At 39.3% G+C, this 121,896-nt stretch overlaps 4 protein-coding genes and 1 long non-coding RNA gene across 8 annotated transcripts in view; 4 read left to right on the top strand and 1 right to left on the bottom strand.

Annotated features, from left to right (window-relative positions):
- Positions 1 to 4,952: 4,952 nt before the first annotated feature.
- Positions 4,953 to 9,472, top strand: LOC121321417. The gene is made up of 3 exons (XR_005950937.1): positions 4,953 to 5,043; positions 6,000 to 6,871; positions 9,173 to 9,472. It is a non-coding gene; the product is annotated as an uncharacterized LOC121321417 (long non-coding RNA).
- A 2,680-nt stretch (positions 9,473 to 12,152) lies between these two features.
- On the bottom strand, positions 12,153 to 18,394 carry LOC121322248 (cilia- and flagella-associated protein 410-like). The gene is made up of 6 exons (XM_041261929.1): positions 18,292 to 18,394; positions 17,665 to 17,894; positions 16,120 to 16,211; positions 16,037 to 16,086; positions 12,726 to 12,822; positions 12,153 to 12,514 (listed from the first exon to the last, which is right to left on the bottom strand). The coding sequence occupies exons 1-6, from the start codon at positions 18,357 to 18,359 to the stop codon at positions 12,368 to 12,370; spliced, it is 684 nt and encodes a 227-aa protein (XP_041117863.1). The 5' UTR covers positions 18,360 to 18,394; the 3' UTR covers positions 12,153 to 12,367.
- On the top strand, positions 15,030 to 60,607 carry LOC121322247 (transient receptor potential cation channel subfamily M member 2-like). Of its 2 annotated transcripts, XM_041261927.1 has the most exons (34): positions 15,030 to 15,299; positions 23,001 to 23,188; positions 26,435 to 26,523; positions 27,340 to 27,508; positions 27,883 to 28,063; positions 34,286 to 34,452; positions 35,376 to 35,556; positions 35,782 to 35,843; positions 36,381 to 36,581; positions 36,733 to 36,835; positions 37,068 to 37,189; positions 37,942 to 38,283; positions 38,957 to 39,106; positions 42,507 to 42,636; positions 43,140 to 43,285; positions 43,650 to 43,762; positions 44,183 to 44,287; positions 44,630 to 44,843; positions 45,000 to 45,118; positions 45,480 to 45,612; positions 46,080 to 46,251; positions 46,901 to 47,081; positions 52,419 to 52,594; positions 52,861 to 52,993; positions 54,328 to 54,415; positions 54,704 to 54,791; positions 55,182 to 55,336; positions 55,569 to 55,645; positions 56,846 to 56,878; positions 57,072 to 57,158; positions 57,573 to 57,678; positions 58,226 to 58,327; positions 59,044 to 59,163; positions 59,413 to 60,607. In XM_041261927.1, exons 2-34 carry the CDS (start codon positions 23,081 to 23,083, stop codon positions 59,536 to 59,538), a joined length of 4,479 nt encoding a protein of 1,492 aa, XP_041117861.1. In that variant the 5' UTR covers positions 15,030 to 15,299; positions 23,001 to 23,080; the 3' UTR covers positions 59,539 to 60,607. The 2 variants fall into 2 exon arrangements, with proteins under 2 accessions (XP_041117861.1, XP_041117862.1); XM_041261928.1 differs by lacking the exons at positions 58,226 to 58,327; positions 59,044 to 59,163; positions 59,413 to 60,607 and having other exon boundaries at positions 57,032 to 57,158; positions 57,573 to 57,677.
- A 2,808-nt stretch (positions 60,608 to 63,415) lies between these two features.
- On the top strand, positions 63,416 to 99,823 carry LOC121322227 (mitogen-activated protein kinase kinase kinase 13-like). 3 transcript variants are annotated; one of them, XM_041261883.1, is made up of 14 exons: positions 63,416 to 63,593; positions 89,282 to 89,944; positions 90,132 to 90,315; positions 90,669 to 90,860; positions 92,652 to 92,810; positions 93,600 to 93,758; positions 94,135 to 94,243; positions 94,541 to 94,650; positions 94,891 to 95,007; positions 95,599 to 95,739; positions 95,855 to 96,608; positions 96,963 to 97,033; positions 97,586 to 97,889; positions 98,399 to 99,823. In XM_041261883.1, the coding sequence occupies exons 2-14, from the start codon at positions 89,371 to 89,373 to the stop codon at positions 98,498 to 98,500; spliced, it is 2,976 nt and encodes a 991-aa protein (XP_041117817.1). In that variant the 5' UTR covers positions 63,416 to 63,593; positions 89,282 to 89,370; the 3' UTR covers positions 98,501 to 99,823. The 3 variants fall into 3 exon arrangements, with proteins under 3 accessions (XP_041117817.1, XP_041117818.1, XP_041117816.1); XM_041261884.1 differs by lacking the exon at positions 63,416 to 63,593 and adding an exon at positions 68,461 to 68,555; XM_041261882.1 differs by lacking the exon at positions 63,416 to 63,593 and adding an exon at positions 78,345 to 78,816.
- A 5,470-nt stretch (positions 99,824 to 105,293) lies between these two features.
- The window catches only part of LOC121322094 (ATP-dependent 6-phosphofructokinase, liver type-like), a 19,098-nt gene continuing 2,495 nt past the window's right edge, over positions 105,294 to 121,896 (top strand). The window contains exons 1-21 of the mRNA XM_041261610.1: positions 105,294 to 105,555; positions 107,480 to 107,553; positions 109,063 to 109,140; positions 110,492 to 110,681; positions 110,948 to 111,113; positions 111,243 to 111,287; positions 112,080 to 112,188; positions 112,807 to 112,902; positions 113,183 to 113,275; positions 113,595 to 113,720; positions 114,299 to 114,363; positions 115,093 to 115,156; positions 115,290 to 115,436; positions 115,875 to 115,945; positions 116,300 to 116,387; positions 118,729 to 118,881; positions 119,674 to 119,838; positions 120,192 to 120,253; positions 120,699 to 120,810; positions 121,129 to 121,228; positions 121,477 to 121,582. Of these exons, the coding sequence (XP_041117544.1) occupies positions 105,471 to 105,555; positions 107,480 to 107,553; positions 109,063 to 109,140; positions 110,492 to 110,681; positions 110,948 to 111,113; positions 111,243 to 111,287; positions 112,080 to 112,188; positions 112,807 to 112,902; positions 113,183 to 113,275; positions 113,595 to 113,720; positions 114,299 to 114,363; positions 115,093 to 115,156; positions 115,290 to 115,436; positions 115,875 to 115,945; positions 116,300 to 116,387; positions 118,729 to 118,881; positions 119,674 to 119,838; positions 120,192 to 120,253; positions 120,699 to 120,810; positions 121,129 to 121,228; positions 121,477 to 121,582 (2,195 nt within the window). The 5' untranslated portion in view covers positions 105,294 to 105,470. The remainder of the gene's footprint in view (positions 105,556 to 107,479; positions 107,554 to 109,062; positions 109,141 to 110,491; positions 110,682 to 110,947; positions 111,114 to 111,242; positions 111,288 to 112,079; positions 112,189 to 112,806; positions 112,903 to 113,182; positions 113,276 to 113,594; positions 113,721 to 114,298; positions 114,364 to 115,092; positions 115,157 to 115,289; positions 115,437 to 115,874; positions 115,946 to 116,299; positions 116,388 to 118,728; positions 118,882 to 119,673; positions 119,839 to 120,191; positions 120,254 to 120,698; positions 120,811 to 121,128; positions 121,229 to 121,476; positions 121,583 to 121,896) is intronic.

The following is a 121,896-nucleotide window of genomic DNA, read 5'->3' as shown; positions in this document are numbered from 1 at the left end:
TAAACTGTTTTAGGGATTCTTCATTTCCAGCACTGTTCTTCTGTAGCAGTATTAGAAATGACCAACAAAACATTAAAGCATTGTTTTTACACAAAAGTAATGTATCATAGACACGCGGAATTGCTTTAAATGTACAGTGTGTGGGACCAGTGCAAAGACTTTCTCGTGACGATAATGTTTATTGTGAAAATATATTAAATGATGCTGGGTACCCATCAGGGGTCATTCTATTCATGCATGCAAGCCATTCTCTTTATAGCCGTTCTTACCAATGGGTAAAGCTGTTGACAAAGATGTGAACCGTCGTACCATGTATGTAAATATCGGTCTGAGATAAAAAAAAAAAAAAGGAATATTTTAAATCCTTGTAAATAAAGATGTAAAAAATAAATCAAGATCAGTCTGCAATGCAGACAGAGAAATATCTATCTGTAATATGTTGAATAAATATTGTGTTGTTTCTGGACAACTGTGTCTGTTTTTCTTTTTTTGTAGGTACTGTTTGGATAACTAGACTTTTCAGTAAGTCAACAGAGCAAAATAGTTTCACAGAATTCTGTAATCCTAAAAATAAATAAATAAATAAATAAATAAATAAAAATGCCTAAACAATAACAGCTGTTAAATAGTAAGCAGCGGGGTTCTGAAAAATATAACATTACACGTCCCCACACGTTGCTACAACTGTTTAAATAACGTGCCTGTCATTTATCATTATTGACATCCTGACACTCTGTCGTGCATATTTACGTTGTATATCTAGGATTTATGTCACAACTGTGTTGTCGCCAATTACCATTAAAGAAAATACCCATTATAGCTCATAATGTAATTATTAACCATAATAAACACAGTAACTCAATAAGAACTAGCGATTCTGGCTTAATTTTCCCTAGATTCATGATGACAAGATTTCAACAATTAATATTATGTATGTTTAAGTATTTCAAATCAATCATAAATGTGTATTGGTTATAAGACGAAAAGAAAATCTAACATTTCTACAATTATTCATATTATCAATTATTCATATGTATCAAATTCTTGTCAAAGTAATAAAAGTATTACGATCCTATTGTATTTTCAAGGAAAGTGACGAATGCATCCTAATAAATAGTAAAATAACTAATAGTTATGTGAGTACACGGCACGTATAGGATGTTTAATGTCAATAGATTTCCGCCATAAAACCATTACAAAAAGTTTCTTTAATTGCGCGTAATGTATTTAATGTATTTTAAGTGTCATACCTGGTCATATGCGTATCTGGCATCAGTATTACAGTCTTAAGGCGCATTTTCATTAAGCTATCTAATGTAAAGATTAACAATTAATATTATGTATGTTTAAGTATTTCAAATCAATCATAAATGTGTATTGGTTATAAGACGAAAAGAAACTTAATCCAAATTATTATTACATTTATTCATATTTTCAAAGGAAGAAGAATAAAGGTTAGGCTTCATAGTTAACATGTATAAAGAAGAAACAAAATAAAACATTAAAGGAAAAGTGCTGCATTGTTAAATGTTCATAATGAATCCTTGATGTGCTCTCTGGTCATAGAGTTCTGCATCAGTGACGCAGTCTTAATAGTTCATCATGCATTGTTTGGTTGAGTCACGCATTACATATGCATGTGCCAGCTTCCGCGTAGTTAAGTACGCATGTAAAATGTTCAGCATCTAGTTGAATAGACACACGTTACGCATTGTGATGATATCAAAAGCATGGCTTCAGTTCAGTTACTTGAAAACACAATATAAGTTTAATACTTATTCCGTTGGTGCGATGTTTAAAACAAAATCTTCTTAACACGTTGAAGAACGTCAGAGTTTGATGACTTGAGAGCGATGAGATGTTTTGAAGAAAGAGCAAATCCAGCAAGCAAGAGCGAATCCAGAGAGAGTGAAAATCCTTGAGTTTAAATAACATGATCTATAGGCGTTCCCTTGTACTGTAAACAAGTCTTTGTCGGTCCTTCCATTGGTTCACAGTATTTGATAGACAGTTGCATGTCACACAAAAAGGGGGTGTTAGAAATGGAATGTATCCGCCTATTTCGTTATCAAAGGATTTTACATTTATCATTTAAACCTCCTATTCAATATAACTTTAGTTATATTCATTGGAGAAGCATACGAATTTCAGTTTCATTCTCAATACCAGTGGCGGTGGTAGGATTTAATTCCTGGGTGGGTGCCAAATTTTCACAGACAGGCCATTTATGACTTAATGGCATAAACGTAATGATGTAATTACCAATATGCGTATTGAGGACACACTATACTGCCAGAAATAGCACCATATTCTCCAAGAACACACACTCTACCAAAACATTTTGATAGTCGGACAATCGATTTACCACCAACCGCCATAGCAGCACAAATTCCATAACGTTAGCATTATAACCATAACCCTCCAGTCAGGTGTCCAGAGCCCTAACCACTATGCCACACTGCTGCCCTGTGTAGGTAATTAGACAGCTAATTGCAAATATAAAAAAAAAAAAAAAACTAAACAGCAGCTGCACAAGGTGGTTGCTTGCGTGCCTTGCAATGAAAGAAAAGTTCCTGTAAGTTTGCTGCCATGTGCTTAATTTTGATACTATAGTATCGAAGACACAAGATCTCATATCTCAGCCGTCCAATCGCAAATCTTTTTTTTTCATAACCATGACAACGGTTTATACATTCTGATACGGTTTGTTATGAAATGTTTTTAATTGTCAATCGCTCCATAACTGGATGGGCCCAGGCCCCTCAGGCCCAAGCGTGTCACCGCACCTGCTCAATATAAAATTATGTTATAAGCATATAAAACACATCATAATACAATCAAAGGATAATATTTAAAAAATGGTTATTAGTTTATAATATTCATTTAAAACATAAAAAACCCTTCAGGTTTATAAACCCTTGGGTGTTATGACACCTTAGGAGGCCAGAGAATTGGATAGCATTTTGGAAGTTTGTGGCCTGTGCCTTATCTAATCAGCTTTGAAGTAGATCTGGTTAAGAATGTTCTGGAATTGATGTTAACAACCCAATCCCCACAGCATGACACACAGACAACAGAATTAAATATCTGAGAAATGCTTATATTAAAATGAATTTAACCATTAAAGTCTGTTTTTAAAGTTGTTTTGTCTGCTCTAGGATTATTGCCCACATTGTCAAACAGGTAACACAGCAATAACGATCCATGAAGTGCTCTTCCTGCAGTGATTTAGGACAGCTCTCAAACTCCACTGCACTAGAGCGGACATTTTGAAAAGAGCTTGAAACAGACTTTAAAGTTAGAAGTGTAAAAAGTTGTCAGGGTGTTAACAATGAAAAGAGAAGTTATTTATTTACAGGTACATTTTTTAAACAGTTGTAGCAACACGTAGGGACATATAACACTATTGAACTTGCAAATCTGGTATCATAGTGAGGTCTATTTTTGGGGACCTAACCCCCCTACTCCCCTTATCCTTGAGATGTACCTACTGGTGTGTTTGCCGTGATTTATTGACCACATTAACAGTGAAATGAGGTCTGCAGAAAAAAAAAGTAATGAAACATACCCCAATGTCTGGTGTTCCTAATTTGGTCACCAATATACAGAATGAATGGTGATATATGGAATGAGTATTCAACTAGAAGCATCAGATTTACATTGTTAATCACCTTGATGATACACACTGTTAATGGGATAGTCTGTACCTAGTAAACATTATTGATACCCCATTGTTCTCTTTCGAGCCTCTATCGGTTTTAATGGGTGTAACAAAGGGCTGGATCAGTCACTAGTGATGTAGTGATAGAAAAAAAGTATTACAAATTACATATCTGTCAGAGAACACAGTGCCAGCTAAACTTTCTGAACCAGAATGTAATTCTCAGCAAAACAATACTGTGTAATTAGTGTGTACCATTTGATTCAGTAATACAAAGAGGAGACGAGGTGTGTAAAGTACTGGAAGACACCATCAAAGTGGGGGAGAATGAAGAACATCTTAAAAGGCCACATGTTTTTGTTTTATGGCAGAAAGACCTTGTAGGCGTGCCAGTTTGTTTACCCTTCCAAGTCACCTCCATCCTTGTTCCTGTTATTTGCAGCAGCAGGAGGGAATGAGTGTTTTTAAAGCTGTTACATTACTTACGGACCACAATGCCAGGTCTTAAGATTTTTACCATCAAAATTATTGAACAAGAAACAATATTGAAAAATAACAATTTTTTTCAATCACATTTTGAACTGTCTGCGGAGCAACACTGTATTTACATTTGCAACTGATTATTATTATTATTATTATTATTATTATTATTATTATTATTATTTAGTAATCACCAATTATTGTTTGTATTATTTTCTCCCAATTTGGCATATCCAATTATTTTTTAGGCTCAGCTCCCCTAAATCCACGAAATCGAAATCAGGCATATGTACAGGTGGAAAATGTGGACGTGATAGATTCTGTCATAGATTCTGAAAGATTTTTTTTTTTTTAAATCAATCTTAGGATGTTTCTTTTCTGAGCTCCACTTTGATGGTGATACTGACACATATTGCCTGCTGCCTCTTTGTTTCGAATTACTATTTTTTCTATTCTTATTAAACTGTTACCCTCTCTGTATTCATGTAACAAGTGAAAAAAATATCAACTACAGACTGCTAAACACATGTTACTGCATAATTTTATGTACATTGGTATAGCTGCATGGACCCTCATTCAGAATGAGCACTTGACAGCAAGCAGGCTTCACCTGGAATCAACCCCACTGTCCCTCCCCCAGCTGCCAGCACCTTGATGCTGTGGGAAGCTCACTCTGCACTATTGTGCTGTCTGTGCAGCTCCATGCTTTACTATGAAAAGCTGTAGAAGGGTTCCTGGAAAAGACTAGAGACGTAAAAGGTAGTGGTCCTCACTTGTGTATTATAACTAACTTTTGACCTTGCAGATTTTGAATTCCATCATGGAAGAAGTTTTAGAGCATGAAGGACATTTCCATAACCCACTGGATCAGATGGACTTCATTGTTAAAACACTGAAGGAAGGTAAGAACAGGCTATCCCTATAGTTAACTGTACTGTAGGGGTATAGGTAAGTACAGGCAGACTGGAAGGCTCTTGTATCTGTGTGCCTGTCTGCATCGCGTATAACCTAAAGGATTTGCCTCTAGTTAAGGCAATTCATGTTAAAAATGTGTGTCTGGAAATTGAATCTTCTTGGCATTTTAGTCCATAAAGTATTTACAAAAAAGGTAATTAGTGAATGATAAGGAAAGCAATCGGTTTATTTAACTTCCACATTCTAAGAATGGAACACTTTTTGACTGCTAACACCACTGCTCCGCTCTCTGCGTTGATCAGTCACTGATTTGATACAAATCAAAGTTTCTTTCGCATGAAGAAATGTGTATATTTTGGACACGACAGAATCGATTTCCTAAGCGCTTTTTCTCGGAATACATGTTTTAAACACGGGTGGATAGTAAGAGACATTGCTGTGTGTTTTGGTAAGGCTGCAGTCATGGGTATAGCATTTAAAAATAAAAAGAAGGAAGGAGATTGGGACTTTTTTTCCCTGTGACGTTTCTAGTTTTGCTTTTAGTGTCACATGCAGCTCATGGTAAAACGTTGAAAGACTGCTTTGCAATGGAAGTGAAGCCAAGGCCAACCCTAAGAGCTTTCGAAGTGCAACACGTTACAGAGCAGGGTCTTACTTTCATGCATGTCCTGATTTCCAAATGATGCTATTTTGCAGGGATGGAAACAACCCCCATTGCATAGCTCCTGGTTTAACTAATAAGACACACCTGTGCTTGTTACCTCTACACTGTGGCTAATCAAGCTTGTATTAAAACCTGGAATGGGTGAAACTCTTACGCAATAGGGGTCTTCTTTCCATCCCTGTTTTTGGCTACTTTCCATAGGGTGCAGATGAATATACAATGTAATAATTGACTTTATAAAGTTTAAAAACTGTCTGAAACCTTTCTTTTTTATAACAGATCCAGATCTTCAGCTCTTCTTGCTGATCCACAACATCGATGGGCAGATGCTGTGAGGAGATAAAACCCAACAGATACTGGCACAGCTGGCTGCAATCCCAAGTCTTCACTTCATAGCCTCCATTTACCACATCAACACACCTCTATGTCAGTAACATGCAGCCTTTTTACTACAAGCGCCCAGCTTAATCTGTTGGGATACGCCCTTTCAGTTCAGTCTACATATTAGTTTAAGTCAGTTTCTGCTGCTCTCGGTTAAATTAGAAGGACCATTTTATAACCATTCTACACATTTACAGGGCTTAGGACTTTCCTTCCTGTCACATGATATGCTACAAATATTTTTGTAAAACGTCTTCAGATCAACTGTGGCCAGTTCTGAGTTAAATGTCGTTTCTGTCATTTTATTTATTCATCTTTTAACTTTCAAGACTACGCTGTATGTAGTTATATGTAGTTATATTAAAATGAACAAGAAGTCTGTCTTTTGAGAATGTCCTACCAATGAGAAATGAAATAACTTTGTTATATAACCCTTATTCTTGAGTAAAATGGATTCCTGGGTTCAAATAAATCACAAGTGAAATTTAAATGAGGTGGTTTTCAATGTAGCAGTCAGTGGCACAATTGACCTAAAGAGTAATCTGCTCTGTTATTACCGCTGCTCAGATACACACGGGGTATTTTTGTTTGTTTTTACACAGCGTGGGGCCAGTTCAAGATGAGTTTAACTGGCTGTGATAGGAGACCACCACGTACCAGTCGTACATCGCGGAGGCTTTGTACGAGAACTCGCTGCTCTTCAAGCAGTCTGGAGCCCTGGCGCTCAACTCGCTCACACATGTCATGCGCAGTCTGACGCCTAACGCAAGGTAACCCATTCCCTCTGCAAGACTGAGCTACAGCAGGAACATAAATAGGGGATGTTGTGTGATTCTGTAGTAACTTCGTACACTGATTGGCTAGTTTCACAGACCCTGATTCTCACTAATCTTGGACTTACTGATGTTGTTTTAGGTAAAGTAATCCAAGATGAGGGCTAATCAGGGACTGTGAAACCAGGTGTGAGTGTCCAGGTGGTTCAAGGAACAAGAAAGACATACTATGCTAATTGTGTGTGCTCAACAGTTATCCACATTTTACTAGAGCTTTTAAAACTCTGCTTAGTGTACCAGCAGAGCTAAAGTAGTTGAGGGTAATTCATTGCCTTGGCCTGTGCTAGGATTAACAAGAGGAGTATTCTACACACATACACTGTTTTTTAATTAATTTTAGGGGAATATTCAGACTGCTAGCAGAATTTCAGCTTGAAATAAAAAGCATTGCTAAGAATTTAGGAGCCCATATATATATATATATATATATATATATATATATATATATATATATATATATATATTAGGATACATCATCCTTTATAAGTGAGGGAACCTGCAAACGACACAATTTGTTGTGTTACAACCTGAATTCTTGATGCATTTAAATGTGATTTACACAGCCTACTCAACACTTTGAAGAGGCGAGAGAATTTACAGCAGTTAACGAAAAATAAATAAAACTGAAATGTCTTGGTTAGATAAGTATTCACCCCCCTGAGTCAATACTTGGTAGAACCACCTTTTGCAGCAATTACAGCTGTGAATCTTTTGGGGTAAGTCTCTACCAGATATGCACATCTGGATCGTGCAATATTCGCCCATTCTTCTTGGCAAAATTATTCAAGTTGAATGGGGATCATTAGTGGACAGCAATCGTCAAGGCTTGACACAGATTCTCAATCGGATTCAAGTCCGGGCTTTGACTGGGCCACTCTAGGACTTTGGCTGTGTGCTTGGAGTCATTGTCCCACTGAAAGGTGAATCTCCATTCCAGTCTTAGGTCTTTTGCAGACTGAAGCTGGTTTTCCTCAAGGATTTGCCTGTATTTATCTCCATCCATTTTGCCCTCTATCCTGGCAAGTTTCCCAGTCCCCGTCGATGAAAAGCATCCCCATAGCATGATGCTGCCACCACCATGCTTCACAATAGGGATGGTGTTACTTGGGTGATGTGCTGTGTTGCGTTTGCGCCAGACATAACACTTTGCATTTAGGCCAAATAATTCAATTTTTGTTTCATCGGACCGCAGAATCTTTTGCCACATCTTTTCAGAGTCTCCCCCATACTTCTTTGCAAATTCCAACCAGGATTTTACATGGGCTTTTTTCAGAAATTACTTCCTTCTTGACCACTCTTCCATACAGGCCAGATTTGTGGAGTACCTGAGCTATTGTTGACACATGGACAGTTTCTCCCATCTCAGCCATGGAACGCTGTAGGTCTTTCAGAGTTGTCATTGGCCTCTTGGTGGCTTCTCTGACCAATGCCCTTCTTACCCAGCTGCTCAGTTTGGGAGGATGGCCTGCTCTAAGCAGATTCTGGGTGGTGCCGTATACCTTCCACCACTTATTGAACAACTTGACAGTGCTCTAAGGGATATTCAATGCCTTTGAAATCTTTTTACACCCCTCCCGATCTGTGCCTTTCCAGAATTTGGTTTTGTTTTGGAAGCTCCTTGGTCTTCATGGTAGTATCTTTGCTTTGAATGCACTACCCAACTGTGGGACCTTAGAGACAGGTGTATGTGAACCACTTTTATTGCACACAGATGGACTCCATTTAACTTATTGTGTGAATTCTGAAGGCAATTGGTTGCCCCTTGAGCATATTTAGGAGTGTCATAGCAAAGGGGGTGAATACTTACCTAATGAAGACTTTTCAGGATTTTATTTTTTCACACATGTCCAAGGGGGGCGAATACTTCCTATAGGCACTGTGTGTGTGTGTGTGTGTGTGTCTATATATATATAAACACACACATACACACTGCACAACCTTGAAATTGTGAAATGAGAATTCTAGGTGGTATACTGTATGTACTCAAAGGTTACTTTTTTTTAATCTTATTTTTTTCTTTGTTTATGGGGCTAAGGGTTTTCTTTCCAAGACTTTTTACCAGCGCTGTCATGAGGCTTTCCTGGTGAACAGTGACATCACTGTGAGGACCCAGCTAACAGAGTTCAGGGACCACAAGCTCATTAGGACCAAGAAGGTGAAAGGAAGAGCACTGTAACAGGGAGAGATCAGCTCGAAGTGCACAGATAATACAATTTGTTTTGTTTGTTTTTCCTGTAGGGTGCAGATGATGTTGAGTATCTGATCATACCCATTGAGACTGGACACGGATTTCCTGGAAAAGGAAGATACAAATAAAGGAACGCTGGTGGCCCGTGCTACCTATGCATTATCTTACTAATACCAGTGTGCTCAACCATGTCTGTTTTAAACCTACTGCATCAAACCTTGACAGAAGGTGTAACTAGCACTTTATTGGTAGCTTCTGCAGAAGTACTATCCATCTTAGTGTTGTACAATGTATTTTGATAGCACTTAAAGTTCTAGTACTGTAGTAAAAGTTTTCAATAGTAGAGCAATACCCCCACACCTCCAATGTGGTGAAGATGATTTATACAAAATGCATTTGTATGTACATTTTGTATTTGTAAAAACACAAATAAATAAAAGCATTGAATATGTATTTATTCATTTTCCCATTCAAGTGTTAATAAATTGAAATGTAACACAGTTAACTCACAACAATTAAATGATAATTATATATATATTTCAGTAAAATTGCTGATAGATGAAGCTCAAATGTACATACCAGGTGCTCAATCTACTGTACAGAACAAAATTATATATAAACTCTGTTCCGGTAGTGATATATAGTAAAACGCAGTATCACTCCTAAATGAAAAACATTCGCGAAAAGGATACTGTAGTTTATTTAGTGCGTTACTATTTAACATGATCCATATTCAAGGAAAAATATATAATTTTAAATTATATGCAGGGCATTTACTGTACATTAAATTATCACCTCCATTAATACTGTGTGATTTTAAGCTGTATTTTACTTTATTTTAATAAACTGGATGCACTAATAATAAAATATTTATATAAATCCAAAATATATTCTTATATATATTCTTTTCAACCTTGTAACCAATTCAAACTTTTATAAATTAATACAATTACTAGTGTTTTACTGAAAATGCATTCTAATCTTGTGTTATCTTAACACACATTGTAAATGTATTGTATAACAATAAAGCTAAACAAACACTGTTCAAGATTATATTTTTGGATACACGATACCCAGGTTTCTTAAATCCAAACTGAACGTCCCAATACAGTCTGGTTAACTCCTGCATTTCCCTTACCAAAATAAATGCAGATTTAAAAATAAACATAATGTATGTCTTCACCCTGCCATCCAGGCTATGATAGTAATGATTAATTTTTATACCTACATAGCAAAATAATAATGGACTACATCATAGACTTACTGGCACCATAAAAGAAAATAATAATCATAAGTCACACTCAACTAACACGCTTCACATGTATTGATAGAATTTCACGATGGCCACGCAGAATTTTCATCTAACAGGCTCTCTACCCTGCACTAAGACAATGCAATGAACGATCGAAGTGAGAGAAAACACTGGAGCTATTACCAACGATGGAAAACACTCCAAACACACTCTGTAAGTTCTATTGACTAACAAAACCTGAATTCCCAGAAGATTGTTGGGCTGATCAGGAGGATACACGTGGTATACTGTATCACAGGTCAGTGGCTAGAAAGAAATATTCCTTAAACTTAAAGCCATACATTTGTAGGAAAGAAAATTGATAGGTTTACATTTTGGAAAATGCATGCCTCTTTATTCAGGGAGCAGTGTTACATCTCAGCCACAATGAGGTGACTTCCGTTACTACTTTGTGATTGCAGTCTGTACCTGACAATGCCAGAACATAAAGACAACAAACCACTGGTCAAGCTGCTTCAGATACCAGAGAGACACAGCAGTTTCTAGCACTCTACTGTGCCAACGCAATGTTGTGATTCTCATGACTGACTGTTAAAATCAGGAATATGGTCCATACTGTAAGCAACAAAACTAGCTTTTCCTTGGGGGCACACGTACACACAGTAGTGTTACAATCTTTTGCTGCCTAAATAGTATCTTTACTCTTGCAACATTTATTTATTTATTTATTAATACCAGTGATGGCCTGTGACTTGCTAAGACAGCGAGCTGGTGGAATGTCTAAACCAGGGTTTGCTGTGCCCCCCTTCAGAGATTTTGTCTTTCGTATGCCCCCCGACCCCAGCACAATATTTAGAAAAATATGATTTTCCTAAATTAATATATTGTAACGTTGCGTGTAAAATGAAAGCAGGGTGTAAAATTCAGCAGTTTTTTAGCATAGGTCAAATAAACAATTGCGGATCACGCAAAGCAAAACAAAATAATAAAAACCTATCTCTCTGTGCTAAATTCCAGTCTACCTCTCACTCTCACTCAGACAGCCTCAGACAAGTGCGCTCAGACACACACTCCTATTTATCACTTGGCATTAAACCGCGCCTTCCATCCACCTTCATCAATCCCGGGCATACCATTTGGACCTTAATCTCCCACCAGTATTGTAGGGGTACAAGTGTCCAGCACGTCCAGGATTGGTGAACAAGGACAGACTGGTAACCAACTCCCACCCCTGCTCGCTATCTAGTGGCGTGACTATGCAATACAGAAACATAAAAGACAAACAAATGGGATAGTCAATAAGTCCTGCAACGATGGAAACTGGGTTGTTACACTATTCTAGCGCTGAGCGTGCTGTAGGAACTACCAAGATACAGTGCAGATGGGACAGTGGCAAAGGTGCAACATTTAAATAAGCGACTAATCTTTTAAATAAAGTTATAATATATATATTGAAGATGGATTGTATTAACATCAGTACAGTCACTTATTCTCGTTCTTCACTCCACATTTAAAAGAGAAAGTAAGGACTTGGAAGATTTAAAAGCACATTTAATTGTTTCTTACCCGATAACACTCCAACACGATTTCATCGTGTCGGTTTTGTGCGAGTCTGAAGCCGACACGATACCGAAGGACCGACGAGCAAAATCCATTGACATAGAAGAAGTCAGAAATGTATTTTACTGTTAGGTATTGGCGCCTCCCTAATAACCTCATCGGCCCCCCCAGGGGGCATGCCCCACAGTTTGAAAACCTCTGGTCTAAACTCTTGAGTTTACACTCAGTAACGTGAGAGACAGAAATGCAGCAAGGGCTCTTGGTGCTTATTTTAATTTCAGGCATGTTTCGTTTTTGTGAATGCTTATCAAGTTTGGTTAAATGATTTTACACAGGTGACTGATACTACATCTCTTTGGCCACTCCTGAACTACTGCAGTCAGAAGAGGGTTGTGGATACGGCGCTTCTATGGCACTGTTCCATTTGTGATGGTTACTGCTTGAAGACCTCTTGTATATAAAGCTGAGCCTCCTTCCTCTGCAGAGTGTGCAATCTGTTCTCTGTTGTCTTGCGAACCACATCCAAACTCTCTGCATCCAGATCCTTTAGCAGCAGTAGAACCGCATTCAAAACATTACTCTGTGGGACAATTGCACACAAAAGAAAGCGAGAATAGTATTATTTAGACCAGGCATGAAACTGAATTGCACAAGACCTTTTACTAGATTTTATTTATTTTTTTAGTCACAATATTTTTGTGATTGCACAAGACAATGCTTGCAGTAAAAGACTAGGAAGTTTGTGGTAGGGTGCTTTGATTGTCAATTGAGTAAACATAATAAATACTAACCTTTTTACCCGAAGTAGATCTTCTTTCCTTGGGGGTGGTAAAGGATGGGAATTTATCTCTGGTTAAGGGCTTCATCCCCAGCTGCTCACCGATTTTACTAGAAAAATCAAAAGTGGTATTAATGCCTCTCTGCAATCAGACCCACTGCACTGGTACAAGAATAAAGCAGTTTGTCTACAGAATTGTATTTGCAATTATTTGCATATCCTAAAAGGTAAAAAAAGGACAAGTGAAGAACCAAAAGAGATTCTCAGCACCTGCACAATGTGTTACTTAGTTGAAAATTTCAAAATATTTCAGATGCTAAGTACATACTGTACATTGTTTATTAGGGCTCCATGTTACTTGTTTTCTGGCATTTGTACTCATGCCCAGATTAAACAAATTGAATGTGTTGCCGAATACAATATATCTTATTTTTTTTAAACTTTACTGCATGTTCTGGACTATCTTTCTGTGCAATACTGAGTCCAGAACTGAATATTAAAAACCAACTTGAAGACATTCTCAGTGAGTGTGATTTGTGTGTGGAAACTATAGTAGTGGCTAGACAAACTAACAACAATGAAAAGTACACTCTCCAAAATGTTATCCAAACAGAATTGTTAGACACAACACAAGTGTGACTTCCTCCATCCACACTACAACAGGATACTGCATTCCTCTAGTCACCTGTGTTTTGAACTTAACAGAGGGGATCAGAACTCTTGAACCTGACAGTAAAGAAGTTTCAGAAAAAAAGAAAGCAAACAATGCCAATAAAAGGCATTAACCTGAGCTTTGGTTTACTGACAGTTTAATTGTACCAAAGCAAGATCAACTCCCCTCCCGAAGTTAATGCGAGATCAAAAGTTAATAAAGGAAACCCTGATTATGAAAACTAAAGCCCAGTAACAGAATAATAAAATGCATTCATTAGCGCTGTGACAGGCTGGCGTTGCGGTGATGTCAGGCCAGATGGAGGAAGCAAAACACGCACAAGGTACTGCAGGGCAAAAAACACGCTGTGCGCCGTTTATTTAAATACAAAAATATAAATAAAATATTTAAACAAAAAACACTACTCACAGAACGAAACAAAAACAAAATCACAAACAGAAAACCACAGGCCTAAACTGATCCTATACTTTTGTTTTAGTTTCATTTCGTTTCATTTTGTTTCTCTCCTCCCGCTCTCCCGTTCCTCCTGTGAACAACCACACGGAGTGCAGAGAGCTGCAGGTTTATATACTGTGGCCGAGGGGTTTAACTAGCTAGTAATTATTCTATTACCCCTCGGCCAATCTGCACGACTTTATTAATTATTAATGTGGATGGGCTTCCCGTCCACGCTGCAACATAAAAATAAAAACAAAACATACTGCCACACCGTCAAAACAATTTTAGCCGTCATGTTTACATATAACAATAAACAAATAAATAAATCATAATGCAAACATAAAATAAACTGCACAGGGGCAGTGGGGGAAACTCTGTTCTAAAAATATATACTGTAAAGAGCTCCTCGCCCTTTTACAAGTGCAATAGTCAGTTGCCTGTATTTGAATTTCACTTCTGCATCAACTTCCTATTTCTTAGCAGCAGATAAACAAGCTGACTGTGGTGGGAAAATTACATCTAATGTAATTTATGCATTAACCTTTGAGCTGTCTGTACATGGGTTTGCTTCGCCTGTGTGACTTAAAAAGAGATTATATTAATGTAATAAGAAGTTTGAAGCTTATATTTTTTTTAAAAGTTTGTTCAAAATAAGTCTAGACATATCTCTCTCTCACTTTTTGCCTGCATCCTGTTACTTCTAAGCTAGAACAGGAATGCCCAAATATAGTCATGTTTTTCTTCTCTTTCTGTAACTGCAAGAAGCCTACGTGACAAGACAAGAGATGATCATGGTATCAGAACTGCTTGCTAGAACCATGATAAGTAACAATATAGTAGTTGTATTTGATTATGCTTATATGATATTTGTATTTGTTTATGCTTTTATTATATTTGTATTTGATTATGCTTTTATTTGATATCTGTATTTGTTTATGCTCCAGTTTGTTTATGCTGTTATGATTTCTTCTCGTCTGCTGAAAAGCAGGTGGCTCATACGCCAGTCGGAAAGATACTGACTATGGGCTGAAACCATTGGCAACCGCAAACTGCATGCTAGCAGGTGCTTCCCATGACTCTTCATATGAAATGTCACTAACCCTCTTTTGTTTCAGGGCGGGTTTGTAATTAGAATAAGCTGTTATGATTGGTCTCATCTTAATCTTCTAAGTTGTTGCTATCTGATAATATTGAATTAAGCTTCTGTGATTGGCTTGCAATAACTATAGGTTACAAAGTATATATTATGCATACAAGCTCTGCGGAGCTCAGAACTTTGCTCGGTTTCCTAACACCTGCGTGTGTTGAGATTGTTCTCAGGTTTGCAAACTTTAACTATTAAATTTATTTACTCAATCTTGCCTGTTCTACTGAGTCTCTGTCTTACAGAAGTTTAAAGTGTAAACTTCCACAACACTGACATGAAGCATTGCTCCAATTTTTGTTCCACTTGCTGAAACTTGTAGCACATTTACAGTAAGTACATTCAATAAATATATTTTTTAATATTCTTGTTTTTTCTATGTATTGAGATATAGGTTCATGTTAGTATTTAACTTCTAGCATTGTGGGTTTTAAACGACATTAAATTAGTTTACGGCTTAAATTCTTAAGGAAAAGGCTATAACTCTTAATCAGATTCCCTTTAACCCGATTGGGCAATATGAGGTGCCTAATCAAGGATCTCTATTGGTATTTTACAAACTATGTTTAATTTGTTTTCCAAATAAATCTGTTAGAAAATATGCAAATACAGTATTCATTTATGTAGCAGCCCTTTTTTCTACTTCATGAATGAAAATCTCTTTTAGTACACGCCCTCTGAATATTGTCTTTCAATGCAGACTAAAGTCTGCTTCCTCGCTGTCCTATACTTTCAGTCTCTCTATTTAAATTTAGTGTAACATTTGACCCACAAGTATAGGATTGGGTCATTTTTTAGCAACAGGAATGCTCTTCAAGGGTTTCAAACCTGCTGAAAGTACCCCTGTTCGACCCATCCTAGCCCCCTGACAATTTGTCAGACTTATTGGTAAGCAAGTACAAAAACAAATGGGATCTGAGAAGAAAAAAACAAGCAAAAAATAAAAATAACAAAATAACAAAAACAAAACCTAAAGGCAAGACATTTTTTTTGTTTCATACTGTTAAAATTATATTTTGAAAAATATATCCTTAAAAAAAAAAAAAAAAAAAGCCCCCCATCTGCTTACTTGGTCTCCTCCATGCTGAAGCTGAGCGAGTCGTTCTCATTGTCTGTTGACTGGTCAGTCAGGTTTTGCTCCTCGGGGAACACCGGCACCCCATTGCCTGTGCTCTCCCAGAAAGGGGGTGCAGTGATCTCTTCTCCTTCCTCCAGAGCACGGGACAGGTCCTCCTCAGTGACCGCTGAAACTCATCAATCAATCAGTCAGTAAGTCGGGCTGTTACACAGGTTCTCAACAGCACCCCGATATTAATAAACCATCCAAAGTTTGTATTTACTGTAACATTACTGAAATAGGGTGTGTGATTTGTATACTGATTCAATTTATAAACATTACTTTAACAGAGATTAGTTTAGGCTCATTTGTTGGTAACTGTGCACATTGGTATGTTTAAGACATGAGCAAACTTCACAAAGATGCAATTTAAAAACCAATTTATATACTGTATATAAAAATAGGCGCATTTTACAGTATGTTTTCAAATAAATCATATATTAAAAGATGCTATTAAGTAATCCTTCAGCACTGAAGAAAGTCAGATATATGGCAAGGTCAATTACACTTTAATAACTCATTCAGAAATTAGAGAAACTTAATTATCCAAACACTTGTCTAATTTGATAACTATGTTTCTTTTCGGTACTAGTCAATAAATGTATCAGCAGTTTACAATGAACAGAATTTAAATTAATCTCAATGTATTTGATTTACACGTTCAGAATTACGTTTAACTTGAAATAATCATGCTTTATTCATTTAAAAAATAACCGCTTAGCTTAGTATGTTGAAAATACACATCATGGGGTTATATTAATGTGAGTAACAGGTTAGTAAAGCATAGTCTAAAAAATAACTGGACTAACCCAGTATCTTGTTTTACAATCCTCTAGGGGCCTGATGACTCATAAGTTGTGTTTATTGCATTTGAGAACATCTTAAAACCTAACCTGCAGTCTATCTAGAGGCGTCTGTTTCATTGCAGCTGAAACTATCCCGCATACTAACCACATAATCATCCCCAGTTAAGATGCTACTTTTAGTTTGTAAGCAATTGACAATTACTGACTGTTTAAACATAAACTAGACTGAAGCGTGGATGTGTTTAAACTTGTCCCACTAACCCCTTCAGAAAAAAACTTCCATTTTTTATTCAAATAAGGAAGTGGGCTTTCCTATATACAAACAAAGTGCATACATTTCATATTCAGTAACTTGCAGGATTTTTTCACCCAAATGAGCACTCAGCAAACAGTACGTTACTCCTCTCTGGATTTTAATTGAATCAAAAATCATTAAATACAATACCCCCTCGTTATTTCACTATCTTACATCTACACATCAAAAAAAAACATGAAATATTGAAGGCTGTGATTTAGTGATGAGCCCTTATGGAGTAAAAAAACAAGTACAATCTTAAGTAACAAAATGCCACAAATTAACCGAATTATTGAATTATCAAAGCATGAAATAACAAAGACAGCACTGAAGCAACACACTAATCAATACAAAATATAAACCATGTAGAGTGTGCCGCCTCCCTGGAGTGTACAACAGTTAAATGTGTGATCCTCTGATACAACAGGCTGCTTGCAACCCTCTTTAAGCAATGTGTTACTCTGAGCAATGTGGCCCACTTTGGTTATCCAGCTTCTGCAGGTTCGACAAGTTGCGAAGCACCGTCAGCCTGAACTTCTGAGAATCCTGACCACAGCAGGGGTTCTCCGACAGCCACAGGACGCGCAGGCGAGTCAGGGGCTTGAGGTAGTACAGCTCGGATATACTGGCGATGCTGTTCTTTCTCAGGTACAGCTCTGTCAGGTTGTGACACTGGCTGATGTGCTCCAGTGAAGAGATTTTGTTTGCACTGTGAAATAAATAAATACAAAGGACAAACCTAGCATGAGTTAAACTGATACTGAATGCAAACTAACTTTTTTGGCGTTGCTATCTCCTGCACTGCCTTGCCTTCATATATTCAAATCAAATGTTCGTTTTCGTTAGTATTAACTATTGTCACAGTCGTCCCAATGCTACCTTGTATTTCTACAATATTGTTTCTTTCTTTTTTTTTTTAGCAGACATAAATGTTTTTTTCTCAAATGTTCTGGGTTACTTATCAACCAGGGAATGTAGCAAAAAAAAAAACCTCCAATACTCAGGAACTTGGAGTTCTCAGAACATTTTTAACTAAACTTAATGCTGATAGTTACCATTCCACCTTATTGATAGAAGGATATCTCCTGCAGATAAGAAGTGCTTACCTTAGTGTCAGGACCTCAATGTTTGGTATTTCAGTGAATATAGATATCTGGAAAAAAATCAAAAACATTGTACAGTATTAAAATTTGTATAAGATTTTGTAATTGAGAGAAAGCACAGCACACTTATCAGAATAGACTATTCTGCTAAAGAATAAATACAGAATGTCAGTACCATGAAAAAGTAGGTCACCATTATCAATAGCCACAGCATTGCATGTATAATAATCACTCAACAAATGTGCATGCTTAGATTTGTCAAGTACAATTTGTTCTCAATATATTGCCTTACACAGTTAGGCCAATCAGGTGTCAGTAGAACAAAGTCATCAATGAGTTGGCTAAATCTGAAACCAAATGCATTTCCATTCCAGTTTTACTTTTTTATTGTTTTGTTACTGCTATTTTTGTATTATTAGTGTTCTATTGATATCTGTTGTTGGTTTCAAATCAGTGTCCTTTGTTTAGCTCTAAACTTCAGCATCAAGCATCTGGGCTGTACCTCCAGTGAGCACAGCACAGCACAGGCAGCTTCTGGCACCTTTTAGTTAGGATGCCCCATGCTGAACACACAGATTGTCTCTAAAATACCCCTGGCCGCCTGTGTCTGTTTTTTACAGATTAAATACTGTCTGACATAATCATGAGGCAGGTTCACACTTTTATTGGGTTCTTTAACAACTCTCTAAATATATTTTAAAATCCATATTTGGATGGATGGATGGGGTTTGTGGTTGCATTCAGTCCCCACTCCAATAATATAGATTGTATGCATTTACCATAGTTCACCACAATTTACCAAACCTATCTGAGCTTTACAATTTTTAACCATGCTTCACCGTATTTTCACTATGCTTTAACTATGGTACCATTTTATAAGGGGTGCTAAGTAAATTCAGAAAGCTGGACACACTAAACCAAACATAACTATTTGTTAAAAAGATGCATATTGAGGAATATAAAAACCAAATGTTTAATTTTAAACCAATTCACTTTAACAACAAGTAAAGACTTTATTGGAATTAAAATACACCAGCCAGCTAATCCTCAAAGGAATCATAAAGCATTTCTGTTTGGAACTGACAAAAACACATGCCGATATTTAATTTGCTTTAAGGACCCAGTAAACTGACAAGGCATGCAGAGTGGAGTGTAGACACAAAGGAAATAAATCCCAGAAGCTGAAAACAAAATTTAAATGGATTCAGATCAGGGTAAATAAATAAATGTCGATTTATCGATGGAACGATACACAATAGGTATTAATGGGTGCAATAGGCAGGACTGTATCATTTTGGAGAACTGACACAACATAAACACATTGTTTGGTAAAGTGAATGTTACAATATTTAATTTCTAAAACAAAAATATAAGCTTATGTATTTTTTAATTTTATTTGAATGGAAACAGCAGTTCGGGGGAGTATAAGACAGTAATTTTATCGTAATATAGTATTAGGGTTATCATACTGAAACAATGCTACGTGTATCTCAAGTTGTGTTGACACTCATTATAATGCTGCAACTGAGATTATGGGCGATCAATTACATTTTCTTTAACTGAAATGGGAGCTTGAGCAATCTGACCCTTATTAAATACACAATTCCATTTAGTTTAATACTTGTAAACATTTTGACATTCACTATAAACGTTTAGCTAAGTGCAGAGAAACAAAATGCAGTCAGTTGTGTTTGGATTAAACAGTAGGTATACAGTATTTCATTCTGTATCGCTTACTACGGTAAATAGAATGTAGAATGTAATACACAATTTCTGAATGTTGGATGTACTTCATTGTGCAAGGGCGACCCCGTTCACACTTGCGATTTGACGATTTGCTACTGTTTCGATGTACCCAGGGCCTGCAATCCAGGACCAGGGCCAGCCTTCACATATGTCTAAATGTAAAGCAGATTTAGGGCCGGCTTTTCGTATCACATTAACAATGTAGTTATGTAGCTCAGTAGACACGCCCATGCTCCACGCGCACATGAAAGGTAAATAGAAAGCTGGCATGCTCTGCTAGGCAAGAGAAAGTGGATCAATATTGAAAGATAATTATTTCTACATCATATAACTTTAATTATAAAAAAAATTACATTTTAAAAAGTCTAGCGGGTTAACGTTCAGGTTGCTTCTTTCACATAATATACGAGCTGCAGTGCATTCATAATTATGCTTAATGTGTCACCATTACTCATTCTTCCTGTTATTTAGTAACTAATCAATAAATATAAAAGCTGCAGGATTGTGGATCTCAATAATTATCAATAATGCCTGGGACTTGGCATATTCAGCCACTATTGTTTATTTTGTAGGCAGATGGTATTCATGCAAGTTAAACAAATGTGCATAAATGAGACAAAACATGTGCCATGTGTTTAACATTATTTAATGGGGTGTCTTTCCTTAGGAGGGAGCAGTAGTATGATTAGATGCTCAGCCATGAGTTTGTCTTGTGAATGCCAGTCACTGTGAACAACCTGATAGTCATTTGTAATCCAAGTGAAGCATCCATTCCGAAAATAAATATTTATACCTGTCAACACTAGCAAGTTGCTGTTTCCCACGTTCTAAATACCTCCGTGTGCTTGAGAGAATAATATGATTGTGGGTTGGGGGTAAACTCGGACCATCACCCTGATACACACCATAAGAGTAAGTGAAAATAGTCAATAACATATTGTGGCAAAGTGGCTGAGTGGAAACAGGCGCAGGGGTGATGCAGTGCGTTAAAGAAGCAGACAGATAATTGTAATCCGGTTTGGAAATGTTTTTATTGTATTTTTCCAGGTCTGGCGACCAAACAATAATCCCCCGGCAATACACACCAGTGTGTACAGCACAGGGTAAATAACAAGGGAAATACAGTCCCAAATAATAAACAATATCCGCCCCACAATAATATAGACATGGTCACAAGTCCTGGGTGAGTGTAGTAGTGCTCATGGTGGGTGATACAAGTTGATATTGTGGTGAAGTGCTGTCCGGTTTAGTGTTGGCCCTTGGCACCAGCTCCGGAACGGTGTTAGCTGTCTAGTAACGTACAAGACAAGACGAGACAATTACAAACAAACAAACAAAACACTCACGATAGTTTCTTTTTACGCTCTCACAGTCCTTCTTGGTTCTATCGAAAAAACAAATCAATGCGAAGGAACAGATTACGATTCTCCATCCCCTTTGATGCTATCACACATGACCCCTTGGTAAACAAATGCAACAACCTCTCCAATCTGTGGCTGCCATGTCGTTTCCCTTCCCTTTACCAATAACTCCTTCAATGCGTTATTGCAACAGAGTCTCGTCCCTTCCTAGCTGGCCGACTTCCCTTGAGCCCTGGGAAAGAACTGTCAGGCCAGCCTGTCCAGGGAACTCTGTTCTCGCTGCTTAGTGCCCTCATAGGTCAGGAGGAAGATTTACAACAAAGAATCATTGTATTTCTGTGAGATATATGTTTTCATTTTTTTAATATATACCATAAAATGCTACATCTGCTACAAATCAAGGATTACAGTATATCTTGGTCACTCTTCCATTCTGAGTGTAGGCTATTGTTCCAAAAAAAAAAAAAAGGAAGAGAGGGGCACATAAGCTTGCTTTTGGTTAATTTTGTTATTTTATAACAGCTACGCATTGCAGCATACCTGGTCTCTGAGTCTCTCACGCAAGCAGTTTCCTGCTAATGTACAATAACAAAGGCGCCACACCCTCTACCTCCTGGGAGAGATCCACCCCTAGTCTTACATCATTATTAACCAATATACCAGTAACACCATTCGTAACAATATGCATAGAGCCCCAAAATATGTGTTAGTGTACATAATACAGATAATGCAAAAGAGTCTTTGACCAGCCATATTTCTGGAATGTGGTATTTATGTAATCCTCATACACTGTGCACGTGTGTACTGAAAATAATTGAATTCTGAGCTGGTCGGCCAGTGATTTTAATGTTCGACATTGAATCTCCCGTCTCTTTCATCTGTCTCTCCTTCACCTTAACTCTACAGCTCAAAATGTTCTCTTGGTAATGGAAGAAGGAAGTGATAATCCATTATGGATAAACTTACATACAAATAGGTGAAAGCTCTAGCGTCATTGCGCCAAATTTGCACATCCCTGTATGTGCTATATCAGACTAAAGAAAAAAATTAATCATCTTGTCTGATTTTGCAGCCCTTACTGATGAAAGATTCTGGTGAAATGGATTTCCCAGAAAAGCTCCAGGAAATGGGCAGTTGCATCATATTAGATTAACATTTCTGCTTCTTCTTTGAGAAAGGTAAAACAAAGACAGGGACTGATTAGATGGATATCACAAACTATTTCTGTATCTACTAGCATGAGAAGATGTAGGGCCATATTTTCAAAGAGTTTCTGCCAGTCTTTAATTAACTTCTATTTTTTGGAAGAGGTAAAACACCTGTTAATTTTACAAAACAAGAACAACTACATTGCATATTCCAAGTCCTCTTAAGCAATCTCAATCTGTTTTGATTTTCATTTTGTAACACTGACATGACTTTTTTCTCCTTTTAACAAATAGCAGTTAATTAAACAATGGCACAAATGCTTTGAGAATATGTCTCTTGGAGCTTTAGGGTTAAGGTGAAGGAGATGTGATGGGTATTTTGAAGAGAGGTGGGTATTTGGATTGGTTATAATTAATTTAGTTTAATTCAGACCCCTGCATTGTTTGTGTTTCCCAGGACAGTTCCCCTAATACAGGTACAGATGATCAACAATGACTAGAGAGCTCTATGAGTAGCTGTTGGATTGCTAACTCAACATGCTCACTCTACATGATAGTGAAATCCACCCAGATGAAGTGGATATCTACCACGGCAGTTTCATCAACAGAAACAGAAGTCAGGTATTGTTCAGCACGAACCAGAAGGTATGTAATGAGGGACTCTAAGGAAAATCTAAAGGGGAGTGTCATTTGACAATTAATGACTTGGAAAGCTATAGAACTGAAGCCCTTAACATTGTTCACTTTTATTTTTACATCTATTAAGATATGTTTTAAATGTTCCCTAATGTTTGTAATCATTAAAACAAACTACTAAAATTAGAAAAGAGCCATGGAAAGTTTTACTATTAAGAAATTACAGCCTTGAAATAAAGTGTGAATTAAACTGCTTATTTGACCCATTTTCTGGATAACGGTGTTTGGTCCTGCAATATATTCCCCCACAGTAGTCTCACTCTAATGAAAGGTGCAGTCAGAACTACAAATAACTGTCATTTTAGAAAGCATCAGATACCTCCAAACTTTCATCCACCAATCAGGAAGGACCATTCCACGGCATTACTGCAAAGTACATGACCGTGCAACATTCAGATTGAGTGTCTAGCTTAACGCAAGGAAAGCAAAACACTGAAAAAGTAATTAGGTACTGCATGTTATTTAAAGATTTAAATCTTACCGTCCAGTCACAGTCTACTACAGGGATGGAAATAAGACTCCTATTGCACAGCAGTTTGACCCGCTCTAATGTCTAGGTAACAAGCTAAGGTGTGTCTAAACGTAGGAATGGATCAAACTGCCATGCAATGGGAGTCTTATTTCCATCCCTAAACTACCTCACAGGCATGCCCTCGGATTAGGGTTCTGTCGCTTAAGTGCATTAGTAAAGCTTCAACTCCTGTTGATCCAAATCAAATTGTGTTTCAAATAGATGTGTTTCTGCCACGTCTTCATATTAAAATTAGAGCTTTCAGTATGAAGAAAAAGGTTGATGACTGTGACATAACAGTATGTTTATTTGAGCCCAGGCTCCACTAGGTACTTTGGATCACAGGGTAATGAGATTGGGTTTTAATGATATCATTTCTCTAGCATTTTCATGCGATCATTCTAGCTGCGTCTATAAATTGGCTGATTGGGGTCTGTTTGTAGATGCAGGTGTGCATGGACACACACACACACACACACACACACACACACACACACACACACACACACACACACACACACACACACACACCCCACAGTAATTCAATATATTAATTACTGGCTGTTCTGTATGAAGATGATCATCACTAACAGACAGAGAGATGCCTCAATAGGTATTCCCACAATCTGATACGCCCATTTAATGTTAATATGCTTCCACCTAGGGGGTTGTTTCTGGTCCTCCACTCACTGGAGGAGGGGCTGGAGGTCCAGATCCTGGTCCTGCCACTCTGCAGCATCAAGGGTTGTCAGTTCCCTGCAGGATATATATACATATACACATGCACACACACACACTCACACACACACACACGCAGTGTATATATACTGTATTGTGTATGTGATCGAGCTGCAGTCACGTTCGTTGCCTCTTTTAAATATAGACCCAGGGCACACAGACTGGAGGTTTTAAGAACTTTTGTGCAATTGTCAATATTTGCAAAAATAAATAAAACAAAAATAAACACCTAGCTCTTCTTGAGCACTAACTAAACATGAACTGGAACTCTAAACTAATAACCGGACAGCTAGGCTATTTACCTGCTAAAAACAAAACACTCAGGTTTACAAATATGTTTCACAACAACACCATTCACAAAAAGGCTTTCACAAAATATCTTTCAGTGACTCACACTCTTGACACACACTTGGACCCTTCACACATCAGCCCCAAAGAGACTGACTGCTTTTTTTAAATACCCTGCACCTGGCTCTAATTTACAAGGATAGCCAGGTGCAGGGGATAATTAATAATACAATTATAATTAAATAACTAAACAAACAAACACACCTTTTTATGCAGGGAGGATTTTAACCCCCTCCTGCTGTGTTTATATATATACAGCTCTGGAAAAAATTAAGAGACCACTGCAAAATTATCAGTTTCTCTGGTTTTACTATTTAAGGGTATGTGTTTGGGTAAAATGAACATTTTTGTTTTATTCTATAAACTACTGACAACATTTCTCCCAAATTCCAAATAAAAATATTGTCATTTAGAGCATTTATTTGCAGAAAATGACAACTGGTCAAAATAACAAAAAAGATGCAGTGTTGTCAGACCTCAAATAATGCAAAGAAAATAAGTTCATATTCATTTTAAAAAAACACAATACTAATGTTTTAACTTAGGAAGAGTTCAGAAATCAATATTTGGTGGAATAACCCTGATTTTCAAGTACAGCTTTCATGCGTCTTGGCATGCTCTCCACCAGTCTTTCACATTGATGTTGGGTGACTTTATGCCACTCCTGGCGCAAAAATTCAAGCAGCTCGGCTTTGTTTGATGGCTTGTGACCATCCATCTTCCTCTTGATCACATTCCAGAGGTATTCAGTGGGGTTCAGGTCTGGAGATTGGGCTGGCCATGTCTTGATCTGGTGGTCCTCCATCCACACCTTGATTGACCTGGCTGTGTGACATGGAGCATTGTCCTGCTGGAAAAACCAATCCTCAGAGTTGGGGAACATTGTCAGAGCAGAAGGAAGCAAGTTTTCTTCCAGGACAACCTTGTACAAACATATTCATTTTTCATTTTTCATTTTATTTTATATATTTATATAATTTGTGGAAGTATAGTAATTGTTTGGAATTTTTATTGTCTGTTCACTTAGGGCTCTCTTTGTATTAGTGCTTGCAAAATGGAGATGTACCTGTGCTGCCCCTGCAGGCACAAAGAGAATAAATTAAACTAAACTAAACTATGATACAAAAATGTCAAATATAAGTATAAGTTAGGAAACTGGGTATTGTCAGTATTTAACCTGCAGTAAGCTCTTGAGACTGTGGGGATAGAGGGGGGTGTCTGAGAATCACTCATCAAATTCAGATTAAACGTTTCATTGCTATTTCTTATTCTATACTATTGTGATAGCTCTAATTTTGAATCGCTACTGTGGCACAGGATGTCTATTGCTGATATCATACCTGCATAACCAAATTGCAGCATACAGTGGGTGGTGGTTTAGAGATGTTGTTTTCATGTGACAGGACTCTGTCTGCAGCACTGCTGGATCACTGCAGAGCACAGTCTTATAGGGAATGCCAGTCCAGGAGACAAGAAGCTGCTTTCTTTTTCCTTTTTAAATAATGGAGGAAGACATTGACAAGCATATATTTTTGCAGAGGCTTGCTATCAGCAGCACTAAAGCAGCTAAATCCATGGCTTATTCTCCATCCTTTCAGCAACACTACATTAGGTCTTGGATTAAAGAAAATATCAGGAAGAAAGAGTGCAAATACTATGTGGAAAACACAGCAGGAGCAGTCACTGGGTACGTTTTCTTTATTTTTGTCTTTTGCTTGCTTCAGCTTTCTTTATCACTGCTGAGTCATTGCCCAGGTAGGAATAACAGGCTGTTATGTTACATTTAAGGACGAGAGGATGGGGCAGGATAGCAAAAGCAGACGCAGGTACTGTAGCTCATTATTGCATGAACATGCACAAAAATCAGTCAGATGTTTCTTCAGTTTTTTTTCATTTGGAAGAGTACGTTTGCACAGTCACCTAGGGGCAAGCACCTGCCTGCTGTGGACAGCTCAATGGTAATAACTAAATGCAGCCGTGTGTCTATTTGGATCAGTGGTTGTCTTTGTGTCTTTGCATGTCTGTTGTCTGCATATGAGTACGGTTTCAGAAAAATCCTGTCCCGGTTTCTAGGTGTTTGAGAATCATTTAGGGTAGGTAGGAGGGTGCTCTTTCTAGCAGAGCTCAAGAATACTGAAAAACCAGCTTATTCCTGGGTGCTGTAGTCAGCGGGAATGCTGGCTCTAAAGGTATCTATCAAACCAGGAAAAACCTTGTAAATTAAACTTCCCTAAGGCTGCTGCATCTGTCTAAAAAGTAGGCAACATTTGCTATCAATGGAGTAACTGCCACCAACGGTTCCACACTATGTAACTTAACTTACTTTTATATTGTAGTGGTCAACTCAGTTGCTTATCATGTCAACTCTATTCAATTCAAAAGACAGTTAAGGAATATGCATTTCATTCTTCATTACTGTGACGCTGCCTATTTTCATGTAAGAGCAATGAAGCACTGCTGTTCTGCAGGTTAATTGCATTGCCTTGTTTTATTGTCCTTGCAGAAAAGAAATCTGTAAGTGTGGCTATAGGAAGGCGTCTCATTCTGAAGAAGCTGTTAAACATGAAGAGTTCCTGGGTGAAACGTGGGACCTGAAAAGGCATGTCCGTGAAGAACCTACTGATGCGTACGGGGACATCACCTTCACTGGCTTGGGGCAAAACGTTGTCAAGGTTTGTCATCTGTAATGCCATTTTGAAAAACAGACATCCACCAGATTTCCTCCCTCAAATTCCCTGATGGAATCGGTAAACATCAAGCAATGATCAGCATTCCTCTAGAACATTTTACATGCCTTGCATGACTTTCCATGTTGAATCAGTGTTATCCAGGTGGTCCTATAACCTACTGACTCCTGTTATTTTAAAATATCTAAAGTTAGTTTTTTTATGTACTGGTGTGGTTTTGGTATTAAGTTTTACCCTACACTATGTGGCAACCCAATTGAAAAGCTGCCCTCCCCACGGAGTAATGCATCTTTAGCTGGGAGAATTAACCACACATTTCTTTCTTTGGTCTCTCACTAAGATCCTTTGTTTGTGTGCAGTTTGTGCGGGTCTCCTCAGACACTAAACCGGACACCCTGTACAAGCTGATGAGAGACCACTGGGGGCTCAACGTTCCCAACCTGCTGATCTCAGTCACCGGAGGAGCCAAGAACTTCCACATGAAGCCCAGGCTGAAGAACATGTTCCGCAGAGGGCTCATCAAGGTGGCCCGCTCCACAGGTGCGGCCTGCCTGCTTTACAAGCTCTCAGATAAATCCGTGTTGTTTTAAGATCATTGATAAGGTAGAATCTCAAAGGTACAGTACCATCCCCACATTTACTGTATGAACTGATCGGTCAACCACACACACTACTTGAAACCAGAAACCGGGCTGCTGGATACTGTAACAGATGCTGTGAATTGACCAGTTAAAGAGATCTCTTTAATCTAGGGTAGTGCTGCAACAAGTGTTTATTTCAAAGCTGCACATTTCACACCGATACATAGAGGGGTAAATTTTCAAAGGCGACTAAGGACTTTAGATGGGTCAGCTTTTTAAACGTTTGGACGGGGGTCTAGCGTAAGAGCGATGTCCTTAGATGCTCTGCCCCGCCTACCGGCGTCTAGTTTAGCTCATTACCATTTTTACGTGATTTTCAAACATTGAGACTCTGTCTAAACAGGCATTTAGGTGTCTAAAGTTAGACCTGCTCCAATGGCGTGTAGAGCACATTTACAAAAAGGTGCCTGCTGCTGTCACTTGCAAGAACACAGTGGAAAGAGATGAGAGTGGAAAGAGATAAGAGTTTACGAGAGGGAGACAGGTGTGTTGTAGTGTTTGTGAACATTATTTACATTTATCTTAAACAAATATCGAGTCAGAATCATGTATTGATTGCTGAGAAAGAATTAGGCTTGTGTGTATATAGTTCATCCCTTACGAAAAAAATCTATTGTATTACTATAAGATCCTATAGTGCCCTATAGTATTCCTGTATTTGTATAGTATTTCTGTTTGTACTACTTCATTCTGTAGTGTAGTATAACATTTACTATATAATTCTATAGTATTTCTCTGTAGTATGTCCCAATTCCAATTAACAAAATTTTACTATAAGATTCCTATAGCAAAACTATACAATTCTTGTCATAAGGGGTTATATGTAAATTTATGTTCCTCAGATTCGCATTTTCTGTGTTTTCTCAACACGTCATCACATTAGTTTATGGAGTTTACCCAAAATTACATTCATGTTTGTATTACAGGAAATAAACGTGGAAAAATCAGAACAGTACAGTGTCGATAATGCGATCAATAAGCACAAAAAAAGTCTTCAAGTAAAGTCTGAGCAATAACAGACAGACAGCATTTATGTATTGCTATGGGGTACAGCATACCAAAAAGTTTTCGTTCAAATTAAGTTGCACTGCAAATTCATTTTCCCTGTCCCTTTTGCATGGGGGAAAAAAAAAAATACTGTACTTAAAAATTCAATAGTGTTCCAATGCAAGGTGTGATGCTTTTTTAAATACATGGCGTGTCATAAATGAAAGTGAGATATTTTTCTAATATCAAAACAAAGTTTCCTCAATTAAGAGTGTCATTACTAAATGAAAAACAAATTCCATATTTATTTTGTTTTTCCGAGGCTGCATCTGGCTACCTTTTGAGCAGAGCATTCGCCTTTCTCATCTGGTGCTTTTATTTTGACTGATTCAATGACACTAAACCAATCAATGTAGACCACACTAAGATTGTTTACGTAGGTTTATTTGAACTGGAAAGAACAAGTCGTTCATGAACTGCACATCACAAAAGCTAGGGAGAATCTATATTTGGTTGACTGAGTTCATAAACATTAAATTCAATATATAGTTATGATATATATATATATATATATATATATATATATATATATATATATATATATATATATATACCAGTCATAAGAAATATATATATATATATACAGTTTAAGTAGCCACCCTTTGCCTTAATAACAGCCTCACAAATACGAGGCATTCGGTTAACAAGTTTCAGCAGGAAATCACCCGACCTGTCTTCCCAGCTCTTCTGCAGCAATTCCCAGTACAAGTTCTATGGAATTGAGGTCTGGAGACTGGGCAGGCCAGGTCATTAGATTGAGTTGTCCTTCACTTTCCTTCTTTGCCAGATAGTTCTTGCACAACTTTGAGGTGTGTTTCGTGTCATTATCTTGCTGAAGAATGAAGGACTGCCCAACTAGCTGTAATTCTGATAGAATGGCATGCCTCTGAAGTATACTATGATAGCCATGCTGGTTAAGCTTGCCATGGACTTGATAAAGATCACCGACTCTGTCACCAGCAAAGCAACCCCAGACCATGACACTGCCTCCTCCATGCTTGACAGTGGGAACCACACATGCAGAACTCATGCGCTCACCCTCTCTGCGTCTTACAAATACTCGGCGGTTGGACAGATATTTCAAATTTTGACTCATCGGTCCATAAGACCGACTTCCACTCCTCAGACGTCCAGTTTCTGTGTTTTTTGGCCCAGGCAAGTCTCTTCCTCTTATTCTGCACTCTTAACAATGGTTTCTATGCAGCAATTCTTCCAGTTAGGCCAGCTTGACGCAATCTCCTGTGAACAGTTGATGTTGAAACATCTGTACTTCTAGTACCATTTAGCTGAGCTTGTATTTCAGGGGCAGTTAATCGTTGGTTTCGTAGACTTGTGACTCGAATGAACTTGTTCTCTGATTCTGAGGTCACCCTTGGCCTGCCAGACCTTGTTCAGTCCTCATAAGTGCCAGTTTCTTCAAATCGTTTGATGGTCTTGGCCACAGCAGTTACAAACACTTGCAAAGTTCTTGCGATTTGTCTTAAAGATTGACCTTCATTTCTTAAAGTAATTAAAGACTTTTTTACAGTCTTTTTTCTTTGCTTAACTGAGCGTATTTTGCCATTTTCTGCTCCCTTACATTCAGAAATGACAAAATTGTACCTATGCTACCTATATTTATAGTAATCATGGACCCTCACCTGTTAACAATAATTGGTGACAAAAGGTTACTTAGGTAACATGCTAGTTAACTCAGAGAACATCTAACAAAGACACTTTTATACTTAGGCCAGTGTTCTAACACTGTGTTATACACATTTCAGACTTTTAACTGACTTGGGCTTCAGACTGAAATCCCCTTGCTTTGGGTGACCATTTCATTGACATTGACAAGATTTACATTTTCATTTAAAAATTTAATTTTTGAATGCAATTCACTTATGATTATCAACTTATATAAGTACACATATCATATAATGAAATATTAAGTGCTTATAGACAAGTTTATACAGTTAAGCATAGATAATCATGAAAAACCTGTATATTTAGAATCCTGGAGATAACATAACCGTTTGAACCATTAGCATTGTTTAGCTATCAGTATCAATCTAATTTAATTTAATTTTTCTGTACATTTGGAATCACACATTGTTTTTCTTACAACAAAAAAAGAGACTCGAACAAGTGGTATTTGCGGAACTAATCCATGGTATTTATTCAGCACAAAGCAAAACTATGTTTGCCCAATTTGATTGACAGATCCATCCCTCCTTACCATACAAGGCTGCTCTGGGAAGTTACTGTAAATGTTGCCAAAGCACAACTGCCTTCGATTTATACTGATTTGCAACAAACCTTCTTAAACAATCTTAATGCGGTCTACATTAATTGGTTTTGTGTCATTTATTATTTATTTGTTTAGCAGATGTACACAAGGTTACCTACATAGTAAACTAAGAAGAACTGTGAAAAAAAAATACAAACTTGTAATCTGAGTTTTTGACAGCGTGAAGCAGCACTCTAGAAAGTACATACCGTCTGGATCATAGATACATTGTGAAGTGTGCATTTCCTTTTCCATGAAGCCTGTGTAAAAGGGATGTATTTGGACTGATATTCAGCAGCAGAATACCAAGTGCCCCATCGTGTTATGCATGGCTCAGGCGCAACTTTATGGGTAAAGTACAGCCTTCTTGTTGGATTGCTTCTGTCAAGCGGTCTTTGGGCAATATTTAAACAACGGTTGCAACCAACTTGTCTACTTTCAGAAAATGATTTGCCCAGATATTGCTGGCAAGGCCTATTATGAGGGCATTACAAGTCAAATGTACTGAATTTGACAGTAGACATCGAAGAATGTCATTGTATGCCTTGATCATGATGTAACTGGCATTATCGGAGACAAATTCAGACACATTATTAAAATTAACTTCAAACGCATTTTAACATTTCACAACGCCCTGTGCCATCGCTGAGTAATTCACAGAATACAGATTAACTGTATCGGATAATATTACTTTAGATTCGAAGGTATTCGATAGTCCTTGGAGAACAAACAAAATGTGCAAAACATATTGATCTTTTGCAGCATTTATTACATGTTTGTTCAGAACTGCACGTAATTTGGGATTACCAGTTTTTTTTTCCACAAACACATGCCTCCGTCAAATCGAAAATAAAATCTCGTCCGCGTTTATAATTTTCGTTCCCTTTACGTTTTTTTTTTTTTTTTACTGAAGACGCCGTCTCATAGCTGTCAATCTCAGCCTTTCATTTTCTGTGTTTTTCTGATGATAAGTGTTCGTTTGTTGTTGACTTTCGAGTGTGGCCCAAAGATACATTACAAGCGGTGCAAAATAAATTATGCCCATCGGTGTACACTGCGTGCGTTTGCTAAACGAAATGCGTTTTGATTGCGATGTCTTTGACGCCATGTTAGGTCTCTCGATTTTTCGTTTAACGCATCAATTTATTCAATTACAATGTATACTCATCATAATTAGCCTTTTTTCTAATTAGTCAAAGCGTATTGTGTTGATTTCTTAATTGTGAATTCGATTACTATAACTGGAGTGGCTGCAGGGACACCTAGGGGCAACAGTTGAATTACAATTGAAAAAAACTGGTAGCGTAAAACGCAGGACCCTATAGAGAATGGAGGGGCAGGACTGGTAACATAGAATTATTTTGTCATTTGCAGCTAGTTAAAGTAAAGGAGATCTAATTACCCTGTTCTGGTTGTGACTATGCCATTCAGTCATACACATATACTGATAACCCTCTCTATCTGTCTCTCTCTCTCTCTCTCTCTCTCTCTCTCTCTCTCTCTCTCTATATATATATACAGTAGGTTTATCAATATGTATATATTGATTTAGGGACAGTGCTTAGTGAGATGTTTATCCAAAAACTACACACAATCCTGAGATTGATAGAGCTGAGCCCCAGACAATGCATTCACTTCAGTTTTGTAGATTCCAAAGCACACCCTTTTAATGATGTCATTTATGACCCCTCCTCACTATACCTGTGTTCGTGGCACAGTGGCACTGGAACAGTTTTTAAAATGGGGGTGCTGAAAGCCATTGAACAAAACTGTAACCCCAGCACCCCTAATTCCAGCACCCCTAGTTCCAGCACCCTTGACATGGAAAGTTTCCAAGCCTCACAAACATTCCTTTACTTCACCACCATGCAACCAAGCAGAGCAGAGGACCCTTATGTTCTTACATTCCAGAACTCAAAAACCCAAAATACCACTCCCAGCTTCTTTGTTCAATTTGTAACAGAAAATAACATAAAAGAATAATCCGTTGGAACACAAAAACTATTACAAAATTCCTTACAACAACAACAACAATAATAATAATAACGACAACAACAACAATAATAATAATAATAATAATAATAATAATAATAATAATAATAATAATAATATCTATCATATGATAGTCATTGTTTATTCTCATTTGAGAGAACAAACATGGGGAAGTGACAGCATGGAAAAGCAGTCCTTTGTGGAATATGTGAGAATATATTATGTTGCATAGAATTCATTGAAAAACACTCTGTAAACCAAAGTCTTTGTCTGCACCATAGCTGAGTGTTGTTGAGTCACGGGTTAAGGGATTGTGTTGTGGCCAAAATAATTTAAACAGGGATGCCATACTACGGATTCAAGATGCTAAAGTCATAATCTTGTGGTGTAACAATTAAAACACAAGTTTATGTGAAGTCTTTATTGGACTCTTTCAACACCTTTATACAGGAAATATAACTCTGCTTTAAACTGTAGACCGCGTTAGTGGTATAAATTAGGAAATATAACTCCACTGAAAAAGAACACCAAAAAACTATACCGTATAGTCCTTTTTTTTTTTTTTTAGTATAACACTGAAGCTGTTTTGTTTAATTATCCTAGGCTAGCTTTTCTGCAAAGTTACTTAGTTCTGAAAGTTTAAATGTGATTAGGAAGACATCTAACATTCACAATATATCAATAAAATCTGGCAGGAGGACAAGAAACCAGACATGGGACATTATAATTCCAAAACCTAATGCAGTAAGTGATACTGTACTGTAGGGGGCATTGCAGCGGATATGTGTAGGTGACCACTATTTCCTCTGGCTGCAGGTGCGTGGATTGTGACGGGGGGCTCCCATGCTGGGGTAATGAAGCACGTCGGAGAGGCTGTTCGAGACTACACCATGAGCAGCAGCTCCAAGGAAGGGAAGATCGTGGCAATCGGCATAGCAACCTGGGGGATTGTACACAACAGTAAATGCCTGGTCAGCAGTGAGGTAAGGGGCCGCTATTAATGTGTGATCCTATTGGCCGTATTACAGTATGCAACAGCTTTGCATTGAGGTTCACTAGCTGTTTGTAAACATATTTAAAATGTTATGCGGACAGTTTGTGCTACCACCCATGAAATGTTGATTGTTGGTTAACACAAATGGTATTTTATAGTCTAAATTCTGGAGTTTCACATCCCTTTCCAGTGCAGATATGGAGCATTCCCCATTTTAATGTCCCTTTCAGAGAAGTGGTACCTTTGTATCCAACATGGTAGCTGTCAGCCTTGGATTGTAATGTCGTGTTGTTGAACAAAACCGGTTGTACCTGGTCAGCACAAGAAAGCTTGAAACCCAACAAGGAACACCCAGTGCTGAATCAAGAGGTGTAGGAGGCTTAGTAATCTGTTCTTTAGGGCTAAACTGAAATGTCCCAACATGGTGCATGGGGGCCACTGTTCTATTGGAACTCCCTCAGATGTGAAACTAAAACCATGTCTACAGTGTCTACAGCATCCCATGGCACGAAGAAGGATTGGGGACTGGCTATTGCAAACCCATCCCTGCCATGAGCCAATATCATAGTGCATGGGGGTTCCCCTGGTTCCATCTGCAATGGGGCATTACACAAAGGTTACATATCAAGCTTCTCAAGAGCCCCGGTCCGAACAGCATTGATATTGCTTTGCTGCCAATGGAAAAGGACAGGAACGACTTCAAATGGATTGTACCTGTCCCCGTGGATTTAGGCAGTCAATAGTGTAGCTTTATTGCCCTGTTCGGTCTTTGGACAGAAATCTGCCACTGACAGAAACGACAGTCATTCTTTTATATTTTTAAACACGTAATACGGCTCCATTTTGTTTGATTAAATCTACCCTTTGATGGATCTTTACTTATATAGTTGAATGCTATCTTGTTGGTGCTAGGGGAAGTTCCCTGCCAAGTACACCCTGGATGAGGAGAGTCAAGGCAGGCTGTCCTGTCTGGATAACAACCACTCCCACTTCATCCTGGTAGACAATGGCACCCACGGAACATATGGTGTGGAGATCGCACTGAGGGGCAAGCTGGAGAAATTCATATCCGAACAGACCCTGGGATGCACAGGTAACATGGGGACAGCTTCTGGCTGGCCAATGAAGAGTGTAGTGTGTCATTTCAAACCTGAGCTTTTGCTACCGAAAAGTATATTGCACAGTATGTGCACAAATCCTTTTAAGAATTGGACAAGTATATTTTTATTGAGACAGTAAATAATAAGGAGGCTGTGCAGATTTCTATTACCATTATCATGTCTCAGTGCGTCTTGTTCTGTTTGATTTGTTTTCAAAGACCATGGAATAAAAATCCCTGTTGTCTGTGTAGTACTGGAGGGAGGACCAGGCACATTAGACGTGAGTATGCCTTGGAGGCAAACAATAAACAAACCATTTTTACACTTGGTGTTTCTGGGTTTTAATGTTCCAATATTAAATTATTTTCTCTATATCAGTTTTTTTTACATGAATTTAGACTTGCTTTGTACTTGTCTGGAGAATTCTAACTGCCTAGCACAGACTTCCTCATAGCAGTTAAACCCTGTAACAATGTGACCTTTCAACTTTTCTGGCCCATCCTACTCGACATATATAAAAGGCAAGTAGGTGGGACCAGTCAAGTTCAAAGATCATTTTGTCACGTGATTTGAGTAAAATGAAAGTCTGTTCAGACCTAGGCAGTTAGCATTTTCAAAACAAGTTCACTGAGAGATCAAGATAGATACAGAGAAAACATGAGGAGAACTCAATAGACCAATAGAACCCAGAATCACTGATCTTAAATGCAAACAGTATAAAAAGGCAAGGGAAAGGTGAAAAAAATATAAAGTGAAATTTTAAGGTATTGCTTGGTATTTAACCCCTTCATCCTACCGTTTGGTGATTTCCTTGCAGACTATCTACAGTGCCGTGATGAATGGCACCCCGTGTGTAGTGATGGAGGGATCAGGGCGTGTGGCTGATGTGATTGCTCAGGTGGCAAACCTGCCTGTGTCTGAGATCACAATTTCACACATCCAGAAACAACTGAAGACATACTTTGCTGAGGACTTCAAAACCTTTTCTGATATCCAAATCTTGGAATGGACTATGAAGGTAATGGATCAACACCTTTGGGTTGTGAAGTCAGTGAAGTCAGTCCGAGTGGAGTGGACTACACTGCTGACATTAGCTGATGTTTTTTTGTATGCATTACGATAATAAATTAACAGTACATATATATTAAAACTGTATTCTGTTTTTTTAGATTCAGGACATAGTGAGAATGCAGCAACTTTTGACAGTTTTCCAGCTAGAGAAAGAAGACCAGAATGATATGGATGTAGCCATCCTCCAGGCACTTTTGAAAGGTATTAGTGAAGTGCTCAGTGGTGGCTGTGTTGTGTTCAGCTATAGACAAATGTACAACATTGATTCTTCGTTCTTGCATGGCATTCTGTTCCCTCCCTCCACTTCAAAGCTCCATATTTTGTGGAGCCATTCCATCTTGATCAAGTTGACCAAATTCTGGGATGGTTTTTCACTTGGTCTATTTGATCTGGGATGACCCTATAATAAACTACCGTTCTTATCAAACTGCAGCTTCGAAAAGCCTTGATAATCAAGGTAAAGAGAACTGGGATCACCAGCTCAAGCTGGCTGTAGCCTGGAACAGAGTGGACATCGCCAAGAGTGAGATTTTCACAGATGACAAGCAGTGGAAGGTGAGTCCTGCTTCTATCCGTCTTACAGTTTTCTCCATAAACACATGAACCTCACAAAAGATCGCTTTCGGCTCACATTCGTGTCTTACTTCTATGTAACTGGAAAGAATAACTAATACAGAAAAAAGTGTTGTTTGGGTTACCAAGGAGGCAGTGAGGTCCAGTGGTTAAAGTCCAGGTCTTGTAACCAGAAGGTTACCAGTTCAAATCCCACCTCTGCCACTCCCTGAGTGACCCTGAGCAATCACTTAACCTCCTTGTGCTCAATCCTGCGGATGAGATGTTAAATCAATGCTCTATTTTAAGTGACTTTGCATATAATGCACAGTTCACAGCCTACATCTGTAAAGTGCTTTGTGATGGTGGTCCAATGTGAAAGGCGCTATATAAAGCTATTATATTATTATTACTGATTCTGCATTGTTCACATTCAGATGGATACCTTTAAAGTACATAGAGAGAACAAAACAATTCCAGTAAATCTTACTTCATATGTATTGCCATTCTTTCCCATTATCAAAGACATTTTGCATCCATAGAATGAAGAATGCATGTGTATTGAAAACACGTGAGCCTGTGGAAAAGCAGTACCATAACCAGTGCTTGTCATCTTCTCGGCCAGGTGGTAAATTACAAATTATGTGAGATCTAGAATTCATGGCTGTACATGTTAGTTAAGATATAATGCATTATTAAGATGTAAAAGCATCACGTGTCAAATGTTTTGCTCTTCTGTTCCCCCACCCCTTTAGTCCATAGACCTGAGTGATGTGATGCTGGCGGCGCTGCTGGGAGACAAACCTGACTTTGTGAAGCTGTTCCTTGAGAATGGGGTGGACCTGAAGGAGTTCTTGACTGAGAAGAGGCTGCTGGCGCTCTACAACAACCTGCCGCCCACCAGCCCTTGCCTCCGCAGGATCCTGAAGAAGCGAGAGGAGGAGCAGCTCTACATGAAGAAGCCCAGGACCTCCTCCAGCTGGGGCATACAGCTGTACCACGTATCCGATGTGCTCTGCAACCTGCTGGGTGGCATCACCAAGCCCCTCTACCCCAGGCCCAGGGACAGATCAACGCATGCAGTGCCAATACCACAGGTCAGGATAAACGTAAGGGGAGAACCAATGACACATCCAAGTCTGCTAATTACAAACTTTAAAACAAGCATCTTTTTTGATCTTAATAGTTTTTTTTGGCGATGCTTTTTAATTTTTTTTTTACAATGTTTGCAATCATTTCCTAGTTTAGTTCTAATATTTCATCCTATGTTCATATAGTCATCACCACATTGTCCACCTGTGGTCTGGTGCCACCAGTGGTATTATCTCAATAACTTAAATTCCTTAAAAACTAAAAATAAAACAGGAGGTCAGATATAACCAAGGTCTGGAACCATATTTAAATAAAGTTGGATTGCGAGTGAGTGAGTCAAATTTACCATAAAAAAATAATTAAAAAATTAAAAAATAACCTCAAGATTGTTCATCTGTTTACATCAGCTAACTCTACTTCTTCATTGCTCAATCTAAGTGGCCTTCTTTTTGCTTGCAACCCTGTGTTGTTTTGTCGTGTTTTTTTGTTTTCTGCATTTGAGAAATCATGTAACTTTCAGTTCTGTATTTGTATGTATAGAGGAATAAAAAGTAATCTCTCCCAACCACTTTTTGGCATTCCAATCTCACTTTCCATCTGTCTTTGAAACATATTTTACACAGGTGTGAGAACATTATCTTTGCTAACTTGAGCAACATTCATTCTTCTTTATTGCAGCTTGGATCAAATGACCTGGAGAGTTTTCAGAATTTAATCACCATGGATGCAAAAGACTCAAGTGTTGAACGGCTTGATCCTACCAGAGACCTCTTCATTTGGGCAATTCTAGAAAACAGGAAAGAGATAGCCGACATTTTCTGGCAATTGGTAGATTGTGATCTCATACATTTTATATACAGCGGTTTGCAGAAGTATTCACCCCCTACCAATAATGTCACATTTTGTTGAACACTGTTATATGAGGAGGAGGTTAAATGTCAGCAAAACTTGCAAAGAAAATGTAAAAATTAAACGTACTTGTTGCATAAGTATTCAGCCCCTTAAGTCAGTATTTGGTAGAAGCACCTTTTGCAGTAATTACTGCTATGAGTCTTTTTGGATAGGTCTCTACTCGTTTTGCACAGTAGTATGGTGACATTTTTGCACATTCTTCTCGGGAAAATTGCTCCAGTTCTGATAAGTTTGCTGGCGATTGTCAATGGACCAATCTGAAAGTAAATTTTCAATTGGATTCAAGTCAGGACTTTGACTGGGCCACTCAAGAACATTAATTCTCTTCTTGTTCAACCACTCCGGTGTGGCTTTGGCTTTGTGCTTCGGGTCATTGTCCTGCTGAAATGTGAATTTCCACCCCAGTTTCAGAGTCTTGGCTGACTCAAACAGATTTTCCACAAGGATTTGCCTGTAGTTGCACCATCCATTCTCCCCTCTATCTTGACAAGCTTCCCAGTCCCTGCTAAAGAGACACATCTCCATAACACGATGCTGTCACCACCATGCTTGACAGTTGGGATGGTGTTGACTGGGTGATGTGCAGTGTTGGGCTTGTGCCAGCCGTAATGCTTGGAATTTAGACCGAAAAGTTCAATTTTTGTCTCGTCTGACCACAAAACCTGTTTTCCACATGTCTGCAGTATCATCTACATGCTTTCTCGCAGACTCCATACGTGCTTTAAGATGAGGCTTTTTGAGTAATGGCTTCTTTCTTGCCACCTGTCTATACAGTCCAGCTTTGTGTAGGGACTGGCTTATTGTTGATGTGTGAAGACTGACTCCCATCTCAGACACAAAACTTTGCAGATCTGTCAAGGTCATTGTTGGCTTCACAGTGACATCCCAAACCAGTTTCCTGCTTGCCTGGCTGCTCAGTTTGGGAGGGCAACCTGATCTGGGAAGTGTCTGGGTGGTATGATGCATCTTCCACTTCTTCACCGTGATGAAAGGGATCATCAAAACCTTTGAAATTTTATTGTACCCTTCTCCTGCTCTGTGCTTCTCCACCACTTTATCCCTGACTTGTTTCGAAAGTTGCTTGGTCTTCATGATTGCTTTGTTGGAACACTATGTGAGCTGCAGCTTGAAAGTCTTTATATAACTGAGGGAAATTACCTAAACCACTTTGAGTGCACACAGGCTGAAACCATTTCACTAAATTTGTGATCTTTCAAACAAATCATTTGTTTGTGTGATTTAGGACTTCAGTAGCAAAGGGGTTGAATACTTATGCAACTGAGATTAATCTGTTTTTCTCTGTAAATCTTACTTATATATATTCCAGATGAATGCATTGTGGAGTATGCTCAGGTGCCAACAAAATGTAAAAACTTTGCAAGGGAGGTGAGTACTTGAATACCACTGTATGTATGTTTACAATGGAATGCACGCCTAACAAGATGCAGTAAAGACCTGATGATCTAAATTTGAATTCTACAAACACCTCTGTTTCATTTGAACAGAAATGGTAACCTACCATGTTTTTTTCTAATTCTATCTCACTGGCATTTGCAGTGCAGTATGTATGTATTCCAAGAAACAGGAGTTATATTGTAATTTAAGATATTTCTGTATTTGGAATGCCATTTTAACTTTTATACAGAAATAATTTAATAATCTTACCAAATCCATTTTGCGAACACCCCTGGTCCTAGTTGATTTTGATAATAGAGGTTTCACTGGTTAAGTGTGACTCAGCCACCACTACTACAGTAAAACCTTTGATATAACATTGCTTTAGACTGGAAAATGGTGACGTATTATACAATGCTGGTTTATGGAGGTAATACTGCACCTAAAAAAAAGGAATAAATGAACACTTCAAAGTCACAGTTTATACAGTAGAAGTACAGCCCATGTGGGATATGTGTGGAATTCTTGCAACATACTTGATTACAGTATATACTTAGAAAAGAAAAATCACTTGACTTGGGGCTGGCTTGCACAGATTTACATAAATTTTAGTCAGACACCACTTACAAATCATGTATAGACAGGCTCTGGATTGTAGAGGTGTGACTGAAATATAGTGAGTTCTGGTTGGAAATCTCCATCCCGACCTGTGAGGGCGCTAAGTAGCGAAAGGGAAAGTCTTTGGACAGGCTGGCCTGACAGTTCATTTCCTGGGTCGGGAAGTCAGTGTGTTAGTACTGTGCTTATTATTTGCGGGACTGCAACCCTTTTCACTACTGTGCAATACACACACAATTAGACACACACGTGATCACAGGTCCAAAGTGAGTGCTCTCAGTGCTTGTGGTGAAGTACAATATAAATACGTGCTATAGTGCTGAACAAGTGGTGAAGTATTATCCGGGTTTATTGCTGGCCTATAGCGACAGCTCCGGAACGTGTTAGCCATCTATAAACACACAAGTAACAATTATAGACAAGACAAACAAAACAAACACTCACAATTATTTATTTAGTGCACTGCACAGGTCCTTCCAGGTTAGCTTTCGTAACCAAAGCGAAGGAAAATATTTAAGATTCTCCGGCCCCTTTACGCTATCACAAATGACACCTTGTTAAATGATTGCACCAGACTCTATCGCCGTAGCTGGAAGTAGTCTCACCTTCTTCCAGGCTGACCGACTTCCCGACCTCGGAAACAAACTGTCAGGCCAGCCCGTCCAAAGAAATTCCCCTAGTTTCTTTTTACGCTGTCACAGTCCTTCTCAGTTCTATCTAAAACAAACCAATGCGAAGGAACAGATTATGATTCTCCGTCCCCTTTTATGCTGTCACACATGACCCCTTGGTAAACGAATGCAACAACCTCTCCAATCTGTGGCTGCCACGTCGTTTCCCTTCCCTTTCCCAATAACTCCTTCAATGTGTTATTGCAACAGAGTCTCGGCCCCTTCCTAGCTGGCCGACTTCCCTTGAACCCTATGAAAGAACTGTTAGGTCAGCCCGTCCAGGGAACTCTGTTCTCACTGCTTATCACCCTCACAGGTCGGGAGGGAGATTTCCAAACAGAACTCTTATATTTCCGTCACAAGAAGGTATAACAGCATTCATTTCAGTAAAGATTTGGTCGGGATCCAAAAATGATGCCGAATTACACAGAACACCAGTTTGTGGACGGGTTGGTTTTACTGTATGTCCTTGTCACCCACCTCACAGTTAATGTGTTTTGAATTCCGATAAGGAATGAGGTTACAAACAAAATGTTTCAATGAGGTCATGCCAGCTACATTCTGGCTCTGGCACTTGAAGAAAGGGATTTCTGTACTACATCACAGACACTGATTAGCATGTCTGTTTTTAGAGCCAGGATTGCATTGCCGCAGCCCTGGCAGCCAGCAAGATCCTGAAGGAACTAGCCAAAGAGGAGGAGGACACAGATCTGTCTGAGGACACGAAAGCTCTTGCAGAACAATATGAGAAACAAGCCATTGGTGGGTATTTTTTATCCAAGTTTTACTGCCCAGTTCGAGTGTCACCTCACACGTGCAAGCCACTTAGCAATTAAGAGGACTGAAGATCAATGTCTCTTTTCACCTGCTGAACAAAGGCCACGGAAACCTTGGTGCAGAGGCCCAGACTGGGCAGTCTCTGCCCGGACTTATCTGTCCAGTTGTGGTAGCTAGAGCACAATGAAGTGACCTTGACCCATTTTTTCTCCCTGACTGAGGGAGCACTAGAGCCAAAGCAGAGCTCCCTGTGGATCCCCAGCCAAGATCAGCAACTTGGCAGGAGTGGGATTCGAATTACGCTTGCATGAATCGCCTACCAGTCCAAATCGCAGTGCTTTTACTTGATCAGTCTCAATGCCAATGGTGGATATTATTCAGGAAGTTTGAGAAGGTCCTCTTTAAGTAGTTAAGTACACCAATCATCTTATTTCTTGTTTCAATTTTGTGATATGGCAATATGACAATAATCTTTTCCATACTTCCAGGGGTGTTTACAGAGTGCCATCAGAGAGATGAACTTCGTGCCCAAAAGCTGCTGACCCGGGAGTCGGTGGCCTGGGGAGACACGACCTGCCTGCGTCTGGCTGTGGAGGCTAACGACAAAAACTTTGTGGCGCAAGGAGGAGTCCAGGTGCAGCTGCATAGAATATCATCTAGAAAGTATAGCAGAGATTGAATAAACAGGTGTTTAGATAATGTGAAGTACATGCCCACCAGATCAAACACTAGTCCAACACTATGGGGACACGCTCCTCTAGTTCAGATAAAAAGAAAATTTGGACAACAACGTTCATAAGTAAAAGCACAGTGTGAAAAAAGTAGTGGGAAGATAGGTGAGTATCCTTAATACTAGCTTGCCAAAAGCCATTTATGGAGTAGGCAGACATAGCTATTTATATAACTCAACAGTGGTTGACTACTGAAAGAAGACTTTGCATGATGTCTCATCATAAAGTCCTGTATTAAATGAAAGTTCAATTGTTCTACCCTTCTAGACCCTTCTTACACAGATCTGGTGGGGAGAGCTGGCGGTGGACACCAGGATGTGGAAGGTGTTGTTGTGCATGTTTATCTTTCCTCTCATCTGCACTGGCCTCATCAAATTCAGGTATGTTTTTGTTTACAGAAGATAACAAAAATATACTGGCGGAAAGTCCTACAATTGCTGTTGATCGGCTGACCAGTTTTCTTACTGGGCACCAAGTGAGTTTTAAAATCCTAGACAAGGTTTACACCAAATACATAGATTAAGTGTAGAGAATAAACAAGAAAAAAAGATCTGCTTTTTCAAATGATTTCTGAATTAATATCCAGTGTATTGTTTTCTGCTAGTTATGTGACATTGCAGGTATTTTTTATTTTTTTTTTACTTTACTGTAAATGCTGTCAACTTGGAGCTTGGGTATATGCTTTTGTGGATATGAGCCCAAGTTCAGACTACATATGGTATAGCTGCTGAATCGTTCAGTATTCTCTAGCACAGAATTCAGCCTTCTATCCTTTGTAAAGTATTTTCTTTGAATTTCAGACGGGACAGGGTGATCAAAAAGAGAAACCCTCGAAGAGACATTATGGGCAGCAATGACTCTATGGCACCAAGCTCCACTGACAAAAAGCTGCAATCTCGATCTCGGTCAGCTTCTAATGTAGTTTCTAGTTGAAATATTTATGGATTGGTGCGGCAGGGCGGAAGCCCTGCCAGTATAAAGTGTGTGTGTGTGTGTATGTGCGCGTGTGTGGGGGGGGGGGTGGGGGGGGGGGGGGGGGGGGTGTGTGTGTGTGGGGCCATAATTGAATGATTAACGGTTAATGAGGCTCTAGCTACAGGTGTATAAAACGGGTAATCTTGGGTGTTAGGAGAGTTAATGTTGAACTCATGTCTGAGTCTCCCTCAGTGACACTACACTATCACAACTGGTCATTCTTGTATTGAGTCAGGCCCCATATCAGATTTATTTTGTTCTACACTCTTCAGGGAGCTCTCTGAGGAGAACCTGAAGCCAATGACACGCCTCACAGGTTTCTACAGCTCTCCCGCAGTCGTCTTTTACTGGAACGTTTTGTCCTACTTTGGGTTCCTCTGGCTGTTTGCCTACGTGTTGATGATCGATTTCCAGGTCACGCCATCGTGGAAGGAGCTACTGCTGTACATCTGGCTCTTTACTGTGGTTTGTGAGGAGATTAGGCAGGTGAGAGAGTGGATATCCAGAAACTGTGAACATACGTCTTAGTGATGCTTGATTTAACACAGTAAATGTTTCTTTTTGTGATTGTTATGTCCTCTATTTATGGACTGCCTACTTGTATAATACTAATGTACTTTCTTTTTTGGGTTTTTCATGAAGTTTTTTCATGATCCAGATGGATTTGGGTTTCGTAAGAAGGCAGTCATTTACTTCAGTAACCCATGGAACAAGTTTGATGTGGCTTCGATTTGTATTTTCATTGCTGGACTAGCATGCAGGTTTGTGGGTCTTATTAGGTTTTTATACTGTAATTATTTTCAACCACTGCTTTGTTATCTTGATATTTGTGCCGGGGGGTATTGCTAAGATTTTTGTTAAGGGTGTGTCATGGTGCCGGTGATGGAGGGCATCTGCAAATGTCAAGCACAGCTAGAATGAAATGATCATCAACAGAAAAGTGGGAATGAAGGTCCTCCTGATTTGCAAGTGGTTGGCAGCTGTGAGGTGACTTTAGAATTTGGGCATTTCAAATAGAACTAAACAAAATTGTCCCTGTCCAGATTTTATATTTTATTTGTACATTCAAATCATTAGTTTGTATATTGGTTAACAACTGATCACACCATGTTTTGTTTTCAGGTTGACCACCACTGCTTTCTATGAGGGTCGGATCATTCTAGCCTTTGATTTTAACATTTGGTGCCTGCGCCTGATGGCCATCTTTACAGTCAACAAAAATCTTGGACCAAAGATTATCATAGTGAAAAGAATGGTAGGTTCAGTACTGCAACAAAAGTAAAATATGTAGGGTTAAGAGTGTACCACTCCCAAATTCTAACTCTACCTCCTACTAAACTGCTTTCAATTTACAATATATATGAGAAATCAATATGAGAATCGGAAATGTATCTGTATGCATAAAATTCTCTATTTCTCTATACATAATTTTGGGAGGGGGTTGAGCGATCATCCTTGGACAACTTGAGATGGAATTAACCTTTTAAAATTGGTGGGGTCCAGTATTATTAATAGTTTTACATTTTTAACTGTCACCTATATGATGTCTGCAATCATTCTGAGTAGTTCTTATATTAATTACCGGTTCTTATACCTTGACTTATCAAGCTTAGCCTTCACAGACATGGCATAGTCCTCTAGTAGCAGCAGTACAGTCATGTTGCATTGGAAAAGCAGACCAGCTTCTTTCAGTGTACCAACTCATTCCCCCTCCCGTTGCAGATGAAGGATATCTTCTTCTTCCTATTTTTGCTGGGGGTTTGGGTGGTGGCGTACGGAGTTGCCAACCAAGCCATCCTGATCCACAATGAGGAGCGCCTGGACTGGATCTTCCGGGGCGCTGTCTACGAACCATATCTCACCATATTTGGCCATATACCGGCAAAAATTGATAGTACGTACAGAGCAGTGCCAGTGTGAAACCTCATCCACATAAACTGCGCCTCACAACAGCCTGGGGTGCGAGTGTGTAAGCAGTCAGTAGTGGGAGGTTATAGCCTTAGAGAGGAAATATTACAAGTGCATTAGGTTGATGTGTACTTTTAAGTTAAAAAATTCATGAGAATATTGAAGCCATTCAATTAGAGCTTATTTTTTCAACAGCAAGTGTTAAAACTGTAATGGAACCAAAAGTTGACTTGAACATCAACATACTGTATGGATGACTCTTTTCGTATTACTGCCTACAAACAAGGTTTAGAGTGCTATGAAGCAAAAGCCCCCTTTTCACAGATTTGTATTGTTTATTTTTATACAGAATTAGATATGATTTATAATTAAAGGTTTTAGGACACAGTATGCATACAGTATATGTTCTGTATCTCTGTTTACTTTGAATAGCTATTGAATGGTCAATGCAAAACATCTTTTCTAAGGTGGCTCCCCCTCACAGCCAATGTATATTTGTACTCAAAGTCTATTAGTATGCAGCCTCAGAGGCTCACTTCCCTCAGTTTTCTTTGTCATGTAATTGAATCTTGGGTTAACCATCCGTAGTTCAGTTTTGAACCGTGCACCCTTTGTTCTTCTTTTCTTCCTTGCAGATACTGATTTTGACATCAGTCAGTGTACTGTAGATGGCACTGACCCGCTGAAACCAAAGTGCCCAGTTCTCGGTGACAATAACCAGCCTGTTTTCCCGCATTGGATCACCATCATTTTGCTCTGCATTTACCTGCTTTTTGCGAACATACTGCTACTCAACCTTCTCATCGCGATGTTCAAGTGAGTGTTTTTGTAAGCCTCTAGATATTAGTATATTATATATTGTACACAATTGGACCATTGATGCTCTGCTAAATACTCGGGTTGATCTACTAAGATGCGCCAGTCGCAGCGCAAAAATACCTCAATTTGCATTTTCATTGCAAAGTATACATTTTGTCGTATATACTAAGAGAAAATATGTTCATGAAGAGAGCCGCAATATACTAATTTAAATATTTGTTGCGTCATCTTATCAAGATCTCTAGCATTGTGATGAGACATTTTTTTGAAAAAATAGCTGAGTTGTGGTTTGCTGCAGCAGAAGGTTCCGAAGGATAACGTCTGTACACCACTCTTACCTGACACTGTGTTTTTCGAGCAGAGGCAAGTGTTTTGGAGCAATGTCCAGAGCTGCCTCACCAAGTCCTCAACCTGTTCATGGCATTAGTGGTGAAGGGGAAGGCAGGGAAATAAAAAGCTGCTTTTAAGCACCCCAAAGGTTCTGCCGCAGCCCTGGTCTGTATATGTTCCTCGTTATAGTGCTCCTCTGCAGGTAAGGTTGGATTTAGTACAGGCGTAAGTATCCACGCCTTTAAAGGGTAGCCACTGTCTCCTTAAAACAATTGTGTAATAATAATTAATAATATTACTAATCATCATAGCGCCTTTTATGCAACACAGTAACACTGTGTGTTCCCGTGGCTAAAGAAATAGGCTTATAACCAGGAGGTCCCTGGTTCAAATCCCAGCTCAGCCACTGACTTATTGTTTGACCCTGAACAAGTCACTTAACCTCCTTGTGCTCCATCTTTGGGGTGAGATGTTGTTTTAAGTGAATCTGCAGCTGATGCATAGTTCACATACCCTAGTCTCCTATGAAAGGCGCTATATAAAAAATAAAGATTATTATACAAATACATAAGGTCAAGGCATGTGTATATATGGGTATTTTGTTATGGTTATTATAATTATCGTTATTTATTATTATTGTGGTTTTATAAATACGACAGGTGGAAAACTGATTATTGTTTTTAAAATAACATCTCTTGAGAATGCGTGGTCGCCAGCTAATTATTTATTGATGAATTGGCTGTCGGCCACGCTTATTACAGAAACTGTGCAGAGTGTGGCCGAGGGATAAACGAGGTAATTGACAACCAGTTAATCTCTCGGCCCCTATATATACTGGCAGCTGTTGCTGAGGGAGGAGGAAGGAGAATCCGAGACGGACTGTTTCAACGTTAAATGAAAGAAACAAACAATTGCTACTGAGCCATAATCACTGTAACTGCACAGTATTTGTTTGGTGTTTTGGAATAGTGTTTGTTTTTTTTTGGCCCTCGTTGTTTCTTGTTTAAAGTGTCACACCCCGCAGTACTGCCTGTTGTGTATCTATCCTTTCCTGGTCTGACGTCACCACAAAGCACATCCGTCACAGCATTGTAGAATTTAAAGCAAAGCATCTACATAATTACATAATTATGCTGAAATGCCAATGTAAACAAATACGTTTAGTCTTGTTTTAAAAATAGGTGTTTTAATCACAATCACAAACACATTATTTTAATCTTTAAAGCAGTTATACTTTCCTAACAGCCAGCCATCTCCATTTTTCTTTTCCATAAGTTTGTTAGAAATGTGGCGGTCATGAACTGAACCGTGAAACTTGGCTACCACATTTATGATTTAGTAACTTTTAGATCTTTGCTTGGAACGCGAAAAACAATTGGAAAGTTAAAACACTACCACAAAAGCCCTCCACGACAGTTGGAAAAGCTTTACTGTCTCCTAGCTGCAATCACAGCGGCCATGGTTAGGGGATAGTGTTTTCATGTTGCCTTTTAAAGATTTGCTAATTGCGACTGTTTAAAACGTGCTTTCAAAAGTTCTTAACAAATTGATGCAACTGTAAGTGTCGCAATTGCCAACAGCTTTAGTACATCTCATTATAATATTTGAGAACCATCATTTGCACTACCCCATTTTTGCGAATTTATACAGGAACGCCCATAATTACAAATTCATCTAACGCTGAAACGCAAAGAAAAACTGAGAGCGAGGATGACGTAATTCTGACCTGTCGCACAGGGTCGCAGACCCTCGACGCCGACCAGAAATTATGTCTGTCTGAAGTAGAAACCAACCTTAAGTATTTCTTGTGTAACACCTATAGTCCAGTAGATGGGGCTATAAGTCCACTTTAAGGAGGGATAGCCAAAGTTTATTTTATTTATTTATTTACTGCATTTATGTAGCACTTTTTATACAAGTGTTGCAAAGCACTGTACAGCACATAGCAGAAAAAAAGAACAAACCGCAACACATTTGTATAGCATGTCACACATACAACTGTCATAAACCAAACCAGTTAACTAACATATTTAAATAACAGTATACGCATAATACAAAAGCAGCAATTTTAAAATTACATTAAAACCCACTAAGAAAGCCATTTTATAAAAGTGCATTTTTAGCTTCCCTGACAAACGAAGGCAGAGCATTCCATAATCTGACCCTAGGAATAACCATCAGCCCCGCATCCTGTGATCTCAGAGTGTGGTTTAGAAGATACAGAGTCAGTAACTCCTGCAAATAACTAGGTGCTAATCTATTCAGGGCCTTGTAAGTTAACAGCAGAATCTTAAAATCAATTCTATAGTGCACAGGGAGCCAGTGTAAAGAGATAAAAACAGGGGTAATATGTTCGCTTTTTTTTTTTCGGTTTTAGTCAGAATTCTAGCGGCAGTATTCTGAACAAGCTACAAACGGGATACCACACGTTTCAGTGCACCAGAAAAAAGTTAATTACAGTAATAAATTCTAGATGAACAAAGGCATGCATTAGTCTCTCGGCATCAGATACTGAAATAATTGGTCTAAGTTTGGCTATATTTCTCAAATGGTAAAAAGATACTTTAGTAACTTCCCTACTATGAGTCTCAAATGATAGATCAGGATCAAAGATGACCCCCAAACTCTTAATTTGTAGTTAAAATTTTGATGAGAGGCTGCAACGGTCAAACTCATGTAATCCCACATTTCCTTTTAGTTGGTTCTGTGATCCCACTCGCATAACCTCTGTTTTGTCAGAATTCAACATTAGAATATTCTGTGACATCCAATGCTTGATGTCTGCAAGACAAATAGCTAATAACACCCAGGCAGAAGAAATTCCTGGCCTTTGGGACAAGTATAGCTGGGTATCATCAGCATAGCAATGGAAGTTCAATCCATGTCTGTGGGTAATGTCACCTAACGGTAGCATACATAATGAAAACAGCAAGGGACCTAGAATGGAGCCCTGTGAAACACCACAGACAACTTCCGATAATGCAGATTTTATCTCCCTAATAGAGATGAACTGAAACCTAACAGACAGACAAGATTTGAACCAGGATAAGACACGGTCACAGTCTTACTGTGTTTTTAAGACAATTCAGTAGGGTGGAATGGTCTACAGCATCAAAGGCAGCACTTAGATCTAGAAGAATTCAAACTGATGGAAAGCCTGAGTCAGAGCTTATCAGCAGATCATTCACAGCTCTGACAAGAGCCGTCTCGCTGCTGTGTGCAGCACAAAAACCAGACTGAAACTTCTCTGTCAGTTCCTGCAAGGTAATAATAATAATAAAAAAAAACACTAATAATAATGTTTAGCACTTACAACTTGTTGAGGATATTTTGGGCCATTGCTTGTTTTTTATATGTTGCTGGTGCTTCCAGTTTAATTTAGTTCAAATAGTACACAAAACTTACAGAACAGACTGTATTCAGGTACCAGCAAATACTATATGTTGTAGCGTGCACGGGGGTAGGCAGCAGCAGGGCTGGTAGGTAACATAGTCACACACAGGGTCATATGCCGGTTCTTTTGTACAGCGGTATCGGCACTATGCTTTAGTGCGAGAGGTCCTGGGTTCGCACCTGCCCTCCGCCTGTGTGTAGATTGCCTCGCCCTGTGTATATATATATATATATATATATATATATATATATATATACATACATACTACCGGTCAAAAGTTTTAGAACACCCCCATATTTCCAGTTTTTATTGAAATTTAAGCAGTTCAAGTCCAGTGAATAACCTGAAATAACCTTGTACTGCAGGAAGTAATATATTGCTATCATAATGGTGAGAAAAAGTCAATTAACAAAGGAAGACAGACAGACCACTATAACCCTTAAAAGTGTAGGTCTTTCCTTTAGAGAAATTGCAAAGAAAGCCAAGATGTCAGTGAGTACAGTTTCCTACACCATCAAAAGGCACTTGGAAACATGCAGCAAGACAATGAGCCTAAACATACAAGCAGATCTACAAAAGAATGGCTGCAGAAGAAGAAATTCCGCATTTTAGAATGGGCTGGTCAAAGTCTAGACCTAAACCCCATCGAAATGTTGTGGCAGGACCTGAAGCGAGCTGTCCATGCAAGGAAGCCCTCAAATGTCATCAAGTTGAAGCAGATCTGTAAGGAGGAATGGGCCAAAATTCCTCAAAACCGATGTGAGAGACTGACGAATGGGCCAAAATTCCTCAAAACCGATGTGAGAGACTGACCAACAGTTACAGGAAATGCTTAGTAGAAGTCATTGCAGCTCAAGGGGGTGCTACCAGTTACTGAATCTAAAGGTTCACATACTTTTTCACACATGGGTATCGAATGTTGGGTTATTTGTGGACAAATAAATGTTGAAAAATTATCATGTTTTTGTGTCATTTGTTTGATCTTTATCTATTATTAGGACTTTGATTAAGATCTAATAACAAAACGTCTTAGACATGTTGTATTTTTGTACTCTGATACATTATGAGCAACAATAATTTACTCAAAACCTCCACTAGTGTTTTCTACTATTATAACAACCTTGACTGCAACAGTCCAAAGCACCTTTGGCCATTGTTCCAGTCCAATGTTCTTGTGCATATTTTAGCCTTTTAGTTTTTTTCCCCATTCTTAACAGAGGTATTCTTACTGCAACACATCCTTTAATTCCTGATTTCAAGAGTGACCTTCATATTGTTGATTTGATGGACAACGACACCTGTGCTTTCGGCTAGTCCTGTTGTCAATTCAACACTTGTCTTCTTTCTATTCCTTAAGGATATTATCTTCAAGTATTGTTCATCCTTATTAGACAGCGTTGTGGGTCTTCCAGTCCTGGGTTTGTCAATTACAGATGATGTTTCTCTGTACTTGTTGATTATGTTTCGAATAGCACACCTTGAAAATGGATTTGAAATCATTGTAACTGTGCTTCAGTTCACAACTCTAGCTGGTCACTTGCTCAGCAGAAGTTGTGACATTTTCCACTAACTAAATACCGTAAATAACTATTATTATTTGTGTGTGACAGCTACACATTTCAAGATGTCCAGGACAACACAGACAAGATCTGGAAGTTCCAGCGTTATGGCCTGATTGTGGAGTACCACAGCCAGCCCCTATTCCCGCCCCCTTTGATCATCTTCAGTCACCTCCACTTGCTCATAGTGCGCATCTTCTGCAAATCTAAGACTCACAAGCAGTTCAGTAAGTAACGACACCTTCCCTGCCTTCATAGTCTCAAACACTCAGGGACCTGTTTTTAAACAAGTGCAAAGACAAATATGCTGATTGTAATCAAACAATCAAGTAATAGTAAAACTATGAATAATTATTAAACTGCTTCTTCCTGTATAAGTTGATGCTTACTTGTTGTTTACTGTTAATTATATTTCTTCTTAGAAGATGTGACCCTTGACTAGGTTAGCCACTGGTAACCTCTGCATTCTAAATATTATTTCATTGTTGTTTAGAGAAGAAGTTGCCAGGGAACGAAGAAACGGGGCTGCTTTCGTGGGAGGCTTTCATGAAAGAAAACTATCTGACAGACCTTCATAATGAACTGAATCAGAGCAGTGATAACAAGATACGGGACACTTCAGAAAAGTATAACACCTAGGGATTTATTCACATGAGCAATACCAAATTGATTCATGTCATTGCCAGCCACTCATTTGACTTCATCCCAGACATACTTATTACAGTGTGGCAGGCTAGGACAACTATGGTCCTGGGGGGGGCGGGGGGCTTTTCTACAGGTTTGACAGATATAATGAGATCATTACATGGTTTTGGACCTGGAGGTAGTTTGAGAGAACAGGCATGGCATGCAAGAGGAACTACCATATGAATTTGATTTGGCGCCGCTGCGTTTATTTTAAACTGATCAATATGACTGCGGCCCTTAAACGAGGGCGGTGATTATACAAGGGTGCCCTTTATTGATAATACTATGCTTCACAAACGGTGCAGTATTTGATTACATGATTTAAGGCATTTTAGAAGCGGCGTCATGAGAGGTTCCGAACTGCAGCACTATACTCTTGTGTGTTTTTGGGGCTTGAATGTAGTACATTTACTGACAGTTACCGAGAGCCTATTAGGTGGGAGTTGGGAGGCCAGGGTGTACTGTACTAGCAAATCACGAGTGTATTGGTTGTTAAGGGGCGGGACAATGCTGGTGCGCCAGTTCAGTCCAAGAATGTGATGTAGATATTTTTCTGCACCAAAAATTACCACAGAATATCAGCTTGATTTCTGTAAAAACTCAATATATCCCACTTTTTATTTCTCACTAACTTGCTTGAGAAATTGAAACTTAATCTTATCATAGTTAGTAAGAAGGACCGCTGTTCTGTACGTAGTTTATCTTGGATTTTCTTTCCCCTAAAATAAAATGTGCTTACTATGTGTGTGTACATTAGTTTGTAATTTATGTGCTAGATTGAGGATCCCGTCTCTTCAGGGGTGTTACATGTACATAGTCAGTGTTGCGTGTTTATTTGTTTACTGTGTGTGTGTTTTTAGTAGGGTGGAGAAAAAATCCCTTAATATTTCTTTATTGATATCAGCGTTTATTCGCTTCTATTATAAAGCTGATATATGACTGCTGCGTCAGTACAGGGCGTCTTTAATACGAGGGCGGCGCCAAATTGAAGTAATACGGTATATGCTTCTAAGTGCTATGGCACTCTTGACAATTTGTATGTGTGTCTGTGTTAGAGGGCTTCATTTCCCATGCACAGCAGAGCTTTACTCCAGTTAAGAGTATTATTTCAAGGTACTTGTACTTTCTTCTGTCTCTGTGATCAAGCTGTGCTTTACCATGCTTTCACATTGATTTTACTATGCTTTAACAACACTCGTGAAAAAGCAGAAGCCCCCTCAGGTACAGCAGATTCTCCTACAGGGTTTTTCATTTACTTTGGTTCTTTTTTCAGAGTTGGCATGATGGTGGATTTCTTAGAAAGAGGCAAAGAAAGGCAATCTGGTATTGTGGAGAAGAGACTGGCCCATCTCGAAGAACAGGTTTTGTCTTTTAATACAATGAGGCCCGATTGACAAAGCCTAAAGTCAGTTTTAACAAATCAAATCATTCATGTCGATTAACAACAGTCAAGTAAAGTTTCATAAATATCAAACTTTATTTACGAAGACATTAAAAAATAACTTTTCATGTTAATTTGGCCCTAAATATGTTCCTTATGGAGTTCATTGTTTTTTCAGTACAACCCTTATGAAAGTTAAATTAGATCAGCTTATTAGTGTTCTGATGCTAATTTAATTGTACTGTAATCTGTTTTTTGCATTATTTAGGCTTTCCAGTCTGCTAAAGCTTTAAACTGGATTATGAATGCTCTAAAGAGTAAAGGCTATGGTTATCAAGATGAAGTTCCATTGCTTTGTAAGTTCTACAAGCCACAGCTATTATACTACGCTTTTTAAAGTAATGTATTTACCTTTATTTGTTTGAAATAATCATTGCAGTGCACTGTTGTCCCTTGGCAGGCTGTTCTTTATCTGCCGTTCCATTACTGAGTAAGAACAGAACGTCTAACCGCTATGAAAGAGTAGTGTTGTGTGATATGGCTGATGCCCTGGGGAAAAAAATATATGGGTTTTCACTGATAAAATGGAGAGTGTTACTTAAGACTGAATTTCATTGTTAATAAAAAATATTTAAGTGAAGTAATAAATTAATCGTTAACTTTAGTTAAATATTTTACCTGTGTTGTATCCAGTATTTCAAGACGTTAAGATATTATCTAAAAAAATATATTATTTCCTTCATCAGTATCCAACAGTAAAAGTATCGATACAGCAGACGTGAACTCCACAGAGGCGAGTGAGGGTGGAAAACCTCAGTATCACCTCAATGCTCGACAGCTCCTCTACCCTGCTTCCAGTGTGAAACGCTTCCCAGTTCCGGATGAGAAAGTACCTTGGGAGGTCATTATTTTTTTAAAGATGTTTTTTTGATCAAGGAAAAATTTTCATGCAGGGCACGTGGGTCATGTTTTACAGCTTGTATAGGGAAGAGTCTGGATCTGGTATTCAGACTTGAGTGAAAGTGATTCATTTTGTATAAATTATTGAAGGCTTATTACAAAAATAACAAATATATATAATAATAAAGGTCAATGCAATATAATATATATATATATATATTTTTTTTTTACAGGTACAGTTTGATGTTTACTGCCCTACAATTTATAATTCAGATAGTGTATCAAGAGCAAACTGTGAGAATCACAATGAGTAAGTACTTTACTTTAAAAAACAACTCACAAGCCTGTCAACAAACAGTAAAACACATCAAGAGGTGCACTGTTGTGAAACTGCAATTTCTTTTACACAAAACAGTGCCTCACCTTTTTTTTAATACAAATAGAGGAAACTATAAGTTGGGAGAGTTTTAAAAACGTAACAAGGACGAGACACAGCATTTTTAGTATGGTACAGTTGATGAACAGTCCATTCTGAACTGGTTCAGATTAACGAGAGTCTACTGTATGATGGACTCGGGAATACTTCATTTTTAAAGAAACAGCAGTTTCTTAGACTCATGATGAGCTGAGATACTGGGCTCAAAAGGTTACATATGCCTGTGGCAGAGCACAGCTCTGCTCTTCAGAAATTGGCAGGAATGGGGTTAAATTCCCCTAACTGCCTTGGTTCATTGTGTTCAGGTGGCTGGGGTTGATTAGATGATTAGTTTAACGATCAATCAGTGCCCAGCCACCTGTCATAAAAGGAGGCCTCTGCTTTTCATTTGGGAAGAGGGAGCTGAGGAAGCAGGTTGGTTTTTTGGAAAGTTTGAATCCAGCAAAGGCATTGCCCAGCCTGGAAATTGTTATTTTTGTAAGTTTTGCTTTTTGTCTTTCTTTGTGATTAAATTGCTTTGTTTTGGCCCTTGTGCCCTTTCATTTTTGTGTTTATAATAAAATAGTTATTTTTTTGAACTACAGACTGTCTCTGGGCCTCTAGGTGGCGCTATCCCACTCTGATACCATATGTGGCAGGCTGGCAAGTGGAAAGAGGCCCAGAGACAGTCTGTAGTTCAAAAGAATAACTTTTATTATAAACACAAAAATGAAAGGGCACAAGGGCCAAAACAAAGCAATTTAAACAAAGACAAAAAGCAAAACTTACAAAAATAACAATTTCCAGGCTGGGCGATGACTTCACTAGATTCAAACAACCAAAAAAACCAACCTGCTTCCTCAGCTCCCTCTTCCCAAATGAAAAGCAGAGGCCTCCTTTTATGTCAGGTGGCTGGGCACTCAGTGATCGTTAAACTAATCATCTAATCAACCCCAGCCACCTGAACACAATGAACCAAGGCAGGTAGGGGAATTTAACCCCATCCCTGCCAATTTCTAAAGAGCAGAGCTGTGCTCTGCCACAATGCCCTGCTACTTATAAACGTTTTCTGAATTGTATATTTTTTTCCCCCAGATCTTCAGACGATGCCTCAAGAGTGAACTACAAGTAAGCTTTAAGCAGCTAATTTCCGTAGAGAAGCTAAGAATGGATTATTAGTTCCTGTTGGCAGTAGCCCATCAAATGCAAACAATACCTTAAAAAAAATACACTTAAATGTTATAAACGTTTGCTTACTGTTGTAAGTCCTTCTGATTTCAGAGCACGTTGTTTATCTTTCCTGACCAATTTGTATTTTGAGAAACCCCGTGGGAAGGACTGGTTTGGAAGGAAAGGGGAAGTTACACTGGTTTGGACCCAATCGTGCCCTGGACCCAATCATTACACGGTAATTTACTGTATTTACTTGAAATTGTACCCCATGGTTATCTTAATAGATAATAACGTAATTTCCTACAGAATTTTAACACTTATTCATCCAAGGGAACAGATCTATATAATGAATACATGTTATGATCAGAGATTATTATGAATTTAAAGAATGTTGACAGGGGATGCATCTAATTTAGAGAAGCAATCTATGGAGTTGCAATTTGCATTTGTAAGAAAAAAAAGTTACAGAAACTTATTAAGCTTTGAGTTGCATTTAAATTAAATGTGGATGTACTACAGTACACATACATTAGCCAGCTTTTAGGTTACACTCTAACAATCTGGATCAAAGGACAATATACAGTATTCTGGACACTGTTCTAGAATGTTCTCCTTTGACTGGTTTTGTTGCAATTTTTGATACATCTAGCTGGAAGAGGAGCTCGGATGACTCTGTTTCCAAGACAGGCACAAAGAAAGTTTTGGAATTCATTGCTATCAAGCGCAACAAATTTGAACTTTGGTCCTTTCCAGGGGTATGTACCACACACTTAGAAAAAAAATGATAAAAAAGTTTGAAATGAGTTTTTGGGATACAGTAATCAATAACCAAGGGCTTGCTACTACATCTCGTTTTGGTAGAAATATTTTGAAAGATTTTTTTCTCTAGTCCTGTAATTTACATGTTAATGTTATAAAATGAGAAACCAACCATCTAAATACTGTATGCTTTCTACACTTACTGTATATTAATTTGTTTGGTTCAATAAACATGTTATGAAATATAAGAGTTCTCTTATGTGTTTGTCTTGATGATTCAGTTTGTATATCCTTTTATATTTCAGTCTTTACAGCCTGGTCTCAATAGAGCTGTCAGAATTCTTTCCAATGTCAGAATACAACTGATACACTGCAGCATAACTATTGACAGTCCCCTGCAACACCCTGCCCCTAATAATACATCAAATAAATAACCACATTGAAATAACAAGAAACAGACTGACATTTCATACTCATACAAAGTTGTTTTTTGTTCAGTGAATGGTCACTGCTTATTGTTTTCTTTGGGTCATTTTCTTACAGGGAGTGCTTCAGCTGGGTGAGACTTTACCAAAAAGACTGAGGCAGCTACTAAGCACCAAGCTACAGGAAGAGGTCCAAAGCATGCTGGGGGCCGCCACCAAGGTAACTTCCTTTGAACAGGAACATGAAAGATGTTCCAATCATTGCCTTGCACTTCAAAGTTTTGTGAATAGGGTCAGCAGTGCAGTGTGTAACTCGCATTAGTTGCACTATGTTTGAAATGTTAGACTACACCTTTAAATGACAGGTTTGAGTTAGTGCACGTTTGTGTCTGGACTATTAGGGTTCCCGTGTATTGATTGGGGTTGAGATTTGTATGCAAGACTAAAAACAGCCACAATTTCCCTTTTGCTCTGTACACCTCCTCATACTGTGTACTCTCCCATTAAAGCCTTTTGACCTCACTTATTATATATCGACAATGAATACACACATTGTCAAACTGTAAGAAATTAGTAGATACATGTTTGGCTGATTTCTTGATGATTCAGTGTTTTTAAAGGTATGGATTGCCCCTTTGTGGATGAAAGGCACTACCCTTATAAGTTAACTATACACTTACACAGTCATTTTCCAATGATCTCCATATACTGTGCATGGTTTGCCATGGTTTTTTATTGTACTTTACTATGTTCTCACTATCTTTTATTTTACTTTCTTATGCTTCTGATGATTCTACCCTGCCACTGTTCTGTTTGATAATTCTACCCTGCCACTGTTCTGTTTGATGATTCTACCCTGCCACTGTTCTGTTTGATGATTCTACCCTGCCACTGTTCTGTTTGATGATTCTACCCTGCCACTGTTCTGTGTTCTAGGTTTATGAGGGATATGTTGATGACCCAAGGAACACAGATAATGCATGGGTTGAAACTACTGCAATCAATATACACTTTGATGATACCAAGCACTCAGTGCTTGAATATTTAAATACAATGGTAAGTGTGTTTCTGTTCCTGCTGTTCCTGTCTGTCGCTGTTTGGACAGTTAAAATATAACTAGGATCTGAACTGTATAGATTCCCAAATATTGTGCATGTTAACTCTGCAGTGCCCCACATTCATGTTCGTGTTCAGTTTAATCTTAAAATATGATTCCCTGGAAGAAAAAAATAGCAATTGTTTTAAGAGGTGGGTGAAGTTAAAGGTGTGCCCATGTTTAATGGATGATTCTGATGTTGTTTGCAGTGTCTACAAGACTCCAATACAGACATCTCTGTCAGGTGGCAGGTAGTGGATCAAAAGATCCCTCTGTATGGAAACCACAAAGAGATTCTGCAGAAAGTTGCTCAAATCCATAATGCGCATTATTGACACAGACGACTGATGCACTGCAGAAAACAATGAATGTAATATATATAGGAAATAGGTGGTCATTTTTTCCTTACTTAATTAAACAATGGTATATAAACACTTATAGCATGACAATCGGCAACACTGAATTTTAATTATGTACACCTGTCTTTAAGTCAAAGAAAACCCCAAAAGCAAGTACAAATAAGTATTATCTTAAAACAAACCCATCCAATTAATTTAGGGTATGGTTAGAACAAAAAACAGGAGGGACACATGCCCTCCATGACCTGAGTTGTGCACCACTGGTGTAAAGAAGGGCTCTAAATCTGTGGTGCCCAACTCTGGTCCTGGGGTTGTGTCGGCTAGTTTTCTTTACAACTGAGCTCTCAATTACTTAACTAGACCCTTAGTTGAACTGTTAATTTGTTTAATTAGACCTTTTGTAATGGTTTTCAGCTCTTAAATAGTTGCATAATTAAAGTTACTTATGCAATGTTATAGCTAACTGAGCCAATATCTCAGAGTTTGGTCTACCATCATCCAGAAAGTCACATAAATGTATATGGAGCACAAGCATATGTAAGATATTATATTATACTTGGATAAATTGTCAGGTACATGATGGAGGGGGGAGGGGGGGGGGGGATCTTTTATAATGATCTAAAAAGAGGAGAGTCTTCATCCTGCCATTCTCACAATCATTCAACTATGCTTCTGCAGATCTCTTATTTTCATGATATAGTTAAATGGAGGTAGTTTTTATAGGTGTAGATCATTAAAATAGTCCCTAAAACATGTTTTTGCACCTTCATCTGTGTATTTATATATATATATATATATATATGATTTCCTTTAATACTTACTGACATCTGTTTAGCATGTTCCTCTACAGCGTGTCACTGGACACAGACCCGAATCTTATTTGCGTGAATGATCTTTCCTTGGGATTTATAGATTTGGATTACTATAATAATATAATACTTTTTTTAATACTTTTGTACAGCTTGTCTTCATAAAATAAACGCAATATTGTTTGCACAGATAATGTAATCATTAGTTTCTTAAGTTTTTAATTTTTATATTTTTTGACTGTCTGTTGTATCCGAATATATATATAAGTGTTCATTTAATTGGATATATATTATATATATGATATCATATATATATAATATATATATATATATATATATATATATATATTATATATATATATATATATATATATATATAAATGATTGTATGTGAAGGAATGTGTTACATTATGCTAGGGAGTCAAAATATGAAAACACGTAATATAGGACAATAAAAATATGAATCATAAAATACGTGTTGACTTCTTTTTACTTTATGATTGTATATGTGATATAATTAATATAATAGAATTCAGTTGTTCAGGACAAGTCACACACAAATGTGAGCAGAAGTAAAGGTTAGTTAGGTTAGAGCCTTCCCTATTGCAAATCTTTAATCTGCTGGTCATTTTTATACTGACCTTATTACAGATGTTACACCTTTCTCAGGCTCTCTCAGAGGCTACCCCATCGATAACATTTGCAGGAGGCGCTATTAAACATGCCGAGTGCAGACACAGTGGTATAAAATGATTACGTACAAACACAATGGAATAATGTCAAGCTATGCAATGTTTCAGGCAGGAAATTCTCAATAACCTTCACAGGAAAATCCCTGAAACTACAGTATGTCCTGAATCAAGCACAAATTGGACTAGGAAGGTAAATCCCACACTCACGTCAACCTTCATTCAGTGTGAGTGAACAGTATTATTTAAGCGAGGTAAATGTATAATACAGCTGACTACACTATCTTTAGTTAAATAGTTAAATAAGAAGAATTAAACAGTATAGCTTAGTTTACTGTGATGCCATCTCTACAAGCCATCTCATATAAAATATACCGAGCATCAAAAGAAGCTTATAACTATTATAACACATTTATTTTTGAAAAAAAAAAGGTATATAAATGATGGACATTAAGTGTAGTTCTGAAACCCAAAACTACTGTAGGCGCAGGGCCAGTGTGAGTTTCTAACCCTGCATGGTACAGCACACTTGTATGAGTCTCTATGTAAGTGTAACTGCTGGCTGTTTATGTTACTGCAAAAATGCAATGCTCTTTTGAGTTCATTCTCCAGCTGATCTGTACTGATTGCCAGCTCTTAACCTGCCAATAGGGTTTTCCAGTTCTTGTGAGTTCTCTAAAAAGATGTAAATAAGAATGCTAAGGATTCCTAATTAACTCCCTTCAGGCACAGAATCTGGACGCACACGCACACACACATGTACACGCACACGCACACACATGTATAAAATGTATTGGCTGTGTTTTTGATCATGAAATGTAGGGCTAGTAAATCACCATACATCTTAGTGTGGTTAATAAAATTCAGTTCTGCTCTTGAATGGTTAACACTCTTGGCTGGGCTCCTTAAACACTTACAGTACTGCCTAAGCCACTCAGAGCTCTGTGACATCACTGTGTTCTGAGGACAGTAAGGCTTGTGTCAGGTGTCACTACTCTACCACAAGTGTATGGCAGATTCCCTGGCTGATTTAGGAGGACACACCCTAGTATAGGAAATAAAACAGCTGCGTTAGCTTTGTACTAATGGACAGTTATACAGTATGAAGGATGGATAGAATTGTGACACAGTGGTAGCATTCATTTTTTGACATGTAGTACTTATGGATTCATATTGATATGAACCAATCCCCACTAGTTATCCATTGCAGTTTTATATCAGTACCAGACAGTGTGCTACCGTATCAAGAACACTGTGCAATTTTAGTTCTGATCTAAATCCATCATGTTGCTATTGCTGGTAATATTCTCCTAAGGTTTTGTTATGGTAAAATACTAGTATTATAATGGTAATTTATTATTATTATTATTATTATTATTATTATTATTATTATTATTGTATATTTTATTACTTTTTTATAAGAAAAGTTTGATAATCTATAATGTATTGTCCATTTTAACATCATCAGCCATTATTGCATAGTAAATCGTATTGCATGATGTTGCACCTCTAACATTGTATTACAGAACCCAGTAGCCCCATTCCAACAGTACAGGAGTGTAAATGTAAACTATAGTGTAAATGAGCTCTCATGAATCAGTTGCAATGCAAAATAAAGTTTAACTCCTGATCACGTTCATTTTAGTGTGGTTAATACACAGGGTTTAACTCCTGACCACGTTCATTCTGCATCTTCTATAAACTGGATTGGTGCGGGAAGAAAATATCTGTTTCACACGCCTTGGCAAGTAAACCTCAATGGAGCAGTAATCTCACTGACATTTACTACAGCGCAAGCACTGAAATGCTGATCGTAAACAAAGCACAGCATAATGCTCGCGAGAAGCCGCTGATGTGGTTTGCATCTTTTTTCCTGACACTATCTGACTGTAGCCTTCATTATATATATTTCATAATAGCTCAATCATTTTGATTTGTCCAGACCCAGAGTCTATATAACGGGATCTCGGTTTGACCTCCAAAAGGCATACTGTAGTTAGCCAATTCATTAGTTACCCTTACAGCTTATTCAATGCATTTTGCATGGTTAACACGTAACTATGCATATGCAGTTTTCCAAATTTATACTTCACCGTGTTTTGCTATGCTATACTACACTTTGTATACTTGTATACTACACAACACACCAGTTAAATATGAAGGGCAGCGGGGCAGTAACTTACAAAATACCTATGACAGGCAGTGTTACTGCAAAGTAATGAATTAAAATGACTGTTTCTGTATCAAACGGACCAGTTAGGAGCGACAAAACAAGTGATGTAGGCAGGGTATAACAGGAACTGTCTTAAGCGATGGTTATTAGGATATTCAGTTTTCTTGGGTGATATGTTTCAAACACAGAAGACAGCGATAACGAACACAGCTGGTCAGGTGCTCCGCTTGTGTGAGTTTACACAGGTGTATTGAATAGTAATTAACGAGGAAGTGACGTTGCCGCTCACAAGACAGACAGTAAACACGGAGACTGAGTGGGAAAGAAAAAGAAAAAGAGGATTTTATTGTCTTTAAAAAGGTACCGGCAATTTAAATGACTTTACTATTTAATTAATTTGGTGTTCTTCCATTTGGCATTATGACGGCTGTCTTTGTTTTTAGTCAACGTGTGCCATTAAGCTTGGTTTATTAGTTATAGGTGCGTGTCTGAATTTAAAATAGCAGATGGGTTTAGTTTCTAGATTTAAAAAAAAAAAAAAAAAAAAAAAAAAAGCCTTAATAGTTATTTAGTTAGAAGTTACTGAAGGGGTGGTGGAGCAGAGCAGAGCCGAGTGGACATGGATAAGGAATCGTTCCAAGCTACCAACAATCTTGTTTAGTATATGGGCGCCTGACTGAGATTACACTGCCAATGGATTTAATTATGTGTTTGAAAAAACAAATATGTCTAAGAATAACATTCAGCCTTTCTACGTTTCAGTTAACGACTCCTGGTTTATGTTGTAGAGAATGTTCAATCTTATCGAGTTTGTAGATTTAAACTAAGCTAAGCAAAAGATTCCATGTTGTGTTAATAAAATCTTTTAAAACCTGTAGTGGATTGTAAAACACAATTCATACCAAATCTAAATAATTCTTCCATAGTTTAACCACCTCTGCACTCCAGTAGAAAACATACTTTGCTGACACACGGTTCTGTTTGTGTACAGCACTGGTAGTTAGGGGTTCAGTCACACGCTTATATTTATAAACCTTCTGCCACAACGTGAGAGAAATCTGGTGCAGTTTAAATTGTGGGACAAAAATAAGTCAATAAAAGTTATTGAAGTATGAAACGTTTTCTGTTATTTTGCACTAACTACAGTGCCGTCTTTTCGTTTCGATAATCATTTGTTAATTTATGGTTAGACAGATGGGTGTCTTCCCAAATTAACTAGCCTCTATATTTCGCTTTTTATGTCAGCAGAAAATAAGCAAAGAGTCCTGTACATGCTTGACATTTTAATTAATTAATTAACTTAATAATAAATAATAATAAAACCACCAGGAAATTCTTGTACGCATCCTGGGGATGTTCCAAAGAACAATGATTCCTTACTATTTTCGACCGAGCGCACAAGACTTGAGCACAGTCAGTGGAGGTATGCAGTAGTTAGCTTGATAGGAGCTCTGTCTGCACTTTGGGGAGTCGAGTAATGGAAAACTACGCTGAGGTACTGTACTTGTTTGGTTCAATAGCTGGTCTTTACAAATTCTCATCTCAGCTTTTAAATACAAGAAACCAAAGACAAGTAACATGTATTAGGTGTGTGATGCTTTCTGCAGTAATGGCAGCCAGAGGGTTCTAAAAAGAAAATAACGAAAGGTCCTGATTGTCTATGGTTGGAAGCGCCAGTGTCTGTTTGTTACTGTAAGGAGTGGCATTAGTTTCGTCTGGTTGTTTCATATCTGAAACGAAAACATATAAAGTGCATTTAAAAAAAAAAAAAATTAGTTAATTATTATCATTTTTATCAAACATTGTAAATAACCCTACTTGGTTATGAACTGTTTGACAGTTAAACAGTAAACCGTTATTAAAACAACTGAATAACAAAGGTATTAAAGTGTTAAACCTGGGCCATCTGAAATCTTATTTGTATTTATTTATTTTTAAACATATCAACAGTTTTATTTAAGTCATAATAACGTCTCTACTGCAATAGGGTTTAGCCCAGAGTTAGCACACCAGAAACGTGTTTGGTAGTAGTTATTCACTTGTGCTTTTAATATGCCAGAGAGCTAGATGTTTCTGCTATGTCAAAGCTAAATTTGGGGTGTGACGATAATTTATTGAAATGTGCTTCTAATTGAAGATTTAGCATTGGTAGGCCATATTGCACATTAAGCAGATATTTCACTTGCTATACCCTTGTCTCAAATGTACAGTTTTGAAAGAAACACATTGCAGCCAACACAGATTTTTAATTTTAAAATTATATCTGGCACAAGGTTAAAGAAAGCTCTCGATCTGATTGACTTGTTTTCTGGAAGTCTATTACTGTTTCACTTCCTAGGCCATTTCACCCGTGTCTTTGGGGTTAAAGCATGTTACTGGCTGCAGAGCATGTCAGTCAAATAGAATGGGAAGTTAATGACAGGAAAGTGACACAATTTCACTCCAGGTAAAATAAACAAGGAAGTGCAACAATGATTTTTTTTTTCTTTAGCCTAGTATAGGACCAGACATAATGTTTTAAAATGAAAACACACGTTTCCTAAAACAGTGTTTTTATATAGTAGGTGGAAGTGCACGACAGGTTAAATATATAGACTTATCACGACAGGTTAAATATATAGACTTATCTAGGCAGGGTCTTGGTGGTGCCATACACCTTCCACTTCTTAATAATCATCTTGACCATGCTTCAAGGGATATTCAAGGCCTTTGATATTTTTTTTTATACCCATCCCCTGATCATCCCCAGTAGACGGACCCTACAGGAACTGCTGAACTTATTCTGAAATCATGTGAATCTCTACAATTTAACAGAGGTGGAGGCCATTTAACTTGGTGTGTGATTTTAAAGGCGATTGGTTACACCTGAGCTAATTTAGGATTGCTATTACAAGGAGGTGGACACTTATCCAACTAAGTTATTTCAGTTTTTATTTTTAATTAATTTTCTACAAATTTCTAGAATTTTTTTTCACTTGGAAGTAGTTGGGTAGGGTGTGTAGGTAAATGAAATGTGCTTTTATTTATTTATTTATTTATTTATTTATTTTTAATACATTTTAATTCCAGGCTATAAGGCAACAAAAGGTGAACATTTTGAAAGGGGGTGTAGACTTTCTATAGGCACTGTATGTGTATGTAATTATATAAAAAATTCTCATTTTGTTATATTTATGTAGGGCTAACTGTTGTTTATCCTTACAATAATTGTTTTGTTTTTTTTTATTCTGGGTGACCCTAATAAAGATCTGAGTGGGACTACTGTAAACATCTAATTTAATTCCAGTGTCACCCATAACTTCAGAAACACTCAATGATAAGGCTCTAGCTGAATGTGTGTAATCTTAACTTTCACTTTATACATTTTATTTAAGTCATGTTAGCTGGAATGACTGACTGAAAGTTGGAAACTTCAACCCACAATCTCATAATGTATTGCACAGGTTGTTAATTTTCTAGACGTAGATCAGTTGATTCAAAGTGTAACCTCATGAACTGAAACACGGGATGCATGTAAAACAAGGTTTTATTTATTTATTTTTCCTTAAGATGACTTTTAAAAGTTGAGGTGTGTTTTAATGAATTATGTAAATGATTTAATGTGGCAAAAGGCAAGTTATATGCGATTCACTTTTTACTCGTTCATTGTCAGTGTGGTATCATTCTCCAGGCCGTTAATATTCTCTTTTCTTGTTGGGCAAAAACAGTTATTTGAATTCAAGTATCAGGCTGCTGACATTAAATAGGGCTGACATTCCTGAGTTCAAATAAGGATAGAACTGTCATTTCATGTACTGCTTATCCTAAGGAGCTAACCAAAGTACTAAACCTCAAAAGTACTTCATAAAGAAACACAAATACATTTAATGCCGCTTAGTCATAAAATCTTAGGCAATACAACAGGAAAGTAAACAAAAATGTTCAAACTGCATGTGGAAGGCATTTTGTGATTATATGTTGAAGTGTCTTGTCATCCTTTACTTTTCAGACCCATTGAGATGCTTAACGTGGAACTCAAGCAAATAGTCTTCATTAAACTAAATCTTTAAAGTAAATTTCCTAATCTCTGCTGATAGTACTGAATAAGGCTGAATGCAGCCTTACTCCTGTTAATAAAATATAGCTAATAGAAAAAGCATTGCTGTCACCTCATTGGATCAGACAGCAGGAGGCAGTCACCCTTGCATGGTAGCAGCTTCTTTTTGGCTTTTTTAAACAAAAGTCAACATTCACATATAAACTGTGCTTTCTGTGCTGGACAGAGGCAGTCCAGTTAACACAGTCAGTCCATACATTTACTTTTTAAAGAGATACTTTCCAGCAGAGTTGTTTATAAATAACCTTAGAAATTTAATTGAACTAAACAATTGGAAGGGGGCAGTGGAAAAGGCACTTGAGCTAGTTAAGATAATAAAGATTTTAAACTATTGGTCAGGTCACACTTCGTATCCAAAATTTAGCCCAGCTCGGAACAGAAGATGGCATGCCACCAGGTTTACAGCATGCAGCAGGTTGCCCAGCTCACTGTACCTCACACAATGCAGCATACAGTAATGAGGAAATAGATGATTTGGGACTGCATCATTAGAGCTTGCAAAGCGACATAGGTAGGACAACTTTTCAAACTGGCTAAAGCCCTATATTTTCCAGAGTCTGCAGCCTAGTGTTAAATAAGGAGCAGGAAATAAAACCTGTGTTGGTGGTATGTGTAATTCTATTATGTTTGGTACTGTATACAAAGGAATTATGGGCACTGTGTTATGGTAATTGGACCTCTAAAGTTTAGAACTGCTCTCCCTTACCAGTGTGTACCTGATACAGCACCTCTTGCACACTGCAATGTAAAACACTCTGTCAAATGCCATTTTTCTGAAACTTTTAGCACACGTGTGTGAGTGGATCTGTAAGTGAAGATGCCATGTCCCCTGATCTTGTACATCTTTTGCAAGGGCAGCAAAGATGTAGGATGCTCCCGTTTTACAGTACATGCGCTAGTCCTTCCTAGGAAGTTGTCCTTGTGTGGCAATGGTCCACAGTAAGCAGTGTTAAGCAGCAACGGCAGCAGTTTCTTATTAATTTAGGGACACGTGAGCTGTGAGTGTTGCTGTTCCGATGCTTTTGAAATAATAATGATCATCTGTAATTGAGCCCCGGCAGTGTGCTTTACATCCAGTCCAGTCAACAAGGTTTCAGGTGCAGAGTAGGAGAGATTGCAGCTGCGCTTCAACACTGACTGTGACCAGCTGTGTTCACTTGCTTTGCTTTAGGGGAGAACTTTTAGATGACATTCAGGCATCTGACATTGTGAGCCCCTTTTCAGAGGTAAGCATGTTTTTGTATACATTGTGTTCTGGTGGAATGAGCAGATTAAAAGTTAAAGGAATCAACAAGGCTGTAGGAAGAATTTATGTGAGCTGTTAGTGACAAATCTGAAAGGATTCTGTTGTCATGGGAATTTCTGCACATGCTTTTTAATCAAGAGAACAGTTGAAGAGTACTGCTGTTGTATTTTACATATGGAATGTGAGCCAAAGCCACAGGCTAGTATCTAGCGTATGATTGTTGCATTGTTTCTTTGTATGTTTTTTTGCCTCTGTTCTAAAAATTCTTAACACAGTAATTTTAATAGATATTCTAAATGTAAGTAATCCAATTACTCCACTTAAGTAACTTTTCACAATGTAATTCAGGAGATTGAAGGAATCTGTATTTTAGTCTTGCTTGTTAATTCTCTTAATTAGTAAGATCAGTTAAATTGATTGAGGTGTACATCAAAATCAAATCTGTCAAAACAAAACGTTGGATTCAATAGAAAGTAGCTTTAATTAACTTTTGTTTCAGTTAGTTCCATATAGATTTGCCTGGGTGGGATTTATGGTGAGGACGCAGAAATCACTCTGCAGTGAATTATAAAACTCAGCAACTTTAAGAACTTCTGTGGCCTCAATGAAATTCTCAGATACCTGTCTAAAACCTCAGCACAGCCCAGTGTGCATAATCCAAGTGCTTTGCAGGTTCACAGTGTGAACTGCTGTAACACACATTAAAAGATCATGTCTCCAGGGTATATATGAGGTTTGGCAGCCTCTTTGGTTACAAATGTAGATTAAAAAGGCAGAACACCTATTATGATTAATCTGCAATATAGTTTCCTGTGACACTGTACACTGCTGTACGCCACAAAGTGTTATCCGAGTCAGACATAAGATACTGTAGCCTTTCCTGTTTTGCAGAGTCATTACTTTTCCAAACACTTTTCTGTAAAATAAATCCTACATGATAATATTTGTTTATTCAGAGAGTTTAATTAATGGTAGGCTACTGTATTAATACCAGACCAAAACAGATGCCAGACCTAAATAGATGAGTGTGATTCAGGTAGGATCTATAAAAATAAAATAAAACCAAAAAGCGCTTCTGAAGGTTTCCCCATCTGGAGCCCCAGTGGGCTGTATTTTCATTGTAACACCTCAAAGTCACCTTGGATAAATAAACTAATAATAATAATAATAATAACAATACTACATAGTGTTTGCTACTAACGCTAAATCATGTTTTGCGCTCGTTAATTGCGACTTTCTCCATACAGTATTTAGTAGTATATGCTTTTTTCTCTTGCTGTTCTTCACGCAAGCTGTTTTTTTTTTTTTTAATTTATTTTAACAGCTAAATTAAAGAGACTGAATTAAAGTAAATTCCCCTTGCGAAATGCATTTGTGTGAAATTTATTGACCGCCCCCTAAAATCCTTTAGATGACTTTTACACAGTCCCTAAACATGCAGTTTGCTGTCCTTTTGTTTTATCCGTCTTGCAGCATGATAAGATGTACTTAGATGTGTACAGCTATGGGGGATATGTTGCTGCTTTGCTTTTTTGGTTAATTTTGCGTGCTGCAGTAGATCTGCATTACTCTCATGATCCCAAAGTAGACATTAAAGTACTACCCCTACCCCTCACCTCCACCTCCTTGATGTGTAGAAAGTCTTATTCCGGGGGGGGGTGTTCAGATGCATGTGCCAATGACTTGCGTCAATTAGTTGTGCTTTTTGTGGCAAGACTTTATAACAACCTTTAATGTATTAGTTCCATCAACCGCAACTGGACCCACTTGAGCTGAAGTTATCTGAAAAGTTTTCTTTCTCTTGAGGTATAGTAGGTTGCAGACACTGTAATTTTTGAGTCCTGGTATTAATACCCTGCAAATAAATCATATTTATGTGATCTGTGTATCTTACAGTAAGTGTGTTCCAACTGTCACATATCTGAACCGCTATACAGTAACTGAGGATTAAACTTGACACAGTGCCACAGCCTCCTGCCCAGTTACTGCTGCACTTGAGCTCTGTGGTTGGCCGGTTTTTACCAGTTTTTCCTTGTTTAGATTTTTCTCTGCTGCATTAATGGGGAGACAGAGGTCATCGGGGATCTTTTCTATTTTGGTCCCTGATCAGATGGATGATCCTCATGTGAAAAAAGAATTCTTTCTTTCTCAGGCTAACACTGTTTCTCGAATATGGCTACCTGGAAGATTTTTTGTGTGGCCCCAAGTAACTCCCCAGTAGCCTGCTCCTAAGAAAAATTGCAGCTGACTTGGCTCGAGTAATGGCTATGAGACTTCCATTCAGTTCATTGTGTTGCTGTTGTCATGGTTTGAGCTTGCATTCTGATTCCTCCTACTGTTTCCCTTTATTTTACCTTCCAGTGGCCGCTTGAGAACCACTACACTTAGTAAAAATGTTGATACATTAAATTTAATTAGGGGTTCCCCCCAACACCTTTATCTTTGTGATTTATACAGCAGGTGAAATTAATTGTAATAGGAACATCAAAGTGTTGTGCATTTAGGTTTTTGTTTATTGGTTTATTTGTATTAGGAGGGGAATTCCTCAGTTTCTTTCTCTGTCTCTCTCTCTCGTTTTCTCTCTCTCTTTCTGTCTCAAATCAGATTTTCCTGGTTTGCAGTTTAGCACAATTAGATCACATGCAAGCAATTGGCTGACCTTTGGACTATGAATGATAAGTTGAAAGCAGACTGGTGCTGCAATAACAAACAAGCCAGACTTTTTCTTTGCACAGTTGTGTGAGCTTACTGCAAACAAAGCTACTGTGACTTGAATCTGATAATTTTGTGTTTTCTCTCCACCGTGGTATAGTGCTATATTTAGAAGTGAGGTGTCGCTATTATCTAGTGGCCTCTCTCAACCCTACCACGTTTGTTTACTTGTTGCGATTGAGTTTTATCTGTTAAATAAACGTTTAGCTTATTTTATCGACATTATTATATATGGGTCTAAAAATAAGAAATGTTCTAATTATTACATTTAAATGTGAAACGCTGACACCTCAGCACAGCGTTAATACATGCTCCCTTCACCTCTTTTTTTTAATTATTTATCTCTCAATGGTTTCTTACGGTTATTCTTTGCTTATTTGTATGGGTTATATACATGAATACCTCCATATATTAATAGGAGCAAAACAGTTCAATATTCTATATGTGAAGTATGGAAGCTGTGCTCCCCCGCAACCCCCCAGCACTACACCCCTGCTCTCTCCAGTGTATTTGTGAAACTTCCCACAGTGAACTCCTATCAATTGTATAAGTCTTCTCCTGAGGGAACTATGAGGTGACTTTCAAAATGAGAAGGAAAAACAAGAACTCATAAATTCTGACCCGAAACCAAACTTGGACAAAATCAAGAGGTAAGCATACAATACAGCCAACCATTAATGAGGTAAAAGGAACATTCTTGTCCTCAATACTTTGTTGTGTACCAAACACCATGTGAGGTTGGTACTGAAACACTTTATACTGTGTATGACAGACCATCTTTTTTTTTTGGTATGAAAAACTCACAATGAGATTCTTTGATCAGTACATGCCCAGTTTGCTCCACATTGTGAGTCAGTATAAGGACCGACCCCTCTACCACCAGGGAGCAGCATTCCTCAAGACACTAGTGAGAGACTGATCTAACTGGTAGATGTGCAGTCAGTGACACAGAGAAAACTCATGCAGATTTCTGTATGCCACAATTACTCCAGACATTCTAGGAACCAACGTTGTAAGCAGATTGTTCTGACAACAGAGTCATACATCCCCCTGAATTAAAATGTATTTTCTATATGGTGTGTGGTTGTGGATTCGAGTCCCACCACACTGTATGGTATGTCATTAAAGTTGTGCTTGATATAGCAATTTTTGGCAATTGTAGCCCATCTGCACCATCACAAGGATCATGATGTGTTATGCTGTTGCCATCATGACCTGTGAACTGTGGCGATACACTACACTGTGCTGAACACAACTATTGATTTTGTACATTTACGTAATTCGATTCTAAAAACATTCAAACATATGTAAGGAAGCAGATGACATTCATGTCCCTGCTTAGAATTATGACCCCTCCAGCAGGTTCTGCAGCTGCTAGTGTATCTGGATCTTGATTAGTTACTATTGAAAGTATCTATTTTAATTCAACTGGTTAACTTCTGATTTTCAATTACTTTCATCCATTGTAAAATTGTGAATTTATTAAATACTGGATAATAGATTTGTGCATTAAATTGCCTGTTTGTATAGAATCAGGGATTCTAATCCACATTAAGCTTAATCTAGAGTTTTTGTTTTTAGAATCCGAGTAATCTTTGAAGGTCAGTTTTGAAAATTAGCATGTGTTCTGTTGAATCATACTTCCTCTAGAACAGGCTGTTAAACACAAGAACAGATCCACACAGATATCTGATTCGTTTACATGAGTAAAGATTACAAATGGACGTCGTCCTCATAATGACATGCATGTTTGAGCAGTGAACTGAAACACTTTTCCAATAGATTATCGCTTTCGAAGTACAAATACTAAAATCTTGGCAGCTGCATTGGCAAAGCCTTGACATGTCTTTTAAAGGTGTGTTTTTTTTTTTTTTTTTTTTGAGACATAATAGAATGAAATTGAAATGTGTGAAATGATTGGTAATTGGCTTTCCTCATACCTACCCCCAAATGTAAGATGTCAAGGCCAGCTTTGTGATTTAGTAATCTCAATTTCTCTTGTTAGTACTGAGCTGCAGTATTGGCTATGAACAGTGAGAGCTGCTATCTAGATAACTCAAATACACCACCTGGCGAGTAACATTGTAAATCTTTGTGGGAAGTCTTTTTTTTTTTTTTTTTCCCTGTTGGGAGCTGCACGGCTGTTTGGTTGTTTAACAGACATTTATAGCCTGGTAAACTAAACTAAATATATGAAGTAAATTGCCATTTCTGGCAGGTGGATTTTAACTGTACTGTTCCTGAGAGTCGCATTCTTTTGTTTTGTACCACCCATTGCTTTCTTCCTTATCCCCCCCCAGAGAGTTCATTCATAGTACCGAATTGCCCAGCAAGCCAGCGTGTTGAGAGAGTGCATGCATATAATACCGAATTAGTAATTAGCACAAGGACCAGCTGTTCCCTGGACATTAGGGGAAAAGAAACGCTTCCAAAAGATACATTATTTAAATACATGCCAGTGTTTCTGTCTTTATCATTACAGTAACAGTTTTAGCATACATGTTGGACCGGAAGGTGGTGAGAATTGTGTGAGAGTCAGAACGGTAACCTGTTGAAACACTAAGAGAATGCTTTGGGACTTGTCCTGCTTTGTGCTGTCTGTGATTGGAGTTCCAGTGTGCTGTTAAGTGGATCATCAGCCTCGGGCTGAGATTCGATATTTCCTTTCCAGACACATGGCATGCTTGTCAAATCGGTTTCCTTTCAATGTTACGGAGGCATCTGTTCCAGCACGATTTCCTGGCTCGATTACAGTGCAGAAGCTCTTTTTGGTTTAGACTCTGGGTCCATCTGCTCAGGGTCTCATGGCAGAGGGAATGTCGAGACTTCAGTGGGGGTGGTGATTGTTGTCTGTGCGGTCTGCACACGCTTTCACGCTGCAAAGCGAGCATCCAACTGCTCCTTGTATTGCTGCTCCCTTTTTCACAAGCATGTGCAGTACTCTTTTAATTGTCTTCTGGATTCAAAGCTCAAGTCAGTGCCCAAGCCTTCTGTTTTCCTCTGTTCTCATTTACACCTTTTGCCCAAATGGTTCCAAACTGTTGTAATCTCGTGGACATTCTCAATCATGTTGAATATGCATTAATGTTTTAGTAATGTATAACATTTGTAGCCAGTTTATTTCCAGTTATCCCTTCCAGACGTTAACATCCCAAACAACAGGTATTGTGGAGCTGCCTGTTCATACAGTATACATCACCCTTACATGTTTAGGCACATAACTGCTACAATTCTGACCCAACTTGGTACTGACATTCCATAACATGTTTATAAGTGCTATTAGTAAAGAGCATGGTGACTTATTTATGTGCTATGCTTGTGATTTAGTAGGACTTAGTAGAAGGCTATCATCTAAGGAACTGTTGATGCAAATTTTTGTAAAACATGTATTTCTTTAGAAAAAATTCTGGAATCCCTTTTTATGTTAAAAATGTAGTTTCTCCCTCATCCTCCCTGCCACCTACTGCATTGCATCACCCTTCCAGGGAGAGGGCTCAATCCCATTTGATTTATGGCAGTCGCAGGACACCGATTAAGGTTTGTTGCTCTTTCTGTTTGATCAGTGTCAGACCTCAGACTCTGACCCTTTCTCTAACAGGTGAAGACAAGAGAAAGGCAGTTGCTGATTTGGATTAGTGGAGAGAGAGAGAGAGAGAGAAAGGGAGGCAAGCCTGCCTGCTTGCCAGCTGGAAGCTATTTGGAGCTGCACACAGGGCTAAATAAAAAGGCAGAGGTGCTGAACCATGACACGCTTCTCAAGTATAGTAAACACTAATTGATTATCATAGTGCTGAATGTACATCTTGGAGCTGGCAGAACAAGTTACTTTATTTTGTGTGCGTTGGTAATGAATATTCTATTCTAATGCTGTATTGATGGGGGATGATTTTATTTCCGTCCCGTTATTTGATTGAAAAGTTTATTGATGAGCACTGCTCACAACTAAACCTGCTGGCTTCCCTTCTGGCAACCAAGACGTCCCTTGAGCTCCTGGCTAGTTAGTCGGAGAGGACAGCATGCTATTCCATAGTTGCTTTTAATGTACGTTGCAGATCTTTGAGCAAATAATTAGTCGTCCCGTTTTAATCTTAAGTTGAAGGTCCTCCCAGTAAGTAAACTGCAAATCAGATCAATATTTAATTTGTATTAAAGCTGGAAATAAAACCAAAATAACATTTAGACAGAGAGAAATAGATCAATTTTTTTGCAAAGTTGTCTCCTTACATACACACATACAGTAGTAAAGTGGCTGTTTTTAAATCTAATATTTTTATGACAAAGTTATAAATGAAAAGTAGAGCTCATGCTTTCTCGTTGTATACTTTCATCATACGCATTCTATACCACAGAGATTCTCAGAATCTACCTCCTGGTGACCAAGATTAAATCGGCTTTTGAACCATTCACCAGAAAACTAAAATTTAGATGTACTGTCTGTGTAGCTCGCAACATAGAGTGTTAACAATATAATTATTTAGCATTTCATGTAGCTGTAGCAATAGGTCATCAACAATTCCAGCAATGGTGTAATCGGAACCCACTGTTAATTACTGGTGTTCTTTTGGATATTATACCTGTAAGCTGTGGGCCTCTCCCTTATTGGGTAAATACTGTACATGGTGTCCAAGTTAACTGAAACTTTAGCTCAACAGACAAGAACACACGTTTCTATTAATATTATCTATTGGTAGAAAACAAGTTTAGAAATGGTTACTAGTTAAATGGATTTGAATGTACATAAACATGGTCAGAAAATGATTTCTGTCTTAGATGTTTTCTTTACCATAATGGTTAGGTTTACACAAGACACCTGATGGATACATACATTAATAATGAATATGTAAATCATTGTAATAAACAATTTTAATACAAAATTTGTCAGGACTTGACTGGGCTAACTAATGCCTAACTTTGACTGTGGATTAATAGGTCATCCTTTGAGAGAAGAATGTAGTCTGTGCATGAGTGTGTTTGTATAGGGTTTGTACACAAAGGGGGTTGTGCAAATGGACTGTCCTTCAATATGTATTCTGTTCATAAGCTGGGTCACACTGCTGCAAGTTCAGTTCCGATGGGCAAGACAGCTGCTAAGATAGCTGCTAAGCTGGACTGTGAGGGTAATCACAGGTACTCGGTTGGCAGGTGAATTCGTCTTAAAGGGTTGGAACTCGCACTCACCCAAGGCGAATTAAATCTTATGAGGACTTGTTGCTGTCTGTGCGAGTACTTAAAACAAATGTACACATATACTCTCACGTTCAATGCAGGGAAGTCAATTTTCTAACAGAGTGTAGCAGTGGTGAATAATTATTCACAAGTAATGCTTAGAAAACAGTCAGTCAGATCTGAAACTTCCCTTCATCCCCCTTGCAATTCCAACCCCATTTTAAGACGTTTTATGTTTGTATTCTCCCTCTGCGAGGGATGCGAAGTTTATCGTTTGAATTTACTGAAACACGCTTCATTTTTTTTAAGTGTAAAGAGTAAAGTCATTTTACACAGATACTGGCTTACAACCCTGACTGAAGATGCCATTACAATGGGTTGGTTGTACGAACGAGGTCAAACAGTAGGCCACATTTTACTAAACATTTTAAAACTAATAAACAATTACCAGAATGAACGTTACCGAAGTATGTTGCTAAAAAACTAAATAACGCAATATATTCATTTATAGAGTTCTTATCTGTAAACAGTAACATGTTTAAAACTTGGGACTCGCTGTCTAGCTTGGTGTTTTTAAAATGTAAAATCCATTTATACAAAGTCTTCCAGCTTTCTTGAAAATATCTGCATTTCCCCTTGTTTTTCTTTTGTATTTGTTATGCTCTAATTAGTATCTAAACCTAGTAGACGCAGCGTCCGTCAGTTCTGGCAGATTCTACCGTACTTGCGGAAGCAGTTTTCTCCCACTGCTAATAAAAACAAATAAAAATAGCCACCTAGCTAACAATTTCATCCCGTCTTTAAACTGGGACTTTAGTGAAGACTGCGTATGTACGTGTGTGCATTAATTACTGTAGATAGTAGCCGGCCAGCATTTTTGTAAATAGCAACACATGTAATGTACAATAAAATAAACATTGTATTTGTGTCATTGGTGTCCATTTCAGACGGAGCTTCATGGTCAGCAAGGTGACACAGCTGTGAATTTTTTCCTTGTCTTCCCGTCAGGTGCCGTCAGTGTCAGTTTCTCACACACAGTACATAAGTCGATCAGTAACAAAGTGCAAACAGGTGATTGGTCGAAGAGCGTGTGCGAAGGTGCTTTGTTAAAAAAAAAAAAAAAAATTAAAAAAAAAAAAAAAATGTAAATCTAAATTTTGGGCGGCGGGGGGGAATTGGCATTGTTTGGTCCTCCACTCGCGTGCACAGTCACAGGGAGTGAGACACACATTCTTCACTTTACGTCATGTATGCTAACCACTGAGTCATTTGAATGGTATGTACAAGTTTTTTCAGGAAATTGAGAGTGTTCTTGTCTTCTGCTGTTGTCTTGGTACGCTTTGGGTGATTAGCGATTCCTGACTTTTATAGAAGAATTCTGCATGAAACTTTTGGGGATGTTTTTGGGTGCTTTAGTTTTTTTCACATAAATGCAGGATATTTTAAATCCTGTGCTATAGATAAACTGCTGCATCTTAGTACTAGTTTAGTAATGTAGGTCACATGGTCTGATTGCAGCTTGACCATTGGAATTAGCTTGTGCTACAGCACAGGAAGTTATTAGCAGCAGCAACTTTGTTAGGCTATTTATTTATTTATTACTTCTTTAACCAGGAAAATTAACTTTCAAACCAAGGTCTCTTTTACAAGAGAGCCCTGACAAGATGACCAGAAACAGACAGCTGTAATTTCACATCCCAAAAATAATATCACTCTAAAAGACAATCGCATAATACTTTCGGTCTTGGATCACTTCGATAATTCTTAGAACCTACTCATTAAAATAAATGTAATCTTAGTCGGGGGGGGGGGTGGGGGTGGGTGGGGAGGGGTGGGGGGGGGTGGGGGCTGGGGGGGGGGGGGGGGGGGTGTAAATATAAATGTTGCTAACTAACTAGGTAATAAAAAATTGATTTTACCAGTGCTTCACATTAAACCCTATTGCTGCTGTTGCGTCTTCTGCTTATCCTTTCCACCATATGCTCTCCATTGAACTCTTGTGACCACCGGCATTGTGTTGGAAGGTAGCCTGCTGGTACCACAAGCCCACTGGCTGGCTGTCCCTCCCCTCCCTGACTGCTCTACCCCCTCCTCCTCCTCCTCTCTGCACACTACACACACCAGAGCTCTCGGGGGCAGGAGCTGAATCCTTAAACGGTCCAGTTCATTCATGAAACCGTGACGTCAGCAGCCTCCTTTGCAGCGGGGTTGGTGTGTGGGTGGAATTTCCTCTGAATTCTGCATCGTCCTTCCATCTCCTCACCCCCACCCCCTAACCCTCCTCCTCCTTCTGTTTTGCCTTGTGTGTTATATTCTCACTACACTGCGCTGGAGGAAGATCATGCATCAGACCTCTCTCAGCTGTAAGTAACCAACCGGCCATTTAATCTTGTTGAATTTCTTGATTGTGGATGCTGTGTTTTGATGGGTGGTCTGTGCTATGATGAAGGACAGACAGTAGGTAGTTTTATATATGCTCTGAGCAGAGGTTGTTTTTTTTCACCGGCTCCGGGAAGCCGCAGCTGTCGAGGCACTTTTGTAAAAAGCGCAGATGTTAATGCCTTTTTGTCAGTGAGAAATCTCCACTGAAGATTTTTTTTTTTCACCCCTCTCTACTCTCCCCTCCTTTGGCATATTCAAACAAGGCCCTTATTCATCAGTACGCCTGCATTGTTGCACAGGTACTAAGCCTGGCTTACATAAGCGTGCTTGGATTGCTCGGAGCATCTCTGCTTTGGTGCACGTCGGATGTCGAATGCAGATCAGCTGAAAAATAAATGTCTATGGTGATTTGACTAAAAATGTATTCCTGAAATCTTCGAGGCAGGGTGAACACTGCTTAACCATGGATTTGCACTGGTTAATGTTCAGCACTCTGCACTGAAATCGGAGGAGTAGATATGTAATCCTTAATAATGGGTTACAGTGAACTCTGCGGTAATGTTGAGCTGTGGGGGGGAGGGATCTATATTTGCAAATTCATTGTAGCCAAATGATCATATCTGCTTTACTGCAAGTAACATTCCCATATTTTGGCTTTTTTTAGAGGATGAAAAAAAGTATATGCTGTGTGGTCTCTGCGGTTGTGTATTTTGGCTTTCACTGTTCTGTGTCACGCTCTCTTGTATTGTCTTTTGTGCTTACAGTAATTATGATGTTGTTTCAGACAGCTTTAAGCAGAATGGTAGTCTGTCTTGCCTTGTGTGACACTGTATATACTGTAATGATTCACACCACATATATATATATATATATATATATATATATAAAATGAATTGTTACGGGAATCGTTGACAAGATGTCAGATCCCACTGTTCTTGTTTAGTGCTGCTCTGAGATTTTTCCTTTTATGTTATGCTCATTGGTTGGGAGGGGGGTGGGGTGGGTGCTCAGCTGTCATTCGATATGACTGATGGATCTCATTGTTACCTCTGAAAATGGCTGATTTTATATTGTCTTACCCTGGAACTAAAATACTGTACATATACCGCGTCTGACATTTGTAATTCCATCAAATATGTAAATATATTGGCTTCAGTGTTTAGCCTCCCACCACAACCACCAGTATACTGATGCACAAAAGAAACGCAATGCTCTGGTCTAATGGATTTAATCAAATATTTTAAACATAGATATCAAACAAAATCACAAAAAATGTGAACAAAAATACAGATCAAAGAATCATGATAAGTTTCCGGTGTGAAACGTGACACACTGTCAAAATGAAAACATTACAAAGTTGGTAGGTATGACGTCCCTGAACATTGACACAATCCTGGCAGCATCAGCCTCTGGATAGACTACTGTGGGATATTCCGCCACTCTTCCTGTGCAGCTGCAGCCAGCTGGCCAAGGTAGGTTTGTTGGTTGGTTGGTCACGGTTGTCTCCTGTGGATGGCACTGGAGAAAACCAGATGTGCTATTGGACTCGGGTCAGGAGAAAAAGCTCACCAAGGCAAGACCTCGACATTATTTTCTTGAAGTTGTGCAATTGTAATCCTAGCACTGTGTGGTCTTGAATTGTCCTGCTAGAAAATCGACACTTCCGGATTTGCTTGCAGTAACGGAAATACTGTTGCCTCAAGGACTTCGTCAATGTATCGCTGAGCAGTAAGGTTGCCCTCAATTTGCATCAAAGGTGTTCTTGTGTTAAAGGAGATTCCTCTCCACATCATCACACGTCTACCACCCCCACCGGTTGGCATGAACAACTCAACAGTCAACACAACAGTCCTGGGCTGGTATGGTGACCCTCTGCCTTCCAGGACGTGGCCTGTCCCTCACAGAGCCGGTTTCCTGGTTTCTCTGGACTAGTCTGAAGCAGAACATCTCATTCTGTGGGCAACTTCTCTCACAGACAGACCGCCTTCAATCATGTAGATAGCAACCAGGCGATCATTACTGAAGCAGGCCATGGTCGTATCTTTCACTGTTCTTGCGTTAATTTAAATCATGTCTTTTCGAATAGCTATTTATACAGATTCTTAATCAACTGATTTTGATAATTTTAACTCAACTCAAATACTAAACACTGAGCACCTGATGGTTTTATGAAATCACATGACTTGAGCTCAGTATTTTGTTATCCCAAGGAACAATACTACTCAAATAATCAACAAACCTATCTGATCACTGTTTAAAATGTAAGTAACATTATTTACGTGATTATGAGCTATTTAAAGTTATAACTAAGTTAAGTGGCCTCCACCTGTGTTAAGTTGTAGTGATTCACATAATTTAGGATAAATTCAGCAGTTTAACTATAACTTTTTTCTCCTTAACAGTGTGGAGTATGGTGTGTAGATAAGTGGAACAAAATATCCTAATTTAAATGCATGAAACTGAGGCACTGACACAACAAAATGCGAAAAAAGTTCAAGAGGATGTAGACTTTCTATAGGCACTGTATATTATTTTGTATTGTATTCTATTTTGTTCTGTCAAAGTCTGGGTATACAGTACGAAGCCAGACTTCTTTTGATAGTCATCATTCTTCAATTACAAGAGATGCAAATAAAAATGGAAGCAGTCCTGGTCATGGTCACCAGCTGAGTCTAGCTTCTGAAGAGTGTGAAGTGGCCGCAGATATGTGTGGAGTGATGCTGTCGTATGTGACTGAGCACTAGATTAGGGGAAATATGCCAGAAGGCATGTGGGAGACTCTGAGACCAAGTGGAAGAACAACATGGAATTCTATGGTCTGATGAGACACAAAAAAAGTCCATAATGTCAAATTGTTCTAAATTAATTACAAATATAAAACTGAAAATAATTGATTGCATAAGTATTCACCCCCTTTGCTATGACACACACAAAATAAGCTCTGGTGCAAGACGCATATAGTTTTACCGGCCAAGTTCTAGGTGGGCATAAAATTCCGTTTGAATATAATAACACTAAGCATCAGGTAAGTATAACCCAGATTGTGCAGACTTCAGGTAATGATTCAAAAACTCATTTGCTTCAAAAAAAAATCTGGTAAGGTTTTTCAAAAGCACCAATCAGGGGTAGGATATAAGCTTTTCCAAGCAATATCCCCCAGAGCACAGTAAAGTCTATGTTTGGATGCAAGCCTAACATCTGCACATCATCCCACTGCTGAGAACACTGTGCATATGGCCCTACCTTGAAGCATGGTGGTGGCAGCATCAGACCTATGGGGAGACCAAAATAGTGCTTTTTGGCCTCAATGTTAAGCGCTATGTTTGGTGCAAGCCTAACCCTGCACATCATCCTGAGAACACCATCCCTACCGTGAAGCATGCTGGTGACCGCATCATGCTATGGGGATGCTTCTCTGCATCAGGGCCTGGAAAGCTCTTTAGGATAGAGGGCAAAATGGATGCAGCAAAGTACAGAGAAATCCTGGAGGAAAACCTGCTGAAGTCTGCAAGAGACCTGGGACTTGGGAGAAGATTCATCTTCCAGCAGGACAATGACCCCAAACATACAGCCAAATCCACGTTAGAGTGGCTTAAAAACAAAAAGGTCAATGTCCTGGAGTGGCCCAGTCAAAGTCCGGACCTCAATCCAATTGAGAATATGTTGAAAGAGTTGAAAATTGCTGTTCACCAAAGGTCCTCATCCACCTTGACGGAGCTTGAGCAATTTTGCAAAGAAAAATGGGCAAAAATTGCAGTCCAGATGTGCAAAGCTGGTAGAGACTTATCCAAATAGACTCATGGCTGTAATTGCTGTTAAAGGTGCTCTACCAAATGTTGGCTCAAGGGGGTGAATACCTATGCAAGTATTTTCTGTTTTATATTTGTAATTAATTTAGAACAATTTTGTAGACTTTGACATTATGGTCTTTTTTTTGTGTTGATCAGTGGCAAAAACTCAATAAAATGTGGAAAAGTCCAAGGGGATGAATACTTTTGAGAGCCACTGTGTGTGTGTATATAATAATTATAGAAAACCACAAAATAACAACCAGTGTTGTTGTCATGTGCAACATCATTTACCTCGGACATATACCCTTGCGGTACTCTGAAATCTGGTTCCAGCACAGGATTCAAACTCTGTGAGCTCCCGTATCTTCACTGTGTTGGGGGGACACTTCTGGGACAGTCTTCTTCATAGAGTTAACCTCGAGATTGCACATGGTTGTACTGGAAGCAGTATTACAATGAATCTTATTTTGGAAACATTGAGGTAACATTAGGTAGTTCAAGATTAGTGCTAATCAGGGTATGTCAATCGATCCATTTTTTTCTCTTATATAGCGCCTCAAAGAGCTTTACAGATAACAACAGAATAATTAATAGTATCCAAAACAATTGAGAAATGGTAAAAGATACGATGAAAAAATACCCCTTCAAATTACATTATGTATAAATTATAAAAATGTGTTTTTAATCTTACTTTAAAAAGCAGTGACAAAAGGTGCTTTGTTCTTGGACAAAAGAGCACTGCAGTAATCAATCCTAGACTCTTCAGTAAAATTCTTTTTTGTTTAAATTGAGTAGTCAGCCATTTATTTTTTTTATATCATTTTCTCCCAATTTAGAATAGCCAATTATTTTGAGGCTTAGCTCACCACTGACTCGGGTACGACAAAGACAAACACATGCTGCCCTCCGAAGTGTGTGCCATCAGCCGACCACTTCTTTTCACTCTGTAGACCCACCATGCAGCCACCTCAGAGCTACAGCATCGGAGGACAACGCAGCTCTGAGCAGCTTACAGGCAAACCCGCAGATGCCCGGCCAGACTGCAGGGGATGCTGGTGCGCGGTGAGCAGAGGGCACCCTGGTCGACCTAAGCCAGGTGTTTCCATATCTAAGACAGAACAGACTTGACTGAAGGAATCCGCACTGTCCTGGCAACCCGTGCCGGCACTACATTCCTCTGTCATGCAGGGTATATGTCTTGATAAAGAGAGAGTAATGAAAAAAGAAAACGTACAGAAGATTAAGTGGAAGTGAAACTCGACTATACAGGGCTCTGTAGGGATATGAAGCTGTGATTTACTGCTCGTCATTCTTAATACACTCCGCAGCGGTTCGCAGCATGGTCTGAAATGTCAATTTCTCCTGAAACCTATTACTATAAATGTAATATTGGTTGTGATTTTTTTTTTTTTTTTTTTTTTTTTTTTTTTTTACTTGCTTGCAGTACTGTTTGAAAACAATTCTAAATCTGTCTTCCTGAAAAATAAGAAGTAAAACAAAGGAGGAAAAAACAATAGGCCTTTTTATAAATAATACATAACTGAAGAATAAATATACACTTTGACTCATCGGTGGTCATTTATAAGCATTCACATCTGTGCATGCTGTTTATGATCCAATAAATTAAAAAAGAAAACATAAAGCTGCTTAAAAAAAACAAAACAAAAAAAACCTATCCAAACGTGTTTTAAACACAGAGTTATTTCAGTTGCCAACAGCAGCAGGAGTTTTTGTGGGCCATGGCTTTAATCACTGCCTGGCACGGTCTGGATTGTACTAGACAACAAGGGCCTGGGCAGTAGCGCATGTGTGGCTCACAGTGCTGCACCCCCTGGAGCTTCATATTCCTACTCCTGTGGGTATCATTGTGGCAACTGATTTAATTATTTTGATGATAAAACACAAATGCCAAATGAAACCTTCTTTTCCCCAACTCCTGCCCATCAACGAGAGCAACTGCCTGCTTCTTGTGTTATTTCTGCATGATGTGTTGGTCCAAAATTCTCATCGGCAATTCTCTCCGCCTCCTCACACACAAGCCACTCGGGCAGCATTTTCTATTCTTTATTTGAATAACTGACTGACCAATTAATTCCTGACAGCAGACAGCCACTCGGGCTGTTGCAAACGTACTCTGTTCGGCATTTAACCATTAAAGGGCAGCTTTTGTCACTTGTTTAGAAATTGCAAGTGCTTTTTCCATGGTTTATTATTGCACTTTAAATAATTAGCAGGGACTGCGTTGACTGTGGCTTCATAATTCACATTCAAGTATCCGATTAATTATTATTTTTTAACAACAAAATGTGGTTACTTAACATAAAGTATGTCTCCCTCACATTAGATGTCTACACTCATCACATTATTAGTTCATATTATTTTATTGTCCTTAAATAAAGTAAGCTGGGATAACCCATAGAATGGATCTGACGTAATTGAAGGGGTGTGAAACTCTCCGATGTCTAAATATTTTTGGTGCGGTGCAGAAGCCCTTTGTGTAAGAGGGTGATGAGGGGTGTGGAGACGACCTGCATTGAGAAGGCTCGCCAACTCTCCTACCATGCAGCTGGGTTTATTTGAGGGCAGTTCTGTTAGTGCTGGCCTCTCCCCCTCTACAGCTGTGGATCATCAGAACAAACCCTGATTATCTGTTCTCTCCTATTGCAGCAGCCAGGATCTGGTGCCCCAGGCTGAGCTAATGGATTTGGAGCAAGGCTTGAGTTCACAGCATTGATTGTTTTCAAGCAGGGCTGCTGTAGTGTGTAATTTCAGCTGGCCCCAGGCATGTTCCTGAGGCTGTGCGCCACCGTTGTTCACCTGCTTTATTTACAGAACAGACCGGTTCACGCGAGAGTGACCATTGTTAACCCCTTGCAGACTTTTACTTTTTCAAGGGTAATAACTACATATTTTATTTTTTTCACTGTTAAAAAATATTATAGAAAAGTTAAGAGAAATCAGCTATGAAGATTTATTTTTTGAGTTTGAAATAAATTGAATAAAACCTCATCTCACCAAGACTCTGCAAACCTTCTATGGTTATAAACGAGCACCGTAAAAATAGTTTGTCACTGAGTCTCCATAATCAAGCTATGGTGATCCTATTGAGCTCCTAACAGAAACACATGCAACTAGGTGATGGAGAAACTTAGACTGCAAATAAAAACTTTGGTAATGTTTTGTTAAATTTTGTTATGGATATCGTGTAAGCATACCCTTGTATCTGTAAAGTGACACTGTCAGTAAACTTCCTGATGTTTACTGTCCAGCTCCAAAGGTCAACACAATGTTTCCACTAACACCGAATTAATTGTAAACGATATTGGTGGCCCCGGTCTATGTTGGTAAGGTCCAGCCATTATTAATGGGGTAACACCAACTAACATCATGTATAATTCACACAATGTTCTGGATTAATGTTAGCCTTGTTGCCCTCTCATTACAAGTGAACCCATCAACTTCAGTAGACTGGCATCTTGATTAAAAATATAGCAGGAGAGGAGGTAGCTGGAGATGGTGTATTATAGTCTGAGTTTTTCATTGCTTGATCAAATTATCAGCCTAAAGAATTTCCCAGAGATAGATACACACAGTATCTTGTTTCCAGTAACAGTTCACTTCAAGGCTGGTACCGTATACCTGTGCTTTTACCTGAGCCATAGCTAGTTGCCTTGAACTGCATGCTCAAACAAGCTATTCTCATTTTCTGTTTTCACATTTGGTTAATGGAGAGGTCCAAAACTACCAGGAACCAATTTTGATCACTCTGGGGATTTGTTATGATTAAAATGTTACTATAAAATATTACATATATATGAAAAACCTGTGTGTCCACTTAATATGTATAAAACAATGTCTCTTGAATCAAACTTTGCATTTTAATGATTTACAAGTTAACAATGCTGTGTTTTAGTATACTTTTATTTAACTATGCTGCAAATATAAGATAACCTAGCATTCAAACTACAGTTTAAATTAAGTTTATACATGCAGCTTACGATATAAGCAGGTTTAGAAGACTCACCAGTTAATGAGAAAAGTGGCAGTGGTCACTTGATGCAAGCCCTCTGAAGTTGGGTTGGTAAGATGTTATGGCAGTACGCAAGCACTAGTGAAGGTGCTCGCCTGTGATACAATGCTATTGCTGGTGTTTTTTTTGTTTTTTTAAATAAGATTCAGCGTGGAGAAGCCAGATTCACAAAGATATGTTGAGCCAAACATGGTTAACATGATTTAAACTTGGCGTCCTGCGATAACGCTGACCCAGAATTCACAGGTATTGACACCTTTCAGTCTAGCTTTGAGTACCTCTGAAATGCGAAGCTCAGTCATTTCAATCTGGAGAGATCCCTCATCCAGACTGGAATGCAGTAGTTTTGCTTCTGCAGTCCACGGTCCATCTGGAGAAACTGAGAAAGGATGACTGAGAAATAGAAGCATTTCCCTAGAGAGTTTAAAGTCTTCAAAACGGCCTTGAAGTTTTCAGTTCGCTTTACCTTGAACTTACGCATGTCATCATCTGCAGTGGCTTTATTTTACTCAGTGTTCACAAAGATTAAGGAAGTTTATCATTTTTTCAGCATGCAAACAGTTGCTCTTGAAAGGTGACTACAGTCTCGTAGAGGTCACCAGCAGTTTGATCAGGGCCCTGAAGTTTAAGATTAAGTTTGTGATTTAACTGTGTAGTGATGTCACACAAGGAATACACTTTTGCCATTGCAGCTCCTCTCTAAAAGACTTGCCATCAGAAAAGTGTATGAAAGTTGACAACTGGGCAACATTGTTCATGTCACAGGACTCAGTTGCAACAGAAAAAAAAATCTGCCCTTTTCAGATCAGAAATTAAAGAAGAAAAACAGTCTTCATCAAGCACTTCCAGTTGTCCTACTGAGCTATTGTCAGACAAAAATATTTGTTTGACAAAGTCTGTAATTGCTTTTCTAGTTTTCTCATCATTACTGAGCACTTCATGCAGCGTTTCTACTGCACAAGCCTTAACTAGGTCTGATTCAGTGAAGGACTTTTTGCATGCTACCTGGAGGGATGCTGCGTTTGCGTTTTCCTGATGAGACACAGTTCGGCTGATCATAAGTTTGGAACGCCGGTATGACGAAAGTAAACTTTATTTTTTCTTGACGGATTGGAGATTTCAAAGGAAAGGTACCATATAAAATGACCGTGTTTTGTCTCAAATGTTCGCAATTTTGCAGACTGCAACTGTTTGCATGCATATTAAGCAGGCTGGCTTTGCATTGTCGTGGTCTGGCAAAATTAAACAGTCTTCTGTCCACTCGGAATTAAACTGCTGATTTTCATTGTCTACTTTACACCTTTTTGAAAGCCATTTCTTGAAAGGTAAGTTTTATTTTGCTTAACTGCTGTTTGAATTAACTGCTCTGCAACCGTATTATTCTCTCACTTTCCTCAACTAGCTGTACCAACCGCGCAGCACTCTACTTTCACTCTCACTCTCACTGTCCTCTGTTCTCACATAATGTTAAAGATGGCACTTTTTTCATCTTCTAAATAAACTTGATATTTGAACAGTGCGTACTCCAGTAAGCTACTTATGCGATCATGAGGCGGGCCAGCAATCAAAGCGTTGCGGGCATGATATGGCCCCCATGCTGCCCAATGGGGACCCTTACTGTGTGCCCATATACATGGCCATCCTTTTCATTCCCTCGCTTTTGAGATCACCTGCAAAGGTTCCCTGTGATAATTGTGGTGTGGAATATTGTTTGAGTTAAATCTGAATTGGATTACAGTCCACCAGAGGTGAAAGGCTGTTACATTCCAGTGTCACCCCACTCCCCCACTTCCCCCAGGCTGTCTGAAACCTATCTCTGTGAAGGACTCCCTATGTGGAATTACAGAGTGGCACAAACACAGACAGCCCCGTTGTCTAGCAAGCAGAAATAAATTATTTATAACGTTACCTGAGAGAACAGTCTCTCTTTCCGCTTAATCTTTCAGTGTCAAATCATTTTCAGCCCACAGTCTACTGAACCTGCATAATTCATGGGCTCCTGGCAGCTCGAAGAGACTCGCCGGGCTTGGGTTACCCATGGCAAGAGGAGGCCAGGGCTAAGTTACTGAAAGCCAAAAGGATTTATTCACAGTAACCTTGTGCTGAACAGTAGAAAACAAGCAAACTCGTTTGGCTCACAATCTAGTAAAGCCAGTGAACTTTGTCTTCCACTTTCCAGGTGGTGAAGAAATTGTTCAGATCTGTAAATATTAAACTTTATCAGTGTGTTTAGTGGTTTGAAACAACCCTAAATACCTTATGCCACATTTAGTTTATGAAAGGATAAGAGCATCTGCAGAGGATCTTTTCTTGATAGAGAAGAGAGGAGTGCAGTACAGATGCTTCGATTTTGTGGGCGTTTGCATTCAGAACATTTATTTTACTTTTTTTGCTACAGCAAATTGAAAGATTCCATTTAAATGTACCATTCTTAGTTTGTTATTGAACAAACATTTCAACAAAACTCATTGTTAGGACAGAATAGGTTGGCAAAGGCTTCCTGATAAAATATCTGTAATTGTCTAACTAAACTGAACTAAAAACCTTATCTTAGGTCACCTTATCCTTGATGTCATACAATGTGAACAACCTGATTGTGACGAGTTGTGTTGTGTCTTCCTGTAGGTTTTTCCTGGCAGTACAGAAGCAGGACTGTGCTTTGAGCCTGCTGAGCGGGCCCACTCCCCCATCCTCTACCTCTCTCGCTGTAGCCCATGCCCATGCACACCCACAGCACCATGGGCAGCCCTCCAGAGGTGCTGAATTGGTCCTCTTCTCCCAACCTCATTGTGAACATGATGAAGGAAGAGCTACTGCTGAGTGCCAGGGATGCTACCAGCAAGAGCCCTTTACCCCCCCTCCTCTCCCCACCGGAGATCATCGAGAACCTTGTCCCCTCGCAGCAGCTGCAGCAGGACCACCCAGAGGAAGTGCTGGCACTGGGGAGCAGCCCCCCCATGACGGCCCTGATCAGTGTGAGCGAGGATTGCTCGCGGGAGCAGCGTCACTTTGACAACAGCGTGCTGCAGCTGCAGGAGAACGAGGAACCTGAGCGCCCTGTCAGCCCCCCGCCTGGGCACACCTGCGGAGGGAGTGGGGGCGAGGGTGGGCACGGCAACAGCCACACCGGCTGCAGCGGAACACGAACTCACGAGGAGTTCAAGATGCACTTCCACCGGTCAGGCAGCGGCAGCAGCGGCTTCCTGGAGGGGCTCTTCGGCTGCCTGCGTCCGGTCTGGAATATCATTGGGAAAGCCTACTCCACAGACTATAAGCTGCAGCAGCAAGGTACACACATACACATTTGTTTTCTTGGCTTCTTTGTGTGTTGTAAGATCACAATGCACCATACCTACAAATACCAGGTAGTCGCTTTTGAAAAAGATATCGCATACAGTACATGAAAAAAGAAAGGTTCATAAATGAATATAAAGGCATTGTACGTTAAGTCTGACTGGGTGTTTTTGCCCCACAGATACGTGGGAGGTCCCTTTCGAGGAGATCTCAGAGCTGCAGTGGCTGGGGAGCGGCGCCCAGGGGGCAGTCTTCTTGGGCAAGCTCCACATGGAGGAGGTGGCCATCAAGAAGGTGCGGGAGCAGAAGGAGACTGACATCAAACACCTCAGGAAGCTCAAGCACCCCAACGTCATCGCCTTCAAGTACATAGCACCACCCCTTCCCCTGCACCCACCTGCAGTAATATTTACTAATATTAAACTGTCAATCCAAAATTATTATTATTATTATTATTGTCATCATCATTATTAATAACTTTTGGGGTATTTAGCCCCAGAGTTACCCTTCTCAGCACAAGGTGTGAAAGTTTACCTCTCCTGCACGTCCTTTCTTGTCAAGACCCTCTAAAAATCATCTCTTAGCAGTAATAAGCCTCATCTCAGAGCTGATTCTGTTTTGTCTTTTTATGGGTCATCATGTTCAATCATTCATCTCCAGGCTTTCCTTTGTAAGACCTTGTTTTGGCTGCTGTTAACCAGTGCGTTCCCGTTTGCAGGGGTGTCTGCACGCAGGCTCCGTGCTACTGCATCATCATGGAGTACTGTGCCCACGGGCAGCTATATGAGGTGCTGCGGTCAGGGAGAAAGGTCGCCCCCCGGCTACTGGTCGACTGGTCTACAGGAATAGCCAGCGGCATGAACTACCTGCACCTCCACAAGATCATACACAGGGACCTCAAATCACCAAAGTAAGTCCTGACACGCTTGAAAACCTGCACACACATTGCCTTGTAGCATGGTGCCCTCTTGAAACTTTTGAGCCCCCCCCCCCCCAATGGCCAGCACAATGGAGTAATCTTCCTCCTCTTATTAGTGAAGGCTGATGGAACTAAAGGGGGTGGAAATGTGTTCTTGCTACTGTTCCATTGAGAAGGTATACACAAATATAGAAAGGGTACAGCCTGTGAAAACCACATTTAGGATAAACACAGGAGTAAAGAGCTTTACTCCTGTGTCCAAAGCTGTCTGTTGGCCCTTCAAACACCTATGTTCTAAGTTGTAACTTTACTGGAGTGTTTTTTTTTCCTTTAATAGCAAATTGAAGAAAAACATACTTTTAAGGGAAATCAGCTTCCCAATGCTTATTTGTAGCATATCTATACATCTCAATAGTTCCCATTTATCTCATGGAATCGGACCCACCAGTGTTTCGAGCCAGTGCCCTAAACTGCTTGACTGTCTGTTGTTACACTTGAGCCAGGTTCATTATTCATAAATTCCACAACGGTTCCACATTACGAATCTGACTGATTCAGGATGAGAATAATGCATAGTGCTGTACAATCAGCTTCTTTTATTGATTTGGCTTTTTACTTTGTTTGTTTTTAACCCCAGACACTTGCTTTTATTAAAAATATTAGGAATTTCTTCAAGCTCTTTTTTTTTTCCTAAACAAAAGTTATTTGGATCGACAAGAGTTGTGTTGAAATCTGAGCAGCTTACATGTAGTCTAGGCAGGTGCAGATGTCCAGCATTCTGCCAGGAAAGCATTGCATGGGTTTGGCTCATCAGGGCAGCTGTCTGTCTGTAGCCAGCTTTGTGCAGCTTTGCACAAGGGTATGGGTGTGAGTTTATTTTTGAAAACGAAGGGGCTTGTGGACAAAAACTGGAGAGGGGGCATGGGGCAGAGCTGGCTTTCATGCAGCAGACTAGAATAAAATGAAAGCTACCACTTTTTTTATGAATATCACTATGGCATGGGAATCTGTAAACATTGGATTTACCGATTGAATTTTATGGCTTTGAAGAAAGACAGGAGCATTTCTCCTACCTATCATAGCGACAGCATCTGCTGTACAATAAAAGGGTTCATCCTGGTGCAGGCTGCTATCCCAGAGGCTACACTGGCAGGCAGGAGTGGGATGTGTGGGAGTCAGCAGCTGCTCCACTTTGAACTACCACTTTATCTTATGTTGAGTTGGGACATTCTTTGCCTAGCCCTGTAGAAACAGAGGTCTTAGTCTTGTAGAAAACAGTTTTAAAAAAAAATAATGAAAATGATTATGTGATTGAAATTATGGATGGATTACATGTATATTTTAAATGCACTTAAAATTATACAAATAACAATAATCTCCCAACAGGCACTGTTGCTACAGATCTTGACAGGTCCTGTGATGATCACTGAGTATATTTTAAAGCAAATACATCAATATGCTGGATATAAAATGCAGTTTATGTAAATATACCTTTGAGGTCAAACGAATACTGCCTTCAGTTATAAACATACACTTGATTTGGTTTCTTACTTTTTAACCTAATCTTGGATTTTCTTACCTATGACATTAGGGAATATAAATAGTAATTCTAAAAAGTATTTTTTAAAGTCTATATAACAGTGTGTTAATTTCCTTGAAAATGTGTGTAAGTTGCTAATAAGTTCTGTTTTGGTTTTACATCTGATTGTTTGGATGTAAATATGCACCAAGACAAAGAATTTTGCAATTATTGCATCATTTTCATTTTTTTCTTGATTTCAGTGTATTAGTCACACATTACGATGGTGTTAAAATATCTGATTTCGGGACCTCTAAGGAGCTGAGTGACAAGAGCACAAAGATGTCCTTTGCAGGGACTGTGGCGTGGATGGCACCAGAGGTGATCCGCAACGAGCCGGTGTCTGAGAAGGTGGACATTTGGTAAGTCAGATTACAGTATGTGAGGACCGACACACATTCCCCCAGCCTCTAACAACAATCAGTGTAATTAAATACGTAAGGTCTGTATGTTGTGTATTTACAGGGAGGGGCAGAAGTCTATGGCCTGTAGATTAATTACTTTTGAGACTGTTATTGAAACATAAGTAATTGGTGCAGTCTTGATTACAAAAGCAGCTGCCAACCTATCGGCCATCTGTTGCTGTCAGATTTGCTGCCTTGCGCATCATAACTGAAACAGACTAACATGGGGGAAAGCAGCTTTTATATATGACTGAATAAATATCAGGGATTTCTTTTGCGTAAGACGTGAATGTGACAGCCCATTTATACAAGTGACCCCCATCCCCTAATAAATACAAAAAATGACAATATAGCTTTACGTCGATTTACAAACAAATGTGTATTTGAACCCCGTACAACTGTGCTTTATACATTTCTCAGCAGTTACAGCTTTCCACACCAGAACCCAGATTCCCTTTATTACACATGTTGATAGGATTAGACATTCTAATTCCTTCTGCATTCATTACAGCGCACTGTAGCATACTTGTATAATCAAGCTTTTATTTGACCCAGGATAAGAAGTGGAAATTCTTGTAAATTCTTAATCGCTGTCCAAGCAAACAGCAGCTATTAAATGTGTCACCTCTGATTCGGCTGTGTGCATGCACATCTTACAGAACCTAGTCAACGAAAATGCATTCAGATTTTTTGTTTGTAATGTTTGCTGATCATTTCTCCTTTCGCTCCCCGCATGTCTATTTCCAGGTCATTTGGAGTTGTACTCTGGGAGTTACTAACCGGTGAGATCCCCTATAAAGACGTGGATTCCTCTGCTATCATCTGGGGAGTTGGCAGTAACAGCTTGCATCTCCCAGTACCCTCCACCTGTCCCGACGGCTTCAAGATTTTAATGAAGCAAACCTGGTGAGAAGCGCTGTATATTAGTCTGATACTTTGTATTACTTTTTAATCTTTTTTTGTTGAAGTCTTGAACGCAATTCAAACAGTCTCCCACAATGGGGATGCATTATAGGCCGCCGCTCATCTGCATGTTTATCCAGTTGAGATCAAACCTGTTTGGGACATTTCTAAGCAATCTAGAGTCATGCATTTCCTTTTTCATCGTACTGATGGCTCTAACTTTGTACTTCAGTTGTGGTTGGGGATGCATGTGACTGTTATGTTTTTTTGTTGGTCAGAATTCTTGTTTGCTGTTTTTGTGGCTAATGTACCACGTGCTTCTGCTTGGTCTAGTGGATATAGTGATACTGCTTCCTAAAAGTGTGCCTGTGTTTTGTAGGCAGGGTAAGCCCCGGAACAGGCCCTCCTTCAGGCAGATCCTCCTCTACCTGGAAATTGCCTCTGCTGATGTGCTCGGCACCCCTCAGGAGACCTACTTCAAATCCCAGGTGAGTCCCAGCATGGTAAAACTGAGCAAAGGCAGTGTGTAGTGTTATTGTGTTGTCCACTGTCCCCCTTGTTTTTTGTAATATGTCTTCTATTATTTTAAACCTTTAGAGATATGTTTTGAGACTAGTATCACCCATCATTAGTACATCATTAGAAAAAAGTATGGAATAGTGAGCAGATGGATTAATTGCCAGTGATGGAAGTTCCTAATCTGTAGCGATGTGTATCACAATAATAAGTCTGGGTTGCACTGCAGTTCCATCAGTGGCCTTACTGTGTATTGTTTGATCTTGCAGTCAGAATGGAGAGGAGAAGTAAAGAAACACTTTGAAAAGATCAAAAGCGAAGGCACCTGTATCCACCGGTTAGATGAAGAGCTGATTCGTCGCAGGCGAGATGAACTCAGGTGTGTAACTGATTTGTTCTTAAGTGCTTGGTAAAGTATGTGGGGACCCCTAGTGACTGTGTTATGCTAGTTGATTATTTAGCTCACCTGTTTTTTTAAACCAGTTGGTCCCAAATGTTAAATACCTGGATCACAAAGAAAACAGGCTTTAAAAAACATAATAAGGTGGTGCAATTTGTGCTCATTCATAAATGTTGTTCTTGGTCCCAATGTGTTGAATTTCTGCTGGCTCCCTAACAGACACGCTCTGGATATTCGCGAGCACTACGAGAAGAAGCTGGAGAGGGCCAACAACCTCTACATGGAGCTGAGCGCCATCATGCTGCAGCTGGAGGTCCGGGAGAAGGAACTTATGAAGTAAGTCCTTTAGGAAAAGATCACCAGGGATTAGTCCATTGGGCCTGTATAATAAGACTATGTAACACAATTTTTGTTCCTGGGTAGTAAGTGTTATTTCCTAATTGCTTATGCCTCAAAAGTATAGAAAATGGCTGTTATTCCCCACAAACTTTGCTTTTGTGACCAGGACATTGATATTTCAAAATATCACTATTTCCAGTGGGAAAATGGGCAAATATGTGTCTTTTCGTTCACATAAAGTCAGAAAAGAACAACATATGAATCCAAATTAACATGTATTTATACTAAAGTAATACAAAAATGACTACAAAAGATTTAAAAGTGAGTAGTTTTTCGAGATTTACGATTATACTGTAAATACAGTATAATCGTAAATCTCGAAAAACTACTCACTTCTAAATCTTTTGTAGTTATTTTTGTATTACTTTAGTATAAATACATGTTAATTTTAACTTTTGACGCATAAGCAATTAGGAAATAACACTTACTACCCAAGAACAAAAAAAAATAAATAATTTGTTACATGGTGTAGTAATAATAATAATCACTACCAGAGACTCCTGCTTCACTGTGTGTTTTCCCCAATAGGAGGGAGCAGGCTGTGGAGAAGAAGTACCCCGGTACATACAAGCGACACCTGGTGAGACCCATCGTGAGGCCCAACGCCATGGAGAAACTCATCAGGAAGAAAGGCAGCATATCACACAAAGCGGGAATGCAGGCCAAGAGGTGAGCAGCCACGCTCATGCCCGCACTATTGTTCAGTTTTAGAAATGTTCTATTTATTGTTGGCCAATAATGCAATGGTGACCTCTTTCTCCCTTTTACCCTCTTCTCATTCCAGGCCAGACCTGCTGCGGTCAGATGGGATCCCCAGCATGGAGGTGTTGCCTTCCCATTCGCCGCTCTCAGGGAGCCCCAAAGTATCCACCCCACCGGGCAAAGCGAGGTACCGCAGCAAACCGCGCCACCGCCGGGGCAACAGCAAGGGCAGCCACAGCGAGTTCACCGGCATCCTGATGAGTGTGCCGGCCGCTCCAGAGGAGCAGCAGCACCTCGCCCACAACCACCACTTCCACCATCCCCAACCCCCTGACAGCCACCTCCGCAGGGAGGACGCTGTGGCCAACTGCGCCAACAACCTGCGCTACTTCGGCCCGGCCGTCGCCCTGCGGAGCCCCCACACTGACCACCTCCAGCGGAGACTGTCCGGCTCCAGCCCCGATCTCCTCTCGACCACCGTGGAGGCTGACTCCCGCCAGAGAGCAGCTTCTGAGAGCACCAGCCAGAGCTCCCTGTGTCCCTGCTGCCAGACTCACCCCTATCCCGGCTGTCTGCGCTGCCAAGAGATGGCTGTGATTACCACAATGCCAGCTGACAGACTGGCTGACGCCAACGGCCCTGCTCACAGCCAGCCTGAGCGCCCTGCCTGCTGCCTGCTCGATTCCTGTGAGATTCCCAAGCAGTCGGAGCACTTCGCAGCAGCTTCTGAGGACAGAGAGCTGACCGGCAGTTTCCAGCAGGGAGCCGCTCCCGGAGCCACCCCCCAGCACCTCACCCCGCAGGGCCTACGTCGAAAGCTGCGACCCCTTCGAAAGGTAAAGCAAAAGCAAAGCAAAACAAAACGGAACACCCTGTACTGAAAACAGGCAAACCAGTGCCTTTTTTTGTACGGAATAAAACATTTTGTAAATGTAGCATGAAGCATCCCAGCCCAGTACAAAAGTATAACTGCTCTAGCCTGGAAAAATTACTTGTTTCTTGTAAGCGTTATAATATTTTGTTTTCCCTTTTTAGTCGCTTCTAAATTGGGTTCAAAATGTGCTTGTTGTCCTATTTTATGTTTTCTTTTTCTAGAATTCATTTGTGTATTGTAGCTGGATGCTATTTTCCAACAGGATGTTGTTGTGAATGAGCTGTTGCACCTCAATATGATCCCTTCTTGTGTTTAGAATGGAGACTACTCGTCCGAAGAGGAGGAAGGAGAAGTGGACAGCGAAGTGGAGTTTCCACGCAGACAGAGGTGAGAGTCGGACCTTGTTACCATCACACATACATACTTGATAAGTCCCATTCAGTTTCATGCCGAGAAAAAAGGATTTGAAGCTTCTGAGGAGTTGTTATTCTTTGTCAGGGTAAGAAACCAACACTAGTTCTTCATCCAGACCTATGTTTTGTTTAGGTATATTTTAGCAATCAGAACTTACCACACTTATCACAGCATAAATAGGTCTCATATGAGTCTGTAGGTTTGTGTAACAGTTGTTCATGCAGCTGTAGGGGAGGAACAATTTGTTTACCAGGGTACTTATTTGACAGTAGTTCTGAACACAAGGACTGGGTGCAGGGCTAGTGAGTTTTGAAACCTGCATAAATATTTTCAGCTTTTTGAGCTGAAAAGATGGTGCTTAAGGAAAAGGAACAGCAGTTGTGTGCAAACCTAGTGCCCCCCTATGCTGTTTCACTACTTCTGCGAGACTCCTGTATGATCCATGCATTACATTTTTCCATTAAAGGGGATGTGAATACAAGCTGCGTGCCTTGTTCAAAAGTAACCGCCTCTGTTCCCTTGCAGGCCTCACCGCTGCATGAGCAGCTTCCAGTCCTGTTCCACCTTCAGCTCTGAGAACCTGTCGGTGTCGGACGGGGAGGAGGGCAACACCAGCGATCACTCGCACAGCGGGCCCCTGGACGGGTTCGGTAACAGCCAGGAGGAGCAGCTGGATGAGCGGCTGGACGAGCTGCTCTCACAAACCCCTGAGATCCCCATTGACATCTCTACGCAGTCTGACGGGCTGTCCGACAAGGAGTGCGCCGTGCGCAGGGTCAAGACTCGGATCTCCTTCGGCAAGCTCTGTGCCAATGAACACAGCTACGAGGTCAGTGCGTTGCTTTGTTCGCTTTACCTCCTGCACAGTGTTGTGGGCGGCAAATGACTAATTGATTTTATTGATTGATAGATTCCTATTAAAGGAGTGCTAGCCAAGGTTTCCTCTTACCATTTATTAGCTTTATTAATATTATTACTAGTGTGCCTTTTATTGTGCAAGAGCATCTTTTTGGTTCTTCACTTGTTTTAAGGCTAATTTGGAAAATGCAAATACGTCAGATATAGCGTTAAAACTGCTGCATCCTGGTACCTGTGCTGTAGGTCACGTGGTCTGATTGCAGCTAGACCATTGGAGTAGATATGAAACACAAATGTATTTAAGAGCTTGTTTAGCACATCTTTTAGTTTTATTGTTGCATGAAGTTTTTATGCTCACCCATTGTGTCAAGATATAAAAAGCAAATGCATACAATAACTGCAGTAAACTAGACTAGTCAGATTTACTTTTGCTGTAGGAAACGCTGGTGGTTAATAAAGCCCATTATTTCTCTGTTCCAGAACCCACTGCACTTCGCAGAGTCTGACTGTGACACCTCGGAAGCAGAGTTCTCCGATGTCACCATCCGCAATAACAAGCCTTGCAGCACCTCCACCTGGTGAGCAGGGGAGTCAGGCTGACCTGAGACTTCAGCTGAACAAAGATTGCTCAGCACCAAGGAACAAGAAAACAGGACTTTTGTAACAAAACTGCAATAACAGAAGAAAAAAGAAAACTGATCCAACCTTCTTCTACCAGCCCCCTTTCCCCTTCCCAAAACCGGTTCCAAACCTAAACATCGCTATCATTTCAATTACATATGGCAGGGATTACATAAATGATGAATAATGTAGCTAGTGTAACATTGATAATTTATTTTTGTTTGACATTTAAAAAAAAAAAAAAAAAAAAACACCACAAAAAAAATGTATTGTATAGCGTCGAATATTTTGAGGCAATTGAGAAAAACGGAAAGAAAAGCTGAATGAGTCTTATAGGTCATTATGCGAGGACCAGTGCGCATGACAGGGACCAGGTGAATGATTGATAGGTTTAATTTAGGGAACTGGATTTTAACAGTGGAATGCAGAACTGGTATTACTGCTGCTGCTTTGTTTTCTCTACAGAATCAAAAAAAAAAAACACTGATGAATTTTACACCTGAACTTAACTGCAAAATTCTTTATGGTGCAGACCTCTCCAGTATCATATGTGTGCAAATGCATTTTGTGTAATGCATAATCCTCAAGTAATCCTTTGGGATGGATCAAACTAAACCACCTGGAGAGTTGCCTTTTATTTCTTTTTTTTCTTTTTACGTTCTTTACTTTTATAGAAACCACTTGTCCCTTCCAAGTGCATACGACAAGAAAAGCAAAGCTTGAACACCAGCATGAAAAAGCATTTTTTTCACCAAGCATGTCCGCCCAGCCTGTGTTGTGAGACCACAGAGATGAGCATGAACTGTATCTCGGTAGGATGTTGCAAACAAGCCGACACACAAGCAGCATAAACCAGCAAAACTAATCAACCCCATACCAAGTAGCTGCTTAGACTTGGAATTCAGTTTGCCCTCTTTGTTCTAACTGCTGTATTGTTTTATTCATTATTTAAGTTCATGAACAAGAACCAAACCAGTGTTGAATTATTTTACTGAAGGAAATTCCAGTTTCTTCAAAGCAGCTCTTTAAAGACTGGACCCTTGTAGTCTCTGGGTTAATCAGTGTGGAGACAGCGAGTCCAGCAGCATATGGGTTTTGTTTTGTGTTGTTTTTATAAAGTGAGTTCAGTACAAGTCCTGGATAGTTGGTTACAAGATGCAGCATCCCTTTATATGTGCTCCTCAGCTGAAATCCCTCATCGTCCACTATCCTTGATGGTGTAATTATTATTATTATTATTATTATTATTATTATTATTATTATTATTATTATTATTTATTATTTATATACAAATATATGGGGGTTACAAAAATAATAAATTAAAAAACGGACTACAAAGTGAATTTCCTGATTTAGTTAACTTTACGTCTTGATAAGTGACACGGACAGAGTTTTAAAACCAATTATTATTATTATTATAATTATTATTTATTATTATTATTATTATATACCGATCTGTGTGTGCGTGTATGGTATATATGTGACGACACGTTTTCAGAATCTGAACAACGTAAAAAAGACGACACTACGTGCATATGAAAGTCAAGGTTGTTATAATAGTAGAAAACACTAGTGGAGGCTTTGAGTAAATTGTTGATGCTCATAATGCATCAGAGTAGAAAAATGCAACATGTCTAAGACTTTTGCACAGCAGTGTGAAAAAATATATATATATATATATATATATATATATATATATATATATACACACACACACACACACACACACACAGGCTCCCCATAAAACTTAAAAAAGTCTTTTTTTGATGGACAAAAAGCATTTCAGGCCAGCATAGCAATTTATTAAGTTATAAGTATTTAATCATTTACAAATGTATATTGTTCGGGGAAGAATGTCACATAGTAGCAGTGTAGACATTTAGAAAACCTGGAAAATACTAACTGGACAATTCTAGCCTTCTAATCACACTATTATTGTTGATGTATATTTTAGGTAGCAGTGACAATAAGTATCCACTAGGTTGAGACAGATACTAGATAGATGTATTGTTTTTAACACATGCAAAAGAGCACTCTTGGTTGCTTTTTAAACAAGTGTGTTTTCAATGCACAGCATTTTTTACATACCAGAAAAGGGATACTGCATCTTTCTCATCTGTATGATTGGCTGTAATTCAACTCAGGTTTTGGAAATCGTGAGAGAACTCTCTCTCCCCCCACCCCCTGTTCATTAGGGAATGAAATCACAAACCTTCCACTCTGCACAACAGTTGGAATTCTGACCAGCTGTTCTAGACTGAATAGGGCTGTAAGCTGGAGACACTCCCAGGGCGGTCAACAGCAGGACCTTCACTCACCAGTCATTGCTGTTTGAGATGAAACGTTCTTCTAGAAATCCGAAATAGAAAATGATTCTTGCATGTGGCTGTGCAAACAGTCTAATTACAGGTTTGATTGCTAAATCGTTGCAAAATTTTTTGGGGAAAAAAACATTCTGATACCATTATAAAAACCATAAACCCTAGCTGAACCATTAGCAAAACACAGCATTACCAGCCATGGCAACATATTTTGCAAAGTGGTCTAGATACGGGAACATGACAGAGAAGTACCAGTGTTGGTTCATCCCATTAGCATGACCAAAAATATGCAACTGTTTACTGCTGTGGCACTATTGGCTTATAGTAGAATGTAGCTGCCCTTGCACTTATTTATTATTTTTGCTGGTGCTAGTCCCTTTAAAATAAAATATATACAGGGTTGCAGTCTGATTTAATCTGTTTATAACAGGACATGGACCTTGTAGCCAACACTGAACAGTGTCGACACACAAATGTAGCTTTTACTGTCCGATATGTGCAGTTAAGTTCATGGTAATAATGATGAGGATGATATTCTCCAAGTGAACAGCAGGGGGTGCTGTAACACCAATAACACATGTATCAGCACACTACAAGTCGCCCTTTAGAAAATTAAATTTGGTCAGAGAAAATTATTTCCACTGCTGTGGAGTGTGCATACTGTTCAGCACTTCAAAGTACAGTACTGTGCAGATGACATTTATATACATTTAGATACATGTTTAAGGAGATACAGTAGAACATGTATTCATGCCAACAATAAATCGGATGTATTCATTTATGAAGATGCGGGGTCCCAGTAATCCTCCACTTGCTAAATTGTGCCAGCTTCCCAGTGATGTTTTAATGCAGCTCAGTTATTTCCACCAAAACTGTTTTTCAGCCTAAAGTGAATTGCAGCCTTTCTCCTTTTGTTTACAATGTCTCAGAGGTATGTAGATTTAAAATCATAGACACTGTAAATTAGCACAATGTCTTAAAGTGAAGGAAGATGTCTTACTGACACAAAAGTCGTGTCAGTCCATGTGAATTATTCAGTTTTAATGTTTTAAATGAATTTAATTCAATTTTAATTTAATTGTTTGTGTTTTGTAGCTGGCCTACATCAAGATCATTTAAGTTATGGTAAAAATCTCAGTTGTATCTGTAGATCAGAAGTCCTGTTAATTTGTGGCCGTTGTTTTTTTTAAACTGAATTGCTTTCGTTGCGTCCTGATGACGTTTCCTAATAAGTATTATCCTAGTGCTGTATCAGTGAATGATGGAAGCTCTCCGGAGTGTTTATGGAAAAGGCTGTCAGCATTGGTTTTTGTCTGGGAATGTCTCAATCTCAAGACGTTTCTGTTGGCAGTGTTTGAAACCCATGTCTTTCTCATCTGGAAGCTGGGGGTGCAGTCGTGAGTTAGCCAGGTAGATCTGTAATCCGTGTCATTCACAGAATTTGCAATGACTGGATGTTGAACCTATCCAGTTCATCTTCCAGACGTGCTGTGAATATATCTTTCTTCTTTTTAGGCTTCATTAAAAATGCCGACAACCTCTTTTCCAATGTGTTCCAGGTATGAAGATTGTTTTTGTGATCAACCCTGTTCCTCTGAGATCTCTTGAGCTTTCCCTTCTCTCCTCCACTTTCTCTAACCCTTTGTTTGAATGGCTTCTTGATAAAACAAACTGGACCATGTCGTGTATTAAGCAGTGTACAGTGATGGAAATAAGAAGGGAAATCAAAGCAAAAACAACTGCATGGAATAAAAGCCAGTGTACTGTACCAGAATCGAGTGTCTCTTATCTTTCAGATTGGCGGTGATTGGTGCACTGTGTTTGACTGTGTACTAAAGGGCCTTTTAGAACCACTGTTTACTAACTAGGTGCAAAAGAGCACCACAGACATTTTTCTGTTTATTACATTGTGTATTACATTATCTGATGGTGTTTACTCTCTGCCCAGTTAATTAGACCATGCTGTCCTATTTGAAAGAATGAAGAAAAAAAGATACAGTGGATACACTCTGAATGTACTTTTTTTCAGTATTGTATTATTCTGCCACACCATTTAAAATGTGTCATCTCATTCTAACGAGTCGTCGAACTCGGACTTGAGGCAGTCTGTCGAACGCCAGTCAAAGTACCTTCAAGCTCTTATAGACTCTGTGGCTGTAGCTGTGCCTGGTGCTGTGAAATAGCAGTAAGCAGTATGTTCTACACATGTTCAATTGAGGACATTCTTACTCAACATACGTGACCAGGAGTTGGGGTGTACACTGGTCAAAACAAATTACACTGTGGGGGGTGGGGTGGGGGAGGGGGAGGGGAGGTGGCTTGGTCACGAACTATGCCTGTCGGACAGTGACTCCACCTGTGGACCAGGATGTGGGCCGGTTCAACAACACCTGTAATTTGCTGGCATAAAATGGGGTTTAACAGTAAAATACGGGAGAAAATCTGTCAAGGGAGATGTCTGGGAGAAGGGTAAAAAATACAGGAGACTCCTGGTGATTACAAGAGAAGTTGACATGTCTGCAAATAAGAAAACTAGCTCTTATTAATAATTGGATTTTAACTTCAAGCCTGGTTTAAATACTAATTAAATGATTAATGGAAGGAATGATGATTTAGAGGGAGGTCTAATGATGTACAGTACATGCAGTGTCCTTGATTTTACTTGAACACCCAAATGCATTTGATTGTGTGTGTGTATATATATCATTTCATAAATTTCACCTGTTGGGCTACATTTACACAAGCATTTGTTTTGCAAGATGCGTTTCAATTTCCATTAACATTGCTATGCTGCACACTATGTATAGTATATGGTTTCAGTGCCTTTTATTGGGAATTGCTTTATGATGCTGGTTTGTAAGAAGACATTCCTTGGCAGCGAGACAGGTTTGGGTAGCCCACCTGGAACAACAACATATTTTACTTTGATAATAAAAACAAATATTATTATTATAATAATAATAATACAGTACATGTAGTCCTGCTTTTTAAAAAAAAGGCTTTTGACATTGTTTTCATAAGAGAAACATGGTTTACTGACTATATGCTGGATAATCCTAAAAAAACTGAAACAAAATGTGTGAGGTTAATGATTGCAATAATGAAGAAAGATCAGTAGCCTCATATAAGATATATACATTTCATAAAATTGTAGAAAAGCAATGCAAATAGTATGTTGTAGATAACAACACAGTATAGTATATGACTTTAAATAAATCCTGCAGTAGGCCTACTAGTATTTTAGATGTTATCTAGCATCTTCTGTTAACATGTCCCCCACAGCAAAACGAGCACTGTAAACAAATAAAACAATGCAGACCCATGTTCCTTGTAGGTCATTTTCATTTTCATTAATTATTTGATTAACTGGATACATTTAACACTTCTCTTCAGGCCTCAAAATGTTTCATAGGTAGTGTACCTTGAATCAAGAGCATTTAAAACCATCAACTGTAACAGACCTTAAAAAATATTAAACATGTCAAATTGAACAAATAATTAGATCAATTATGTTAATGGAGAGCTTAAGTTGAAATGAAAACCAGAAGACCTTGTGGCCCTGGAGGACTGGAGTTTGACACCCCTGCCCTAGCCTGAGCATTCTGACCCAGGCAGCAGCTGGACAATGCACACCTCTGCTTGTGGCCGTTCCAAACTGTGCCGTGCATGTCTGAATGTATTCCAGCTCTGCAGTACAGGTACGGATTTCACATACTGTACACGCTGACGCAGATCTGTTAGTATAAGACGCTAATAAATGTGTGTTCTGATTGCCAGCTCTTTCTTAGCTGGTCTTCAGCTCACCAATATATATTTTCCACTTGGTATATATTTGGCTTGCAAATTCTTTTACATGATCCGCTGCAGTAATAATTGTAGCACTTTGAGTTTTGGACACTCATTTAAAAAATGTACGGCACTATCAGGTGAGATCTAGAGGTCATACTAAACCCGCCCCCGATGCCCGTGTCAGTGAGTAGAGCCCAGTTATTGGCTGTTGTCAAATGTCAATAAATTTGTATTATTATTATTATTATTATTCAAACAAGGTAACAGTCGTATCAGGAACCGGTATATATACCTTCATTGGATTTTAGTTCAGGGTAAAAGTACATAAAACAGACCAGACACGTGCAGAATGAGTTTCGCGGTCTGTGCTACGTTTTTCGCGCATGTTAAATGGATGGGGTCCTAGTAATGTATAAAAATCTTGGGAAGTTTCCTGAAGCGTTCGCTTTCGTCTAATTTCTGGTCACGGTATTATTGTTGCTTTATTATCTATTTTAATTCCAACCGTATAGTATACACAGTGTGACGTGTTGTATTATACCTGTAACTTACCGTGTTGCAAACACCTTTGTTACAAAGCCTTTTTTTACGAATCAGCTGAAAAAAAAAAAAATAGCCAATCCACGGCACAGAAAGTAACATGCAAACTATTGAGGCGGAGTTTGGTACACACTAAGTGAGCGAGGAGCTGGCATATTCAGCAAAGGTCATTCGCTGTGCGTCTTGCACAGAGGAATTATAAAGGGGAACGTATTTTTAAAGGAGTGGATTATACATAATTGTATTTGCTGTTTTAGGGTCCAAGTTATTCATTTAACACCATGGCATCTGTGGATTTGGAGAAGTTGAGGATGAGTGGAGCCGGGAAGTCTATCGCTGTGCTGACAAGCGGAGGGGATGCACAAGGTAGAATTATAAAATAGATCTGGAATATAAAACCCGCAGCAAGGATGGGGCGTTTGTAAAGTTTTAATATTATAGATTGTTGTATTTCAAAAATGTTTGTAAATTAAAAAACAAAGTATACTGGACCAGTATAAATAATGAAACAAACAAAAATGCAGTAACATCAGTTTTTTTTTTTTTTTTCCCAATCTGTTTGTTTCTGGTTTTTTTGCAAACTATGAGCTACAATGTATCTACTGACGGGAAATCCTCTTCGAGAGGTGTATACACGTTCTGCATGTTGTCAATTGTCTTGTGTGCTTGCTTTAATCGCACTGATTTGAATTTCTTGCTGGTGGGTGGATGTGTGGTGCTGTGTGTACTCAAGCGACCCTGAAGTAAATGCAATTGTATTCCTGGCAATCGCTAACAATGCCTTAACATTTAACATGAATGTTATCTCGTGTATTGTAATGATACAGACTTCAAGTTTATGTACTGGTCTGTCCCCTGAAACATGCTGTAGAGCAAGGCTTCTCAAACTCGGTCCTCGGGGACCCCCTGTGTCTGCTGGTTTTCATTCTAACCGAGCTCTCTGTAACTGAACTAGACCCTTAATTGAACCGATAATTTGCTTAATTAGATCTTTTCAGCTTTAGAACAGTTGTATATTTAAAGTTAGCTATAACATTTGATAATAATTAACTTGAACTGCAACTGTTTATGAGCTGAAATGAAGCACATTATCAGTTCAGTAATTGAGAGCTCGGTTGGAATGAAAACCAGCAGCAGACACATGGGTTCCCCAGGACCGAGTTTGAGAACCCAAGCTGTAGAGTCACGAGTTCAACGCTTCAAGGGAGGGGTTGTTCTCTACGTGCGCACAGTCAGGGTTTACATTGCAGTTTGGCTTGGTTTTTTTCGACGGCACAGTTGTAAGCCTACGGGGAGATATATAGTGTATTCCGAGGGATTACAAACGTTTACTTTCAATTACACTGCACAGCAGATCTCTAGCTGCTGCTGATGAGTAAACTGATTTTTTTTTTTTTTTTTTTTTTGTACACATTCGTGCCTGGGAATTCATAGGTAATCTATTGTAAGGTTTGTGATTAATGATCATTAAGGACTGGGTCAGGGACACTCCTAGTATTATACCAAAAAACCCGCCTACAGCAGGCTCAACCAATGAGTACTGAGGCAAATAAAACCAACACTGCTTCAAAGGGCTCTGGAGGAAAAAAATAACCAGATTACATTCGTTCCCAACAATAAACCTCACACAGCAGTCAGTAAATGCAGGAAAGGTTTCCAGGGGAGCAGTCCAGAGAGCATTCTCTCTCCCGGATGTTTGATATAGTGGCTGGCCCTGTATCTCTGGGATGTATTGTTTAATTGACTTGGAACTTGGAAGGTAGAACAACAAAAAAGCAATGTGCAGAGTGACCACAATAACCTCATAGCCATTATGATTAAGGTGACCATATGGCTCTGTGTTCAGCGTGGCAGTTCGGGCTTTTCAGCTTGCAACCCAATGCATTCTGGTACGTTTTACCTGTCTCGTGTACCATTCTTTCCTTTTAAGAGAAGCAGGACTACGCTTGCCAGAATGCGTTGGGTTGTGAGTTGAAAAGCCTGAACTGTCTCGCTGAGCACGCAGCCATATGGTCACCTTAATTATGACTGTCTGGAAGCCATCTTGGTGGTTTATCTACAAAAATGGTTGCTCCAAAATGGCTGACTGAATTTCCCTAAAATTCATGACTGTGACCTTGTGTTGCTGATGTTATCAAAGATTCCACTCCAGCTTTTTATTTGAGAAGTGGGTTTTGCACCCTGCTGCATATTAAAACGTGATATTCTGAATTGATAGCGTTGTGTGTATCTGTTCTCCAGGGCTTGTCCTTGATGTTTGCTATTATTCCCCCCCCCCCTTTCTTTGCAGGTATGAATGCAGCTATCCGAGCAGTTACTCGTATGGGAATGTATGTTGGAGCAAAAGTTTATTTAATTTATGAGGTATGTAGCAAAAGGTTTTTGGCAATGCATCTCAAATCTTGGCTGAGAAGATGTTTTAAAATGTCAGTCAAACAAAATTTGATTACGTTTAGTTCAGGGACAAACACTGCTTGAAATATTCAGTGGTATTTGATCATCGTATAATCATTTTTAAATGATTGTATCAAAGATATCACACATGGGAGTGGCGCATAAATGGCATTTGAAGTAAATAATGTCATTCTGCTGTACACAAGTGTTTTTCTCCTTTCTTTTACTAGGTAGTTTGATGGGTCCCATTTTATAATATGATTTATACTTTTGTTTTCCTGCTAATTTTTAATAAGAATATTCATTTCAATTGTTTGTCCACTAATTCAATTTAAGCTGATTTGGATGCGCCGACCTTTCCTCTCCATTTAGAAATCATGTGAACTCCACCCTTAAACAGTTAATTCCTATTTCATTTCATAACTGTAGCTCTCCTTGCAACATGTCACCCCATTGCAAGTTAAGTGTTGTGCCTCCTCTGCTCTTGCTGATATGCCCCTTAATATATTCTCAGGAGGAATCTTAAGTTTGTTAAGGAGATTACTGTAGCTGATGACTGCAGTGCTCTCTGTTGATCCACAGCACAGCGCTGGCACAGGAAGATTTACTGAGGTCTTTACAGTGTTATTGCAGCAATGTTTGTGATAAACATAAAGGAATTTAACATAAAGACCTTGATAAACCAGGCTTCACGTGTCTATGTTAAACTCTTGGTGGTTTTGTGATGGTAACCTGGGCTAGTGCATTAATCCATTGTGCCACCTACCCCACCCATGCCAGTGTTCAGTACCTATCAGTTATTCGTTGGATATTGGTAGAAATGAGTCTGATTTCCACACGCGAGCGCTAGCTAATCCAATCTGCTGGGTTTGTGAAGGCTGACGGGAGACAGATCCAGCAGGTCATTGCTGAGGACTTATTTTTCAAATCGGTTATCTGTGTTTCCACTCAGCTTGCTATATGGTTGGGTAGAATTTAGGGTAGAAAGTATTTGCATTGAAGTACAGGTGTTGGTGAAGGCCCCAGTCTGACCAGGATTCTCTGTCTGAAGCTAGGCCTTGTCTTTAGAGCTGAAAAGCAGTGCTCTCATAGAGCACTCTGAACATCTGTCAATCACAGATCGGACCCAAAACAAGAAATTAAATTCAACGGAGAGGACAAATCCAGTTTTGCACACTAATCTGAAACAGGCTTTTTTAATGTTGTTTGTTTTTTTAATTTCCTTATAATTTTTGATGTTTCAATTGTTCATCGTGAAACCCAGTTATTTTGCCTCATTTATAGAGCTATATCCCCCCGCTTTTTTATTTTTTATTTTTAAGCTGTGAATCTGTCTGGCAGTTTTGTCTGAGCTTTACCTGCTCTGTGGTAAAGTATGTAAGCCAGGGAGGTAGGCACAGCAGTAAGAGTGACCAGTTCATCCTAGTTAGACTTCTGTCTTTGTGACCATAACCTATTCTCCTCTCTCTCATATTGCAGGGTTACCAAGGTCTAGTGGATGGAGGAGATGACATTAAACTGGCAAACTGGTTGAGCGTCTCCAATATCATACAGCTGGTAAGTCTCACGATGGGGCAGGTGAATACAAGGAGAGAGCAGGGCGAGTGCGGACCATCTACAAGAGATCAGCACCACTCAGGTGGCTAGTTCAGTTGTTAGAGGCTCAGTGAAGAGGGCTGTTAATACCTCCCCTCCCCGGTAGAATTGTTGTCTCCTGGGTACATTGAAAAATAAGCAACTAGGCTTTTACTGAGTTGGCATCTTAACAAATCCACAATCATAGCAATCTGTCTCAGTCAGTCTATAAACAAAGAAAGGCTTGAAATAAAAAACAAACTCATGTGCTAGGAGGAGGAGGCATGTCTTGTTTTCTGCAGTTAAAAAAAACGGAATATCTTGCGTTATGTTAAAAAAAAAAAAGACATGTATTGTAATGCATGGGTGCTGCGTTGTCCCAGAGCTGCGTTGTTTTCCGATGCTGTAGCTCTGAGGTGGTTGCACTGTGAGTCTGCAGTGTGAAAGAAAGCAGTCGGCTGAGGGCATACGCTTTGGAGGACAGCGAATTATCGTCTTCTCAGCTCCCGAGTCAACACAGGGGTGGTAGCCATGAGCCGAGCCTAAAAATAATTGGATATGCCAAAGTGGGAGAAAATAAAGTAACTGGCTAAATTTAAAATAAAAAACTTTTAAAAGGCAAGTGTTCCAATGACCTCAGCAACAGTGTTTGACTTGCATTCTTATTTAAAACAGAAACACATAGGACAACCTTTTTTTACTATGACTTCTGACCTCATTATAATGAGGGTGCACTGTATTGTAATTCCGTGGTTTGGAGAGGTTCACAAGCCTGTGGCGCATATTCACAAAGCATTTAGCGCTGTTTGCTTGCACTGTTTCTTTATAAAAAGATAACAAAACATTGATGCTAAATAGCTTAAAACGAACAGCTCTGGGGGTTAATTTAAGATGTTGTTTCTTGCTTTGGTTTGGTTTGTGGATGAGGGTCTCCAGGGTCTTATTGTGACAAATGGCGGTGTTATTGTTTCTTTTTTGTTTAGAGAAGAGAAGGTCTGTGGCCTGGGTTAAGCGCTCTGCTAGACCTGGGGTCAATTAAAATTCAATTATTAGTTAAAATTATGCTGCAATAATTAAATTATAATTTCAAATACACTAGAAAGTAACAAACTACACGTTAACATGTTTACAATTACGTTGCCCTGGCAAAGTTGCTGAAAGGACCTTCAAGTCAATTTTCATGAGGAAAGTGAGATCTTCAAGTCTCTTATTTAACAGCAGTCTATGAAAGTTCATGAGTATCAGAACTTCAGTGTATTCAATCCCCCATCCCTTGTTTCAAGAGGAGTTCTGTTTGTCCCTGACACTTGCTTATCTCTGCCCCCCGTCCTAGGGCGGCACCATCATCGGCAGTGCCCGCTGTAAGGAGTTCACCACGCGGGAGGGGAGACTGTCCGCCGCCTACAACCTGGTCCAGCGCGGCATCACCAACCTGTGTGTGTGCGGAGGGGACGGCAGCCTCACCGGAGCAAACATCTTCCAGACAGAGTGGCGCGGGCTGCTGGCAGAGCTCGTCGAAGCAGGTGAGCACCGGACACCCCAAATGGGATATGGGATGAATCGTCTTGTCTAAAGAAGGGGTGTGCTAATACTCATACTCTTGCTAAGAATATTAGCACACCCAGCTAGGAGCAGGAAAATAAATTTCCATCTCCTCATTTAATGACCCATTTAATATAATATACGCACTTAACTGGCAATGTGTCTCAATAGTGTCTGTTTTTACAGGAACCAAAATCTGAGGCTAGCGCTATCTTAAATCTTGCCAACATTGTCTTGTCTTTTCCAGGGAAGATCACAGAAGCCCTCTCCCAGCAGTACACACACCTGAACATCGTGGGGCTGGTGGGCTCCATTGATAATGACTTTTGTGGCACCGACATGACGATCGGGGCTGACTCCGCCCTGCACAGGATCATGGAGGTCATCGATGCCATCACCACCACTGCTCAGAGGTACTGCAGGAGTCACTGAACAAGTACCACTTGCATGCTGTATTAAAGTGTGTTCTTTCTCGACTGTTTCCACCACATTTTAAATTTGTTGACTTACTTACATGCTTATATCCGTGTTTTCTGTTCTAGTCACCAGAGAACCTTTGTGCTGGAAGTCATGGGGCGGCACTGTGGGTGAGTGCTGCTCTACACAGCATGGTCAGCATATTCTCCACTAGCCAGGCACATTGCATTCTATGCAGTATATAGTGTGGCAGGAGAGAGGAAAAATGTAGTCCTGTATCCCATGACCACATCACCCAGAATGCCTTGGGGGGGTTTGTGATTAGAGCCAGGATAGAAAACACCTGGCTCCAATGGAATGAGGGACACATGGCTGTAGTTAAGAAGACAGATATAAAAGCAGTTTGGAGTTGTGTGTTTGATGTCTCTGTAAAGGCAAAGGCCAGTGAAAAGACTTGTGTTGGGGTAAGGTACTGTTTGAGCTGTGCGTAACAAATGTTTTGGTTACTAGTAAACGGCTTATAGTTTAGGGATGTGGAAAAGTTTAGTTAGTACTCCAATGGGAGCTAGGTTTTGTTTATTAGTTCACTGTTTATATAAAAAATAGTGCTAAACTTGCAGCCTGTCTCTGGCCGAGTGCTATTTCTGCCGCTGGCCAGCTTTGACCACCTCGTTACCACAATATATACAACACAAAATAGCTTCTCACTTGAGTGAGGCACAGGACTGAATGGGAAGTCACCTGAGGATCACATTCACAAAGTAGCAGAATGTAGAAATACACAAATAAATAAGAGCCCTGTTGTGACATCCAATAGAATGCATCTGGGATGGGCCTGACAAGGCCAGTAGGAGTCGTAGAAATGTTGCTTCAGCGTCCCTCTATAAATCCAAGGTGAAGGCAGGCGTGGTGTCTGCCTGTTTGTTTTATGAAGTGTGTGTGGGATTGTGTCCTCTGTGCAGGTACCTGGCGCTGGTGTCGGCTCTGGCATCAGGTGCAGACTGGCTCTTTATACCCGAGTCGCCTGCTGCAGATGGTTGGGAGGATCGCATGTGCCAGCGACTGGGGGAGGTGAGGAGGGGAGGGGGGTGTATGTTTGAGCACGGGTACAGTGAGTTATTTTTGAAGAAATGTTTGTGTCTGAACCTTCATTGGAAATGTGCGTTAGCATCATTATGTACATCTACTTGTCAAACAAAAGTAAGTAGTACAGTATGAGGATTACAGGGGTATAATGAACTTAGGTTATGGGTAGAGTTGAGGTTTACTGCAAGTGTAGTGTCTGATCCCTGCAGTGTGCTCTGCTAGACCGACTACATTGTGCAGTGAATGGGACTCTTGCTTGCAGAGTGAATCCATAGACTACTCTGGATTGCAGACATCATTTAATGGTTTAGAGGTGGTAATCACTGAGGGAGTCATTGTAACATCTTGCAGACTTGACATCATGAATCGGTTCTATAACCATATAAATGTACTAACAAAGTCATTCCCTTAACCCTCAACTGCATTCAAATCAATGGCAAATAATGATTGTTTTTGCACTGAACTCAACACAAAGCCATGGTATAGTTTTTCGTTTTCGCTGAAAGTGGTTTGGAAACTAGTGATTGACAGTGCCTTTGAAATGGCAGTTGGAAATTCTGCCCTTGCTTCATATTCCCTGTTCTGTGTGCTTGTGTGTGCCAGACCCGCAGCAAGGGATCCCGACTGAACACGGTCATTATGGCTGAGGGAGCAATCGACAGACATGGCAAACCGATTTCCTCAAACTACGTGAAAGAGGTAAAGTGTCCAGCACAAGCTACTGACTTAAATGTGGCTGTTATTATACACAAGTGAAATACACTGTTTCTTTGTATACCACACTTGCATATTAAGACATACCTAGAGAAGCAGTCTTCCAATTGTGAAGGGACTTGGTAAGGACGTTCATTTGCATGTGTTATTGATTGGTTGGGGCTGATTAAGGTGGAGTTTCAGTTCTAGTGTGAATGTGGGTTTGGGTCCCTCCATGAATGTGTGTCATACTCAGGACCTCCTTGTCTCTTACGTTTCTCTACAGCTTGTGGTGAAACGCCTCGGGTTCGATACGAGGGTGACTGTCCTGGGCCACGTGCAGCGAGGGGGGACTCCGTCCGCCTTCGACAGAGTCCTGGTGAGCTCCTGTGTGGACATGTGTTGATTGGAATTGTGTTCTAGCTAATGGAATAATTCCATAAGTCTACCCTGCCATGCACTTTGTTCGCTTTGTATGTGAAGTTTGGAGGTGTTAACATTTACTCCAAAATGTCACTGTACTAAGATGTTTTCAGAAAGGAAAAACCCAATACAAAACCTGAAATAAACATTTATGGCTTGTAAGCAGTCTTTACAAAATTGAAATGGGTGTTTTTCATTCAAAGTATGAAGCTTTGAATATATCTTGACGCCAGTGATATGAAGAAAGGCTGAACCTTGAAACGTGTTCTCCACAGAGCAGTAAGATGGGGATGGAGGCTGTGCTGGCCCTGCTGGAAGCCACTCCGGAGACCCCGGCCTGTGTGGTCAGCCTGTCGGGGAACCAGGCCGTGCGCCTGCCGCTCATGGAGTGTGTGCAAATGGTACATCATCTTTTACAGCTGCTACTGTTTCTGGTATTACACAGATAAAGATTTAGCAGGAAATAACTCACAACAGCACATCTTTGTAAGTCTTTGGAGAATCCAGAGAGGCACCATTCAGCTTATAACCACAGATACGTATAGTAATTTTATTTTTATTGTACGGCCTCGTTTTAAGAAATATGTATTTATTTTTATAACTGCAGACCTGCATCCTGGTGCAGGGCAAGTAAATCCACTCAACTGCTGACCGCTTTGGTAGTATTGAAAAGAAAATCACACCACTTAAAATGACGGATGTAAACTAATCTAACATCATAATGTGTGGTTACACAGACCTGCTATCAGCATCTAACCCTGGACTGTCCCCTTAGGTATGTTAGTCTGAGATGAGTGCTAACATGGGTCTGTGAGACCAGTTGTGAATCTAATCAGTTATCTTTGGGTAGCCATTCTGTAAAGTTACATGAATAGCTCCACTATTTAAAATAACATTATTATGGTCTTGATTAATCATGGTAAAGGTGATGGAAAGGAAATGAACCTGCCTGTTTTTTTCTGTGTTTGTGCTTTGCAAGACCAAGGAAGTACAGACTGCTATGAATGAGCTGAGGTTCGATGAAGCTATACAGCTGCGTGGGAAGTGAGTGACAAGCTTTGCTTAGTGGCTCAGTCCTGCACAAGATGCTATCTCTGTTACCCTTTGAAGTCTCGCCTTCTGGTCTCAGAATACACATTTTTAAACCTTGCATTTTGAGCAGTGATAACTAAGATTTAAAAATCAATTTTATTAGCTCGGGCAACAGTTGCTGCCCCATACCCCTTTTCTTGTGTTAAATGTAGGTTCTGTTTTTGTATTCAATTATTTTTATAATTCTATCTTCTATAATTTTGGATATGCAGATCTTTAAAATACAACACTGTAGATGAAAAGTTCCTGGTCCTTCCTGGTACCTAATTACTTCATGTGGTGTAGTTCAAACTCGCCCCAATGATCTGAAGTAACTGAAATCAAACTATGTGACCAAGGTACCAGGATTCGGCAACTTTAACATTAAATTTGAAGTGTAAGCACAATAAAAGGGGTATCTATTAATAATAAATGATGATAAAAGTAATAAGGGGTTAGCATTTTTTTTTTAAATAGAACAGCTGTGTTTGGCTATCAGAAAGGAATGATTCACTGGTTTATTGGATCACAAACTAGGTCAATTACAGGGTGTCAGGGCTCATGACACTTGGGGTTTGAGACCATTGTCAGTGGTTACTGGACAGGCAAAAACAAATGCAGTCAATGAAGGCATGCTGCTTGGGTCAGAGGGTCGGCTCTGATAAGGTCTTTGTCCTGACGTACCGTACTTCCTGTTTGCAGGAGCTTTGAAAACAACTGGAACACTTACAAGCTGCTGGCACATCAGAAACCTTCCCAGTCAAAGGTAAGAAGCTTTTTTCACGCTACAGTTGCTGGGCAGCAAGATGCACTGGGATTGTCAGGCACTTGCATTCTTTTTTTCAAACTGCCTTGCCTGTGGTGTTGGTTTCTCATGCGATATCTGTCTGTTTCCTCAGAGTAACTTCTCCTTGGCTATTCTGAATGTGGGGGCCCCTGCGGCAGGCATGAATGCTGCAGTGAGGTCTGCCGTGAGAGTTGGTTTGGCTCAGGGGCATAAAGTGTACACTGTCAACAATGGCTTTGAAGGACTGGCCAAAGGAGAGGTAAGGCTTTTGAATTCTCTGGTCGTAGCAAATAAAATGTATTCCATACTGTATAAGAATATAAGATTTATAGATGAGGGAAGGCCATTCGGCTCATCTGGTTCCTAGTAGCTGACTGATCTCAACTTCAGCGTCAACAACATGGCAAACATTTTAACAGTCCGTTCAAATAACCTTTCATGCCACTAGGCCTTCTCAAGGTGGAATCGTATTGCTATCAAGTAGAGTGGCAGCAAAAGCCAACTGTAAAAATTGTGAAATATTGCACGCTACTTGCATTATTAAATCTCTTATCTCAGTGCGGCAGGTGAGTAGCTGGTCACGGCTATCACTGCACATCCAGTCAGGAGTGCATGGTGGCACACTGACGCTGTGTGCAGTGCATGGTGGGAGACTAATATTGTTGACCGTGTATATGATCACTGTCTCTGCTCGCAGGTCAATGAAATTTACTGGCCGGATGTAGGCGGCTGGACTGGACAGGGAGGGTCCCTACTGGGAACAAAGCGGTAAGATAGTCTGTGCTCCTGGCTCCTTTTCTTGCTCGCCAAAACCAGCGTGGCTGGGTCGTGAAGCTGTGGATGTGTGCTTCTCCCTCAGGGGAGCTGAACCAGGTTCTTCCTAAACGCCATGCAGCGGTGCTACTGAATTGAAAATGCACAAATTTAGGAATTGCACAGTAGGAGTTAACAAAAAGGAGTTGCACTTTTTGCAAGTATTTCAAATGTTCTGGTAAATGTAAGCAATATTTTTTTACCATTTTAAATCCACTTGTCTGAACACCATTACTATTTTTAGGTCTGAAACAATAGGTTGCAGTTGTAACCAGGTTTGATTATTTGCAATTCTTTCTTGTTTTGCAGAACCCGTCCCACAGCTTACCTGGAAAAGATAGTAGAAAACATTCGCAAATACAACATCCAGGCCTTGTTGGTTATTGGAGGATTTGAGGTAACAACTATTACAGGAGTAGTCTGTGTCATGATACTGTACAATACTCAAAACACTTAGATACTTGTCCTGTATGTGCAGGTACTGTAACATTGTGGTTAAATGTGCAGTTCCAGTCCACATTTTTACTCAACCCAGCAGTTAAAGGAGAATCAACATTGGAGCTCATTAAAGCCACTTGAGACAGTAAGCACAGATATTTAATCTGGAAAGAATACAAGGTCTTGAGGAGACTTTGCCAAGAATGCTGACATTGCTATGATTAGAGGCTGCTCGGCATCAAGACGTAAGATTTCAAATCAAATTGGCTTTTTATAGCATTTACATAATTTGAAATGCACGTGTTTGTCTGAGCTGAGTGTGACCTGTTTTTACACTGTGTTTTTTCTCTTGAGAATATACTGATAATAATGCTTTAATTGAGAAATGTTTGTTTGGATTTTACTTGGATTGGCCAGGGCTCTCGCTTCAATGCACAGCGGTCTGCATCTCTGTAGTCTGTTTTGCACTTGGATAAACACAGAAGCCTGTGTAATTTCACTTCTCCTGCAGCCAAAAGTCCGCTCACTCAAATCAGTGAGCAATCTCAGTTTCCCAATTACATTCAGGGAGACAACTCTGTTTATCTTCTAAATGACTGGAGATTTGTTTTTCAGTGGAGAGAGTGAAAAATTCTGCAGCAGAATTTTCCAAGGCCCCTTTTGTCTGTCACTCCCTATTGATGCATAACTAATTTCTTGCTGTCAATAACCATCATAATAGATGGGATGAAAGCAACAGTTGTTCTCTAATGTCGTATTTGCTTGAGTAAAAGTCTAGCCCCCCCCCCTCCCCCCCCCCTTGAGGGCAAGATTCTGGCTTCATTTTTTTATATATTTTATTTGTTATTGAAACGGATGGTAAGTTTAGTGACACAGAAAACTAAAATTAACTCCTGAAATTGAAACTGTTGGAGTGTACTTCAGGCCTTTTAGTTTTCCTAAATATATGTATTTGATATCCTGACTACGTTTGAGCGGCAAATTTGCAAAAATAATTTTATAAGCACTTCTACCTAGAACAACCAGACGTGTCATTTTGATGCATATTACGATACAGTACATGGTTTTTGTTTTGTTTTTTGTATAGCCTACAATAGTAGTATTTTGGTATACAATCCGCACCCCTTCCTTCCTAGCCCACATGGAAGTTTGTATTTCAGTGGAATGTGGGAGGTGGTGTGGTCTGGCTGTAATTCAATGAAACTGCATCCTGTGTTTTACATGACCGCTCCTGGATGTAAACAAACCTGGGATTGTTTGCGTTTTGATTTGAAAGTAGAAGCATTTGCTCTGGCAACAAGGATTTGCCCACAACAATGTAAACGGTGTGAGGTTTCCACAGAAGCACTATGGTGCAGGGTCACAGTGCAACAGTCAGCCCTTACCCTATAGCCAACTATATACGTTCCCAGAAATTAGAACTAGTTACTGTGCCAAGTACAAGAATATTGGAAATATTTAAGTACAGAAGGTTTGATTTAACAGGGGGAAAAAAAAAAACACATAACTTGCAATGTTTGCTTAACACCAGAAAAACTATTTGCACTCCAATAAGGACATGAAATCAAGCTTGCAAAAAAAATACCCAGCACTTGCACAGGCAAGTTCCCTGCAATTTAATGCAGCAAAAACCACAACAAACAATTCATTCAGAAATGAATAATATTAACTGGAGAGCGTGCATTTAAACTTCATCCCCCGTTAATTAATTGACCATAAGGTTGCAATGTTCCGTTTGTTTGAAGCGATCGTCCAGTACAACAAACAAATACAAAAAAGCACAAATACAAACTATTGATAAAGAAAAATAACAAAGAAGTGGTAGTGAGCAAGCCTCAAAGCTAGGCAGCCCCTCCCAGCAGATCTGCAGGTGCGTGGCTAAGGAGTGTATGTGAACTTGCCTTGTGCACAGAGTGCATGTCTGCACAGGGCTCCCCTGGGTCATGAACCCTGCTAGGTATAGATGGGGATTGTACGTTTGCTGACGAGGTGTGTTTTTTTTTTTTTTTTTTTTTTTTTTTTAACTGGGACATCAGTTTGACATGCTGTTGTAATAAGTTAGTAAGCTGATTGATTTGAATAGGCACCCCATGAAAGCCATAGAAGTGAGTTACCATGTAAGCCACTCTCTGAGAAAAGAAAACTTGAGATAACATGTACTTGCTCTAATGGCTTCAGTTGATACCCACCGTACACACAAAGGTATCAAATGTACTTGATGAGAGCAGGAAGGGAAGCCCTCCTGTTCTCTGTTCTTTGTCCTGACTGACCTGTTTGTTCTGTGTGTTGATCTCCTGCAGGCATACGAAGGGGTTCTGCAGCTGGTGGAAGGCCGTGGGCACTATGACGAGCTCTGCATTGTGATGTGTGTCATCCCAGCTACCATCAGCAACAACGTGCCTGGCACCGACCTGAGCCTGGGGTCCGATACTGCTGTCAACGCTGCCATGGAGGTGAGTGGGCCAGCAAGCTCACTCACGTGGCACTGCCTCTGATAACCTGAAAGAAATAAAAACAGGGGCACTTCTTTCTGATAAAATAGTTATCTGGAATTTTGTTATAGCTCTGGAAATTAAAGGGTTTTTTGTTTTTTGTTTTTGAAGTGAAGTTGTAAGTCATCGTTTTTGCAGCTGTTTAACAAAAATGATCCTGTTTGTCAGAGTGTTCAAACACCTCTGCTTAAATTAACTTACCCTAGCTTAATTAACTAGTCATACTAAGATTATCATGTTTAAAATGTTTTATAATAGAAGTGCGGCACAGATAACTGTCCAGTAACCTTCCCTGTGAGGAAGTGGTCCTGGAGAGGATCCTGGCAGATGTGATTGTTTATTTAGATATACCATTCCAAGAAAAAACAGCCTGCTGGTGGTGTTTTCCCACAATAGCAGTGAATATGGCAAAGTAATTTTGCCATAAGCAGCCTCCACAATGACTGCTTTTTAGGTTCAGTGCTTTTTAAATAGCAATGACTGTTTTACCCAGAACTGAAAGCCATAACAATGTTATTTTCTCTATTGAAACTGCATCAGTTGAAATGGTGTAAATGTCAAAATATGAAAACATAATTGCATAAGTCATATGATAGTGAATATTTTCATGTGAACATGGGTATTTTGCATGTCAAAGCTTTGAAAATGTTGCAGCCTTTTTGGTGTAAAAATAAATGCACACTCAATGGTACTGTAGGTTGTGGTACCTGTCAGCTGTCCTGGTAGCTTTTGTGTCTGTCTCTCTGCTTCCAGAGCTGTGACAAGATCAAGCAGTCCGCCTCGGGAACGAAGCGGCGAGTCTTCATCGTGGAGACTATGGGCGGCTTCTGTGGCTACCTCGCCACCACTGCTGGCATTGCCATTGGAGCCGACGCGGCTTACATCTTCGAAGAGCCTTTCAATATTCACGACCTGAAGGTGAGCTCTCTGGGTTCAAGAGGAGCCTAGATATCACACTGAGAACAGAGCACGACTGTCACCTCAGTTTGAGGTTATTGATCACATATGAGCTTCTTGCAGCTATCTGGGAAGAGCCAAGGGAGGCATTGTAAGGTTGTTACTCGCATGTTTCAGGTACATGCTGCTTTGAGCCAAGGAGAAGTGGTGATGCGAATCAAGCTTGGAATCCAAATATGCTTTGGTTTAAACTGATAAATGTAATGTGTTCTATTTGGGATTGAAAACTAGTATCTGTTAGCCCAGTTGTATTTTTGCAATTTGTTTTTTGTATGTTTCACTATAGTGATATATATGCATATATTTGTTGACAGGCCAACGTGGAGCATCTCACTGATAAGATGAAGACGGATATACAGAGGGGTCTTGTGCTCAGGTAATGCCATCACTGGTAGCTGAATTAGAAGCCTTGTTTGACTAGATCCTAAACTGTAAATACTCAACTGTCTGTATCGTCCTGTGTATAGTGGGGTCTTGTTCATCCATAACTTCAAACACATGATGTAAAACTACGAGACACTTTGTCAAGCAGACAAGTTCAGTTAGTTGTTAAAGGATTGTGTAAGATATTGTAACTGTTACAGTAGCCAAACCTGTCTTTGTTAAAGTTTCTCGTTTTGTTATAGTTTTAAATTACACAACACACCTTATACAGTGTCAACCTCCTGCACCCTAGTGCTTTGAATTGTGTGACCTCCAAACATTTCCCCATAGGAGACCTCCAGACAGTCACTCTGCCAAAACTCAACTCCCATATCATTCTGCCATTGTGTCACTGACCTGTTTAATTCCTGTCGTAACACGCCTTTGTCTCCCCCCAGGAATGAGAAGTGCCATCCACACTACACCACAGAGTTCATACACAACCTGTATTCTGCGGAGGGGAAGGATGTCTTTGACTCCAGGATGAACATTCTGGGCCACCTGCAGCAGGTGAGTAGCTGTTAGCATTGATGCCCCCTTTTTGTACAGTTTAACAGCCCTCCCAAAGTGCTTGACCCAGTGACCTGTTAATGGTGATCTTCTAGTGATTTTCCATAGTTTAGTTTGGTAAAAGATGGACAGCATTGTGTGAACATGACTGTGAAGCTTTGTGTGTAGTTTGTAGAACTAGGGGGCTCTCTTGCTACCCTCCCAACAGGATTAGTGCCAATTTGAATGTGTGATACCATAAGTGATATGGCATCTTTCAAAATAGTGCCTCAGTGGGATGGTGGTCATATTGTGATGTCGCACCTCTGTCCATCGCAGGGCGGGAGTCCCACGCCTTTCGATAGGAACTACGGAACCAAGCTGGGTGTGAAGGCTGTGCTCTGGATCACTGACAAACTGAAGGAGACCTATAGACAAGGTATGTGACTGAGGGATTCACAGGGACTTAAACAAAATCACAAAAAGTAATGGCTTTTGTCTCATTAGTTAGCCAATACAAGATATTAGAGTTCATAACTGTCAATGTATGGGTTTTTTTTTTTTTTTTTTTTTTTTTGTGGCTTTCCTCTCCCCACCTGTCAATGGATTCACAGGTCACTGTAGTCCCCAGTTTAAATTGAATTAAGTAACACTGATATTTCTAACCCTAATGCTTTGGATCCCTAGGCCGAGTATTTGCCAACGCTCCAGAAACAGCCTGCGTGGTCGGCATGAGGAGGAAGGTCCTGTCCTTCAGCCCTGTCACAGAACTAAAGGAACACACTGACTTTGAGTGAGTGAAACCTGTTTGCAGTTTTAGGGGTTTTGTTTGAATGCTTAATCAACCTTTTTGGAGCATTTTGTTTTCCAGCCTCCATTTTTGGTTTTAATTTGTGCTTTCCCCGTCTGGCCCTTTTGAAAGTACAGTAAATGTGCTCATGCTGTAAATGGAAAAAACTGGTTCGCCAGTACATATGTGGTGTGATTCAGCCCTGGGATGGTGCATTTATATACTGCCCTTTTAACCATGAAGATTTCCAATTAGGTGATTTGTAGTATTCACATGTCCTGAGCATCATTATTTTTCAGAGGATATACAGGCAGGCC

Source organism: Polyodon spathula, chromosome 10 (assembly GCF_017654505.1).
Source record: "Polyodon spathula isolate WHYD16114869_AA chromosome 10, ASM1765450v1, whole genome shotgun sequence".
Lineage (NCBI taxonomy): Eukaryota > Metazoa > Chordata > Actinopteri > Acipenseriformes > Polyodontidae > Polyodon > Polyodon spathula.
Note: the sequence above shows the minus strand (reverse complement) of the source record. Positions and strands in the feature narration are given on the sequence as shown.

What these genes read in the sequence shown, in the direction of transcription:
- LOC121322248 (XM_041261929.1), bottom strand. Translation starts at nt 18,359, where the DNA reads ATGTTTTTGATTTTTTTCCAGATATCTATATTCACTGAAATACCAAAC. An exon ending in ATTGAGGTCCTGACACTAAG is followed by an intron (nt 17,895 to 18,291) that starts GTAAGCACTTCT and finishes TTTATTTCACAG; the next exon opens with TGCAAACAAAATCTCTTCAC. An exon ending in GATCTACTTCGGGTAAAAAG is followed by an intron (nt 12,515 to 12,725) that starts GTTAGTATTTAT and finishes ATTGTCCCACAG; the next exon opens with AGTAATGTTTTGAATGCGGT.
- LOC121322247 (XM_041261927.1), top strand. Translation starts at nt 23,081, where the DNA reads ATGCTCACTCTACATGATAGTGAAATCCACCCAGATGAAGTGGATATC. An exon ending in TTTGTGAGGAGATTAGGCAG is followed by an intron (nt 44,844 to 44,999) that starts GTGAGAGAGTGG and finishes TTTTTCATGAAG; the next exon opens with TTTTTTCATGATCCAGATGG. An exon ending in ATGAGAAAGTACCTTGGGAG is followed by an intron (nt 55,337 to 55,568) that starts GTCATTATTTTT and finishes TTTTTTTTACAG; the next exon opens with GTACAGTTTGATGTTTACTG.
- LOC121322227 (XM_041261883.1), top strand. Translation starts at nt 89,371, where the DNA reads ATGCCCATGCACACCCACAGCACCATGGGCAGCCCTCCAGAGGTGCTG. An exon ending in CCCAACGTCATCGCCTTCAA is followed by an intron (nt 90,316 to 90,668) that starts GTACATAGCACC and finishes TCCCGTTTGCAG; the next exon opens with GGGTGTCTGCACGCAGGCTC. An exon ending in CGCAGGCGAGATGAACTCAG is followed by an intron (nt 94,651 to 94,890) that starts GTGTGTAACTGA and finishes GCTCCCTAACAG; the next exon opens with ACACGCTCTGGATATTCGCG.